The sequence below is a fragment of the Mesocricetus auratus genome, unplaced genomic scaffold (genome assembly GCF_017639785.1).
Source record: "Mesocricetus auratus isolate SY011 unplaced genomic scaffold, BCM_Maur_2.0 Super-Scaffold_100004, whole genome shotgun sequence".
Taxonomy (NCBI): Eukaryota; Metazoa; Chordata; class Mammalia; order Rodentia; family Cricetidae; genus Mesocricetus; species Mesocricetus auratus.
In genome coordinates, this window is record NW_024429189.1 from 106,454,460 (window position 1) to 106,580,500 (window position 126,041).

Here is a 126,041-nt window from a genome sequence, read left to right on the forward strand (position 1 = left end):
TACAATGGCAAAATCTTAAGAGTCTGGAATCAGAAGCTTTAGTGCAAGCAAGAGTGAAAAGAGATGCAAGGCACTTTGACTTTGAAGTCTGAAAAGCAGATCTTCGACTACATAAGCAGGTAATCGCTTTTAGTATCCCAGCGGTTCAGAAGTCCCCAGCCACTCATGCTCTCCTCACTTTCCCCATTTGCTTCCTGCCATTCATCTTTCATCTCTTGTGGTGAGAGGAATGCCAATGTTTTCTTTTCAAACAACTTCTAGGAATTGCCTTCGGTTTGCTTGGTTAAATTCTCTACTTCACACGTTTCTCCAAAAGGACATTGTGTCTCAGTTTCTGCTGAAGAAAACCTGAATAGTGAGAAAATGTAATTGCCGACTACGCAAGAAAAAAAATGCTCAGCCACCGGATTGTTTTGATCTTGAAGTCTCAACCTACCTGTTTATTGAGAACACAGACTGGTTCTGAGATCCTTGCTGCTCCCTTACCCCAGCAGCTGATGCAATGAGTCAGCAATGGAATTTGCAGCTCTCTGCCTTTTCTGTTTCTCTAATCTCTTACCCTTCCCTCAGGACCATTGTCAGTCAAAATTTCTGACTCCATACAGGTAACACAGGAGCAGCGCATTCAAATTCAGTGTGGGTTGTTCACTTACATTGGAGTGGACTTAGTCATTTGGAAGAATCATGTCTGGAGCATCATGCTTGGAGAAGACAAGGAAGAGAGGGAGGAAGAGGAATGGGGAGAGGAGGAGAGATTTTCTTGCCTTATGTTCTTGAAAGTCAGGACTTTCATTCCAGTTGTCATTTAAGTTAACTGAAGACATCCCCCAAGAACCTGACCTCTACCCATCTCTCTACACTGGCAAGATCAAAATGGTTGCCTTAAGACCTCAGAGCTTTATGCTGGCTTTCTTTCACACAAAACAAAGGGGTTCAAAATCCATTAAGATACTTGAGTCATCTAACATAGGTCACATGCTTATCTCCCAGCAGTCATGTAGCCATGGGAGAGGAGTAGGATGGATCATGGCAGCTGGATATCCATTCCAAGAGCCAGAAATGGAGTAAGAACTCCCTACCTCAATCCCTGAACCACCAGATTCCCAAGAAGAAAACTTGAGCTTTGATCAGGGAAATGAGTACTGGGAAGGGAACCAATAAATGTTGATTTTCCAGGGGTGGTTATCTCTATAACTTCGTCATTCCCCTTTTTATCCACATTTTTATGCTTAATGCCTTAGTTTCCTTTCTGTTGCTTTGAAAAAATACCTTGACTAAAAACAACAGAGGAAGCTGGAGATTGTTCAACAGTTAAGAGCACTGGCTACTCTTCCAGAAGATATGCATTTGGTTCCCAGTACAAACACTAGGGCACCCATAACCACCCATAACTCCAGTTCCAGGGGATCTAACACTCTTATGGCTTTCACAAGTACTGCATGTACATGTTGCATAGATACATATGTAGGCAAAACATCAATACTTGTAAAATAAGGAGAATTTTTAAAAGCAATTTATGGGAAGAGAGGTTTTATTTCTGCTTGCAAGTTGTAGTCCATCATTGGGAGTCACGATAGGAGCTAGAAGCAAAAACCATGGTGGAAGGCTGCTTAGTGACTCACTCACAGGCCCATGCTCTTTATGCCAGTAATGAGGACATGTCCAGGGAATGGTGCTGCCCACAGTGGGCAGTCCCTTGTGTATCGTTCTGCTCTCCATCTGAGGTAGTAGGTGCCAACCACTCTTTCTCCAGCCAAGTCTTTGTTCTGGTAGTGTGAGCCATTTGCCAACTAGAATATGATTCTAGTATATGTGTCATAAAAGATAGCTCCATAGCATTCACTGCTTCATAACTCAACAAAAACAAGAGGAAGAGTTGAAAGGGAATTGGCCCAGCAGCTATTCTATAGTCCTGTATGTTTCTGGAGATGCTTAAGATAACTTTTCAGCAATATTTTTCTAATAGGCATTTGATGGACATTTTGTTGAGTGATAAACATGATTCATCAGAGGGATAACTGTTGCTGGAGTTTCTTTCCTACCTGGTCCCACAACTGCTTCAACCCCGAATAAACACACAAACACTATATTAATTATAAAACTGTTGGCCGATGGCTAGGGCTTCTTACTGGCTAGCTCTCTCTTAATTATTAACCCATAACTACTAATTTATGTATTTTTACGTGGCTTTATCTTACCAGAGGACACAGATAACTATCAATGGTGAGAAGGTAAGAAAGCTGATGGGTGGATTACCACTATTACTGTGAGCCTGACAGGTTGGTTATGACCAGTGTTTGAAATGAGTCTTGATACATTGCTTCATCATAACAGATACTGTAGAATGAATAAATAGGGTTGTTTGGGACAAAGTACCCGTGATGGTTGAAATAGTCTGAATGCTGCATACTGGAATGTTGTTTGAGATATTTCAGTGGTTTGGTGGATAGTGAGAGGTGTCAGAATGTCTCATAGCTTTTAATCTATGAACTATTTGTTCTGTCTGGGAAAAGTTACATAATTCTCTGAGTATTGGATTTCTACACTGGTAAAATAGGAGGAAAAATGCTTACCCTACTTATTTTTCAAAGTTATTAAAAATATGTGCCTTGGGTTCTTTTAAGCAGTAGCTTAATGTTTTTTAAGGCAGAATGAAAAATACTCATATGGGGAAAAATGCTACTGCCTCCAGAGAAATTTAGTCAATAGTTTATTCTGCATAATGCAGCCTTGTACAGTGTACATTTTGTATATCAACTGAAAAATTTCAACCCAACAAGAAGTAAAGATTCTCCAAAAACCCAAAGCAGTAGTAATGGAGGTAGTAACACTTGTCATTCTATGTGTTGATAACTCCTAGCTATGATCTTTAATCCAAAAGCTAAAGAGAAGTCCACACTATGACTTTGTTTTCTAAAGTGGGACCAAATGTAAGTCAAACAATAAATGAGACATTGCGAGTGTCTTAGCTAGGGTTTTTATTGCTGTGAAGAGTCACCATGATCATACATGGCAACTCTTTAAAAGAGAAAACATTTAATCGAGGTGGTGGCTTACTTACAGTGTCAGAGGTTCAATGCATTATGATCATGAAAGGAAGCATGGTGGCATGCATGCAGACATGGTGCTGGAGCTGAGAGTGCTACATCTTGTAGGCTACAGGAAGTCGACTGACTGTCACACTGATGGAAGCTTGAGCAAAGTATGTCCCCATAGTGTAATCAGACTCCCATAGGACCACCAGCTCCTGAATAATGACACAGAGAATTCTTATTAAGCATGGAAATTTGGCCTTAGCTTACACTTGTTCCCAACAAGCTCTTAAAGTGTAAATTAATCCATTTATATTAGTCTATGTTTTGCCACATGGCTTATTACCTCTCCTCAGTACCATATGTCCAACTTCCTCCATATCTTGCTGGTCAATCTCCATATCTCTGATTCTTTTCCAGAGTTCTTATCTCTTCCAAAAAGTTCCATCTATCTATCCCTGCCTATCCACTATTGGTGATCCAATTCTTTATTTATTTTATTTAATTTTTAATTTTTAAAAAATTTTTTTGGTTTTTTGAGACAGGGTTTCTCTGTGGCTTTGGAGACTGTCCTGGAATTAGCTCTTGTAGACCAGGCTGGTGTCAAACTCAGAGATCCACCTGCCTCTGTCTCCTGAGTGCTGGGATTAAAGGCGTGTACCATCACCATCCAGCTGATCCAACTCTTTATTAAACCAATCAAAAGGTGCCTTAGTCAGGCAAGGAAGGACAGAGTCACATCTTCATACAGTGTGGTCAAATATTCCACAACGTTTTCCTTTTTTGTCTAAATAAAAAGGAAAGGTTTCAACCTAACACAGTAATACTATATACAATGAGAACAATTGTCAGGTAAAAAATCACATTCACAATGTCTAGTCTATTTGTATTTGGCAAATTTGGAGAAAGTACTCTATTATCTACTCTATCTTGGTGAGTCCAAAGTTTTATACCTAATCACTTTCTATCATAATTTCTATTACCAACTTAAAAAATCTTTTTAGACCTTAAAACATTTTCTTAGATAAACAACTTTATGTCTCTCAACCTTTATAAACATTGCATCTCTCTTGTGAGTTTTTTTTTTCTGAATTTGGCAACAAGGAAAACTGTAAAATTATAAGTACTAGTCTTCAACCCCATCAGCTAAAATATTAACTGAGAAAACAGGATGTGCAGAGCAAGCAACTTCCAAAACCATAGAAATGAAAGAAACAGATGATGGCCTGGATAGTCACCCAAGGTTCCTCTGCAATGTCGGGACATCCATCTTTAGCCTATAGACCTAGAATATCTGACAGACTTTTCTGTGAAGCAAAAATTTTGAAGGACTGTCCTACCTTGTCATGGCAAAGTTTGGCAGTTAACTTTATTTGTGTCCTGTTTGTCCAATTTGAACAGTATAGTTTCAGCAGCCAAGACGGGGCAATTTCTTGTCCAGTGGCTAGCTTTGTTACATTGAAAGCAAACTTCATATGGAAGTTCTTCAATGCCCATTATCTTCTCTGGGGTAGATTGATGCTGCCATGAGCAGATGTAACCCACTGTTATGGAAAGTTTTATGTTATTAAAACATGTTAAATGACATTTTCTGTAAATCTCTTAAGTTTTTGAAGACCACCTATCTATCTAAAATAGGTTTAACTTTGAAAACATACCTAATATGACCACAAGTTTGATTATAAATGACTCACTAATCTTCATTTCTTAATTATCCTAAACAGTTTGCAATACTAGCTTTCATGGACCAGAACTTATTACATTTTTAAATTAGCTGCATAGGTACAATACCTTAAACAAGAGTGGAAACATATATACAGTATGTTGTAACAAAAATAACCACAAATTTATATCAATATACAAAAACCCATACCAATGTAAAATATTTGAGACTAGTGGTTACTTTTTAATTTAAAAATAGAGTCAATAATCCACCCTTTCATCCTATCATAATTCCTATACCCCTTTTTTTCCTTTCAAAAAGAGATCCCTGAATCTGATCTCCTTTGTTTAGTTTTCTTCCTGACCATGACTAATAGCAACTTACGACCAACCCCCCCTAAAGAATGACAAACATGCATAACACACCAAATGACCAACACCCACCCATCTCACCTCTTCAGAATGTGGGCATCATGGTCTTAAAATTACTTCCTGTTGTCTAGGGGTGATGGAATGTTTAGGTAACAGAGTGCCCACTCTCTGTGTGGTGAGAAAGCACAGGGATTAACCAAAGTCCTGGCTGGCGTAGTCTGTGAGACTGGACCATCTAAGTTACCTATTTTGAAGTTGTTCTGGATTTTTGAGGAAACAGCAATGGAGGCATCTGAGAGTCCAGATCACCTGGGCTACTTGTCCGCTTTACATTGATGTCTAGTCCTTTTGTTGTGAAAACACACTAACTCTTAAAGGTAATGTATATTTGCATTAAAACATGAATGGAATGTGTGCACAAGCAGTTAAAGATGATTTTCTTCTCTATATTTGAGCAGGTAAAAGACATCTATCAACTTGATTAAGTCTGTTTGGGTTGCATAATCAAACTGTAAATCTCCATACATGCTATATGAAAGGATGGCATGTAATAAGAAATCATGAGGACTCTACAACCAACAAGATTTATCATACCTCATGCAGTGTCAGACCTGTTCCTATCTCATATCAGGTGATCCACCTGACCATGTGACAGAGAAAGGGGAGCAAAACAAAATAGAGACAGGATATTCCCAATGAGGACCATTGCTACTCATCTCATACTCTTTTGGTTTTGGATTAACTCCCTCAAACTTTTGTTAAAGTATAAATCTTATTTCAAGATTTGTAAACTTTCAGTACCTCAAGATTAGTAAGCATATTGTGTATGATTAAAAACCCGTAAAATCTGTAACAAAAGAGTTAGATTAGAACTTGTAAGATTAGGATTGATAGTTTATATATATATATATATATATATATATACATATATATATGTGTGTGTGTGTATGTATGTATGTATGCATATAATGTAATCTTCAAGGAAATATATGGCTTGCCACCATTTTAGCTGCTGTATCCTCGTCGGGATAGAGGCAGCTATGTGACTGACAGCCATCTTTGCTGGGGTTTGACAGAATCTCTTTTTCCATGTGACTTCACTCTCATCTTGACTAAAAGTGACCACATGGCATAAGCTGACCAAGGGAAAAAACATAGTTTCTTCTAGCCATGAAGCACAAAGCAGATAATTTGCCCACTCTTTTCAGTTACACTAACAAGCCTCCCCCTATCAGCCTCACCCCTTTAGTCTTCGCAGTCCTTTCTTTTTTCCTCTGGCCCCTTCAGTTTCCCTTTCTCCCTTCTCAGCCATAGGCCACCCAAATCAACCCTCCTAGGTGCCCACTTTCAGCCCACTGGCTGCCCTTCATCTTCCCGATACTGACTCTTGTTCTGCCATGGGACCCTCCTTCACCTCCCCTACCCAGCCTAAGCTGACCACAGTTCTTCCAGGGTGCATGACTTGGTCAGTGTACATGTGCTCTTCCCATTAAGCAAACTCTCAAGTAGAGAAAAGATTGTGGTCCTACACTGCTAATTCTTCCACCTTATTAAAGAATTCCAGTGCATTATCTAATCTTACAACCTCACCTTCTATGATGTGTTAGAGTCTAGTTGACAACAAGAACTCCATTTTCTTCCAGTTTGTTCTTCTCTGAGCTGTTACCCACAATTTCCTGAGGTGGGACTGCAACCCCCAACTTCCTTACACAGGTGTCTAGAATGCAGGAAGACATTCAGTCCTCTTCTGAGTGGTCAGCCCAGAGCTGAGTCTGTGCCACGAAACTACACAACTTCCTGATAGGCTGTGGAAAGTCCCCAAACACTTTTCCCCATATTACATTATGATTGGGTGGGGCTGAGGAACTGTTTTTTTGTTGTTGTTATTTTTTTTCTTTCCCCTTTAAAGCTGGCTGCTGTCCCCACGTTGGGGATGCAGTCTGGAGTCTGAAACCTGCTGCTTCCCTGACATATCAGTTTTTCTATATACATCTTTGTATATACATCTTTGGCTTGCTTGAACGTGATCTTTTGTGGTGAATTATTCCAGGATTCTTAGACCTTAGCAGATGTTTATATGATTTTTACCATCAACCTTATCCTGGAAGAGTGCATGTTGTCATCAATAGGGACATTGGGCAGCTCACTGTCCTCATGTCCTTCTCATTGTGAAGACATCATGCCCAAGTCACCCTCCCCCTCCCAAAACCGTAGGGCTGGCCATGGATGACTGAGGAAACCCAGGCTTTCCTGGCCTGAACACTGCCATCACTGACAGGGAACCCCATTTAGTCATCACAGTATCAGGGTTATCCATCTTCTTCCTGCTGGACACCAGGGCCACTTTTTTTTTGTCCTGACAGAGTTTTGTGGACCCACTTTTCATTCTTGTCCCTTTGTTGTAGGGGCCTTACCAGCCTCACCAAACCCTACCACTTAGCTATATTTTTAGGTGTATTCCCTTTTCAGACAGGGTCTCACTATGTAGCCCTGGCTGGAATTCACTATGTAGATCAGGTTGGCCTTGAAACTCACAAATATCCACCTTCCTTTGGATCCCAAGACCTGGGACTAAAGGTATGTGCCACCATTCATGATTCTTGCAATGTTTTCCTAAGCTACTTTGAGTTGGTTCTGTGGTTTGTATATGGTTTGGGTGTGTCCCATGGCTGATCACATCCTGGAAGCTTGGTTACCAGTTTGACATTATTGATCTAGTAGGCCTTTAAAGAGGTGGAGCTAATGTTGGAAGTAATTAAGACAGCTTGAGCACCTCTATCTAAAGAGGTTAGTGTTGGTGTTCAGAGTTTATATTGCTCTCCTGGAAATAAGACCACCTCATGTACTCTACCTCACCTGTAAGCACTCAACCCTTTGGTTTTCTTTTCCTCAGTCATGTTGTGACCCAAGCAAAGGAGCTCTCAGAGGCTGAGTGGACAAGGCCACTTGACCTTGAACTCTCCTATTATTTTTTAGACAGGTTCTCTTGTATCTCGGATGACCTTGAATTTGCTATGTAGGTAAGGCTGACTTTGAACTCTTGATCCCCTGGCCTCCACTTCCCAAGTACTGAGATCACAGACCTGAGCTACCTGCCTCTAATCTTGGATTTTTCAGCTTCCACATTTGTGATCAACATACTTTTTTTTTTTTACTTTATAAAGTATTTGACTTCAGGTATTCTATTATAACAATGGAAATAAACTAGCATTGTTGGTTTGTTTAATATGCTACATTCCTAAGGCAATAGATAGGGAAACCAAGATTCATTGGCATTCAAAGAAATCTGGAGTGCATTTCCTGTGCGGTCTCTGACAATTTTTTGAGTTTTCCAGTAGAATCCTATAATTGTTACATAATGTAAAGTCTAGGTTATCCTTTCAAACAGAGGAGTATACGGAATCAATAATTATTTTCAGAGTTTATAGTTACTTAATTAATGAGTTGCTGTTGGAATAAGCCCTTTCAGCTAGGCAAAGCCACATATGTTTGTGGTCACAACATTCAGGAGGCTTGAGATCAAGAATTCAAGACCAGCCTAGTCAAACAGAGGTTCTGCCTTAAATCACATAAAATAAAACTTAAAAGCCACTTATAAAGAAAGTACCCTTCCTTTTAAATTTGGTAATTTTCCCCCAAAATTTAATGTAGACTTTTTCTTTTTGAGGCAAGGACTCACTCTGTAACCGAGACTTGACTTGGGTGAAGCTCATGGCAATTCTCCTACCTGAGCCTTCTGAGATCTGGGATTACAGGGGTGAGTCACCATAGCCCTCGGATGAACTTTTTGCAGTATGATAAGTTACATTTTTTTCCTTACCGACCCAAGAGAAAAGATACTGATAATTAAGTTCAGAGGTTTTTTTTTCAAGGAAAAATTACATGTAGTCAAGACAAATATAGTGATGGGGAAATTGTATTGTAAAATGTAAAAATTAGACATTTCATAAGCCGCAGGCAGGCACTTCTCACAGTTTCCCCAGCACACACTTCCAAGCTAGTCTGTTTGCCTTGGCACTATCACACCATATGGAGATTTTTGTCTCCACCGTTTGGCAGATTTGGGGTAATGTAGAACCCACACTTAAGGCCTGGCACAGAATCTCTCGCACACTTGTTAATTTTCCCATGTGCCTGAGTCTGAAGCCTCCTCCTGTGTAATGTTTGGAGGAAGGTGATGATGTGAACTGAGAGATGCTGAGACCAGTTTGGAGCCAGAATGCCAGGCACAGCAGCACAACAGAGGTCCAGCTGCTTTCTAGGGGAGTTTGTCTCACTTCTCTTGATTTGTGGCCACATCCAGAAATCTGGAAACCTTACAGTTCCTAAGCATCCAATTCCAGCAACTGCAAGTCAGTTTGGTCACAATGTAGTCGAAAAGGTTGTTGTAATAATATGGAGAAATGGAGCTGGGGATGCAGCTGTTTGCTCAATTGGCAGAGTGTTTGCTTAGTATGCAGGAAGCTTGACGTTTGATTTATCAGTTCTGCCTGTCCTGTGCATGATGCGTCATGTGTAATTCCAGGAGTTGGGAGGTAGGGACAGGATGATCAAGCCCTCAAGCTCTGGACTATGTGAAACCATGCCTCAAGAAGGGGGGTGGGAGAACACAATATGGTCCACAAAGGTTCTAATGCCACTGTGCTGGTATTTGTATTAAATGAGCAAAAGTTAAAAGAGCAAGCAGTAGTGACCCAAGGAACATGATGATGATGTTTGACAGTGTTTTGTTTTAGACAAAGTCTCATGGTGTAGCCCCAGATGGTCTGGAATTCACTATGTATACCAGAATGCCCTCTAACTCACAGAGATATGCTTGTCATTGCCTCCTGAGTGTTAGGATTAAAGGTGTGTGTGTGTGTGTGTGTGTGTGTGTGTGTGTGTGTGTGTGAGAGAGAGAGAGAGAGAGAGAGAGAGAGAGAGAGAGAGAGGAGAGTTAGCATATGTGCACTCACATGCCTTTAATCTCAGTACTCCAGAGTCAAAGACAAGCAGATCTCCGTAAGTTCGAGGCCAGACAGGTCTAGAGAGCTAATTCCAGGTGAGTCCAGGCTACACAAAGAAACCCTGCTTCAAACAAACAAACAAAAAACAAAACAAAAGAAGAAAGAAGGTGTGCGCCACCACACCTGGCTTATTTGATTTTTTTTTAAATGTTGAAAATTGCCCAACTGTGAAGGCTTTGGACAAGATGGTCCATAGCTGAGATGGGGGCACCTCCCACATTCCCAGCTACTTCCAGTTTGCTACTTTCTTACCGTTGGATAATAAAATTTTGTTTTGTCTTCGGAATCCAAGATGGCTATAGAAACTGTAGCTATTTTACTCACATTCCAAAATAGGATGCAAGGATGGAAGGAGGCAAGGGACAAAATTAACCATGAGGATGACTTGAAAGAGCCCAAGAAGCTGTCATTTGCTTCCACACCAAGTTGAGGAGAATGGGTAAACAAATGGATATTCATGTATGGAAAACTATACTAACACAGAAACTGAAACTGAAGAATGTCTACAAGTTGGATGTCAACTTTCCAGGCTGGACTACCAAATAGAGAATGTTTTAAAAAGGAGAGGGATAATCAGGAGGGTAAGGGTGAGGAGCCCCATGCTTAATTAAGTGGTTCTATTAACTGTGGAATGTTGTGGGATATTTGTACAACTGTGTGAAGATATATTGCTGTGATTGTTTTAATAAAGAGATGAATGGCTAATAGCTAAGCAAGAGGTATAGGCAGGACTCCTGGGCAGAGAAAGGACACAGGAGATAATTAAGGCATGTGGGAGATGCCAGAAGTGTAAAATGAATAAATAAATGACCCAAAGACTGACACTGGGGTTCAAGCTACAAGCTGAATATCAGAAAAGCAAAGCTTCTGGCCACTAGCTTTTGCCTCTAGCTCAGGCTGAAGGGGCTGACCCACACAAAAGCTCTTCCCCAAGCTTCAGACTGTAGCCTTCTCCTCAGTGTGACTGGAGAACGAATGCCTCTCCAAGTCCTTGCTTCTGTCTTATATACTTCCCTAATGTTGGGATTAAAGGTGTGAGCTATACTTCTCTTGTAGACTGATTCACTTTTGTGTAGATCTGGGTGACCTTGAATTCAGAGAGATCTATCTCTTAATACAGAGTCCTAGGATTAAAGGTATGTACCACCATTTCCTAGCTTCTGGCTGCAGGGATTAAAGGGGTGTGTCTGGCGTCTGTAGTTTGTGGCTGACTTTGTTTCTGAATCCTCAGGCAAGCTTTAATAAATAATAAATAATATATCACTACACAGGAGAAACAAGAAATTCAAGATGGAAGAGAGGTTATGCCATGTGGCAAGAATGCAAATGGGTTAATTTGTTACAAGACCTAGTTAAGATAAGCCTAAGCTGAAGGCTGAGCTTTCACAATTAGTAAGAAGTGTCTGTGTCAATATTTGGGAGTTGGCAATGCAGAGAAAGACTTGCTACAAATGACCACAAACATATAGGAAGACTCAGGGCAGGTGATGTATATGTTGATCCCTTTACTATGGGAGCATCTCTGAGACTGGATGATAAATCTTGTTGGCTATAGAGTCCTCATGACTTTTTTTTTTTTTGCCAGCTTAGGCTGGCAGTGAACTCCTGCTTTTCTTTCTTTCTTTCTTTCTTTCTTTCTTTCTTTCTTTCTTTCTTTCTTTCTTTCTTTCTTTTTTTTCGAGACAAGGTTTCTCTGTATTGTTTTGGAGGCTGTCCTGGAACTCACTCTGTAGACAAGGCGGGCCTCAAACTCACAGAGATCTGCCTGCCTCTGCCTCCCAAGTGCTGGGATTAAAGGCGTGTACCACCAACGCCCAGCTCATGACTTATTATTATACACCATCCTTTCATATGGGATGGATAGAGATTTATATTAAAGTTTGGTTACACAGTCCAAAAGGATTTATAAAGTTGACATATGCCTCTTATCTGCTCAACATAAAACAAAAAATCATCTGTAACTGTCGTGTGCACACTGCACATTCCATACTTGTGTTAATATATATATATATATATGTATATATGTTACTGTTAAAAGTTTATATGTCTTCAGTACAAAAGAACCAGACACCAAGGAAGGCAAGTAGCCCAAGTGATCCAGCCTCTCAGAATGCCTCTGTTACAGTTTCCTCAAAATTCTAAAATTCTGCATTCAGAACAACTTCCAATCTGCTAGTTGTGATGGTTCAGTCTCACAGACCACCCAGCCAAGACTTCAGATTAGCTCTACACTTTCCCATGACACAGAGACTGAAAAACAAACAATACATTTAGCTCTCACAGGACTTGACCATTGTCCCAGTTTTCTCAGGGTCTGCTTGATGGGGAATGTTCTTCTGTGTATATGTTTATCTTATTGGTTGTTGAATAAAGCACTGTTGGTCAATAGAGAAGCAAGATAGGTGGGACTAGGAGTCAAAAAGGATTCTGGGAAATGTAGTAAATAGGAGTTGCCATGTGATCTTGGGAAGAGAGGGTGCTTCAGGATGGCGTCCTCAGAAAGATAAGTCTGTGTGTGTGTGTGTGTGTGTGTGTGTGTGTGTGTGTGTGTGTGTGTGTAGTCATGGGTTAATACTTAAGACAGAACTAGCCAATGAGAAGCCCTGGGCATTGGCTGACAGCATTGTAACTAATAGTATCTCTGTGTGTTATTTGGGGTTGACAAGGCTCTGGGACCACACTGGTGGGAAGAGTACATGTTACATCCCCTAAAGAAGCTATTTCCCCCAGACAACAGGAAGAAATCTAGAGAACACAATACTCACATTCCCAAGAGGTGGGGTGGATGTTTTTTGATCATTTGGTATCTTATGGATATTTGTTATCATTTAGGGGGGTTAGTTACAAGTTGTTATTGGTCATGGTCAAGAAAAAAACTGAACAAAGAAGATTAGATTCAGTGGTCTCTTTCTGAAGGGAAAAAGTCGGGGATATAATATAGAAATTATAGGATAAAAGGGCAGATTGTTGGGTCTATTTTTAAACCACAACTAGTCTCAAATATTTTACATTGGTATGGATTTTTGTATAGTGGCACAATTTTTTTGTTATAACATACTGTATGTATGTTTCCACTCTTGTTTAAGGTATTGTGCCTATCAGCTCATTTAAATAAATGTTGTAAAGTTTTAGTTATTGAAAGCTATTTAGAATAATAAAGACAGGTTAGTAGTTAGTCATCTATAACAAAGTTTTAGTCATGTTAGGTATGTTTTCAAGGTCAAACAGAGACATTTTAAATAGGTATATGGTCTTCAAAAACTTCATAGACCTACAGAATTAGACACCTAGAATGTTTTAGTAACACGAGGCTTTTCAAGACAGTGAGACATGTCTGCTCCTAGCAGCACCAATTTAATTAAAAAATTAATTTGATGGTAATCAAAGAACCTCCATATGGATTTTGCTTTTATTGTGACAAAGGTAGCCACCAGAAATGAAAGTGACCTTGCCTTGACTGCTGACAGTATGCTGTCCAAACTGGACAAGCAGAGCACAAAAGAAGGTAACTGCCAAACTTTGCCAAGAGAAGGTAGGAAAGTCCTTCAAAAATTCCTGCTTCCCAAAAATTCCATCAGACATTCTAGGTCTGTAGGCCAAAGATAGATCCCCCAACATTGTAGAAGAACCACAGGTGACTGTTCAGGCATTCAGTTGTCCCTGTAATTTCTATAATTTTGGAAGTTGCTTGCTTTGCACTCCCCGTTTATTCATGTAATATATCCTCCTGAAGTCTTTGATGGGGTTAAAGACTACATAGACTAGGTTAAAGACTAGATAGATTGTTGGGAAGTCTGTTTGGTATTTTCTTTATTAATGATTATGTGTGAGGGTCCAGCCCACTGAGTGTTGCCATTTGTGGGTAGGTGATCCTGGGTTGAATGAAAAAGCAAGCTGAACAAGCCATGGAGAGTAAGCTAGTACACAGTACTCCTCTGAACTCTGCTTCAGTTCCTGCCTTGTGTTCCTGCCCTGACTTCCCTCAGTGACGTACTGTGATATAGAAGTATAAGGTGAAATAAATCTTTTCTCCCCACAAGTTGAATTTGGCCCACATTTTATCTCAGCAACAGATACACAAACTAAGCAGTGCAAATGAGGACAATGTTGAACTCCTGATTCTCCTTCCACCTCCCAAGTGCTGAGATTGTAGGTTGGCATCATCTTGTCCAGTTAAAGGCAGTAGACACTGAAGCCAGGATTCATAGGATTTGTGAATCATATGTTTCATTCTACCAACTGAGCTACATTCCAAGCCCTTATGATACATTTTGTATCAACACAATTTCCATTTTTCATAAATACTTGAGTGCAACTGATTTGTTGAGTGGTAATTGCATGTATATTTTATAAGAAATTACCAAACCATTTTGTATCTACAGAAATATAATTGATTCTTGTGAATTCTTTGTGATTTCCTATGCAGATAACAATGCCATCTGTAAATGTGTGCTTTTCTTATTTCAGGGGCTAGAACTTTCAGTATTGCATTGAAGGAGTGGTTAGTGAAGCTATCTTTGGCTTGTTCATTTTAGAGAGGAAGTATTGTCTTTACTATTAAGTGTGATGGTAGATGCTGCTTTTTATGGATGGTCTTCAACACGCTGAGGTAAAGTCTACCTCTTCCTAACTTGTTGAGAGTTTTTGTCATGAGTGTATATTAGACAAAAATTCCCTCTAATAAGCTGATATAGTTACGTGACTTATTGTAGTTTTGTTGGTATGGTTTACACTGACCAACCTTTTGTTAAACCAATTTTTGCATGCCAAACCACCTTTGCAAACTTGGGATAAATCCTATGCAGTAATGGTGGTTAAATGGGAAAGTGGAGTCCCTTTGTGGCTATTAATTGGTCTCATCAATAAAAAAATTTAAGAATGAACTAAAGTTGAAGAATAAAAAAGATATATCAAGAGTTTAAGAGGAAAACTCCAATGCAGAAAAACTCCAAGAAAACTTCTTATCAGCTGCCCAGAGGAAGAGAGTGTAGGTGAGAAGGGGAAAAGCCATGTCACTGAAGCTGGCACAGAGGTCAGATATATGGGAGACAAGTAACCATGTGACCTGAAGGGAGGCTTTAGGAAGAGTAAGGATGTTTAGAATGTTGGAGGAAAGCCCAAAGGGCAAAAGAAAGCGTGCTTACAAATGGATGGAAGGAAAGGACAAGTTATGCTTTTCTGAATAATTCAGAAAAGAGGCTTACTTACAACCCAGACTGCAGCCTATAAACTACTGAACTAGTATTCTGGGAAGAAAAAGTACACTGTTTCACTTAAGAACTAATGCTCATCTCTTAGTATGGCTTAAGGTAGTCCACCTTCCTAGGAGTTATCCTTTAGCCACTGTAATTGAAGCAGCACAACTGGGTTGTTAGGTCTCCACCTAGGCCAAAGACCCCACTCCCTTGACCAGGAGTCTTTTCTACTCCAGCAGGGACCTGGTATTCTTTTCATGCGTTTTTAGATTTCACTTGCTAAGGCTTTGCTCACGAATTTTAAGCCTAGGTTTCAAAGACAGCTCTTCTTTCTTCAGAATCTAGGTACATTGCTATATACTAACAAGGCTATCATGTGATTTGATTTATTCTGTCTGTTTTTGGTATTGTCTTAGTTAAGGTTTCTATTGCTGTGAAAAGACACCATGACCATGATAGCTATTATAAAGAAAACAATTAATTGAGGGGGCTCTCTTACAGTTTCAGAGGTTTAGTCTATTATTATCATGATAGGGAGCATGGCAGCATGTGGGCAGTCGTGGTACAAAAGAAATAGTTGAGAATCTTACATCTTGTGAGCAACAGGAAGTCAACTGAGATACTGAATTACCAGTATCCTGAACATAGGTTTCCCCCACGTAACACACTTATTGGGGATCCCCTTTTGTATGCTGTGAATATGTTTCTCTTATGGGTTGATGAATAAAGCTGTTTCGGCCAATAGACAGGTAGGATGGAGCCAGGCAGGAAGTATACGCAGTGCTTCCAGACTAGGAGAATTCTGGGAAGAGGAATGCAGAGAATGATCCTTGAGAGAGACAACACGTAGCTGCCGAGAAAGCAACAGGATTGGGCATCACCAGTAAGCCAAGATCATGTAGTGATACACAGATTAATAGAAGTGGGTTAATATTTAAGAGAGAGCTAGCCAATAAGAAGCCTGAGTCATACACCAAACAGTTTATAATTAATATAAGAGTCTGTGTGTCTATTTGGAACTGAATGACTGCAAGGCAAGGTAGGACAAAACTTCTGTCCAAAACACTCCTCTTCCCAACAAGGCCATATCCACTCCAACAAAGCCACACCTTCTACTAGTGCCACTCCCTATGAGATTATGGGGGCCAATAATGTTCAAACTACCACATTCCACTCCCTGGCCCTCATGAGTTTATGACAATATTATAATGCAAAATTCATTTAGTCCAACTTCAAAAGTTCCTATAGTCTATAACAGTCTCAACAATGTTTAAAAAATCCAAAGTTCAAAGTCCTTTAGGATATTGATGCAATCTCTTAACTGTAGTCCCCTATAAAATTAAAATAAAAAGATCAGATATTTACAATATATGTGATGCTACAGGATATACATTGCCATTCCAAAATATAGGGAAAGAGCACAGTGAAGAAATACTGAACAAAAGCAAGATCGAAAAGTCAACTGGGCAAACTCCAACCTCTTCACCTTCTTTTTGTTTTTCATCTTCATGTCTGATGTTGAAACACTCTCCACATCTCCAACTCCATTCGGCTTTGTTGACTGCAACACACCTCTTTCTCTTGGGCTGCTTCCACTCCTATTAGCAGCTCTCCTTGGCAGGTACCCCATGGCTCTGGCATCTGTTAATATCTTGGGTCTCCAAGGCAATCCAAACTTGAACTTCCCACATGGCCTTTCTACTAGGCCTCCGTTCAATGACACCTCTGACATATGCCTGGCCTCAATGACTTTATTCTGTAACTCTTTTCTTCTATCCTTAACTTTAAATCCAGAATCATGTGACTGAAGCTGCAAGTTCTGCTGTTTGCTGGGACTGGAATATGACCCCCTCATTCAATTGTATCTTCACCAGCTTTCTGCTTTTAACTGCCTAAACTTGGCTGCCCTGAAACTTGCTCTGTAGACAAGGCTGGCTTCAAACTCTGACAGGCCATCCTCTGCCCTCCTAGTGCTGGGATTAAAGGTGTGTCCCACCACATCTGGCTCTACACTTTTTAGTTTCTTTCCACAAGTTGGAATTTAGCTGGGTGGGATCTTGCCCTGAGGTCAGCACTACTTTTATTCCACTTTTAATTAGCTTATCTCCTTGAACACAGGATGTAGCTCTAGCCCACTTCTTGTTGCTCTTTTTCTCCTCAAAATTTACTTTTTGTAATTTATTCTGCTCAGCTTGTTCCTTTTCATTATAAAGCTTCCACATTAACATCCACACAACAGAGTCTATATTAGGCTGTTTTGAGATTTCCTTTGCCAGTGGAATTAATCCAAAACTTCACTTTAGCCTCGGGCAGATTTTTTGGACAAAGGTAAAAGGCAGCCACTTCCTGACACCAAAATATCACAAGAACAATTTCTAGGCAACATACTAAAGTTATCCTCTGAAACCTTTTGATCCTGCACTGGACAGTTCATCAAATCACTCAGCACCACTGTCTTCCATGCTCCTACCAGCAGTAGTAAGTATTTAACAGTAAGCAGTATTTAACACAGTCTATTGCTTTCCAAATCCTGATGGGAGATGTCATTCTGTAGATATGTCTCTCTTTGGTTAATGAATAAAGGATTGCTGGCCAATAGGGAAGCAAGATAAGTGGGACTAGGAGTTGAGAAGGATTCTGGGAAAGCGAGACACAGTTAGTCATGATGTAGGACTCAGGAGAAGCAACATGTGGACCCTTCCTCTGGTAAGAGAAGACCACATGGAAATACTATTAGCAGTTATGGGTTAATAATTAAGTCAGAGCTAGTCAGTAAGAAACCAAGCAAATGGCCAACAGCTTCATAATTAATATAGCATTTCTTGTGTTATTTGGGGGTTCTGACAGCTCGGCAGGGGCCCAGGCGGCTGGTGGAAAGACTACACGTTACAAAACCCAAAGTACCAAAGTCCATTATTACTCCAAACAATAACAAGCTCAGGCCTATTACAGCAATACCCTGGTACCAAGTTCCATCTTAGGGTTTTTATTGCTGTGAGGGGGCACCATGACCATGGCAACTATTATAAGGAAAACACTTAATTGGAGTGGCTTACAGTTCAGAGGTTCAGTTCATTATCATCATTGTGGAACATGTGGTCACACAGGCAAACATGGTGCTGGAGCTGAGAGTGCTACATCTTACAGGCAACAGGAAATCAACTAATAGTCACACTGAAGGATGCTTGAGCAAACGAGAACTGAAAGCTTGCCCTCACAGTGACACACTTCCTCCAGCAAGGCTAATACCCATTCCAACAAAACCACACCTCCTAACAGTGCCACTCCCTATGAGATTATGGGGACCAATTACATTCAAACCATCACAGGTATCAAGAAAATACTGGTCTTAAAAAATACAGGTTGAGAAATATTCTTTCTATATTTTAGAAGAGGTTAAAAAAAATAAAGGGAGATTAGTATCAACCAAACTTTCCCACCTTCCACAGAAATTCATCTAACAAGTAGACTAATAAGATATGAAAATGTAATAATTTTATAAGAAGATATAATAACTGTATGCAAGGGTACAGTGAAACCATAGAACTTGAATGCAACGTGGATAGAAAGGTTTATTTGGGGTATCTGCAGAATAGCCTAGGTTACACAGAGAAACCCTGATTTGAAAAAATACAATTTACAGCGTGCCCAACTATTTGCTTCACTTGTAAAAGGAGACTTTGCAATTTAAGCAGTACCTTAGAAACAAAGGTTCTAAGTTAAAAGACAAACAAACAACAAAGCAAAACTGATGAGAACTTGAGGTAGAAGCTAGTCAGGTCAAGTAGGGACCCTAAGTAGCAGCTAAGAGTCTTTGTAAAAGGCCAGGATGCTCAAAGGGAGATCTGGTCCTTGGTTCCTTGTCATCCCCTAACTCTGCCGAGATGCTGAGGATGTAACAACTCAGAGGATACTGGAACCTTGTGTGTATGCCAACTGGATGGATAGACTACCTCCCCATGCTTCCCTCCAGTGTCTGCCATCAGTTGTCTAAAAAGACCTCAACTAGTACATTTCCTGGAGTTCAATCTCATTAGACAAGCGCTCTGCTTTCTCATCTACAAATCTACACCGAACTTTTACCTTTCCAGTATCAAATCCACTAAAGTGCTGCGTTTCTCAGGAATCCTGAAATCAAAGAGTAGTTCTGGCCTGTAATCTCATAACTCAGAGCCAGAAGATGTGAGTTTGAAGCCAGTCTGAACTACATAGCACTTTGTTTCAAACCAAGATCTGGAATGTGGCTTGGTAGGAGAACACCAGCCTAGTACATATAGGCTGGGTTTTATTCCTAGTACTGGGGGAAAAAAAATCAAACCAATTAAATGTGAATCCCTACCTGACTTGAATTAGAGGTAACAAAAATTTTCTTGAAATGAAGTAAGAAGCATCGGTAGATATAATAATCCTATGACATCATTCTTACTGACTGGCCAGTGTTGGGAAGTTCACAGACATATCTCAGCATTGTCCTGTGTAGAGGCTTTATTGTTCTTCATTATAACGAGCAACTTATTTAACACGTGCTACTTTCTTCCTCCCTCTTTCAGAAACTATTTACATTGCCAGGGTTTTGATACTGCTCTAACATTTGCATCTTTAAAAAACCATGCTTTCTTGGTAAACTCAGGTTTGTATGCTAAAGATGACAGCCTCCATATTAAACATAAACCTAGAGAATTTGTACTGTCCTTCAGAAGGGGCTGCATCTTTAATTGCTGCATCCATTTTGGCTTTGTTTCCTTTTACTTATATATAGCAAATCTAGTTTTCCTGTGAGCAGTCAGTTAACAGTTCTTAAAATCTATACCAGATGGATCCAAGGATTAGTCTTGAAGATGTCCTTTAATTTTTACAAAGTATTGGGGTTTCCTTTATATCAGCATACCCAGTCTTCTAAAACATTCTAAAAACCTAAAGGACAGGAGGGTTTTGTGGTTGTTGTTGTTCCTACAAACAGAAAACTGACTGCAGAGATCATGAACATTTCAAATGTAGTTATGGGCAATGTAAAAATAAAACTGCCTTTTCAAGGAACTGTTTTCTTAACAATTAAAGTCATACTTTCAGATTTTTTTTTTAGAATAGGCTGCTTGAAGTGCATATAATGAAAAAAATCAATAGTACACAAACTAATAAAAATAAAAACATCTTGTACTTTTATTCATAAATTAGTTCTACATGCAAATTACCAAGCATGGAAAAAATAGGTCAGAGCTTCTATCCTTATGATAGGAAAATAAGTTATCTTAACAGCTACTTAGATCTGCCACCTGCCTTCACAGAATAAGGTACTGCATATATTTTTAAAATTTGTTTTTAATATTTGTACAGAAAAATGGACACTATTTTTATATATATTGTAAATAAGTCTCCTAGGAAGCTAAATTAGAGTAACACTGTAATTGTAGGAAATGAACTTCATACAATATAAAAATCTTATAAAATTTTACAGTTCACATAATTATGACAAATCTGTGAAAATGTACACTATAAAATGTGAGTTATATACAATTCAGTAGAATTATGTAAGGGGAACACTAAAAAAAAATTGTTATGTAACCATTTTGCCTGCATGTTTGTATGGGGACTATGGGCATGCAATGCCCACAGAGGTCAGGAGAGGGCACTGGATCTCTTAGAACTGGAATCAGGTAAAGTATTTGAGTTTGGTGCCCAGCACCTATCTTGCGAGTGCTGGGAACCAAACTCAGATACTTTGCAAATGCACCATTGTTCTTTACTGTTGAGCCATCTCTCTAGCCCCAATGAAGAACAACTTTACAATGGTCAGAAAACAGTTATTTTTCATATTCTAGAAAGGTGGCTTCATTCCCATTATCGCTTATACTATTTCTGTGAATGTGAGACCACAGAGACAGTGCCCAGCTATTTGACTCTCTGTTTTTTCCTGGCTTGGAATTGCTCTGTTTTGTTTTTCACAGATTTAATCAGCAAAGACAAGGCAGGATCTATGGGCCGCTTCTGTGCCGCCTTTCCCGTGTTCTGCTCAGCTTTCTCTACTGCTTGAACAAGTAGTTCTTCTTTTCGTTCTCGCTGCCGGGCTTTCTCCTCAAGAATTTTTTCCATAGCCTTTGTTTTCTTGAAATTAGGATCAGAAGGATCCAAATTGAATAAGTGGGAAGTGTACATTGCCTGAAACCGTGCGTCGCTAACATTAACCTGCAAATTTAAAGTGAACAAATAAGTAAACAGAGGCACAGAGCAGCTGGTCATTAGTACACAAGTATGCGTCCTGTGCAGTGAGACACTGGAACCACTCTCTGCAATCTCAGGAAAGGCTTTTTACTTTGTCTGTTATCCGAGACAAGGTTTGTCTTTTACATCTAGGCTGGACGGGAACTTCCTTGCTGCTCTTCCTGGCCTTGGCCTCCTGAGAGCTGGGATTACAGGCACATGCCACTTGTCCAGGGCAGACTCGATGCGATTTTAAGGTCTGCCCTTCAATAACAATGTGCAGGAGTGCTGTTCTCTTCTCCCCAAATCAATCTATTTGAAAGGGAAGAATAGTGGTCCATGTGTATAGTGACTGGAACAATTACTTTGACTGAACAGAGAAGTGGTTCCCAAGGCAGGGCTTCTGCTCCTTGCTTAGCCTAAGACAAACTTCTGTCCATCATAAGTCAATTAAGTCAATTAAGCCTAACTGCATGGAGTTTAAGCAGTCACTGCATCCTGTGTAATTTTAATAAATTTTAAACTTTGTGTCAAGAGAAAGTAGCTACTAGCTAGGCCAGGTAGCATGGGGCAGTAATCCCAGCTACTCAGGAGGATTTTAAATTCAAGGCCACCTTGGGCAGCTTGGGCAAACCGTTTCAAAATACAACACAAGATGGTAGCTACAGATGTTGCTCAATGGTAGAGTGTTTGCCTAAACATGTGTGAAGTGCTAGCCCTGGAACACGTGTCGGGGTAGAGTAGGAGGGAAGCAAAGAAATCTACCCTCCAGTCCAAGATTTGGTAAGATACAAACCCCAAACTTATCCTCTGTTTCCAAAAAAGCATTATGATTTTACTTTTAAAAGTGTACCCTTCAATCCATCCAGGCTTAGCAGTGAATAATGAGAAAAACCTGACCTGAGTCTATTGGAGATGGATCATAGCTGTACTTAGTTTCAGTGATATCAGCAGACAGGCTTGTTGGAACCTGGCATTATGCTGAATCCGCCCCCTGACAATGGGTGGGACAGGCATATGGGCATTCAGGCAGATGCTTAGGCAGTTCAAAGTGTTGTATGGCCACATCATGGCTTCATGCATTATGGGGCTGCGTAAGGACTCAGTATGCATGTGCAAGCTTCCCCTTTTAAGGGAGTACCTCCACTTGTTCTCTGTTCTCTCTCTGTCTCTGTCTCTCTCTGTCTCTGTCTCTCTCTCCCCTCTGTTCCCAGTTGGTAAACACCTACACCCCCACCTCATTTCCCTTCCTCCAATAAACTCCACATGGATTAGTGAGTCTCTTGGATCATGTTCCATCGTGCCTGTAACTTAAACAAAAGAACAACAACGATACTAAGGATGACAAAGGAAACTGCGTGAAAATCGTGCGTGTGTGTGTGTGTGTGTGTGTGTGTGTGTGTGTGTGTACAGGTGCCTGTGCCTGCATGTAGGACCAGAGGTTGATGACAGGTGTCTTTCTGGTTGTCAGCAGGCCCCTGGGATCCAGTCTCCAACCTCTACAGCCCTGGGGTTATGGGCATATGCTACCACTGCTAGCTTTTATGTGGCTACTAGCATCCAACCCAGGCTTCGTGATTGTACAGCAAAGTCTTTACCCACTGAACCATCTGCACAGCCCTCATGAAAATAATATATGTATTTTAATGTTATTTGTGTGGTATGTAGAGGTTAGAGAACAACAGGAGGGTGTCAGTTCTCTTCACTGTAGAAGAGATGTACTCAGGTTCTTAGACGTAGTGGCAAGCACTGCTACTTGCTGGGTCATATCACAACTCCAAGAAAAATATTTTATGCATAGTTATATATGTGTGAAGGTAGAGCTCATAATAAGAAATTACTTTTTGTTTTTTATTAGAAAACTAATTAATCAGAAACTTCATGGAAACAGAAGCATATAAGAAAAGGTGGAGTCATGGTGGCCTTGCAATCCTTCTACATGCTACAAAGAAATCCATGTCCTTTCCTCCACTTTGACCAAATTCAAAGCTCACCTGTCTTTCCTTCCAAGTTCACAATGGAAACTGTTAACTAATTCCTAATGGATATTTTAAAGTTTCAAACTCAGGTACATAGCCATTAGGACCATATACTGACCATAAGAAGAGAACCGAAGAGTGATAGCAGTGAGGTACACAGAAATTAAAAAAGCACTGCCCACCATGTTGCCTACTGTCCACAGTGAGAGTGAGTCCAATGTCATGTGAACCCTCAGCCAACCTCTCACAGCATGAACATCACTGCTTCTGGTTTCAATATTTAAAGGTTATAGGTTTTTGTTGTGACATGGCTACCAAATTAAAGGTAACTAACTCACCTAGAGCTCAACCAGTGATGTGATCCACTCTAAAATGAACTGTGTTAAAGGACAATTGCTTTGCCATCATTAGGGACCCCTGATAAGGGATTTTCAAGGGTAACTTCATGCCTAATTTCTATACCCAAGGCTGACTTTAGATTTAACTCCACCTTCAAGAAGCTAATAAAGACTTGTGTTGCAGGTTACCTCAAAGTCATCCTCAAGTAACTCCTTCTTTTTCATAAGCTGTTTCTTCTTTTTTTTGCTCAGATTCTGGTGCTCCACAATCTTGTCATAGTTGAAGTGTTTCTTGCTATCCTCTTCCTCATCCATTACAAGCAAGGCCATTTCAGCCTATGGAGAGAAAAACAGACAAACAAACCCTCCAATGTACAGTGGAGTCTTCCTGAGCTGCTACTCTAAGAATTGCTTATAAACTCAATGAGTGGAGAGTAGAAAGAGGCCCAAGACACACAGTGTATGTCCATTCCAGGCTGTGATGTGAGGATGGATTAGCTACAGGGAAGGATGGAAGTAACAGCCCTTCTGCAAAGGACAGATTTCCAGCCCTGTAGAGTAATCTGATTAGCAGGCGAAGGAACGAGAGGCCCGGGTCTGTCAAATACATTTCATCTTCACCTTGTTCTCTTTAAGTAATGACAGGAAATTTACTTGGTGATTCAAATTACAGTTTCCAGATGTGTACTTTAGCAACTAGGAAAATTCTTTTGCTTGTTTTATTTTTTCTTCTTCCTCTTGCCTCTCTCAATACAGACATACTTTCATGAACTAGACTCAGCATTTGCCTCTGAGACCAAGCATTCTGCTTTTATTGACCATCAGATTAGAGAGACACCTCAAGAATCAACCACAAACACTAGGAGAAAACACCCAGGTGCATGCTCCCTGACCCTTACACACAAGCATACTTGAATTTCCTTTCCTTCCATTACTGGCACTCACATTCAACTTCCTTCTAGAGCCATGTTTCATGAATGGACATTTAAAATAACTCTATGAGTTCTACTGGATAGGGAATAGAAAAATGCATTAAGCTGAACAGTTTAGGTGGCCAGTCAAGGCCCACTGCCAGAGCCACTGGGTTATGCATAAGCATCAGAGCATTTCCTTTTTTTCCTCTCTTTTTAAATTTATTTTTTACATTCCAATCTCAGTCCTCCTTTCCCCTCTCCTCCTGCTACCACCTCCCACTACCTCTCATCTGCTCCTCTGGGAAGGTAAGGTCTCCCATAGAAAGTCTACTAAGTCTGTCCCATCATCTCGTTGAGACAGGACCAAGGCAACTCTCTACCCCCCACACCCCTGTGTCTAGGCTGGGCAAGGTATCTTTCCATATAGAATGGGCTCCACTAAGTCAGTTTGTGCATTAGAGTTAGATCTTGGACCCACTGCCAGTAGTCTCATATACTGTCCCAACTGCACTAACTTTCTTTTTTGAGACAGGGTTTCTCTGTGTAGCTTTGTAGACCAGGCTGGCCTTGAACTCACAGAGATCTTTCTGCCTCTGCCTCTCGAGAGCTGGGATTAAAGGTATATGCCACCACTGCCCAGCTCTTATATTTACTAATAGTAAAAAAGAAATTAGCATTTGGCAAGCTATAACAGAAACTGTAATACAGGGCAAATAGAACCAAAGGATATGCAAATACCATTTTATGTTTCAACAACAGTATTTTCTGTTTTGGTCATAGCAGAGGGTGTGAAATAGAATATCTCCTCGCAGTCATAAAGGACTAGAGAAACTTTGATTTCATATTAATTGGAGAAATAATGTTTGGTTAAAGGTGACATCTAAACACTATGTGGCTAAAATTTTTATATATTTTATAATGTATTTACAAAATCCACTGAAAATCAGTTTTAAAATTAGAACCACATCATCTCAATCGCACACACCAATCATCGATAAACACTCAACAATGACCCTTTCTACCTTTTGCTTTTCTAGTTCAGCTTCTTCCTCGGAAGATGTGCTATCTTTTGTAGATTTCGTGGATTTTTTCTTTATACCTGGCACAACAAACCAACAGAGGAGGGTTACAATGACAGGATTAACAGCAAAAATCTCTTTATACTATGAACAAAATGTAAAATATCTAGGAATATCTTAACAATAAATGTCAAACTCCAGGAAGGAAAAGCACAACACTGAAAGAAGGCCAAGAACACACAAGCCTTCTGGAAGGCTTAGGACTAAGTATTAAAAGGAAGATATTTTTGTTGGTGTGCTGGCATGTTTTTATAATTTTAGCACTCAGCAGAGGAAGAAGGGTTGTGAATTCTAAGCTTGATATGTAATGAGGCCATCTCAAACCAAAACAACACCAGCAATTAGTGAAGAGAATCACTAGACCATGTACTGAACAAAATGGCTTAAAGCGTCCTTTTGCAGTGAAGAAAACACCTTCCAACACAGGTTATTTAAAAGGATGACAATTTGCTTTATCCTAGAAAAAGGAAATCAGATTATGCTCTTATCTGTAAAACAGGTGTTTGTCTGTTTTTAAAATTAATTTATTTTGGTGTGTCTGTGCGTGGCTATGCATGTACCACACCAAGTGTGAAGGCCAAAGGACAACTTGTGGGAGTTGGTTTTTCCTTCTTACTAGTTGAGTCCCAGGGGTTAAACTCAGGTCTTCAGCGTGGTGGGAAGCACCTTCACACCCTCACACTCTTAGCTATATCCTGAGTGCTAAAATTACAGCCATACCCTTAGCTAACAGGAAGAAGTCAACTTGAGCTATATGAGACCCCATCTCCAAACAATGAAACAAAAATAACCCAATGGAATGGTTTGAATGAGAAATGTCCCCCACAGTCTTAGGCATTTGAACACTTGGTCCCCAGGTGGTAGTGATGTCTGAGGAGGTTTGCTAGGTATGGCATTATACTGAGAACAGGTTTTCAGTGTTTTTAGAACTTCATTCTGTGCTGGTTCTCTTCACCAACTGTGGGTTGATGGGGATGAAACACAGGTCCATCAGGTATGTGTGACTAACACTTCTACCTTCAGAGTCATTCATTCTGCCAGCTCCTACTTTAACCTTTAAACAAGTTCTATAGGCGTGAACTAAGCATGCCTCAAAAGTTGCCTGTTATTTGTCCTTGAACTGACTTCAAGCTGGGCATGCTCAGTAGTGCATTCCTTAACTGAGCATGCTTGGGAATGTGCCTATCTCTATGAATGTGTAGGCTCCCTGAGCAATATCCTTATGCTGAAGAGAGCACTGCTTTAGAAAACCTCTGGGTGGTACTAATCTGCTGCAGGTAATAAATCTCTTTCAATTCTTTTATTTCTTGGGTATTCTAGCTACTTGTGCTTTTTCACTCAACAAGATATAAACCTGTATTTGGTTATATTAAGCAAAAAGTTTAATGATGTCTCCATGGAAAATGATGTACTACAAAACAAACTCTGTAATGAACTATCTATAAGGAAATTCTGTATTACTTCTAGTGTCTGAGAAAAGCTTCTAGTTTAGTTGAGTTCTTAAAATGGGACAGACAGTAATGGCCCTCCCTAAATGTAGGAAGGTCTCAGTACTGAGCAGATAGGGAATGGTAAGGCTCTTCACTGACTCCCTTTTTTTGAGGCAAATTTTTGCATCTAAGACCACCTAGTCTTTCTTTAGGGTGATGCACTGTGGTTTTGCTTAGGAAAGAAAACAACAAAAAAGTGTTTTTTTCATACCGAACTCCATATTTTCATACCGAACCCATATTCACATGGGTCCTGGCTGTCTCTATCCTTGCAGAAGCACAGTAACATTCAGATTCCACCAGTTACCAACTGCTCCTGGGCAATCTATTACCTTCAATACATTCAACTATAAAGTGAGCTGAAAATGGATTTGAGGACAGGGTGCAAAAATCACTTATAAACTGTAATGCAGCATACAGCCAGTATGCTGAAAACACACAACACACTGGCTGAATGAGTCAAATAGGCAAAATACAGTTGAATTTCAAGGTGTTTTATAGAACACTTAAGATGGCAACAAGGGATACATTAAGAAAAAAAAATAGGGATGTATTGTACACTTTAATCCTACTTTTTCAAAAGCAAAATTATTACAGAGTTTATGCAATTAGGGCTGGGGTGTAGCTCAGAGGAGCTTATATAGAGGAGGCCTTCTATCTATCCTTAGCACCAAAAAAGGAAAGTTACAAATTACCAATAAAAAATTTCCAATATTTTATTTCCAAAAGAAAAAAATTAGCTTTCTTCTTAGAAGTATATTTTCAAAACTCTCATAACTCTCTTGGTAACAAGTTTGCAGTTTAAGGGGAAAAACTGTAACAAATCTCTGGTGCTCACACTGGCTACTAACCCAACCCAAATACCACATCTGGCATCAATCAAAATCAATTCTAAGTTTATGCAATTTTATAAGGTGTGGAAGTTTAGCTCTACAGGATGCCCAAGGACAGCATGTTATAAATATACTCAAGTTCACCTTCTTATACCACTGTCCTGTTTATGTACAGGACTTGAACTACATACTTTTTATTAAAAAAAATTACTTTACATCCTGGCTGCACTTTCTCCTCTCTTCCTAGTCCCTCTTCCTATAACCCCTCTGTTCTAACCCACAATCCATTCCCCCTCCATTTCTGTTTAGGAAATGATTATCAACAAAACATAGCATATCATACTTCTAATCATGTTTTGAATATTTTTGGAAACCAGGTATGTGTAATGACTACATTTTACTTCTAAAGTACTAATGCCCGGGATGTATCTTGACAAATTAACAAAGAAGACAAAGTTGTGGTGATACATTCATATATTAATTTAGACCACCTGAGTGATTTTATAGCTTAATCAAAGAAAAAACAACAAACAACAAAAACCCCAAGAATTTTGAGCTAACACCAGTTCCCCTTAAGAATAACTATTGTCTAGACAGTACTGAAGGGAAAAAAAGAGCCTACTGTCAAATCTTATACCTGGAGGAAATACTAAAAGACACAACCCCTTTTTGACTTCCTTTCAGGAATTGACTTCCCTAAGGCTGTAAGTATGCTTCCATATATGCTAGTTCCAAGTGTTCTGGCATCCTCTTCTGGCCTCTTCAGATTCTGAATGCATGTGGTACACATACTCACAGGTAAAACAGTCATACACATAACATAAAAATAAGGAAAAAGCCCTTAATGATGGAATTATTTTATATCTTCTACATACAGCAGGCGTGCTGGCTCTTCTCAACATGGTTTGTGATTGAACTCTACAGGACAGTTTTGTTATCCAAATCCTAGCAACGCTGAGAGAATGGTTAGTTTCAATTTACAGTTTATTCAACCCATATCATCCTTTTCTTTGGATTCCAAATGAAAAAAGTCACAAATACAGGCTGGCTTACCTAACTTTTTAACTTCTTCAGCAAAGTAGGGATCATTCAAATCAACATCTGAAGGAAGCTCATCTTCACTGACTTCTTCAGCAAGAGCCTTAAAGATGAATGTAAAGAGAGTTACAACATTACAAGGACTGTAATAAGTGAATCTGAAGAAAATGATAAGCATTTGTCAAGAAATTCAATATAAAATTAAGTCTAAAATAGGTTAATTTATAAAATAATTCTAAGTCTATCCTTTTCATCTGACAATTTCCTAATTGTCAATAAAGAACTGATGCGATGGCTCAATTGACAAAATGCTTGCTGTGCACAGCATGAGGATCTGAGTTCATACTCCCAGTTCCCATGTCAACAATAAAAATAAAAATACAAAAGTACATCTGTAATCCCAGTGCTGGGTAGGAGGGATGAGGTCTGGAGTGTTGAAACAGATCTCTAGAGGCAGTCTAGCTAATAGGTAAGCTCCATGTTCAGTGAGGTCAGATCTCGAACAAACCCAGACAAACAAAGAAACAAAAATCTCCAAAGGTGGAGAGCAATCCACACATGCACCTATCCACATATGTGTACACACCTCGGAATATATAGCCTCAGTGCCCAGTGCTGCAGCTCGGCCTGGTGAACCCACCAGATTCCACTGTACTGCACCCTCCCTAACTCCCAGGCTCACCCACAATCACATCCCCACTGTCCAAACCTCCAGGCATCACATCAGCCTGCTGTGTTCACATCAGATATACAACCAACACAAGAAGACCACATTTTCAGGTTTCATTTCACAAAAACTATGACAGGTTAAGACAGTATGTCCTCCCAAATCCACCAGTGTCCAACAGAAATGTTCTCCAGTGATTAATACCAAGATGAATTCCAGGACACAGAATAGAATGATCATAAAACTAATCAAAGAGCTCAGAGTTTAAGGATACAACTGAATAGCTCAATGAACTCAAAGAATATAAAACACATGAATGGTGCCCAAGAAAATACAAATATAAGGCTGAAATGATATGATAACGACAATGTAAGATTTGAAAAAGGAATTCAATATGCATAGAAATAATGAAAAGACCTCAAGTTGAAATGAAGATGGAATTGAAAAACTTAGCACAATTAGAAAAATCAGAGGAGCTGGGCGTTGGTGGCACACTCCTTTAATCCCAGCACTCGGGAGGCAGAGGCAGGTGGATCTCTGTGAGTTCGAGGCCATTTTGGTCTACAGAGCAAGTTCCAGGACAGCTTCCAAAACAATACAGAGAAACCATGTCTCGGAAAAAAAAAAAAATCAGAGGAAAGCCTGATCAAATATAAAATATACTATCAGAACCTAAAGACAAACTAGAGGAATAAGAGAAGCAAAGAATATGAAAAAAGCAGAAACATAAAACAAAACATAGGAAAAAAACTGGGAATCCATGAAAAGACCCAATGTTTGAATTATAGGCATAGATGATCCCAGGTCAATGGCAAAGACCAGATGTTCAGAAGAATAATAGAAGAAAACTTTCAAACTAAGGAAAGACATAGTCAGATTATCTAAGAAGCCCAGCTGTTAATAGCAAATAGACAAGATCATACATGAAACTCCCTACAATATATCATAGTTAAAACACTTAAATAGAGCAAAGAATATTGAATGCTCCTAGAGGAAAATCCTAAGTCACATAAAAGGAAAACCCATCAGAATAGCAGCTGATTTCACAATGGAAACTTTGAAAGACAGAAGAGCAATGCATTCCAAGTTCTACAAAACCACCTAAGTAGACTACTGTACCCAGAAAAGCCATCTTCCATAGCTGAAGGAGAAAGAAAAACTTTCCATGACAAATAGGCTAAAAGAGTACATGTCCAGAAATAACAAGACTAAAGAGACTAGCAGAAACAGTACTTCTTAGTGAAGAATAAGCATTTCCAACACACCCTAAAAATAGACAAACGAAGCTGTAATTAATGAAACACTAAATACAACTTAAGAGCATAAATTTTTTTTTTTTTTTTTTTTTTTTTTGGTTTTTCCAGACAGGGTTTCTCTGTGGCTTTGGAGGCTGTCCTGGAACTTGCTCCGTAGACCAGGCTGGTCTCGAACTCACAGTGATCCGCCTGCCTCTGCCTCCCGAGTGCTGGGATTAAAGGCGTGCGCCACCAACGCCCGGCTAAGAGCATAAATATTAAACCAAACTAAATCAACAACCAACCAACCAACCAACAACAAAATCCTCCCAAAATGACTGTAATCAATACACACCTTCCAAAAATTTTAAATGTCAATAGCCTCACTTCTCCAATCAAAAGACGCAAGGTGGCTGAATGAATTAAGATACAAAGTCCATCTTTATGTTGCCTATAAGAAGCTCAGTTTTAAAAATAGGCATCATCTTAAAGTGAAAGGATGGAAAAAAGTATTCCAAGCAAAAGGAATGGGAAGCAAGTAGGTGTTACTGTCCTGACATCTGACAAATAACCTCAAACAAAAACTAATCAAGCGATAAAGGGCTCTGTCATAGGGTTTCTATTGTTGTGGAGACCATGGCAACTCTTATAAAGGAAAAGCATTTAATTGGGATGACATATCTTCAGAGGTTTAGCTCCTTAACATCATACTGCAACATGCAGGCAGACATGGTGCTAGAGAAGGAGCTGAGAATTCTTGACACATAGGCAACAGGAAGTGGTCTGAGACACAGGGAGCATAGGAGACATCAAAGCCCACCCCTATAGTGACAAGCTTCCTCTAACAAGGCTATAACTACTCCAAAAAGCCACACCTCCTAATAGTGCCACTCCCAATGAGTTTATGGGGGTCAATTACATTCAAACTACCATAGGCACTTCATTTTAATCGAGGATCTTAACATATATGTACTAAAATTGGTACACACAATTTCATGTGTACTACTAGAATTAAAAACACAGATTAATATCAACCCACTAATAGTACGTTACTTCCTCCAATAGACAGCTAATCTGGATAAAAGATAAATGGAGAAACATTAGAAGCAAATGAAATTATACATTCAAAGGACTTATTCCACCCAAACACCAAAGAATAGGTATTCTACTCAGCAGCCCATGGTAGCTCTTCCATAATAGACTATATCATGGAACAGAAAACAATTCTTGACAAATTTAGAAAAATCAAGTAACTCCATGTATCTTACCTGACCATAGTTAAATAAAAACTAATATCAATACCAAATAAATCTTCAGTAAGTACATAAACTTTTACTGTAATGAGTAAATAACTCATTACAGGAATGATTAATGGGTCAAAGAAGAAACCAAGAAAGAAAAATATTCCTGGAACTAAAAAGAAAATAAAACTGCAATGCAACAAAATCTCTGGAGACATTAAAAGCAGTCCTACAAGAGAGATTTATAGCCCTAAGTGCCTACATAACAAAATTATAAAGAGCACAAATAAATGATTTAATGATGCAACTAAAATTTTGGGGAAGAATGATAACAAATCTAGTAGATGGCAAGACATAATAAACACCAGAGCAGAAACCAGTGAAATTGAAACAAAGAAAACAATACAAAGAGTCAAGAAATCTAAGGCTGGTTCTATGAAGAGATAAACTAGTTGACAGACCCTTGGCCTAACTAACCCAAACTAACAAAATCAGAAATAAACAGGTAAACATTACAACAGACATAAAAGAAATTCAGATAAGGGAGTGATTAAAACACCCACTTGGCATTAAGTTGAAAAATCTAAAAGAAATGAATGGATTTCTAGATTCATACTAGCTTTCTAAGTTGTAACAATCTAAACAGACTCCTAACAAATGAGACCAAAAAAAAAGTAATAATAAGGCTTCTGTTTTAAAAAAAGTCCAGGTTCAAATGAATTCACAGAAGAATTTTACCACTTTCAAATATGAGCCAATTTTCTAAAAACTTTAAAGAATAGAAACAGGAATACTCCCAAACTCCTACTACGATGCATGCCAGTATCACTGTAGTCCCAAAGCCAAGTAAAGACACAACAAGAAAAGAAATCTACAGGCCAATATGCCTGTTGAACACAGATTTAAAAAATCCTTAATAAAATACTTACAAGCTAGCTAAAGACAGACATATATCAAAAAGACTATCCACCATGATCAAGTTAGTTTATCCTAGATGCAAGGATTGTGCAATATATGTAAGCCAATAAATGTAATAAATAATGTTAAAAGAAAAATCATGATTAGTAAATGCAGAAAAAGCCTTTGACAAAAATCCAACATGCCATCATGATAAAAATCCAAGAGAGAGCAGTACTAGAGGGAATATATCTGAATATAATAAAAGCTATATGTGACAAACCCACAGCCATCCTAAATGGTGAAAAACTTGAAGCAATTCCATTGAAATAAGGAACAGGACAGGGCTGTTCATCATCTACACTTGATACATTAGTTGACGCAATAAGGCAAGAGAAGGAAATTAATGGGGGCAGTGGTGGTGCATGCCTTTAATCCCAGCACTTGGGAGGGAGAGGCAGGTGGATCTCATGAATGTGAGGACAGCCTGGTCTACAGAGTGAGTTCCAGAACAGCCAGGACTATTCAGAAAACCCTGTCAAGAAGCAACAAACAAAGCAAAAAAGTAAAAGTGTAAGGGAAAGTCTCAGAGTGAATACTTTATTGACCCTATAAAGACTCACTTAGAAAATCTTCCCAGAAATTGCTAGATTTATTACTTGTGGATTTACTCTATTAACAGGATTTAACTGCCTATTTAAGTTTTGAAGAAAGCTGTAGTAAAAAAAAGGTACCACATCAAGGTGGTAGGGCTTTTACTCTATTTTGCCACTGTATTACAATTAAGGTCCAAAATCATTTCCTTATAGATGGATGTAGTGGTTCACACCTTCAGTCCAAGCACTGGGGAGGAGTGTGAGTCATACAGTGAGATTTTGCCACAGAGACAAACATTTCAAAATAATGAGTAGGGTGTGACACACACAACTGACATTTCAATTAGAATGGATACCTTCTGTTTCTTTTTTAGTCTTTTCTTTTCTTTCTTCTTCTCTAAAAATTGTTCCCAAGGGGTCAGCTTATCCTTTCCTTCCAACTTATTTTTGACCATCTCTTCTGCACTCTCCTTAAGGCCTAGAAAAGGAAAAATAGTTCACTTTAAAACAACGTATCATTGTTCAGGCAAAAGCTTACAAAAGCAAGAAAACAAACATAATTTACATAAGTGGGTATATCCGACGATGAATACCTGCAATATCAAGACCACAAAATGACAAGTAACCAATTATTATAAATCCTATTTTGAGAGGAGGGGGAGGGAGGGAGGGAAGGAGAGGGAAGGCAGGGAGGGAGTGGAAAGGAGAGGGGGAGAGAGAGAGAGAGAGAGAGAGAGAGAGAGAGAGAGAGAGAGAGAGAGAGAGAGAGAGAGAGAACGAGAATAGTACATCTAGCCAAAGGAAATCAAAACAAGTCAACAAATTCAGTAACTTGATTGATCGATCATATGGTCATTAATGAAAAACCTATTATTAGTCAGACACGGAGGTTTACTGACAATCCTAGCACTTCAAAGTTGAGTTTAAGTTTAAATGAGCTATACTGTCTCTAAACAAACAAAATTTCAAAAATAAAGGAAAAAGAAATCCAAATATTTACTTAGGTCTAACCTTATTCTCTCTATGCTTCTTTTGAGTCTCCAAGAAAAATTTCTGCCTCTCTGCCTTTTGGTGTGTACTGAGTCAAGAAATATTCTGGAGCAAAAACTAAAGATACAACTAACAACTAGTTTTTCCTGTCACTCAAATGAAAGTCTGTGTTCCCTGGGCACTGCAAATGACTAACAAAAACTGAAGAGCAAGTCCTTGAGTCACTGCTCAAGCATTCCCCAAGGCTATGGAGTTAAGATCCAAAGGACCACCAGCTTCACTCTATATAGTTTGGTTCTTCCAAGGCTGTTCCTTGTTTACATGACTCATCTCTAAAGCTTTTGCTCCTATAGTCTTTTCCTCACTCATATCCTTTAGCCATTAAACTAGAATTTTAAAATTTATTTAGCAATAGGATAGAATCATTTCCAGGTCTGGTTTTAGCATTTATAGCATATTGAATGTGTTTGGGAAGATGGATTAGATCAGTCATCTCTTTTCTCAAATGACCATTTTGACCATTCCATTCATTTTTACATTATATGGAGACAGAGTTGCCTTATGCAGAACTCACAGACTGGGCTGGTCCCCTGCTTACTATGTAGGCCAGACAGGCCTTGGACTTCTGGTGATCCTCCTGTCCCTGCCTCCTGACAGACTGGATTACAAGTGGATGCCGTCATGCCAAGCCATTTGCTATTTTTAAAAGATGTATTTTGTGTCATATAAATATTTAAAACTTCATATCCAACTATGTCCTCCAAATTTCTAACAAAAATAGATGAATAAATAAATACCATCATCTTCAAAGAAGACAGAAAAGTAGCTATATATTCCTTACTCTGGTAGTATTGATGACCTTGGTCAGCTTAGGTTTTAACCCTCCCTCTGTAGAGAAAAGGGACCAGTCAATGAAAAACACCCTGAGCAGAGCCAAGGAAACACACTTTGGCCCTGCAACTAGAACCAAAGAAATGTACCCTGACCCTGAAACCAGTGCCAAAGGAACCACACTTTGTCCCTGGAATCAGAGTCAGTGAAAGAAATACACTCTGGCCCTAAAATTGGAACCAAATGGCTAAAAAGGACCAGAGAAAGAAACACACTTTGGCCCTGAAACCAGAGCCAAATCTGACCCTAATCCTGTGCAGAAAACTAACCAATCCTCGAGCAGAGCTCTAGCCAATCTGAGCTCAGCACTAAAATCTGACCAATCCCCACCCTGGAAGCCCTATATAAACCCTATGTCTGTTCAGCTTGTGGCTGTTCGTGATACCAGGCAGTCCTGCAGAGGGCAGCCACTCTCCTGGATCCTTCCCTCCCAACAAATCCCCCTTCAATGAACTTCAGGTAAAGATCTTCTTTTTTGCGGTGGTGGTGGTGGACACAGAGCAGAGCGAGTAGGGCTATAACACTTTTGCTGGGGAAACCTACACTAAGCTCTCAGCTCTCCACTCTCCAGGAGAGAGCTGAACTGTAGCAACTTTGCCTTAGAAACCTGTCGAGCAAAACTGCTACAATGGGCAAACATCCCCAGCTAGAAGACCCTGTTCTGCTGGAGTGGAGCTGATACACTGGGGAAGCCTTTCCCTGAGGCAAGGCTGTAAGCTGCTAAACTTACTGTGGCCTGTGGTAGTCCTTGGCTCCCGAGTGCCAGAATACCCATCCCGATCCACCCAAAATGCCTACACCCTCTACCTACTCAATCAATCTCACCTTTGGTCTCAGGATGCAAAATAAATGTGGTAGAGAGTAGATGTGCAAACCCTCCCTCCCACATGCACTTTTCCCATTTTGAACTTCATACTACTCGGTAAACGTCTAAATATATAGAACTACTAACAACAGTGCTTTTAAGCTGTGAGTATTAAAGACCAGGTTGAAACAGATGAGTTCTAAGGTTCGTTTCCTAGCTTTTAGGCAAAGACTTAATCTCCAAATTTATAGGACCTAGAAAAGTATTAAATTAAATTATATGTACTTTAAGTTTCTTTTTATGAAATACTGAAGGTAGGAGCTCTGAGTTGTTAGATGCCAAAACAGAAATACAGTTGTCAATTAAAAAATGTATCTGGGATTGGAGAGACAGGTCAGAAGAGCACTGGTTGTTCTTTCAGAGGACTCAGATTTGATTCTAAGCATGACATGGTAGCTCAAAAACATCTGGAACTCCAGTTCTAGGGATCCAATGCCCTCTTCTGTCCTTTGTAAGTATCAAGCATGCCCTGAGTGCATAATATACAACTGAATAAAACACTCATACACATGAAATAAATCATTAAAACCTATTCTTTATGAGAAAAACACTTCACATTAGCACATAGATTGTAGGAGATATGTAAATGATAAAAAGTCATATACAGATCTTCAAATGAACCAGTAATGTACTCAGGGAATGTAAGATGAGAACCTCATATAGGAGAAGGCAATAAATTCTGATAAAAACAAGTTATTTCACATAATAGGAAAGAGTAACATATATAATGCACGCAGATCTGCATATAATCAGTCTAACCTCAAATTTCAAAGGCACATTATTAGGATAGTTAAATCTTTAAGACCTGTTGTTTTCATTCTTTTGAGATAAGGTGTAGCCTGGAACTCATGATGTGAATTCACAAAGATCCACCTGCTTCTGCCTCCCAAGAGCTGGGAGTAAAGGCATGTGCCACCATACCCGGCTAGAGGTAGTTTCTGAAAAGCAGTTATGTGATTATTTAATTTTATTTGGTACTCAATTATATAGTTTTCTTTCTAAGTTCTATCTGCGTATGTCAATTCTGTACTATAAAAACAGTGTAGAGTCATTTTCTTTCACATTCCATAATATTTAGCATAGTCCCAATCACACAATAAGTACTTAATACACACTCCTGTCTCGATCTATTTGAAGGAACGATCTTATTTCCTGCCGAGTGTTTGATCTTTGTTATTTAGAACATATTATTTCCAACAGAAAATGAATCAAAACCTAGTTTGTTTCTAGCAATAAAGAAATAATATCTTAAGTTCAAGTCAGCCTGTAGTTTTCTTTGCCTGGGCCCTCTCCCTTAACATACCAAAATAGAAGAATGACAAACACACTGCAAAGAATTAACACACCACCACAATAACTTAAAAATGCTTTGTTCTCACTGTCATAATGAGGTCATTTAAATCTCTTGCCACAGATCACAGTTGTTTATGTTCTGAGTTCTTAAAAATAAGCCCATCCCAGAAGTCTCTTGGCAAATGCACAAGAACATTCTTCTGAGTCAGTTTAGCCTCATTTAAGACAAGCCACAATGCGACTGAAAAACAATTTCATTAAAACTGCTTTTAGTTTTGCACATATAGGTTCAAAAAATACTTTAAGCATACATCTGTAGACTAATAAATTAAAGATATCAATAACCCCACAAATAAGGGGATAAAGCTTCTTCTAAAGTGAGCCATGACTGCAGACAACTCAATATGACAACAATAATTTAATAAGCACAATCTATTCAGAATGACTTTGGCAGTTTCTGTGCATATAGACTCATAAATATTCTTACAAAATCTACAAGAATACACATTCCTTCTGACCTTATCCACATGAAATATTGAAAATTCTTCAAAAGACAGGGTATGAATGCTTTAAACCAACTCAAGTAGGTACTATTACAGGCTTTGTTTATAAAAATAAAATGCATGTTTTAAGAGTTCTCATAGGTCAAAACTGGCACTGTTTACTTAAATAAGCCCTTAGGACTCACTGGGATTATTTATGAACACTTATATATCAATCTCTTAAAATTTTTGTGTGTGTTATAAATTAGCCTATGCAGCACTCAATTCTAAACGCTTTTAAAATGTTACTAACCACCATTTCCAACACCAAAACTTGAAATTCATTCTGGTACTAGGCTTTATAGAGGAAAACCATCAGTCATGTCTTGTGGAGCACAGCCACCAAGGCACCTCTTCAAAATAACATTATTACTCCCAAAGGTGTGAGGACAAGGAAGGGATACAATTACTCACATAACAAGGGTCAAAGGGACACTTGGTTCAGATTAGTAGCTAGCGAGAGTCCTACAGCACACATCTTATAAAGGTCTATAGAATAAGAAAGCAAGTGAAAGGAAAAGTGACTCAAATCTGTTCAACCCCACTGACTGGGAGCAACAACACATAGAATTGGAAAGTAAAATAAAAATGAGTTTCTGTAACAATAGCATATAGCTAAAGTTGTCAGTCAGTCAATCAATGTTCTATGGTTGCACTCAATACTATTAGAATCCTGTTACATTTACCGTGTGAAAACAACAGAGTTAAAATGTGGAGAATAAGAGTAACTCTAAGAAAGATGCTCAGACTGGGTTTTCTACTCACATAACTGATTGTGTATCTCCCAAAACATTTTATTTTATTTTATTTTGGTTTTTTGAGACAGGGTTTCTCTGTATTGTTTTGGAGGCTGTCCTGGAACTTGCTTGTAGATCAGGCTGGCCTCAAACTCAGAGTCCGCCTGCTACTGCCTCCCGAGTGCTGGGATTAAAGGCGTGGGCCACCAACGCCTAGATTCCAAAATATTTAATAAATATCCACAGAAGATGTGTCCAAAGTACTCACTGAATAGATGTTACTTTTTGCTATTATTACCTACAGTTATTTCACTGTTAGGAAATGCTTTACATTTGTCTGGAACTTGAGTTATCTTTCTTTAACCTCTTCTAAATCCCCTTTCTGTTTACCTTAAAACAATAATAGCTTCCATTTCCAGGGATATAAACTTTACCACACATCAAACTGTTCCCTATGCCTGCTTCTTAGAGTTCAATGTTCTTAAAATACTGCCTTCAAATACAAGACATGTGGGCCTCATTAGGGAGCTATTGTTTCTCGTATTTCTCTCAAGTTTATTTGTATGTTTTCCTTTCCTTTTAAGCAGTTTATAATCATAGTAACATACTACCAAGACGTCCTCATATTAGCAAACTAACTTCTGGCCAAGACTGGGAAAGTCATTCTGTTAACTTATTTATGGCAAAGCCTAAGAAATTACTTATTCTATTGTTACTTTTATACACTTATAGGAAAGGTAGGAAATGTATGAAATATTTTACATGAATGGCTAAGATACAAAGAAAAAGACTTCCTGAATCAAGTCTCAACAAGGAAGCTCAAATAGAACTATTAAACTAGTTCAGAAGCAAGGAGTTTTCCTTGGGGATACATACTAAGCTAATATGGTCTAGTATGGACTTGGGTTTGTTATGGGCTGTTAGCCAAGAAGGCAGGGGACAAAGTTTGAAGTCTGATCATGGTGGGAGGTCCCAGGATCCTTAAATGTGCCCCCATTAGATGATGACCCTCCCCCTACAGTTCGGGGGAGTACATGGAGATCTGGGTGAGTAAAAGTACAGTTCCCTTTAGAGACTTTGTAACCACAAGCCCACAAACCCATGGACTTGTGGATGGAATTCACACTACTTGTGTGGTCCCAAATACAGCAACTCAAAAATTTGATAGGTCTTGGATTAGAAATGGCTCCGGGCACCTGACAACTACTCTCTAAAGAAGACCTTCTGATACAGAGGTCCTGTAAAAAGAGAAAGATCCAAGACGAGAAGATTCCAATTAAAATCCCTGATGAGCTAAAGAAAGTAGAAACAAAACCAGTAAGACAGAACCATAGACTATGGATTTGGATATTGAGATACAAAATATAAAATCAGCTTTAAAAAGCAAGAGGAAATTAAAAAAAAAAAGATTATCAAAATGATGAGATAAGTTTGAAGGAAAAGAGAGGAAAGCAACTCCATAAACATCAAGTCAGTGTCCAAGTTAAAACACATATACTACAGAGAAGAATTAATGAAATAAAAGCACAACTGAAGAAATGACCCAGCAAACTGTTAGATCCAAAGGCACGGAAGTCAAGAGCTATTGGACACAAAGTACGAAATTAATACATATATCAAGCACAATTTCTAGAAAAGAAATCAGAGAAGATAAAGAATACCTAGGACTTTAAGAGTAAAATGGTAGAGGAATTTTCAGCTGATGAAAGACTCTATTTAGGACTATGGTATTCAATTAATTCCAAGCAACAGTTAAAACGAAGCAAACTAACCATACTACTTACACCACATTAAAGTCTAATACAGCAAAGACAGTATACACACGTTAACAGCTAGGAACCCAATGCAGCACTTTCTAAACCGGCTTCTTCATATACACTGACAGTACATTTTCTTCTTCCAGGAAAGAGGTTAAGATGGGGACTGGCCTAGGATAGCCACAAACCAGGTACTCTCTCTACTCTAACCTGCAACACTCACAGCCTCATCAGCATAACTAGCTCTGAGAACAGACCCATCAGAAAGTCTCTTTTATCACTACCCATTTTGGTTACCATGAAAGCATCAATACACATAATATAAAAATAAATAAAAATCTTAAAAAAAACATACCTGGTACTAGAAACCTAGTCAACTACACAGGGCTAGTGAATTCATGTATGTTAGAGGAAAACCGACAACCACCATTTTACTAAGCCAGCAGAATCCCTAACTATATTCTGAATATTTGTCATTATACCCACAAATAAGTGTAGTCCTCACCTTAAGGAAACTTCTTGTTGCAACACATGGACGCCTTACGGAAATCTACAACCATCAAAATGCAGCTGCAGAGACTAGTCCCAAAGGCTATACCCACAATACAACTCTTGCACCTAAGGCTCAGGGGTCACTGTGGAAGAGAGGGCAGAAAGGCTGTAAGAGCCAGAGGAATGGGGATTTACTGTGACACCATGTCTCCTATGACTGTCAGAACTACATCCAGTAACTCTCACCAACATGACTGCCTAAACAAGGATGACACCAAAGCTCATGGGGACTCAAACCCACCAAGAAACTACGGACAACTCAAGAATGGTTAATATAAGGATAGCTAAAGACTGAACTGAACTCCTGGAATACAGTTGCAGAGAGGGAGAAGTGATGAGCAAAGGGGTTAACCTTACTGGAGAGACCCACAGAAACATCTGACCTGAACAAGGGGGAAGCTGATGGACCCCAGACTGATAGCTGGGAAACCAGTGTAGGACTGATCCAGAGCCCTGAAGTTGGGTGTCAGTTTGGAGGTCTGGTTATGGGGCCTCTGGTAGTGGATCATTATTTATCCCTATTACACGAATGAACTTTGGGAGCCCATGCCACATAGAGGGATACTCTCTCAGTCCAGACACATGGGGGAAGGGTCTAGGTCCTGCTCCAAATGATATGACAGACTTTGATGATGCCCCATGGAAGGCCTCACCCTCCCTGGGGAGCAGAAGGGATCAGATAAAGAGTTGGTGGAAGGCAGGGAAGGAGGGGAGGAAGAGGGAACTGGGATTGACATATAAAAAAGCTTGTTTCTAATTTAAGGAAAAAAATAAAAGAATGGTTAACAGCAGCAGAAATAGTCTTCTCCAGATTGGTTACACAAAACTAAATTGTTAGCCTTCAAAACATCCATATACAAGTAAAGTTATACAGAACAAACAGGTTTTATTTCTATATTTAAGAATTACACACATACATACACACACACACACACACACATGTAACAACAATTAATGTAAAAACAGGAAATGAACTTTAAGGAGAGTGAGGCAGAATATATGGGAGGGTTTGGAAGGAGGAAATGAAAGGGGAAAGTTATATAATTATAATCTCAAGAAATAAAAATTATTAAAAATCTTAAAAAACCCAATTCTAGAATATAAAAGAAACAAAAACCAAATGTAATGATAGTCAGCATTAAAAGTATCCCCAGCTTTCACTTTAATATTATTATTATTATTATTATTATTATTATTATTATTATTATTATTATTATTATTTGGTTTTTCGAGACAGGGTTTCTCTGTGGCTTTGGAAGCTGTCCTAACTAGCTCTTGTAGACCAGGCTGGCCTCGAACTCACAGAGATCAGCCTGCCTCTGCCTCCCAAGTGCTGGGATTAAAGGCATGCGCCACCAATGCCCGGCATCACTTTAATATTATTAAGGAAGAAAATAGTCTTTCAAAAATCCAGTAAACTGAGAAATTGACAAGCAACTCTGATGTGGGAAGTCCTGTGATTATGTCAATAAAGCACGTTGGCCAATAGGAATCTAGATAGGTGGGACTAGGAGTCCAGGAGGACTCTGGGAAGGAGAAACACAGAGAGTCAAGATGTAACGCCATGGGGTAGGAAGCCCAGAACTATTCTCCAGTAAGAGAAATACTTAGATTAACAATTATGGGGTAATTACTTAAGTCAGAGCTAGCCAGTAAGAAACAAGCAAGGCCAACAGCTTCATAGTTAATATAGCCTCCTGTGTGTTTATTTGGGACTGATGCGGCTCTAGAACCAGGCTGGCGGGAAGGATTCTCTCAAAGAAAAAGCTTCTATTTACATAATGGTGATCAGGAGTGGGATGATGAATTTCCACGTAGAATGACAAAAGCTTTAAAGGAATTTTAGAAACAAAAGAATGGAGAGAAGCACAGATTTTTGGTAGCAGCATTTTCTCAGGTGGGCTCTGTTTTGCTAGCGACAAGCAGAGACTCATGCGATTTGCTTAAGGGAGTCTTCCTGACTCATCATAAGCAAACCAACAAAAAAACCCAGCAAGGTTCTTTTGAGAGGCTCTGCTAACAATTGAAAGGTGTGTAAGCACAGCTGGAAGTGGCAGTGACCACATCTCCAAGCTGGCAGCTGGAGTCACGCTTACACCTGCCATCTTGGAAAAACGGCAGTTTAAAACAGCCACGGTTTTAACAGATAAGACACGTGGCCAGAAAAACATAAAGATTTACAGTAAAGTCAGACTTGGATGAAGAAAAATTTCTAAAGGTTAACAATGTGTTTAAAAATATACGTAAGATTGAGAGAGAAAACGAAAAGGCATAGTGGTAAAATAGAGAAGCTGGCTGTGGTGGCGCACATCAGTAGGATTTGCTGCAGAGGTAGAGGTAGGCATATTCCAAAGAGAAATCCTGTCTCAAAGAAAAATAAATAAAAGTAAAAGAAATAGAGTAATAATAGATAAATAAATAAGCCACGTAAAGATGGAAAATACACAGAGAGTCTGGATACTGTACACTATTGTGTTTTTCAGTTTTTCATTGCTAAGGAAGGAACTGCTAAAGTACACTTGATTATAAATGCTGCTGAATTAATTCAACTTATATCTTTTGAAAATACCTTGACTTCAAAATTTAAGTATAAGGATATGTTACTTGGGAAAGGAGATTTTGTTTATGTTTCTACAGGAAATGAAAAGCTGAGGATTCCTTCCAGGCTTCTGTGGTTTGACGAACCAAGACCCCCGGAAACAGTGGGCCGGGTGTTCCAACAATTGAAACAGCTAAGATGATGGAGTCTTACAGACCCGAAAATAAGGACTTATACAGGTTTCTGAGTTTTTTCATGATCCCCATGGTATGAACAGCGCCCCTTCCAGCACGAAGCAGTTTGGAATGAGCGACGTCCTAATTCCCATCCTGTTTACAAATCATTATTTTCATTTAAATGGGATTGTTTATAATTGGTTAATGATCACAACCAATCTCTTTTTAATGGTAAAAAGGGGAATTATGGTATGGTTATGGTTTTTCATTTATTGATACAAATTCAAGGTCAATTTTGTGATATGTATATTTCTCCTCTTGATTAAGTATTGTGCTTATACTGATCTTTTAAAATGTAATGCGTAATTAAATACAGATTATAGATAGTTACTTATAATAGTCAGAACTTATAGTCAGGTAAGTTAGGTTTTCTAGATATATAGAGATGTAATTGAGACAGATAGTCTTCAAACCTCTCAAAGACTTTCAGAAAATGGCATTTAAAATGGGTTAGGGTTTTTCTTGACAATGAGAAATGTCTGTTCCTGGCAGCACCAATTACGTCTGAGAGGAAGATGGGCATCGAAGACTCGTTATGGAGTTTGCTTTCAACATGGCAAGATTAGCCATTTGGACAAGAAACTGCTCTTGCCTAGACTGCTTGATTGTTGTTGTATAATCTGGACATGCAGGACCCACAGGAAAGTGACTGCTGAACTCAGTCTTACAGGGTTCCTACTTCATGGAAGAGTCTACGAGACTTTCTGCAGGACAAAGAAAAATGACTGACAGACTGCCAATGCAGTTGGACAGTTTGAAATTTCCTGCTTTGCTGAGAAATCTTCTGGACACATTGTGGCCTATGGGCTGAAGATGGATGCCCCGACAATACAGAGGAACTTTGGGTGACTGTCAAGGCAGTAAGATGTCTCTGTCAATCCTAGTGTTTATATATTATCCTTCTGTGGTCTTTGATGGAGTTGAAGACAGATAGTTATAGTTATAGTTTTCCTTAGTTACGATAAAAGATAAGCTACATATAGAACTTTAGACTCACAAGGATGGAATGGATATTTTCTTTAAATCTTGCTAAATGTTGATAGACAAAATATTGTAACTATGTTCTTACTTGATAACTGTTCTTTTATATATAATTTGACTATATTAAAGTTAAGACCTTTCTTTTTGTTTAGACAGAAAAGAGGAGATGATGTGGGAAATCCTTTGATTATGTCAATAAAGCACTGCTGGGCCAATAGGAATCTAGATAGGTGGGACGAGGAGTCCAGAAGGACTCTGGGAAGGAGAAACCAGCCTGGCGGGAAGGCTTCTCAAGGAAAAAGCTTCCCTTTACACAACTCTATAAAGAAAATGTGCTAGAAACACTTTTACATTACTCAAACTGTTTCTCATTTTAAAAATTATCTATTTTTATTAACTATTAATGAAATTTATTTATTATTATTTTTATGCATCTATGTGTGCTTGCATGCATGATTCACATTTAGGCAGAAGCCTTGGAGGCCAGAAGATGGTGTCAGAGCCACAGGAACAGGAGTTACAGACAACTGTGAACCATCACATGGGTTCTGAAAACTAAACCCAGTAAGAACAGTAAGAGCTCTTAACTGCAGAACTATTTCTTTCTAGCTCCTGCTTCTTTTTTATTATACTGTCCACAAGTGATTCAAATGTTATTTCCACAGTATGAATTTTAGCATATCATCTTACAAGGTTTTCTTAGTCAACTGGTTAACTAAATGACTCAAGGATGATTAAACTTTAAGTCTCATCAACTAACAGCTATGTGACTCTGCACAGTTACCATATAAACTTTCCTTTCCATCATCAAACTAGGAAGCAAATTGCAAATCCTTTTAGCTAATTTTTAAGCTTTCCATTTGATGGTATTCCTCTCAACTCAACCCCCGCCCCCCTTTTTTTCTCAGTCCAAGGCTAGCTGTTTTGGGTATGGCATTTGGATAGTTCTTATGGATTTGTGGTTCTAAGGATCAAACTTGGGAACTCATTCAAGCTAGACAAGTACTCAGCCACTGAGTTATATCCCATCCCTTATTCGCCCACAACCCCACTGTGCCACTAGGAACTTAACCCAGGGCCTGGCTAGATACGTACTCTATTATTGAGTTATATCCCTTGCCTTCAACTCAAAATTTAAAATATTTGGCTTTTTAAAAAGTTATGAGCAAAAAACACTCTGTGAATATATTTCAAATAATGAGTATATTGGCAGTAAACAGAAATAAAGAAATAGCCAAAAATAAATACTGAACAGATTTTAAGATGTCTTAAAATGACATGTTAAGATTAGGGCTACCTAACAAAATGAATGCACAACTGATTCAAAACTTCTTGTTTCTGAATAAAGAATGAATAATTCAATAGTCGTATATGCTTTTCCCTGATGTCTGTGTAAGCTTCTTTGTGGAAGATAGCAAAAGAACAGAGATCAAAGAAAACCAGGGGAAAGCACAAGGCTAAAAGCGGACACTAGAATAAAATGGGAACACTGCTTTGAAAAGTGGAGGGAAGACAGAGTGGAGAAAAGGAGATGTACTCCTGCTCTGTGGCCCAAGGCAGGAAGGAAAGGGAACTCTCTTGCTGGGTGAGACAGAGGGGCTCTTGTTGATGTTTCTTCTCTGGACTTCACTCTTCCTTCTCAAGAGTAAGGATTCCAATCACAAGTGTTTCTAACAGGAATGGCATAGGACATTCATAGCTTTACCATGGTGTAGTCTTTGGAAACAATCTCCTCTACCCCGCATTAACATCGAAATCTCTCACAAATCATTTCCAGCTTCACAATTATCAACCAAAAGAGCAATGAACACTCAATTTCCACTCTCCCTCAGAGACTGCTTTTTACTTGTTAGCAGTCACACTCAACCATTAACAAAACCCCCTTTGTCTCCATTAGCACTAATTTGAGTCTCCTTGACACATGGTGGCCTTTAAGGATTCCTTTAAGAAATGAACTGGTGAACTTTTCTCCCCCAGAGTGTAACCTTCTTGCTACTCACTGCCAATTCCAGTCCATGAGATGATCTCCTCCTCAGTGCTCTCAACTTTATTTTTAAAATCGATCGCCCTCTCCTTCCTCTCTCTCTCTCTCCTGCTCCCCCTGCTCACTCTGTTTAAGACAGGTTCTTGCTCTGAACATTTTCAACATTGAATATGCATGTTAACAACCCATACCATCTACTATCTCCTTATTCTAAGCATCATGTATATTAATATATGAAAAGTTATGTAAGAGAAACAATTTTTCTGTTTATTACAAATTGTCTAATGAGGGATAGTCACTAATTAGATCATCAGATAATGCTAGTTACATGCATCACCGTATCTACCAATCTTAGAGTCAGACAGGACTATAACTTTAGGAAATAGTATCTAGTAGAAGATACTACTTCACAACACAAAAATAAGGAATTATAGCTTTTTCAAGTATCTTCTAGTCAATGTTTCTACATACCCTAGTTAATAAGGTTGATTTACTACATTTCCATAAGAACTGTGTATCAAAAGAAAGAGTAGTTCCTCTTAGTCAAGTTCATGGACAAATGGCTTCCATCCGACTGGGCCTGTTATCTACTTCCCTCTGGACTTACAATTTCAGGGATCAAACACCACATGCTATTATACTCAATGTAAAAAGACAGAAGTTTAAATACCATAAAGAAAAGTTTCCTTTAAATAACAAGGCACATGATACTCAAATAAGTATTAGTAAGATGACTTATTTTTCTGAAGAGTTTAATATTTGAGACCCAAGCCCCAGAAGAACCAATGAATGATACATATGATACATGGTCCTCTGTGGTTTACTTAGATATAATATCATGGAAGGAAGTTCATAGTAATTGTAATACACATGCATGAGATGTGCCTTCAAAAATAAGTATTATTAATCCCATTCTTCAAATGTGCAGGCAAATGTTCAGAAAGAGTAGCTCAATTATCTCATGCTCTACATACAATATGTAAAAAGACCTGTTTCACTATTATACTCAGATACACACATACGAATGCATATAACAAGTGTTCACAGTAAAAACACCCTACCAGGAGCTTACAAAATGGCTCAGTGGATAAAAGTACTTGTCACCAGACATGACAAATGGAGTTTGATCCTGAGGAGCTACGTGATAGAAAAGAGAAAAATGATGCTTGCAAGTTGCTCTGTGACCTACACACACCACACACACACACAATTTAAGTATTTATATTACATATGTCTATACAGAGCTTTTAAAACATTTTAAATTGAGGTGTTTAGCATGAAAACCAACTTCACTCCATACAATAAAATGTAAAAAGTACATACATACCTTACAGTGATAATTCCATGACACTAGCACTGTTACTATAAACTGATGTAACATTTCAGGCAAGAAATCTAATGGCAACCTCAAGACACAGAAAGTGCCTGTGCCCCCTTCCTAATATTTCCATTTGGGGAAGCTATTCAATAAATTAATTAAAAATAAACAAATAAATAAAGGAAAAACAAAAGGAAGAATCTCATATGGGAAAAAGTATACTTCTAAAGAAGTCTTAGCATCTTTATGATTGTGAAGAAACTTTTACTTAATATCTAATTCTCACCTGGAACCCACTTGATTTCCATTTCCATATCATTTTCTTTTCCTTTCTTTTCTTTTTCTTTAATAACCTGCAACAGCTGTCTATATTTAGCAATTTGTTCTTCATCATCCTTCTGATTCTTCTTTGTTTTCCCATCTTCTACACTGACTCCATCCTCACCTAAAGGAAACAAAAATGAAATTAATCAATCTCATTTAATAGGGAGAAGCAATTACCTTGCAGTTTTAGTGTTTAGGTCTTATGATCTCTTCAGTATATGGCTAAAAAGTGTTGTCAAGGAAATCCTGCAATCACAGAATACGAAATTAGACTTCAACTTGTGACTACGAAAAGAAAGACTTCGGTCTTGTACTCAGCAAAACTCAGAGGCAATGAAGTTATTACTAGCACTGTGAGAGTACCATACAGAATTCCCATTCTATGCAAACTGCAAGAGCACTAAGAGTGACATTTCAGCCTCCTATTTGTCATTTGTCATCAGCACAGTGACTTTAAAAGAAGGCTGGATGTTGCTGGAGTGAATCTGACACATGGGATTAGCGTCTCAGATCACATGAAAGAGGCAAAGGAAGTTGTTTAGAAGCATGCCTAAGACTGTGAAGTCTTTTCTATTTGACTGTGAATAAGCATGTTTACTCTTAAGAGTGTTGTTCATTAATCAATAACAAAGCAAAAAGTCCAGGAGCTAATTCAAATACTTTCGCCATGTAGAAAGACAATAGATATTTCTAAATTCTAGTGTCATAAAAATTAAGATGTGAAGAAACAGTATAAATCTCACGGGCAACAAACATCAGAGAAAATCAAACCATAAAGTTTGTCTTTCCACAGTTTCATTGTAAATTCTTCAAGTCAGTAACATAACTTAGAAATCTTGGTTTTAATGTGAAACACACAAACTTATCAAATTCATTAAATACACCAGTGGAGGAAAGTTTGCAAGCAATACGTGACGTTCCAGTCTTTGTAACCTATGGTGAGCAAAACAGTTATATAAGCATGGAACTGTAAAACATCAGTGTTAACACCTTGTTCTTATATCTTTAAAAAGGGTGATTTTTGAAAGAAAAAAAGTTGGTTAAATATTAAAAAATTATTTTTCTCTCTAAATAATAAAAATGGTTGTAGGCATTCTTTCCATCAATCTATCACACTTTTTATATTTTCTCTCACACAGCTGAAGTTCATTTTTTTTTGATGTTTGTGCTTTGTGCCACAATAATAATATTGGATGGAATTTTGTCATGTATCCCGTAATTCAATGGATAAAACATGAGGAACACATTAACAAAATGGCAATGTATTTCATTCTATTAAAAGCTTACTTCTAAAAACATAATTAGAAGCAAGCTCCTTCCAGGTTGAAATTTTAGTGGTAAGTCTCTGATGGCTTACTTTAAATTGATTTTTTCCAGTACTAAAATTGTTCTTTCTGAAGCGCTAAAGTGTAGGATAACTTATGTAGGTCTTCTTAATTCAAGGCTATCTTATGAATGCCTTAACAGTACATAAGATTTTTAAAAAATAAATTCACAAAGTGAGCTACACTTATATACAACTATCAGGAATGTTTAATATCCAACTATACTAGTCAAAGGCACTAAATTAAGATTAAGATGTGTTTGCAATCAATTATAAGACTGAAGAAAATGGAATGCTTTTGAAAAAACATAATTAGCATATTTCAAACTGAAAGATATCTTTAGTTTTTAAGAATTAAAAATACCTGATACATGGTACTATGCTAAATATATACATCATTTCAATCTATGAACCAGATATTATCATAATTATTGTTTCACAGCTACACAAAGAAAGGAACAGGGTGCTAAGAAAACTTGACCCTTGTTTTCACTATGTGTTCAGGTTTGAAACCAGCAGGGTCTAAGTTTGTTTTTTTTGGATTTTTTCCCCCTATTTTACAACACTGAAGTTGAACATAGGGTTTTATGATGCTTGGCAAACAATCTACCATTAAGCTATATCCCCAATGAGTCCAAGATAATAAGTATACTAGAAAATTAATAGTTATTTTCTGATAACATTAATGCTTACTTACTGATAACATTAGGAATCTTATTGTTAATAATATTGTTTTAAAATTTAAAAGGAGGTGGGTGGGTGGAAGGATGACTCATCGAGTAAGAGCACTAGCTGCTTTTCCACAGGACCTGGGCTCAATTCCCTGTGCCTACAAGGCAGGATGAGTGAGGTGGCTCAGAGAGGAAGGATGCCTGCTGTCAAACCTGGTGACATGACTTTTATCCCCAGGACCCGCACTGCAAGTTGTCCTCTGATTTACACACACACACACACACACACACACACACACACACACACACACACACACACACACACACACAAAACAAAACAAAACAAAATTTAGTTCCATTTTCTATTTGAAACACATGAACCCAGCGTTCCCCAAATGGACATGGAATACTATTTTCCCCTGTATTTTAGAATTATAATAAAGGAAAACTATTGAGAATCATTAGAAAAGCACATGTCCACATAGGCAAATAAATTTACCTTTTCCAAACCTATGGTAGATGAAGACAAAACTCATCATTTTTATTTGGGGGAGGGTTATAAAAGGTCTGTGCTATGTACACTAAGAAATAAAACATTCAAGTTCATGAGAAAGATTAACAAGCACCAGCCATTGAGACCTTAAAATACAAAGTCTTGCATATCCAATAAGCACCACTGCAAATTACATACGCTCTTTATTAAGCTTTCGTTACATTTATTTATTGTGTGCATACTTGTCCATGAAAACTTTTAAGAGTTGGTTCTCCCCTACTACAAGGTGGGTGGGTTCTAGGATCAAGCTCAGACCATCAGGCTTGGCAACAAGAACCTTTACCCACTGAACAATCTCACCAGCCTGAAAACTATACAATTCAAAGAATATGAAACACTTAAACAATTATATGATTATATTAATATATAATGATTACAAATACAAAGAAGCTATTAAACATGATTTTTCTTCCCTTTTATTAATATTGCAAAATAGTATTTTATGGCAAACCTAAAGGGTAAAGCAGTACTTTTGGGGACATAAAAACAAACAGATCATTCAGAAACTAAGAAAGTCAAGGCTTAATAACCAACCCTATATTAAAACTAGAAATGTTATTTATTATTTTATATGCCACCAGGTTATAGAAATAATATATCATAAAAGGAAAACACTAAGAAAAATGTTAAATATAAAAAGACATTCTTCCTTGATTATTTAAAATACTTCTATCTATGTTTAACATTTATGATTTTTCATTTTCTGTTAGCACTGACCTCATGGTTTTTAATATTTGGTAATTCTATTAGATAAGAATAACAAAGTCCGATCATTAGGTTTGTACAGCAAGTGGTTTCATCCAATGAGCATCTTGCTAATCCTTCAAATATGTATCTATGCATATAATTCTATGCATATAAGTATGCTATACAGTCAGTTTGGGGATCTTTTTAAGTTGCGTTCAAGAAGTAGTTCCATTAACCACACAATAAAGGGATTAGCACGTACCTTGTGGTACTTCTTCCTCTTCCTCCTCACTAGAGGAAGCTAAGTAGGCCTGGAAGTCCATGTCTAATAGTTCATCCTTTTTAAACTTTCTGTTAAGTGTTGTGATTCTTTCATGATCAGTCTCATCCCAAGTGATCTCCACCTTGAATCAAAGAATGAAAATAAGACACACAAAAGCACAAAGGTAAGCCAGGCAGTGGTGGCGCATGCCTTTAATCCCGGCACTCAAGAGAAAGAGGCACGCGGATCTCTGTGAGTTCGAGGCCAGCCTGGTCTACAGAGCGATTTCCAGGACAGCCTCCAAAACAATACAGAGAAACCATCTCAAAAAAAAAAAAAAAAAAAAAAAAAAAAGAAAAAAGAAAGAAAAAAAGAAAAGAGCACAAAGGTAAACTAATTAAAGCACACTGTTAGCTTTGATGCTTAATATTAAGTTAAAAAAGCATGCTAGGCATGGGTGGCACGTGCCTTTGGAAGTAGAGGTAGATCTCTGTGAGTTTGAGGCTAGCCTGGTCTATATGAGAGCTAATGGCCAGCCAAAGCTACATAGTGAGATCTTCCCCCCACCCCCAAAAAAGGTTATGATGCACATAAAAAAGTTCAGACTTGGACACATTAAAAAATACATCAATGGCATGATTAATAAATGGTATTCTATTTGGGGACAGAGAATCATGTGTCCACTTTTACCTTCCCCCTAATTCCCAGCTATATGAATGATATTCCATTATTGAGCATATTACTGAACAAACATCAACTGTCATGGGAAAAAATATGCTAGAAAAAGTTAATACTATTATGAACCAGTGAGAAAATAATTTTCTTCTAAAGAAGTAAAATGACAGTAGAGTCACAGACTACATGAAATCTGTTAATAAAGGAACATAATTTCAACAGGTGCTATTTTCCTAAAAAGATTAAGAGTCACCAATGACAAAGGTTTTCATGATCATAAGCACAGCAAAGCTCTACAGCAAGTAAGTTCATTGATAATATGACCAAGGGAGACTGGTTCCTTTCCTATATTTCAGTAGTTCTCAACTTTCCTAATGCTGTGACCCTTTCATATTGTTTAATATGCTATGGTAACCATCCAATCACAAAATTATTTCCACTGCTACTTCATAACTGTAATTTTGCTAGGATTATGTATTGCAAATACTTTTTATTTCCAATGTCTTAGTCAAACTGGTGAAAGTTGTTTAACTCCAAAGGGGTCACAACCTACAGGTTGAGAACCACTGCTTTATCCAGTACCCTGTGAAAGATTTTTATATTTATAGCAGAAAGAGTTCAAGTCCTTGTTTTTTCTGTTCAGTCCAATTTTTCCATATTGGGACAACGAGCTAGGCACTAATTAACGACAAGATCCTTAAAATATTCTTGTCACTCTTAGTTTTGGCCAGTCTCAGGACTCAGTTACCCCTACTCTGATAACTAAGTCTGTATTGATAATGACCAAATGGTTGCTGTAAGGAGAACAGATATTGGGGATGCAGATCAGGATGCAGAATCTCCAGGCTAGTTGACTAGACAGGTTGCCTATTATAAGTGCTTAAGTGTTGAAAATAACATGATGTGGCTGTATCTTTTAGAATTCACTTACTCTGGGATCTTACTACACTCTGTAATCAGTAACAGAATACCACAGCAAGGAGGAAGCAGGTATCTCTCTGACACCAGCTTTCTTGGAAGAGTACAATAGTCTACTATACAGTGAGTATTGCTGCAGTCAGAGACTTAGGGCAAGAGAGAAACCATTTAACTATTTAGCAAACAATTGTGACACACAGAAATCTGACACCTTGTTACTAATATTCAAACTAGCAATGTTGAATCATTCTCGTTTTTTTGTTTACAAAACTTATAAAATCACATCTGTAGAAAAATATGTTTCTATTTCAAATGGTTAATAATTTTGTGTAGCTGTCTTGAGGTAAAGCTATATTCTTCCTATTCCCTAGGATCTTAATAACTGACACACTGCCTATTAAAAGAATCTTAAGATAAAACCCAGCGTTTCCACATGTGCAAGACAAATATCCTACCACTGAAATACATTCTCAGGTCCAAAGAATACAGCTGAAAGTATATGGGTAAAATAATAGAGGAAAAACAACAACCACAACCCCTCCCCACAAAAAACCCAAAACCTACAAAACATTAGCAAACTGACTAGGTTTAAAGACAAAAGAACACTCTGAAAAATATGTTCAAACAGTGTAGTATTCAACGTACAAACACTCAGAAAACTATATAATTGTAAAGTTGCTAAAAACAAGAGTCTGGCTATATATTTTTTTCTTTCTTTTAAACATAGGGTCTCATGTGTCCCAGGTTGAATCTTAACTCCTGATATCCCTGTTCAACTTCCCAAGTACTGGGATTACAGTCACGTGCCACCATGCTTGGCCCATCTACACATTTTTAAGAGTTAAGAAATACCGTTGATGTTCCCATTGCAGCAGACGTGAAATACTTTGGTTTATAGGCTGTTAGATCAACTTCTGAGGCCACATCCTTGGGCTCATCATCAAAAGTAGTATCATCCGGTATAAACCTAAACAAAACAAAACAAAACAAAACAAAAAACCCCAAAAGAAAAACTCATTCCAACAAAAATGTAGTGATTGCCAGAGTTTAGATTTTCTACTAATGAATTATAGTTTATACACTCTATAAAAATTTCTACACAACACAAATGTAAAAATTTCTAAAATGCTAGAAACAACCTAGGCACATCTCTGAAATTTGTAAACTATAAATATGAAATTTCATTAAATTTGAGAGAATCTTACATAGAAAGAGAGAAAATGCATTAGGAACTAGTTAATATAAGCTAGCTTCCAAAGACTCAGATGCAATAACACACTCATTTTAGAGTCCAAAGACCATAGAGAATTAATACTGGGTAAGTAGTCTCAACACAGAGTATCTAATGATGAAAGTCACTGAAAATAAAGTTTAAGGTTGATTAAGAATAATCTCAGCCAAAAGTTTCATTTCACAAATAGCTAGCTTTCACATGTTAATCAGCCATGGTGAGTGGCAAGTTTTAGGTATCAGGCTCGGGAATGTGGGATGAAAAGCAGAGGTAAATAATTTATGATTATTATAATCAGGTTTTTATAATTTACACAGTAGATTATTCCCACATACATATAAAATACATCCATTATATATTTTATCAAGAATTATTGGGAGGGGTGGTGGAGAGATGGCTTAGCAGTTAAGAGTACATGTTGGCCTCTGCAGAGGACCCAGGTTTGAATCCTAGCACCTATGTGGTGGCTCACAACCATCTCCAATTCCAATTCCAGGGGATCTCATGCACATGAAGTAAAAATAAATCTTAAAAATGTTTTTTTGAAAGAATTCTAATTTCAAGGACACAAGTAATGAAATGGTTCATAAATTACTTTTTCTTCAATTATTATTAGCTTTTCTTATTCATTTATCTAGAATGTAAGAGCACTGCTCAAATATTTTACTGCATATGATCTTGCTATATTGTAAGATTCAATTGTGAAGACATGAACTAGATTACCTTAGATCTATGAAAGAACAACTGCTTTCAAATTCCAGGCCATCACAATCTTCATAAATTTTACTTGCTGTTTCAGGAGAATCACAATCCACTACTGCATAATAGTATTTCAATCGCTTGAACTGATAGTCTCTTAGCTTCTCTCTAGAGGCCCTAATGGGGAAAAACTAAGTTGAACATATGTATACAAGAACATAGAAACCTCTCCATTAAAAGGTTAGAAAACAACTGTTTCAATAATTAGTTTTCTCTTTCTACCATGTGGGTTCTGGGGACTGAATTTGGGTCCCTAGGTTGTCAGAATAGATGACAAGTACTTTTATCCACTAAGCTATCTTGTCAGCCAATATCTGAACTTTATAAGCTTAATTTTACTTAACTATACTCTGTTCCTTGAAGTTCTTCCTCTGTCACTTTCGTTACCATCCAGTTAACCACCATTTTTGTTATGTGTACATGCAGCTCCACCTAGTGGTTTACAACTACTTAAACTGTTTTCTATAATGTAAAACCACTTTTTATTCCTTTATTTTTCTATTTAATACTTAAAAATATAATATGAAGGTAAAACAAAACTAATTCACAGCAATGAAAATAATTATGAACTGTACTTTTTTCTAATACTGCAATCATTATTTCTAAGCATAATGTGCCACCAACTATAATCAGATATCAACCAAGCTGTCTGAATTCTTAGTGTTAGTATAAGTGCAAATCTCAGACCTACTAGAGTAACAGAATTCCGAGTAAAGTACATAACTTTATTAGGGTAGTTTTATATTCTAGAGTGAGTCAGTACCAGTCTTTTTCTGGAGCATCCTCAGGAATACTCAGTAACTCTACTGGTCCTTGAACTTGTTCTTCCTTCATCCTTTCCTTTCCAAACTCCGAAGGATATATCTGAACATAGAAAAAATAAGACTGATATAATTCATATTCTTTTTCATATAATATGGAGACCCGCCAAAACTAAGACATCAAGAGTCATGATTTGGCTGGAACAACTCATTTCAAACTCACTGCAGGAAAGCAAAACTCATTTCTACCTACATGAACATAAAGCATACTGAAGAATTTCCTTTAAGTAATTTTGGCCAGAGTATAATAGATAGGGACAGGAACAAAGACAAAGCATCATGAACAACAACTTGCACTCCATGTTGAGAACCCATTTCGGAAAGAAACAACCCACTTTTGAAAAGGGTCCTCTAACTTCTATACACACATGCATGCATACACACAAAACTAAAATATAAAGCCAAAAAAATACTTGGCTTCCCCCATTTTAATAACTGTTACATCAGTTTCATAATCAAATGCATTGAACAATTTCCAGATTAACAAATTTTTTTGAAAAGGAAAATTAAGTCAGTTTAATTAGAAACAAAATTAGATTTAAATTAAAACACTTAGAAATATTTACTTTAAATGAAATCAATTCTTACCTTTACAGAAAATACAACTCCTCCTTTAGGCTTAAATGAATTGAACAGAGCCAGCAAATCTTTTGCCTTTAATCTATCCCAGTCCATGTTGCAAACTGCTAGTCGGCGTGTAATCTGAGAAAGTTAAAGTATTATTAATTACTATAGAATCTGTACTTTTTTTAGGGTCTCACTACTTAGTCTAGCACTGTCCTGGAACTCACTATACAGTCCAGGCTAGCCTTGAACTCACAGAGATCCACCTGCTTCTGTCTCCCAAGTGCTGGGATCTGTATCACTTTCAATGCTTGAAAAAAAGAGATAAATAATGAGTATAGTCTTTCCCCATTTATGAAATCATCTGTTATTTAATTGATTTAACATGCAGAGAGAGCTTCATGTGAGGTAAACCACAGTAAAACCACATGAGATAAGCATTATCTCTATATTGTTTTTTGGAGTTCTTGAGCCAGGGTGTGACCACAAACTGATGTTTTAACTAAAACAGTTTTAAAGCAAGTTTAGCACCATGCAATAAGAACATAAATACAAACTCCTAGAAAAACAGGTATAAAATTTTATGTATTTTAAACGACTTATGTAGAAATTCTTGCTGAACATGACAGTGTATAGCTGAAATCCCAGCACTCCAGAGGACAGGCAGAAGGACCACAGCAAGCTCAAGTCCAGCCAAGTATTCATAGAAAGGTGCTATCTCAAAAGACCTTTACAAAGATCAAATAAATTCATGATGAAATTCCCAAGAATAGGAATAGGAGGAACATTTCTCAATAATAAAGTCTGTATATGACAAATATATATGCAGCATTACGCTAAACAGGGAAAAATAAAAGCATTCCCTCTAAAAACAAAAAGGAGATAATGGTGTCTAGTCTGATTCAAAATAGTACTTAAGCCAGAGGTTCTCAACCTGTGGGTCGCTACCCCTTTGGCAACCCTCTATTTCCAAAAATATTTACATTGTGATTCATAACAGTAGCAAAATTAGTTACGAAGTAGCAGCAAAAATAATTTTACAGTAACTGGGAGTCACCATAACATGAGGAACTGAATTAAAGGGTCGCATCATTAGGAAGGTTGAGAACCACTGACTTAAGGGATACTTACAGAAAAGGAAGAAGTCAACATTCCCATTATCAACACATACACGGAGGTCCATATTATTTTGTTTTCTTTGATCACTCTCCATGTTGTTGATGATATATATTTAAGGACAGGGTCTCACTATGTAGCTCTGGCTGTCCTGGAACTCACTATGGAGAGCAGGCTGGCCTGAAACGCAGAGATTCACTTGCCTCTGCCTCCCAAGTGTGTGTCATTACACCTGGTTCCACATTAGTTTTTTAAAGACAGGGTCTCTCAGCAAATTCATAAATAATTTACTGAAAATGTTACCTCATCAGCCCGAGGAGCATCTTTATCTAATTCTCTCCAAGCATGTTCAAAACCAGGTTCTTCTGGAAATAAATCTGTGAAATCATCTTCATCTTCAGAACTAGTTTCTACATTTCCTTTACCCCTTGCAAGATCAGGACCACTGTCACTTTCATCCTCATCCTCACTATCTTCATCTTCCTCTTCTTCATTGTCTTCATTCTCATCATCATCAGCTGAAGTTCTATCATCACTTGTGACTTCATCTTCAGATTCCTCATCACTTCCTATTTCTCTACCAGTGTCTGACTCTTCCTCCAGGGCATCTTTGTCAAGCATGTTACCATCATCAGCTCTTGCCATTATAACTGGAAGCACTATAGCATGTTGGGGGAGGGAGAAAGGAGACACACATACTGAATTAAGTTAAATCCAAATTATTGATATTAAGTACTATAAATATAATATTTACAAAACAGAGGAAAGGAACATAAGTTCAGTAAAATTCATTCTAAAACAAGTTAACTGAAATCATAACATTTATAAGATGATGTAAGTGTGCTTATATACTCATTTAGTATTCATGGAGTACCTGCTTTGTGGTTTTTAATATACAACCATTGGGAAAAAAAGTTATTAATTAATTTCCAGTTGAATGAATAAGTAACAAGTATTAAGCAATCAAATCAATATGCACACACGTATGATCAAACTACTCTACAAGCATTACGTTTCCAAGAGTGTGGTTACTCAGCAGCTAATTAAAGGATGAAGAGGAAAACGAGAAAACTGATGAAGATTTGTTCCAAACAGTAGGAAAAGCATCTGTAAAGAATTGTCAATTACAGTTGGAGAACCTGCACAGGACTGAACTAGACCTCTGAATGTGGGTGACAGTTACTTGACTTGATCTGTTGGGGGGGGGGGGGGGGCTGGCAGTGGCACAAGGACCTATCCCAGGGGCATGAACTGGCTTTTTTTGGAGCCCACTCCTTATGGTGGGATACCTTGCTCAGCCTTGATACAGGGGCAAGGTGCTTAGTTATATATAACTGACAAAAGAAGTTGCATTATGAATGATATCACCAAATAGAAACAATAACTAAAAATTTCTCTGCTAACTCTAACATTTTATAACTGTTAGTTAACTACATACCAAGATGTTTTGTTTAACTAGGATTTCACTTTTCTTTCAAAACTGAAAGAGCTCGCTCGGATCCCACTTCTAAAAGCAATCACCTCTGCATGTGTGAATATCTTATGTACCATGTTTAAGCTGGTATTCCTGTTTCAGCTTACTCAAGAGGATCTAATTTGGAGAATGAAAAGTAAATTTTAAAACTTAAGATGAAGAATGATCTTTTCTGCCATTGTCTGAAGAGGCAGGTCACTCTCTCCTTTTCTCTCTATCCCTCTCTCCCTCCTCCCTTACCCTACTAACCATTCCACATCTAAAAAAATGAGGAATGAATTTGTTTTTAATTTAAAACTATGTTTTTATAAGATTTATTCATTAATCCAATACTTTATTGTCCACAATATATAAAACATTGAATTAGGGGAAGGTAAAAGGGGGAATTTGTAAGCTCTTATGCCCTTGATAGGCTCACAAACAAATTACTGATTAATGAATTTATGACTTAACGCACCATACTGAGGCATTAAAACTTATCTACAGCCAGGCGGTGGTGGCGCACGCCTTTAATCCCAGCACTCGGGAGGCAGAGGCAGGCGGATCTCTGTGAGTTCGAGGCTGGGCTGGACCGATAGCCTCCAAAACAATACAGAGAAACCCTGTCTCAAAAAACCAAAAAAAAAAAAAACCAAAAAAAACTTATCTACATGGGAGCTGGAGAGATGGCTCAGTGGTTATGACCATGTAGATCTTGGTTTGGTTGACAACACCCACACTGTGGTTCATAACCACCTGTAACTTCAGTTCCAGGGGATCCAATGCCCTCTTCTTTGACCTACATAGTACATATATACACATACAAACAAACAAACAGCTTTTTAAAAAAAATTTGTTTGCATGTCAGAGCATGATGTGCTTGTGCATGGGGGTGGGGAGGAGGCACACACGTCATGTGTGGAGGTCAGTAAAATTTTGTGTAGTTAGTTCTCTACTTCCTCCTTTACATGGATGCTGAGGATCAAACTCAGGTTGCAGGGCTTGAGCAGCAAGCATCTTTACCTAATGAGCCATTTTGCCTGTTTTTAATTTAAAACAGGGTCTCATGTAACTCACACTGGCCTCAAGATCATTATATAGCTGAGGATGACCTAGAACTCCTGATCCTTGTGACTTATCTTCCAACTGTTGGGATTTATCAGCATGCCAAGATACAGGGAGGTATTTATAGTAAGATGTATCAGATACCATTCGGCTCAAAACTACAAACCTCTTTAAGACTTTACTGTCTAACAGAATGGGACTACTGATCTACATAAATCCAGTCCCAAATTTGCTCAAAAAGTTCTTTGGTCCTCAAACTTAACCCGAACCACCACCACCCCCAAATCCCAATACAAATAGTGTATCCCTTAGAAATTTTTCTCATTTTATTTTGAGTAGCCACTTTTGAATTTTTTTCAATCTCACTTACAGCTACAATACTTTTTATTACAGGTTTGACTTTTCTACTTTAGGTCTGTGCTGTCCAATATGATAGCTAACAGCCAAAGGAGACAATTTAGCACTTGAAATATGATGCAACTAAAATAGAATGTAAAAGTATCAATTTCTTATCAATAATTACCTAGAAATTAAATTTGTATTTACTGGATATAATTAATAAAATTATTCATCTGTTTATTCTCCTTTTTAATGCCACTACTAGGAAATTCATTACTATGTATTTCTAGTGGACAGTGTCACTAGACCAGGGTCATCATATAGAATTTATCAGGTATCTGTCTAAGGGCATCTACAACAGTGAAAGAAGAGCTAAGATCAAATCTAATCTCCATCATCAATTCATACACTCTGCAGATGCTGTGATTGCTCAAAGGAAATGAACATGTTGCTTCACTCAAAATTGCCATCTTCTCCAAACTATGAACCCCAGAAAACGCTGTGTCTGTGATCAGAGGACATGTGATTATTTTAATTTGCAAAAGGCATCACATAAGCTAGCAACAACACTAAAGGAGAGGACCATGCCTTATAGTGGTTGTCTCTCAGTAGCTCAATGAACTAAATGAATGAAAACCCAATTCTACTTACCTTCTTCAAACACATTTCTTCCTATATCAACCTACAGCAGCTCTCAGCATTGTTCACTAGAAACCAATATCATTTACCCAAGCTTTCATGTTTGTCTTCTGGTACTAAATCAAGAAGAAATCATTGCATATTGTTTCTTTCATAGCTTTATATTTTAGAATAAACATTTGACTGTTCTCATCATACTACAAAAATAACTGCTTACTTTAAAAGATAACAGTAAAATAGTGAATACAGAATAATCAGTACTCCCAACTAACCTGATTGCTTTTCTCTTTTTGCCTTAGAACAAGTGACTGTTGGAGATTTCACAATTTCAGAAGTACTGGAATCTTTGGTCCTTGGTTTTCCTTTATATAAGGAGTCTACACTGTGGTCAGTGTTCTTTTTCCTTTTTGTATTTTGCAGAAATTCTTCACTATCCTTCTTGGGACTTACCTCTGAACCTATCTTCTGAGATTTATACAAGTTTTTCATATTCTGAATACTTTCAGAATTATCTAACTCATTTTTATTTATAGGATCCTTTTGATCAGTTTTTTGGGTTTCTTTCTTTTTCTCCTTACTCAGCACTTTTGACTTCACTTCTTTTCCGGTCTGTTTTTTTTTCTGCTTTGCTTTCTTTTGGTTCAGAACTTTGCTTTCTTCATCAGAAAGATCAGAATCAGAGTCTGAAAGGTCATAGAAGCGTTTCAAGTCTTCCGTAGTGCTGTGGCTGATAGGGCGCCCTCTTTTGTCAACAGCATAGCTCAATTTAAACTTTTTGTCATGAAACATGGCCCGAAACCTCTTGTCAATTTTGACTTTTCGGTCCTTTTCTGGCATTTCCCAAAATCTGGGATCCTTTGAAACTCGCTTAAACCGCTGGTCATTCATTATTTCTTGTTTGGATGACATTTTTAAAGTCTTACTGAAGAAATATCCAGAAAAACCAAACACTAAAAAATAAAACAAATATTACAATGATGAATGGTTAATAATACAATTAAAATATAAAAAATTAGGCTCAGACTCGCCTGATACCTGGGGACTGCCCACTGGGAATCCCATCCCGGCAGTCCAGCCCACCCAGAGACTGCCAGTGTCCTAGTCCCTTTCTCTGCCCATGGGATGAGATAAGCATGGGCCTGTTTCCGGCCTTCCTTCCTGTGCCCTGTTCGGAGCCTCCTGAGAACTGGGGACTGTGCACTGGGGATCCCATGCTGGCGGTCCAGCCCACCCAGAGACTGCCAAGGCTCCCATATTAGACAGGCCTCCACCCACGGGAAGAGGACAGCATTCAGCAGTATTGGACCTGCTTGTACCCACCGAAAGGGAACCTTGAACCCGTATCCAATAGGAGAGTAAGAGACTCCTCCTGCACCAAAGGAAAAAAGAATGGTAAAAAGACAATATATAATCACATCCAACAACAGAAAAACCAGTATGACACCACCAGTCTAAGGACTCTACACGAGCAAGACCTAAACATCCCAAGGCAGATGAAGCAGAAGAGAATAACCTTAAAAACAACTTCAAGAAAATGATAGAGGCCCTCAAAGAGTAGGAAAAAAATCCCTTAAAGAAAAGGAAGAAAAAACAAACCAAAAGTTACAGGAAATCAACAAATCTCTTAAAGAAAGCCAAGAAAAACAACCAAATAGATGAAGGAAACAGCCTAGAAAATTGAAATAGAGATAGATGATAAAGAAAACGCAAACTGAGGGAATGCTAGAAACAGAAAAGATGGGTAAATATCAGGAACTACAGATGGAAGAATAACCAACAGAATACAAGAGATGGAAGAGAGAATCTCAGGCACTGAAGATACACAAGGAGAAATAGATTCATCAACCAAAGAAAATCTTAAGTCCAACAAATCCCTAACACAAAATATCCAGGAAATATGGGAAACCGTGAAAAGACCAAACTTAAGAATAATAGGCATAGGAGAAGATGAAGAAACCCATCTTAAGGTGCAGAAAACATATTCAACAAAATCATAGAAGAAAAATTGACCAACCTAAAGAAAGACACGCCAATGAAAGTACAAGAAGCTGTTTACAGAACACCAAATAGAGTGGACCACAAAAAAAGTTCCCTCGCCACATAATAATCAAAACCCTAAACATACAGAATAAAGAAAGAATATTAAGGGCAGCTAAGGAAAAAGGCCAAGTAACATATAAAGTCAAACCTATCAGAATTACACCTGACTTCTCCATGGAAATTCTGAAAGCCAGAAGGTTCTAGATAGATGGTCTACCAACACTAAGAGACCACGGATACCAGCCCAGACTACCATACCCAGCAAAGTTTTCAATCACTACAGATGGAGAAAACAAGATATTCCATTACAAAACCAGATTTAAACAATACATATCTACTAATTCAACCCTACAGAAAGTTCTGGAAGGAAAACTCTCACCCAAGGAAGTTAATTACAACCAGAAAAACATAGGCCATAGATAATCCCACTTTACCAACGGCCAAAAGGAAAAGGAAAAAGGGGTAGAAATTCACACACAATTCCACCACCACCACCAAATCCAAAACAAACAAGAATAAACAATCATTGATCATTAATATCCCTCAATATTAATGGTCTTAGTTCGCATATAAAAAGACACAGGCTAACAGAATGGATACAAAGACAGAATCCATCCTTCTGCTGCATACAAGAAACACACGTCAACTTCAAACACAAACGGTGCCTCAGAGTTTAGGGTTGGGAAGGAATTTACAACCAAATGGACCCAAGAAAAAGCAGGAGTAGCAATCCTAATAACTAAAAACTTAGACTTTAAACTAAAATCAATCAAAAGAGATGAAGGAGGTCATTTCATATTGATCAAAGAGGAGAAATCCATCAAGATGAAGTATCAATTCTGAATGTCTAAATATAAAGGCATCCACATTTATAAAAGAAACATTACTAAAACTCAAATCACAACTAAAACCTCACATACCTACAGTGGGAGACTTCAACACCCCATTCTCACCACTGGACAGGACCACCAGACAGAAACTTAACAAAGAAACAAAGGAAGTAACAGAAGCTATGACCAAAATTGGGTTTAACAGACATCTATAGAACATTCCATCCAAACAAAAAAGAATATACCATCTTCTTTTCAGTGCCACATGGAACCCTCTCTAAAATAGACCACATATACTTGGCAACATAGCAAACCTTAACATATACAAAAAAATTGGAATAACCCCTGGTATCTTATCAGACCACCATGCTTTAAAGTTAGAATTCAACAACATAAATTGCAGAAAACCTACAAACTCATGGAAATTGAGCAATGCACAATTACACCATTCCTGGGTCAAAGAAGAAATCAAAAAAGAAATTAAAGACTTCCTAGAATTCAGTAAAAATGAAGACACAACATACCACAACTTATGGGACACTTTGAAAACAGTGCTAAAAGGAAAGTTCATAGCACTAAGTGCCCACATGAAGAAACTGGAGAATAGCCACACTAGAGAATTAACATCCCAACTGAAAGCTCTAGGACAAAAAGAAGCAAAGCTACCCTGGAGGTATAGATTCCAGGAAATAATCAAATCAAGGGCTAAAATCAATAAAGTAGAGACTAGGAAAACAATACAAAGAATCAATGTAATGAACAATTAGTTCTTCCAGAAAAATCAACAAGGTAGACAAACCTTTAACCAAACTGACCAAAAGCAGATTGAACATGCAAATTAACAAAATCAGAAATGAAAAGGGGGTGGGTCATAACAAGGGACACTGAGGAAATTTTGTACTCCTCAAAATCGAAAATCTAAAGGAAATGGACAATTTCCTGGATAGGTATCACTTACCAAAATTAAATCAAGAACAGATAAGCAATATAAATAGATCTATAAGCCCTAATGAAATAGAAGCAGTCATCAAATGTCTCACAAAAAAAAAAAAAAAAAGCCAAGGGACAGAGGGCTTCAGTGCAGAATTCTACCAGGAATTTAAATAATTCAAAGAACAGCTAATACCAATTCACCTCAAAGTATTCCACACGATAGAAGGATCACTGGCAAACGCTTTTTATGAGGTTTCAATAAACTTGGTACCTAAGCCACACAAAGACACAACTAAGAAAGAGAACTACAGACCAATATCCTTCATGAACATTGATGCAAAAATACTCAATAAAATACTGGCAAATTGAATCCAAGAACACATCAGAGAAATCATTCACCACGATCAATCAGGCTTCATGCCAGAGATGAAGGGATGGTTCAATATATGAAAATCCATCATATAAACAAACTGAAAAAGAAAAATCACATGATCATCTCACTAGATGCTGAAAAAGCATTTGACAAAGTCCAACACCCCTTCATGATCAAGGGCTTGGAGAGATCAGGGATAACAGGAACATTCCTAAACAATAAAAGTAATATGCAGCAAATCAACAGCCAACATCAAACTAAATGGAGGGAAACTTAATGCGATTCCTCTAAAATTAGGAACAAGACAGGGGTGTCCACTCTCTCCATATCTCTTCAATATTGTACTTAAAATTCTAGCTAGAGCAATAAGACAACAAAAGGAGATCAAGGGGATACAAATTGGAAAAGTCAAACTTTCACTATTTGCAGATATGATAGATTACATAATTGACCTGAAAAACTCTACCAGGGATCTCCAACAGCTGATAAACACTTTCTGCACAGTGGCAGTGTACAAGATTAACTAAAAAAAATAATAAAATAAAAAAAATCAGTAGTCCTACTATATACCGAAGATAAATTGGCTGAGAAAGAAATCAGAAAACATCACACTTTGCAATAGCCACAAATAACATAAAATATCTTTGAGTAATGCTAAACAAACAAGTGAAAGAACTGTAAAGTAAGAACATTGAGCCTTAAAGAAATTAAAGAACACACCAGACAATGGAAAGATCTCCCATGCTCTTGGATAGTTGATCAACGTAGTAAAAATGGCAATCTTGCCATCAATGCAATCTCCATCAATAACCTAGCACAATTCTTCACAGACTTGAAAGGATAATTTTCAACTTTATATGGAAAAACAAAAGACCTAGGATAGCCAAAAACAACTCTGTACAATAAAGGTAAGACCGGAAGCATCACCATCCCTGACTTCAAGCTCTATTACAGAGCTATAGTCCTGAAATCAGCTTGGTATTGGCACAAAAATAGACAGGTAGACCAATGGAACCAAACTGAAAACCCTGATATGGACCCACACACCTACGAACACCTCATTTTTTTTTACAAAGAAGATAAAATTATACAATGGAAAAAAGAAAGCATCTTCAGCAAACAGTGTTGGCATAACTGGATGCTGACATATAGAAGAATGTGGATAGATCCATATCTATAGCTATGCATAAAACTTAAGTCCAAATGGATCAAAGACCTCAACATAAGTCCAGCCACACTGAACCTGTTAGAAGAGAAACTTGATGGTATCCTTGAACGAATTGGTACAGGAGTCTACTTCCTGAACATAACAGACACTGAGACCCACAATTAATTAACGGGGCCTCCTGAAACTGAGAAGCTTCTGTAAGGCAAAGGATAAAAATGGCAACCCACAGAATGGGAGAAGATATTCGCCAACCCCACATCTGACAAAGGGCCGATTTTCAAAATATACAAAGAACTCAAGAAGCAAGTCTCCAAAACACCAAAGGGTACAGAAAATTCTCAATAAAGGAGTCTAAAATAACTGAAAGACACATAATAAAGTGCTCAACATCCTTAGCAATCAGGGAAATGCAAATCAAAACAACTCTGAGATACCATCTTCCTCCTGTCAGAATGGCTAAAATCAAAAACACCAATGATAGTTTATGCTGGAGAAGATGTATCAAAAGGGGAATACTCCTCCACTGCTGGTGGGAGTGCAAACTCATACAGTCACTTTGGAAATCAGTATGGCGATTCCTCAGGAAAATGGGAATCAACCTACCACAAGATCCAGCAATTCTACTCTTAGGCATATACTCAAAAGATACACACTCATACAATAAGGATGTCTGTCCCACTATGTTCATAGCAGCATTATTTGTAATAACCAGAACCTAGAAGCAACCTAGATGCCCCTCAACTGAAGAATGGATGGAGAAAATGTGGTACATTTACACAATGGAGTACTATTCATTTCCCAGATTTTAGACATGAAGCAAAGGACTACCTCCACATCGCCAGAGAAGACAGGAAACAAGGACCCTAAGAGAGCCATACATTGTCCCCTGGAGAAGGGGAAAGGGACAAGATTACCTGAGCTAATTGGGAGCATGGGGGGAGAGGGGAGGGAGTTAGGAGAAAGAGAAGGGGAGAAGAGGAGGGGAGAGGAGGACATTGGAGAGCAGGAAGATTGAGACGGGGAGAAAAAGGAGAGCAAGAAAAGAGATACCATAATAGATGGAGCCAATACAGTTTTAAAGAGTAACCTGGCACTAGGGAAATGTCCAGAGATCTACAAGATTGACACCAACTAACAATCTAAGCAATAGTCGAGATTCTACCTTAAATGCCCTTCCCTCATAATGAGATTGATGACTACCTTATATCCCATCCTAGAGCTTTCATCCAGTAGCTGATAGAATCAGACACCCACATCTAAACACTGACCTGAACTCTGGAATCCAGTTGCAGAGATGAGCAAAGGGGTCAAGACCAGGTTGGAGAAACCCACAGAAACAGCTGACCTGAACAAGGGGGAGCTCATGGATCCCAGACTAATAGCTGGGAAACCAGCATAGGACTGATCCAGTCCCCCTGAATGTGGATGCCAATTAGGAGGCCTGGGCAATCTGGTAGTGGATCAGTATTTATCTCTAGTACAGGAAGGGACTTTGGGAGCCCACTCCGCATAGAGGGATACTCTTTCAGCCTAGACACACACAGGGGTGGGGGTGGGGATCTAGGCCTGCTCCAAATGATATGACAGACTTTGAAGATTCCCCGACTGAAGACCTCACCCTCCCCGGAGAGTAGAAAGGGTTGGGATAAGGGGTTGACATGTAAAACAAGCTTGTTTCTAATTTTGAATTAAGAAAAGGAAAAATTTAAAAAAAAATAAAACCAGACTTGTTGATCACCTACATGCCCACACATGTACACTCACATACTCTCTCTAAATGCACATAAAATTAAAGAAACTTAAGCTTAATTTCAGTTACCCAACCTATTTTGGGTCAAACATAAAAAAATAACAAAATAGAGTCCTCACCTTACAGATCACTTTAAATAAATTTAAGACAAAGCAAACAGAATCCTAAGGCAGCTGATTACCCTCAATTTCTGTATTTCTAGATTGTATTCATCATCGATTAAAAGATTACTAAGGCATGTAGTCACACACATGTAAAACCAGGATTCTGAAGGCAGAGACACGATTATCGTGAGTTTGAGACCAGACCTTACATAGTTACACAGGGAGTTTGGATTAGCCTGGGCTCCATAGTGAGACTGTTTCAAGAAACCAAGACTGATGCTTGGGGGAAAGTTCAGTCAGTGAAGTGCTTGCTGCCTAACTATAGTATGGATTTCACCCTACAGAACACACATTAAAAACCCTGCATGCGCCGGGCGGTGGTGGCGCACGCCTTTAATCCCAGCACTCGGGAGGCAGAGGCAGGCGGATCTCTGTGAGTTCGGGGCCAGGCTGGACCGACAGCCTCCAAAACAATACAGAGAAACCCTGTCTCGAAAAACCAAAAAAAAATTAAAAATTAAAAATTAAAAAAAATAACCTGTATTCCAAGTGCTGGGTGGCTGGGTAGCCAGAGTCAGGAGGATCCCTGGTCCTCCAATGTAGCTTCCTTGAGTAGCTTCAGGCTCCAATGAGAGATCCCTTCTCAAAAAAGAAGGTGGAGAGCAAACATCCTCCCAAACATACGAACACAGAAGTGAGGGGCACGCGGCCTGGTGTGAGCAACTGTACAGGCAACACACACAGGAAAACAAAGCAAGATTCTCAAATCTCAGTTGGTCTCATTTGTTTTTTATACTCTCGTTCTATTCTCTTTGATACTCTTTATTTTATATTTCAAAAGCTGCCAGTTCTAAAAAATCTGTCTCCCAACTAATGGTGGTGGTGGGGAATTCAAACCATATTCATCTCATTCTGTTAATCCTTCTATCAAGAAGCAAAGTAGAGCATACACTACAGTTAATAAATGTCACTTTGGTTTTATTAAAAAGGGGGTGCGGGAGGAGGGGAGGGAGAGGGAACTGGGATTGACATGTAAAACAAACTATTAAAAATAAAAAAAGTTAAAAAATTTAAAAAAATAAAACCAGGATGCTATAGTTAAAAAAAAATTCTCATGAGTATGGGTGGTATGCCTGTATACAAGAGTACCACTTCTGTGATTGGTACCCACGGAGTTCCAATCCCTTGAACTTGTTTCACAGACCGTCAGCTTTCATGTGGGTTCTGGAACTTGAATGCAGGTCCTCTGAAGGGCAACCAGTGCTCTTAACCACCAAATGTCACTCTCTTATAACATTAATTCTCGAAGTGACTGAGGTCTAGACAGGCTAATCCTATATAAACATATGAAAACACACAAATGTTGTACAAATGCATACTGTTCCCTTGTAAACAGCCTCTGAGGGTTTGGTTCCTCCAGAATTCAACATTGCAGAAAAGTCAGAAGTCTCTGAAAAGATTAAAAGCTGACTGACCAAACACTTCTACGACAGTCCGTCATTACCACAGGCTGCACCAGCCTCGAAGGGCAGTAATTATGTCTCTGCCTCAATCCTGGGATTCCAGGTGTGCGCTGCCATCACATAGGCCAGGGCTGCTTTACTTCAAAGCCCCTTACAGTCTAGCGAGAGAAACAGAAACCTTCACGGATGCGCTTACAAATCTCAGATTTGTTACAGCATTTACCCTTTGAACTGCTTCCCGACATAAGCACCACCCCACCCAACGACCAGAGATAATGTGTGTAAATGTCGGGAACTGAAGCCCTCGACCAGCGAGGGGCGTTCGGAGGAGCGAAAGCATCGTGACCGCCCCGCAAGCGCTTCCCCGCATCCCTACGGTCGGTCCACCATCCTCGGGCCCGCGCGGGGCTTCCGGAACGACCCTCCCACCTCACAAACCTTCGGGGAAAGCTGCCCTCGCACGGCAGCCCCGAAGAGAACGAGGCCAGAAAGGGACCAAGCGACAGGCGCACTACTCACAAATCCCAAGGAGCTCCCGTCGGAGAACCAGACCGCTCGGCACTTCTGCACCCGGATCCCGGTCTGAGTTCACATGGAACGCACACCCATAACCCTTTGCGGGACGCTCCGCCGACACGGAACGCGATCTAGGCCAAACTTCTTCAGCCTTGTGCTTTTCCTCCTGGTACAATTTTGTGTCATTGTGCTAGCCGTAGTCCCACCGGGGCATGCGCACATTAGAAATTATGCCCCGCTGTGGCGCCGGCAGCTAGAGATGCTGCGACCGGCCGTGCTTCGGCGCCTAAGCCCGCGCCTTGGGGGCTTTGCGGTTCCCGCCGGTTGCGGTAGTCGTAGGGAGGTAGCCTCCGGTGTCCCTCCTACGGGCGGCACCTCGCCCAGAGCCCTAAACATCTTCGACCGGGAACTGAAAAGGAAGCAGAAGAATTGGGCAGCCCGGCAGCCTGAGCCCATGAAATTTGACTACCTGAAGGAGGAGGTGAGACTGTGGGTCCGGGACAGAGGGAGGCGTGGAGTCCGGCTGCAGGGACCGGCCCACGCGGCCGTGTGACCTTGAGGAGAAGCTTCTCCTCGCTATTCTCCCGGAAGGACGGGGCTCGGGCAGTGCGCACGGCAGTCATTCATTCGCTTAGCAAGCAAGGTTTCTGCTGGAGTTCCAGGGCAAAGCAAGACACCCCCACCCCAGCCCAGCCCCCGCCTTTGCTGGATAGCGTTCAGGAGAGAGCGCGAGACGCGCGTAGACAAGGAGTGTCGTTTCAGCTAGGGTAAGGTGGAGAAAAAGCGACATGGTGGTATCGGTGACTGGGATGGTCAAGAATGGCTGATATGGCGAAAAGTGTGAGCAATCAGTCGAGCTGAGATGGGGTAGGTCGAGTCTCCTGGGAAAAGGAAGAGATCAGTACAGAACTCCTGAGGCGGAGAGGACCTGTAGGGGCCCTTCATTAAGCATCTCTTTCTGTTCAAGAAAAGCACCCAGATTACAGACTGACTGACGCCTTGTGACTGCAGAGCAAGACTATATTGTGTAAAGTATGGGAACATTATTTCTGAAGTAAGTAAAAGGTGTTACCATTTGGAATGATGTACAAAGTGGGCTGCCCAGGAAAAAGACTTCAGTGTATGTAATCCCTAACCCATCACCCTCTCAAAACAAAAACAACTATATTCTGAACTTTCAAAGAGGAATCACAGCTCTGGAATATTTATGAGTCTGAGTGGAATGGTGGACTTCATGCAGGCTGCCAATAGCCCACTGAAGGGTGGTGCTTGCCATACAACTTCTTTTATATTGTGCTTGGGAGCTGGCCGGCTATACTTCTCCAGACTTGGTGTTTACAAAGGTTACTAAAAGGCCAAAAAAAAAAAAAAGGTAAAACAAAACTGTTACTGTAGATTAAAAATTGTTGCTGGGCGTTGGTTGTGCACGCCTTAAATCCCAGCACTCTCTAATCCCAGCACTGGGGAGGCAGATGCAGTCGGATCTCTGTGAGTTCGAGGCCATCCTGGTCTACAGAGTGAGTCCAGGACAACCTCCAAAACAATACAGAGAAACCGTTTTGAAAAAAAAAAAAAACAAAACAAAAGTTGTTAATGTAGATTGGGTGAGTATGGTAACACATATCTTGTTACCCTGGCATTCAGGAGACTGAAGCTGGGAAATTAGAGGGTTGTTATGAGTTCAAAGCCAGCCTGGGCTACCTTTTCTCAGACTAAACAAAACAGAAACATAGTAGTTCATTTAGGAGTGACACAAAGTTTGTACTAAGTTTTTATTAAGTGATCATTTATATACTTTAACCAAGTGAACAATTTTTATTTTATCTCGTACTACTTAATGTCTGAACACTAACATCAGTTGTTTTTGTCTTAGTTGGGGTTTCTATTGCTGTGATAAAAGACTGTGATTAAAAAGAACTTGAGGAAGAAAGAGCTTATTTTATCTTACAACTCCCAAGTTATACTTTCTGAGGAAAGTCAGGCCAGGAACTGAAGCAAAAGCCCTAGAGGAATGCTGTTTTCTGGCCTGCTCCTCATGGCTTGCTTAGCTTGCTCTCTTATAACATCCAGGGCCACCTCCCGAAGCAGCACCACCCAGAATGAGCTGGATCGTCCCACATCAATCATAAAGATGCCCTACAGACTGGCCTGTGGGCTAATTCTACTTATGGAGACATTTTCTCATTTAAGATTCCCTCTTCCATGCCTGAGGTGGTGGCACACACCTTTTATCCCCGTAGAGGCAGAGGTGTATCGAGCTGCCAGAGTGTTAGCAGCTACGGTGCTACCATACTTCACAACGATCCGAGGCTAAGGACTAAGGATAAAAATAAAGACTAAGACAGTGGCTCATTCTTACAAGGAGAATGGCATTTATTATTACAAGGGTAGAGCCTTATATACAAAGTCAGGTATGGTGGAAAAACACACCTCCAGCAAAGGGGTGGGCCAAAAACAGGAATTAGCATTTAGACAATAAACAGGAACTTGCATGCAGGCCTTACTGGGAAGAGGGCTGAGAAGTGTTTTTGCTAAAAGCTCCTAGTAACAAGCAGTCAACAGACCCCCATGGGGGAAGGGTACAACACAGAGGCAGGCAGCTACCTGTGCTTTTGAGGCCAGCCAGGTCTACAAAGCAAGTTCTAGGACAGCCATTGCTGTTAAACAGAGAAACCCTGTCTTGAAAAACCAAAAAAAAAAAAAAAAAAGATTCCCTCTTCCAAATATGCCTGAGTTTGTGTTGGGTTGACAAAAGCCAATTCAGGACAATGTTTCTTTTATTTTTATTCTTATCTTGTATCACATAGAATATGAAGGCCAAGTATGTATTTTTTAAGATTGTTTAAAGTGGGTTTTTATTTTGTTTGTGTTGAGGAAAGATCTCACTGTACCTGACTGTCCTGGAATTCACTATGTAGTAGTATATGCCAGTCTGTCTTCCAATTCAAGTGATCACCAGCCTCAGCCTCCCTGTGTTTATGTTGCTTTTGAGACAAAGGTCTTTATAATATATACTAGCTTGGAACTCACTGTGTCACTGAGTATTCCAGACTGGCCTCAGACTTACAGCAATCCTTCTGCCTCAGTCTCCTGAGTGCTAGGACGATAGACATCAGCTGCCATACCCGGTAGATTTAATCTTGATTTTGTTAAATTGACTAGAAAGTAATTTGCTTCAGTTTGTTTCCAGGGATATTTTGTTATGTTTTATAATATTTTATTCATATTCCATATTTATAAAGGAAGTTTCTGTGAGAAAACAGAAAATAGGACACATAGTACTAACATTTTTGAAGCAAGTTGAATTGTAGGAAAAAAGAATGTTACTCATCTGTTAAACCTACTCCGTGTGTTTAATACGTTGACTCTTGAAATCTTTCAGGTTGGAAGTCAGATTGCAGACCGTGTGTATGACATAACCAGGTAGGAGATGATGTTACGGTGAGATGCAATCTCCCTTTCTCCCTCTCTCCTTGTCTTTCTGTCTCTTAGTCTATCTGTTTCTTTTTTCCAAAACAGAGTCTTGCTCTAACTCCTAGGCCTTGCCTTGAACTGAGCTTAGACAGTCCTCCTTTGTTAGCCTTTTGAGCATCTGGGAATATAGATGAGCTCCACCACTCCTGGTGAACAACAAAATCTGCTGTTGAGTGGAGACTTGAAATTAAATGATGAGAGCTTGATACGTGGAATAGTTGACTCTGAAAATATTGCCAGGATTGGTGATTTGAATCACTCTAAACATTTTTTGAGCTACTGTCTCACTGTAGCCGAGGCTGACTCCAGCTCATACACTCCTCCTGCCTCAGCCTCCCAAGTACGAAATTATAAACATACCCAGCCACACCTGACTGTTCTTTTTCTTGTCTGGGAAATCAGTGACATTTCCTTTATTGTTCTATGGTTTCGTTTTGTTTTTTTAATAGTATGGATGTAAAATTTTTGCCTTTCTTCAAGCCTGAATGACTGGTCTACTTGGTTTAGCCCAAATTTAGTAATATATTGCTCAGAATATCAACTAAAAATTTGACTGCATGTGAAATTTTAAGATTTATTAAATCTAAGTTTAGGATTTACTGAAATGAACAATATAGACTCTTGCCATTTGCGAGAAAGAAAAGATACACCTAGATGTGTTTCCCCTTTTGTATAGGTGAGGCCTTGCCCATTTTACCTTATGAATTGCTAATGATGGTACAGATGTTATGACAATTCTGTAGGTAATGACTTGAGAAAGAACACTTTCGTTAATATAAAAATCTTGATGGTTCTGTTGCTCTATACTTTGGGCATAATGAAACCTTTATTAATTCAGGCTTGTCACCATGTAGTGGAACTACAGCTAAATAATGATCTTATATTACTGCTCTCTGGCATTAGCAAATCACTCCTTTTTGTTGACTTTTCTTTAAGTGACATTCATTGAATTATAATGGGATAAAGTTATTGTAGTCATTTGTTAAAAATAGGGAGAGTTTTTATAAAATCACAAACTTTCCAGCTATATTTTAGATATACTTTTACAAAGACAAGGAGTCTATTACAAATAGGCCTGTCCTTGTTTCATTTTTATCTCATTATTTTAAAGACAAAAAAATGGCTTACTATTATCATTTGCCTGAAGTATAGTTTATTTGTGATTTAATTAATGAAACATTTTGCTTTTCATTTTGGAGTTTATAAACTATGCCCCAAGTCTGAGGATAGTAAAGCCAAGTCCATGAAGATTATTGTGATTATGACTGAAAGGATAATTTAAACATTAAATGTTTGGAATTAAATTATTTAAAATACTAGTAAATGTCCTTGTGTTGATACTCTGTTATTAGAGTTCTTAATAGGCCTGGATTTGTAACCACTTGTGCTTAGCATGCACAAGCATACAGTTTCCATCTCTTGTATCATAAGGAGAAACAAATAACCACAGAGTGGTTTGCATTATTAGTGCTCTGTTTTATTAATTTAAAAACTACACAGATTTTTAATATAATTTTTGGGAGTTGAGGCCTGTTTAATACTATTAAACAGTGAAATAATTCATTTTTCTTAAATATTTATACTGTGCTAAATATTTCATACATAGAGCAGTAATCTTGTTTTCTAAGAACTTTGTTTTTGATTTTATGTGTATATATGTGTCTGAGTGCATATAATATACATGTGCAAGCAGGTGCTCACAGAGACTAGAAGAGGGCACCAGAACCATTGGAACTAGAGTTACAGGTAGTTAGCCACCTGATGTGGGTACTGGGAACTGGTTCTGGGTCCTCTGAAAAAGCAGCAAGTGCTCTTAATCACAGAGCCCTCTCTCTGGCCCCCAACCCAGTTTTGGCAACAATTCTTAAGAAAAATTAAAATGGAGTTCTTTTTGTTCTTCTGTTTATAGAAAGCCATGACTTACAGTTGATTTGTGTGTTCCAATTTAGAGGAACTCATCTTAGTATGGAGGGTTACTCTTCTGTCCCTGGGTTCAGATTGACTGAATTCAAATGTTGATTGCTGCCTACATGAGATGTTTGAGTTGGGAATCTGGAAGATAGCTCAGTAGTTAAGAGGACTGGTTGCGCTTCCAGAGGACGTGGATGATTCTGTTCTCAGTACTTACATGGTGCCTCAAAACCATCTGTAACTTCAGTTCTAAGGAATCTGATACCCACTTTTGGTTTTCATGGGCACCAGGCATACACATGGCATACATACATTTCAATCAAAGCATTCACATATATAAAATAAGAATTAAAAATATATACTTAAAGAAAAAGAAGATATTTGAGTTGACTTACTTAGCACTGGACACTTGGAACTTACTGAACTCCTAAGTTTTCACTAATTCTTGGAGTTTTTAGAGGGGCATGTTTTAACTTATTTTTTCCCTGTGGTGCTGGAAATTGAGCTGAGGATCTTATACATGCTAAGCAAGCACTCTACTACTGAGCTGTATCCCCAGCCCAAGTTCTAAAATGCTTAATGAAATTTCATATGGAGAGTAGAACACATTTCTAAGTGTTTCCTGCCTCAAAGTATTTGAGAAGTAAAGATAATCATCAGTTCATTGCTAAGTATGCCACTTTTTCCATGTTAATTTATATTTGTTTTCAATCTTTGGATGATTAAACTCTGATACCTTTGTTAAGTGTGTTCTTCAAATTCATGTATAAACATTTTTGTTTGTTTGTACTGGTAGAGCTTGAACTCACACATACTGGGTAGGCGCTATACTGATGACCTACATCCCCCGCCTAAGGCTGGGTCTTCATGGTTCAGTATTAGTGCCTGTGGTTTAGTGACTAGATCAAACAGACTGGCTCTATATACATTATATCTTCTGTTAGATACAGCTGGTACAGAAAGGCTCCTGAAAGGTGTAGTTACTAAACTATATTTACTTAAGAAAATCAGTTCTTGATTATTTTATGGACTGTATTGCAAAGGTTAGCTTCTTTGTTTATTTTTTCAGAGATTTTCCCCTTGCACTGGATGTAGGATGTGGAAGAGGCTACATAGCCCAACATTTAAATAAGGTATTTTATACACTGGCTTTCTCAACTTTGGAAGATAATATTGACCAGTTGTGTGTGCACATGCACAAGCATGCCTGGAACATTTGTTTGTGTGTGTTGGGACATGTGTGCTCATGCACACAGAGGTAAGAGCACAGCCTTGATGCTGTTCTTCGGGTGCTCTCCCCAGTTGCCATCCATCTTTGTGTCTGTTTGAGACAGGGTCTCTTACAGGCCTACTCCTTGCCAAGTAGGCTAGATTGGAGGACCAGTGAGCCTTGGAAACTGCTGTGTCTTCTACCCCTTTGCTAGTATTACAGGCACCACCACGCTCAGCTTCTTTTAGCGGGGTTCAGGGAATTGAACTCAGATCCTAGTGATTTGAAGCCAAGATAACTAACTGCTCATCTCCTCAGCCCTCAATTTAGCTACTTTTAAGGAAAGACTTCCCTGACAGTTTAGTTGAATATTTAGATTTTGATTATGTTCAAATTACTAAACATTTATTCAATATTTTTTAAAGAAATTTGAGAATTGCAAAAAAGTTAAGAATTTCTTTCAACCTATATACTTTTTTCTTTGTTCTTACTTTGTTTAAACATTTTTGATAATTTACCATAAAGTCTGGTCTGTAGCTCAGTGGCAGATTGCTTGCACAGCATATGTGAAGCCCTGGATTTTATTCTTGATACTTGACAATGTAATATATATGTATAATGTATATATACTCATAGTCAAGAAAAATATTAATTTTGTTAGTTGAAAACTATATAAAAGATAACATTTAATAATACTCATTTTATTTCACATTTTCTAATACAAACCATTTGTTAGGATTTCAGTTGCTGTGAGGAGACACCATGACTTCCTCAACTCTTATAAAGGAAAACATTTAATTGGTGCTGGCTTACAGGCTCAGAGGTTTAGTTAGCTATTGTCATGGTGGGAAGCTTGGTGGCATGTGTGCAAACATGGTGCTGGAGAGAGAGCTCTCCATCTGGATCTGCAGGCAGCAGGAAGAGACACTGGGCCTGATTAGAACATTTGAAACCCTAAAGCCCACCCCCACGACACACTTCCTCCAACAAGGCCACACCTCCTAAGTGCAGCCATTCCCTGATGACCAAGCATTCAAACCTGTGAACCTATGGGAGCCATTCTTCAAATCACCACAAACCATAAATGCATTCATTCATTTATTCACTTACCTTTTTAGCCTTGGTGAGAAAGACACTGTGCTAGACACAAAGATTAAAATGGGATTTCAAAAAAACATTCATTTGTCTTATTTTTAATTATGTGTAAGTGAATGTGTTGGCATGTACACCTTTGTGCAGGTGCCTACAGTGAAGAGAGGCATTGGTTCCTCTGGGGTTAGAGTTACAGATGGTTGTGAAGCACCTGACATGGGTGGGAAATGAACTTGGTTCCTCTGAAAGAGCAGAAGATGTTCTTACCTTCTGAGCCATCTTGTAGCCCCTGGGATTTCTTAAGTAAAATCTGTTTTGATAAAACATATATTTGGGCTGGGTTGCAGGGGAATTGTGAGACTCCCCAAACACAACTATTGACAATAACAAATGACATAGGAAATAAAACATTCATTGAAGTGCAATGAGAGTTAAAGGATAGAAGAAACTTGAATTTATTTGCATAGCATTGAAAATCAGCATGGCAGAAGGAAAGGGTGATGGATGCTTAGGGACCATTAATTTGGGTGTGTCGTGTAAGAAAGATTAAAGAAGAGAGAGTAGACAGACTCGTGAGGAGGTAGTGCTAAAGGCAGTAGTTTTGGGAGATGAAGCAGATTTAAAAGCTGTAATATATGAGAGACCTAGTAAATGCAGCAGAATTTGACCAGTGAGTGGACCTGGAATTCTCATTTGGAGTTTATGTATATATCTGTGGCTCTACTTCGTACTGCCTTCTTCACCTTACAGTATTGGTCCTAACTGTCTGTACCCTTCCTAAATTGCTGCAGTTGTTTCCACATTGATCTCCCTTCTTCTGTCTTTGCCCTCAACAATCTGTTCTCACTTCAGAGGGATCCTTTTAAAGTATGAGCCAATTCATTCTTCATCTTCTCAGAATTGTTGGATTCTCTTCTAACTTAGTCATAAATGTGTATGTGTGTGAGCACATGCCTGTCACAGCACACATGTGGAGATCAGAGGGCATCTTTAGAAAGTTGATTATATCTTATGTCAGTTCTGGTGACATCTTTACTCACTGAGCCATCTCAACAGTCTCTTGTGATTACTTTCTAAAACAGTGCCCCCACTTTTGCTGACAGTAAGTTCCGTAGTACGTATTAGTCCATGGTATATGTTTGCTTCTTTGGTGTCTTTCTTCTTGTACTGGAGTTGCTTATTTTTGTTCATTACTAAAATCATAGTTCCTGTAACTCTCAATGAATAATCATTACATTATGAATGTATGAATATTAAGGTAACTTTAACTGGTTTATAGCTCAGTGACGGAATACTTAGTGTGGACTCTACTACTGAGCTGTGTCTCTGGCTCATCTTTTGATTTTAAGAAACTAATCCACTGAAGTCAATTTAAATACAGAGGTATTTGTTGGAAGTTCTTACACAATTTAGATTTGGAAGTAGAGCTATTTCTCACAAGGAATTAGGACTTTGAAACCAAAGTATGAAGTGTACCCCTGTTTACATGCTTTCTGGATTTACATGGATGCTACATGTTATCTTCTTTCTTTTTTTCTTGCAGATTGTCACTAGTATTCTTGATGTATGTGACCCCAATATATGTACCTATAATTAACTAGTTTTTTCCAGCTCATGAGAGTAGCACATAATAAAAATATCAAGTCAGAAATTAGGGGGTGAAAGCTGAAAGATCAGAGAAGCCAGCCACTAGAGTTCTTACCTTTATGAAATCTCAGACTGAAAGGGGGCTAGCTCCTATCTCAGCCTGCCTTATATTCCTCTCTCTGCCCAATTATATCACTTCCTGTTTCCTCCTCCCTAGTGCTGGGATTAAAGGTGTGTGCCTCCCAAGTACTGGGATCTAAGGAATGAGATCCCAAGTGCTGGGATTAAAGCTGTGTGCCACCATTGCCTGGCCTCGGGTTAACTAGTGGCTAGCTCCACACTCTGAGCTCCAGGCAGGCTTTCTTTGTTAGAGTGCAAACAAGATATCACCACATGTGAGAGCTAATTGTTAGCTCTTCCCCAACTCTGTTCAATAACATTGCATTGATAACTTGATATCAGCTATGGCAGAAATAGTCATATCATGGAAATTGTCAAGTGCTACAAAATAGTACCCTGCCAAGAGTTAGTTTTTAGCATATCACTGCTCTGACCCTAAGTTTATGTGCTGTCTAGCTCAAAGACCTTTGTTCCTGTCTTTACATCTCTTTGTTCAGTTTTCAAGAGAGAGACAGATAATCAGATGGATTAGCTTAGTTCTTTGCTCTTCACAGTAGTGTCTGGGAGCTGGTATCTGAGAGCCAGTTCTGCTTCTCCCTTACCAAGTCTGCGTCAAGTAGTGAGGATAGCAAGTACCTCATCAGAGTAACTGTGCTATGGAAACCAACTAACAGTGCTCTTTCTTCTCTCTACTGCCTAACAAAGTATTGGTAGGGTATGAGCTAAGCTGTGAGCAGAAAAAAAGTGAATGTGGTGTGAACTCAAAGGTAGCAATGTCTCTAACAGAAGAGGGAATCCACACCAGAAATCATTGAAGACGCTTCCTAGAGACCTCAGTGGTGCTGTGACTAGAGAGAGAGACTGATCAGGTCCAACTCAATGAGAACAGATTGCTGTGCCCATGTTTAAACCATGAGCCACCTCTAGAGGGCGATTTAGTGAGCAGTGACAGACACCAAGAATTGTGAACTTCATGAGTAGAGTCCTGAATTAGAGGCAAAAAACTTACCAAGTGTATGTTTATAATACACAAGTAAAACTAGATAAAGTAAAAAAAAATGTCTCAGGTAGGAATTCTCTTGAGATTGGGAAACTGATGCCTGTCATTAGGTGAGAGAATGAGACCAGAAGACACAGATTAAAGATCAGAAGAGGTGATGATGGAGGGAACAGGATCCTGGAGAAAAGAGAAATGTGGGCAGTTTAAATGTGGAAAAGAAGTAGTCTGAACCCTTTTACTCCTAAAAAGAAGAGAGGATCATTGAAAGAGTTTCTGTGTAGTGTGTTTTCTTGCTTTCTCTGTATAAACTCTGAGTGGAAACTGAAAGCAGGAATCTGTTGCTAAGGAGTACGAAGAAAAGCTTCAAATAGAGGAGTAGGGTAGGATGTGTTCTTTATTTTGTTAAATAAGTTAAATGTATTAGTATAATTAGTTCCATGTATTTAAATCTGCTATTCATTATGTCTTCTAAACTTGAATATCATACTGTAATTGGCCAGAAAATGACATTACAAAACTGAAAATTATAATTTCATCTTTTGGAAATTTCAGTAATTGTTTTTTCTTTGATTAATCCCATTGCAGGAGACTGTGGGAAAGATTTTCCAAACAGACATTGCAGAACATGCTTTGGTAGGTAGCTTTTTAATACTCTTTGTTTCTGACCTCCTGGTATAATTTTTAGTTCTTTATTTTTTTTCACAATGTAATGTAATTGTAATTGTAAAATATATACACATGAAGAAGATTCAGATAATACAGGGAATATAGTAAGAAAAGAGATTCCTGATCTTACTACCCAGAGACAGCTGTTGGTAATGTTTGGCCTCTCACTTTTATAAACATGTAACTACCGCCATTCCCCAAGTTCACATGAACAGTATTACATTAACATCCCACCCTTTTTTTTTTATGAAATGTTATTTTGTTCTGCTTGAATACTATTTATGTGTGTGTACCTCTTTTTAAAATGACCATATAGCCTGCCAGTATGTGAGCATCACATGGTAGATTTAGCTGAGCAGCTTCTGGAAGCCAGCTGCAGTTCTGGTTTCTTGGTGTGTAAAGTAACTGTGTGTTTTGTTTATTTGTTTTTTTCCTGGAGATAAATTCTTGGTATATACCATTTATTCATTTATTTTTCATGTTCAGTATGTATCTCCAGATTGTCCCTAGAAAGATGAATGAGGGTTTTTACATGAACGTGCTTTTTTCCTCTTTTCTTTGGCCACCCTGGTCCAGCCCCTTTTGTTTTTGTTAGATAATTAAAAATTTTAAATTGCCTTTTTTACTTTTTCTGTCTTTGATTACTAGTTCAGGGAAATAGCTATGGACGAACAGTTTGATTATTGGATTTTGGCCATTTGCCAGTCAGTCAGTGTCTGTCTCTCTTGTCTCTGTCTTTCTCTGTCTCTTTGTCTCTCTGTGTGGGTGTGGGCATGTTTCTTTTTCAAAATTTATTTTTAGTTTGTATGAGTGGTTTTCTTGGTTGTATGTATGTGAACCATATGCATGCCTGGTGCCTGTGGAAACCAGAAGAGGGGCATTAGGTTCCTTGAAACTAGAGTTACAGGTGGTTGTGAGCCTCTCTGGGTGCTGGGAATTAAAACCTGGGTTCTCTGCAAAGAGCATAAAGTGCTTTTAACTACTGAGCCATTTCTCCAGCTCCTTGTTGTTATTTCTTTTATTTTTTCCCTCCTTCCTTTCTCCCTCCCTTCCTCCTCTCCCCTTCCTTCCTATTTACAGTTTCTATCTTTTTAGTCATGTTTGTATAGGTTTGTAAAAAATCCTAAGAGTATAAAAGTGTTCACCCAGATCTACATCCGGTACTTTGTGGCTTCATTTGTTGCATTGCAATGTTCAGTAGCCTGAGATTTGTTTTAGTGTGGGTGAATATATTTCTTACATTTTTTGAAACAGGCAGGTGTTATTTAAGATTCTTTAGTGCCTTTTGTGTGCCACGTTTTTATTTTTTGATAGAAACTGCTGAGTAAATACAACATTAACAGTGTTTAACAGTGATGGTGTTAGTAATCGAAACTCTATTTAAATATGTTGAACTTTTGTTTTTTACCATTAGAAAAATTCCTTAGAAACAGATATTCCTACTGTGAATGTCTTAGCTGATGAAGAATTCCTTCCCTTCCAAGAAAACACATTTGATCTGGTGGTTAGCAACTTAAGGTTAGTAATCCACTTGTTCTTTCAAAAAAATATGTTCCTGAGGCTGGAGAGATACCTTGGTTGGTAAAGCGCTTGCTGCATAAGCATGAAGATATAAGTTTGATTTCACAAAATCCGCATAAAAAGCAGGCATGGTGGCACATGCTTGTAATCCCAGCTCTAGAGAGGCAGTGACAGGCAGATCCCTGGGGCTTCCTGGCCAACAGCAGCTCAATCTTACTTGGTGAGTTCCAGACCAGTGAGAGATTCTATTTTTAAAAAAAGTATGATTAGAACCTGAGAAACAAGCATGTATGCATGTGTATATACACAAACACACGTATGTATGTGTGTATATATGTTATAAATAGGTTTAGTTTACATTGTACATTTTACTCTTAGATTAGCAATGGGTAATAGATTAATATATCCCCCCACCCCAATAAACCTAAGTTTAATCCTGAGTTATAGACAAGCACTGTGTTACTGAGCTATATTCTTCACTATGATAGAGTAAATTCTTATTGTTACAAACTGGTTATCTTAGTTTATAAACTGTAAGATCCTTCTGTTTAACAATTATGGATTCAGGACACCCTCGTGGAACTATGATGGAGTGTCTTAAGTTTCTTTTTTGTAGAGTGATGCCTTTTCCTTGTCAGCCGCTTGCCACAGAGAAAGTTTTTCCTTGCCTGCTGCTTGGTTTTTCACCTGCCAGTCACCTGGGCTCTACAGTCCCCAAATAACACACAGGACGCTGTGTTAATTATGAAGCTGTTGGCCTTGTTTGTTTCTTACTGGCTAGCTCTGACTTAAGTATTTACCCCATAATTGTTAATCTAAGTATTTCTCTTACTGGAGAAGTTTCCGGCTTCTTATCCCTATGGAGGTTACATCTTGACTCCCTGTGTTTCTCCTTCCCAGAGTTCTCCTGGACTCCTAGTCCCACCTATCTTGCTTCCCTATTGGCCAACAGTGCTTTATTGACATATACACAGGATTTCCCCAACACTTTTTATTCCCAAGTTTCTACACACAGCTTGCTAAAGCTCTTTTGCTGTCACACATGACAAAATAAGCAGGGTCAGCAAGAAGAGATTTAAAAGTTTTTTTTGTGTATAAGTTTAGAAAGCTTTGTTGTTTTGATTTCCATCATCTTAAAAGATGTGGGGTGCACTATCTATTAAAATCAGAGAAATCAAACACTGACAACACCAACTGCCGGCAAGTGTGTAGAGCAGCAGGAACTCTTACTCATTGCTGGTGGGAATGCAAAATGATATAGGCACTTTGAAAGATCATTTCCTGAAACTTGAGCATACCTTGTTAAGTTCTAGCAGTTATTTTCCTTGATATATACCCAAAGAAATGAAAACTTCTACCCATGCAAAATCATGAACATGAATAATTCATTACTCCTTAAATTTTTTTTAAGACTTATTTTTTATGTATGTGAGTGTTTTGACTGTGTGTGTATATGCACTACATGCATGTCTGGTGCCCATGCAGGCCAGAAGTGGATGTAGAGTCTTCTGGAATGGAGCTACAGATGGTTGTGAGCTACCATTTTGGAGTTAAATACTGAACTTGGTCTTCCTCAAGAGCAACAGATGCTTTTAATCACTGCAACTATGTTATTAATTGCTAAAACTTGGAAGCAACTAAGATGTATTAGTTAGGATTACTGTTGTGATAAAAAAACCATGAGCAAAGCAATTTGGGAAGGAAAGGGTCAGTTTCAGCTCCATATAAAGATCATCATCAGAAGCAGAGGGCAGGAATTCAAGCTGGGTAGGAACCGCTTGGAGTTGATGCAGAGGCTCTGGAGGAGGACCGCTTCCTGGCTTGCTCCACTCACTTCCTTGCTCAGTCTGCTTTCTTATAGAACCCGGGAACACCTGCCCAGGGGTGTTACGACCCACAGTGTGCTGGGCACTCTCCCATGGATTACTAATTAAGAAAATGCCTTACAATCTTGCTTGCAGCCCAATCTTGTTAACTGCTTTCTTAATTGGTTTTCTCCTCTCAGATGATTTTTAGCTCGTGTCAAGTTGACAGAACTATTCAGCACAGATGTCATTCAGTGCTAAGTGGTTGAATTGTGGTACATTGAGACAATGGAATTATTTAGCACTAAAAAGAAGTGAGCTGTCAAAACATGAAAAGAATGCAGGAAACTTAGACACTTTACCAAATGAAAGATTATTCAGAAAGTTGTGTATGCCGGTTCCAACTGTATGACATTCTGAAAAAAGTAAAAGTATTGAGACAGTAAAAAAGATCAGAGTTGTGGAAGTGTAGAAAACAATTTAATTTCAGATTTTAATACTTTTTTGTGGTTGTGCCTAGTGATAATTATATTTTTAAGTTTAAACTACTATGTGATTCTATTTTAGTTTGCACTGGGTGAATGACCTTCCTAGAGCACTTGAACAGGTGAGAAAACTTACGTTGGCTCAGCTATGTTAGTTTATTATAACAAATGCTACTGTTTTCATTGTTCATAAGTCTGACAGAAAATGGAATGAAACCAATATTTATAATGTTCTGGCTGGATACATACTTGGTACTCTCTTTGACTTACAAATATATACATTAGGTGACGTTCCTTGAGAACTTTAAGAATAGTCGGTTGTAGAGATGCTTGTATTAATGAAAGATTTAATTACTGTGTAAAACAATATTGTTATCACAAAGCATATTTGTTTGCTTGGTTTTGTTGTTGTTGTTGTTTTTGAGACAGGGTTTTTCTGTGTATCCCCGACTATTCCAGAACTCACTTTCTAGACCAGGACGGCCTTGAACTCAGAGATCCACCTCTGCCTCTGCCTTCTCAGAGTGCTGAGATTAAAGGTGTGTACCACTGTCACCCAGCTACAAAGCATATTCTATATTAAAATTCATTCTCTCACTTAGCCTGTGAACTTTTTCTGGATAGGAAATTGTTTATGTTTGTATCTGTCCTTTGCATTATTCTCAGCAAGTGTTAGATAAACGCTTGTAGATTGGTGTTTATCAGTGATCAGAGAGTGGTGGGTAGATGATGGTATGACCGAGTAGGGGTATTCCAATCGAATAGTTGAAGGAAGCATGCAGGGCCATGTGAGAACTGACCTAAACTAGGCTGAAAGTCATGAGCTGTCACTTACACTGAGACTGCATTTCTTTAGCCAAAATAAATCACAGGCAGGTCCAGCCCAGATTCAAGGAGTAGGAAATAAATTCCATCAGTTGGTGGGACATCTTAAGAAAATTACTTTTCAGAGGTCAGAAACGGGAACAATAATAATTTTGGAGGGCCATCATTCTTTAAATGTTTTTTCTTGTAGCATTTTGTTGCTGTAAAAAGCAGGTTGTATCTTGTAAAATTTGAAAACATACAGCATTTTATTGATACTAGTATCATTAATGAGTATGTTGTCTGTCTGTCTTTGTCATTACTATACAACATTACTACACACCATACAGCAGTAACTCTGGGATTTCTTGTGATGTTATTTACTTTCTGATTTATGTGGCAAAATAAAATTGGTAGCCATGAAATATTAAATTGGGTACATTTACTGTTTTGATGTTTCTGTCTGTAAAATTTGAATAGTTTTGTTATATTTATTTCAGATTCATTATGTCTTAAAACCAGATGGAGTGTTTGTCGGTGCGATGTTTGGTGGTGACACACTCTATGAACTTCGGTGTTCATTACAGTTAGCAGAAACAGAAAGGGAAGGAGGATTTTCCCCACACATTTCTCCTTTCACTGCTGTCAATGACCTAGGACATCTGCTTGGGAGAGCTGGCTTCAATACCCTGACTGTGGTGAGTATCAGGAGAACCAAGGAAGCCACTAATTGTATTGCTTGGGGTAATTTTCCTTTCCTTATTTTTTCTTCTTATCTTATTTGGGGGGTGGGGTAGAATAAATCTTACCATTTTTAGTGTGCGTAAACACAACCTGACTAAAATGTCAGGAATATGAACTATTTAGATTCCAAGATAAGTAGCTCCAAAAAATGCACCAACATTTCTGAAGAGATTTCTCTTTAACTAACATGTATTTATTTTGTGAGGTGGAGGGAAGGTGGGCCATGGTTATAGGACATCTTTGGGGAGTCATTTCTCTCCGACTGTGGGCTTCAGTCACCTTGCCAACCCCTTTGAGGGAGACTTTTAAAAAATACTATGCCATTAGAATCTTCAAATCCAAGTTAGATAGAATATGAGATGAGACCACTAAAAATGTGATAATGGATATCCATTATAGAGGCATTTGTGGTGCTGTCCCTACCACCAACTCTGAATTCAAGCAGACACTCATGTCTACAGTCTTAAGTCTAGGCTTAGTTGAGGTAGAACATGCTCTATTTCACTCTTAGAGTGGAAAGTTTTACAGAGAGGATCCATAAGCAGGAAGTGTAAAAGAAACACAGATTCTGTGTAGACTGGGGGGATAGGGCACTGGATGTAACTTTACTTTGTGGAGGTGTTTTTGAGGCTGGGTCTCATATACCCCAGGCTCCTTCAGCCTCTGCCCCAGTGTACTTTGACCTCAGGTCTGCACACCTGGCTTCAGTGGCTGTAACTTGACTCCCTGTTCTATCTCTGTACCACTTAAAGGAATGTAGGAGAGAACTTCAGTTCTCTCAGCATTTCTTAAAATCTATGAATGCTCAATATTAAATAGCAAAAGGGTATGCGGTTCCCTGGCTGTTAGTATGAAATGCCTGCTTTTCTCTTACCCTTTCCTTCTACTCCTAGAACGTTCCAAGAATAAATTTACAGAAGAGAGCCATCTCCCTTCCACCTTTCCAGTCACAGTTACCATACAGGACTCATTATTCTCCTCAGACGAATTGAATAGATTCTCTCTGACTTCCAAACTCTTCCAACATAGAAACAACTAAATTTGGTTGGAGGTGATTGGAATTTTTTGATGAAGAAAGCCTCCTGTTGTATAGCTAGAGACAGTAGGCTTACAGTTAAGATAGCTATTTAAGTTACATCATATCCTGTGTATTAGTCGAAAGCAAGGGGAGTAAACTGGCAGAACTATTAATCTAAAAAGCAAAAAGCCTCCAGCGGGGAAAGGGAAGAAGGAACAGACTGGGAGAGTAAGCAAGGCTTTGTCAAGATCTGAAGACAACTCAGAGATGTCTTGCCTGTGTTTGGGGTGACTTCTATAAATTGCCTAAGTCAATAAAAAGTCGTTTTGAGATGTTAAACATCTGAAAATTGGAAAGTATAGCTTCTTGTTGAAGAACCAGCATTGCTGATACAAGAAGTTATGCATTGAGGGTTATTATATCTTAAAGATAATTTAAATTATATAAATAATTCACAAGTAGTTTTTATTATAAATTTAAAACTGCAGATAAACTGAATAATTTATTATTTGCCATTAGTCCCTCAAATCTTAGCTGTCTTTTGAGGACAGCATTTCTCAAAATTTTAGTCTTTGTTGTTCAAAATTTCAGACTTTGGTTTAATTCTAGCACTTGTGAGGCAAAGGCTGGTGGATCTCTGAGTTCAAGGTCAGCCTGGTCTAGAGTGAGTTCCAGAATAGCCAGATCTACACAGAGAAACCCTGTCTTGAAAAAAAAAGAAAGAAGGAAGGGAGAGAGGAAAGGAGGGAGGGAAGATTGTTAACTTATTAGAACTTTGTTTTAGAATTTATCTTTTTTTTAATGTTCCTTTTTTAATTTATTTTATTTTTTATTTATTTTTAATTTTAAATTTAAATTAGAAACAAGGTTGCTTTATATGTCAATCCCCGGTCCCTCTCCGTTTCCTTCCCCTCCTCCCGTGCCCTCCCCAGCCCCCCCCCCCAATATTTCCCCAGGAAGGGTGAGGCCCTCCATGGGGGTGTCCATAGTCTGTCATTTCATCCAGGGCAGGGCCTAGCCCCTCCCCCAAGAGTTCAGGGTGAGAGTGCATCTCACATTGTTGGATGGGAGTCCAAAGTCCATTTGTATACCCGGGATAAATACTGATCTACTGTCCAAGGCTCAATAGATTACCTAGGCCTCCTCACTGACACCCACATTCAGGGGGTCTTGATCAGTCCCATGCTGGATTCCCAGGCATCAGCCTGGGATTCAAGAGCTAACCCTTGTCAGGTCAGCTGTAGAACTTATCTTTTAAAACTAGAAATAACATATACTACTTGTTAATATGAATTCTCTACATTTTTATATAAAAAAGAACTGTGTTGGGCTGAGGATATAGCTTAGTGAAGAGTGTAAGCCCAGCACTTGGCATGCAAAGGTAGGGGGTCATGAGGCCAGACTAGTCGAGAACCATGTTTCCAAAAAGCAGTATCACACTAGAGGTTTTTATAAATTGCCTTAGTGGTGTGTGCTTTAGTAAAAGAGATTTATATTCTCATGTCTACTCGTTGGCAGAACCCTTACCTAGCCTGTGTGCGGCTCTGAGTCCAATTCCCAGCACTGTTATGAACAGTGATATCTCTCTCTCTCTCTCTCTCTCTCTCTCTCTCACACACACACACACGACCCATGAAATGTATGTATAGGGAGAAGAGGGAGAACAAGGTTTGAAGTATAAAGAAGTCTTTTCCTGACATCTGATACTTCATCTCTCTACCCAAGACAGGAACTTGAAGCAACACAGTCATGCAGAAAGAGAATAAATGCATGGATACTTATTACTCAGCTAATGTTTTCCAGTTTTTAAATGTTCTTAGAACTTTTCTCACTCTTCTACAATCCATATGCAATCCCAGGAAATAGTATTGCCCATGATGAGCCAAATCTCCCCATAGGACAGCTCCCACAGGCAAACCTGACATAGACAAGAGACATTGATATTCTCTTCCCATGTGATTCTCCACTGTGTCAAGGTGACATACCTTTTCTTTCTAGTTTAATACTTAATGTGTCTTATATCTGAGCACAGTCTGTTAAATGGATGTTTGGAGTTGGGAGATTGAATAGATGCTCGCTCTATCCACTCCATGCCTAACATGGTCTTGTAGTAGCAAGAATGGCACACTCCTTTGGGAGAATACTTTACAAACAAACAACAAGAAGAAGCTGCACACCGTGGCAAAGGCCTTTAATCTCAGCAGAGGTAGGCAGATCAAAATAAAAGTGACTTCATTTTGTTTTCAAAGGGTAAACTGGCACCAGTAGTTAGAGTTTTAGGAAGATAACAATTGTGAAGAATATTTAAAAAAAGACAATTCTTGGTGGAGATAGAGCTCACCACACTTGCCTTGTATTCATAAGGCTCTATAAGGGGAATTTCCTGCCTACTGTGAGAGTGTGGTCTGGGAAATAGTTATAGCTCCTTTCCAAAGCTTGAATCTTTTTTTTTTTTTTTAGTTTGTTATTGTCACATGACTATTACATTTTTCTTTATTAAAATAGGATACTGATGAAATTCAAGTTAACTATCCTGGAATGTTTGAATTGATGGAAGATTTAAAAGGTAAGGAAGGCATTTGTAGACTCCACTTGACAGTGTACTGTATATCAGAGATCGGGGTAAGCATTAGGGATCCATTCCTGTAGAGAAAGCACACTGTTGTTTTAGAGCTTCTGGTATAAAATAAGGAGGCAGACCCCAGGTAGATGTCATAGAGAAGAGTTCAATTAGAATTGTGGTTAGCGCTATAAAATTGAGGCTTGTAGCACTGTGACTGCTTCTGGAATAATGTAGGAGGAATTTGTTGAAGGATACATTTGTGGTAAAATACTTGAGTAACTTCAGTAGCAACAGTTCATATCTCAGGTCTAAGCATCACACACATGTCTACTTACACATATTTAAAAACATTTCAAACCTTAGTTTAAGTAGTTTAGGATTGAGGGTTTAGTTGAGAATAGATCCTGGTCTAGGAGATGAAAGGAATTTTGTTTGAGAAGATGGCATTTGAGCCATGTTCTAAAAGAATAAAGATGAGTTAACCAGATGAAAAGGTGACAGAAGTGTATCTCAGGCATAAAGAATAGCATATTTAAAAACCTTTTACAAGAGAACATGGCTGAAACTAGAAAATGGGCATTTGGCAGAGGGCAGTGAGATGGAGAGCTGAATGATGGGATTGGTGGCAAGTGAGAATCAGATCTGGCATGAAACCCTAAAGTCTTGGATTACTTACTTTTGCCTTTATGACCAAATACTTGACAAAAGCAGCTTAACGGAAAAGTTGATGTTGGTTCGGGGTTCAGGGTATATAGTCTGTCATAACAGGGAAGGCATTGTGATAGGAGAAACCACATCAGGAAGCCAGGGTGACAGAGCTAGCCTATAGTTCTCAAGGCTTAGCACCCCATTTACTCACTTCCTTCAGCTAGACCTCCCCTCTTCCATAGCCTTCCAAAATGGTCAGAATGGTGCCACCAGTTGAGGACTGAGTTTTTCAAACACACAGGACTGTTGGCAATGGTGGTGGTGGTCCCCGTTTTCCCTTCCCTGCGTTGATAATTTGAGTTCCCAGATTCTTGAAATTTGGGGGGTGAGTCTGGTTTTGTGAGACTGTATGTCATAGTTTGGCCTCAAGTTGGACTTGAACCCACAGTTATGTTGCTTCAGCTTGGGCTATCCAAATTAATGTGTTGCAATGCATTTTTCTCTACCTGTATGTTTGCTGTCTTCTGCTCAAAATTAGGGAAAGCCTTTATTGTTAGTTGAGATCCAGAGCTTTAGCATGGCTTTGAAAATTGCATCATGTAGCTGTACCAGGCTTGTCTCTTAGACCTTCAAAAGTCTCTGCAGTTTCTCTGTTTTTCAAGGTTCATTCTTAGTATCCCTGTTACATACCACACCTGCAAAGTGACTCAAGTGTCAATAGAGACCTTTTGGTTTGTCTCTGCACATGGTCATGTCATGCCCACCTTGAGGCCAAATTCCTTAGTCTGTTTCACCGGACAAAGGGCCTCAAGGGTTCTGTTTTTCTTTTTCACTTTTGTATCCCTAACCTAATGTAGTGGCCTTTGTGAAATAAGCATTTGTTGAATGCAGTCTTACAAATTTTGATCACCTACATATCTTTGTTGGTTGTCCTTTTACCCCTGTAGTAATTTGAGTCTCTCATATCACCACAGATCTTCATTAAATACTCAATTAAAAAAATGTCCTTGTCAAGCATTTAGATTGGAAAGAAGTCAAAGCATCATTAATATTTTGAAATTTTTTAAAGATTTACTTATTTTACATGTATGTGTATTGTGCAATATTTTTGCTCTTTTGACTGTTTGAGGAGCCCACCACCTAGCTAGCCCCCAGATTATTTACACACGAGACTTATTATTATTTCTGAATGCACGGCCTTAGCTTGGCTTGTTTCTAGCTTTTTTATCTTCTCTTAAATTAACCCTTCTACCTTTTCCTTCTGGGCCTTCATCTTTCTTCTTTATGTCTTACTTTCCTTCTTATTACGTGACTGGTTGGGAGGCTGGGACTCTCCTCTCCTCTTGCTCCTTTCCTCATTCCTCCTATTTATTCTCTCTGCCAGCCAGCCCCACTTATCTTTGTTCCTGCCTCACTGGCTTTTCAGCTCTTTATTAGACCATCAAGTGTTTTAGATAGGCAAAGAATCACAGCTTTACAGAGTTAAACATATGCAGCACAAACAGAAGTAACACACCTTTAAATAATATTCTACCACATATGTGTGTTTTGCCTGCATGTTTGTATGTGTGCCTTGTGTGTTTGGTCCCAGAGAAGGCTAGAAGAGGGGTTGGATCCCCTGAATTTCAGCTTATACATGTGGCTGCTGGGAGTCAAACCCTGATCCTCTGCCAAAGCAACAAGTATTCTAAAGCACCAAGTGTCTTTCCAGTCTAAGATTCGTATTTTCAAGAGTTAATTAGTAAAGGAAGCTTCTTGCATTAAAGTTTGCTGAGGGATGGTAGTATTTTGAATTTAGGTGAGTGTATTTCAGATATTTAGGAGGGAAATGTGACAGTTTTTGGCAGATCAGATGTGACCTTTCTGAAATAAGCATTTAGTAAATGCAGTCTTACAAATTTACTTACCTGTGTGTCTTTGCTGATGAACTCTTAACTACCTGTAGTAACTTGAGTCTCCCAAATGACTCTCTAGGGAATGGGGAGGCATCTATATGTATTGATGGAAGGTAAGAAAGTAATCCTAGTAGACATAGGTGTTTGTGTTTGATAGCAGGAAGTTCCTAGCTCATGGAGCTCTTTTCCTTGTTACAGTGGAAGTAATATTATATAGAAGTACAAAGCTTGAGAATTACATAGAAACACTGAAATAGTCATTGGAGAGAATGACTAGGCAAAGTTACAGAGTTTAAAGGGTTCATTTAAAGTCAATCAGACTTACCAACCATGGGTTGGGAATTTGCTATTTGCATGACAAACCCAAAAATGAAAAGTAACACCACAAATATAATTGAAATAATGGCCTGGAAGAAAAAGGAAGTAGAAGGCCAAAGTGAGCTGGAAGTTGGGTGAAAGTTGCTGTAGCTAAGCAGTCTCTAAGCAGTCAGGAAATAGTTATAGCTGAAGTACTTAATCATGCTGATGATTAAGGGGAAGGTAATGAAGTCGGGAAATGAGGTGCTTGGTGAATGATTTGAAGATAAAGCAGTTACAAGTGATAACTCCTGGGACACATCTCACATACGAGGCACAGGTGCAGTGATGGAGCTCATTGGATATGAGGTAGAGAGAATGGAACTTGATGGACACTAACATTGAAATCCCTTCCTCAGAATGGTGGCATGACCAGGGGTGTGCAGGAAAACTGAGCCAGGTGCCAGACTTTGCAAAGGAGGGAACTGACTAGGCTGATAATCTGCCACCAGGCAGGATCAGGAGAAGGTTATGGCTAAGTGGAGCAAGCCTCTACAGGGTGAGGGTGTATAACAGGTGGAGGAAATAATGGCCAGGAAGGAAGACACTCTGAGGAACAACAGTGACACAGAGCCTACCTCCCAACTTAGAAGAATGGGACTTATAAGTAATAAATAAATATCTTCCATTGAGAGATTCCCAACTATTTTCCTTTGTGAACTACTTGCTCCCTCCCTCCCTCCCTCTTTCTCACAACACACACACACACACACACACACACACACACACACACACACACACTCTTCATTAATAGCATAGATAATTTTGATGACTGGAGGAGTTAAAGTTGGGGTATATAAAACACATCTATGCCTACGGAAGGAAGCCTTGATCTGGTTCTAAAAGTGGTAATATGTTTTGGAATAATGAAATTTATAAAGTTGCTTGCCCCTTTATTTATAGATTTGTGGTTTTTACAAACATTCTTGCACTTGCGTTTTTCAGTAGCCCTTTTGGTAACTGTGTTGCCCCTGTATTAAGTGAGAAATATTAGAGCTAAAGGGAACACTTTAATCTGAGTGACAGAAGTAGGTACCAAACTCTTGTCTCCTGCTCTGGCTTCTTAACTAACCCCTGTTGCTTGTTGTACTTACCTATTAGTGACAAGGTTCTGGCCTGTTTACTTCTGTTACTTGCCTGTTTATCACAAGGCCCATTTCACATGCTTAGCACTCTTTTGAGTGTGGAGTTACCCTTATTAACATAGGGAGATATACATAACCAAAAACTTACCATTCAAGGTCTCTTTCATCATGAAATATAAGATTAGTAGGCTATAGATGTATACTGAAGATGATTGAGTTAATAAAACACAGCAACCCTTGTTTTATTTTTTTTGTTTTTATTTTTGAATTTAAAATTAGAAACAAGGTTGCTTTACATGTCAATCCCAGGTCCCTCTCCATTTCCCTCCCCTCCTCCCGTGCCCTCCCACCAACCCCCCTAATATCCTCTGATTTCCCCAGGGAGGGTGAGGCCCTCCATGGGGGTGTCCATAGTCTGTCATTTCATCCAGGGCAGGGCCTAGACCCTCCCCCAAGAATCCAGGCTGAGAGTGCATCTCTCATTGTTGGATGGGCACCTGAAGTCCATTTGTATACCCAGGATAAATACTGATTTACCCTTCTTCTGAACACTTCCCCAAGTGCTAAACACACTGATAGAAATCTGAAAGCTTGGGACATGGTAATGAACTTATTATTTCCCATTTAGGCTCCAATGATAATTCTTCAAATAGTGTTTATTTTGTGATGCTCTATAATAAATGCTGTGCTCATGATTCATTTCAAGAAAGAAAAGAGAAAGACACAAGAAACTAGACCTATCAGTTGGAAAAGGTTACTGCCCACTGATTTACAAATACAGTAATTACTCTACAGTCCTCTGAGGCTTCTTTTTTTTCTTTTCATGTGTGGATGCCCCCATAGGTGTGTGTTTCTAGGGATGAAAAAACCCTTAGCTTTGCACAAATAAAAAAAGTGCACCACCAGTGAGCTACATCTCCAGCCTCTTATTCTTGTGACGGTCTGGCTATGTGCCTCAAGCTACCCTTGGTCTTGCTTTGGATCACAGGCTGACCCCACACTCACTGTCTGTCTGCCTTTACATCCTGAGTGCTGGAGTTATAAGTATATACCATTGTATCTGGCTTAGATTCTAATTCCTTGATATACAAATGAACATATCAAGGCATAAAAGTACCTTGTCTTCTGTAGTCATGCTAAACCTAGAATTAGCTGCTTCAATCCGAGTACTATAAACTAAATATAGATGTTGCCTTAAAACAGTGAAATTAGCCTTTTTGTCCTGTTACGTACCATAACCTTAATTCTATTGCTTATATTTTTTAAAAATATTTTTATTTCTTTGATAATTTAAGATCCACCCACCTTCCCTTCACACTCAGTTTTGTGTTCCTGTCCTCCCTCCCCCTTATCAAGGCCAATTTGTACTACTTGGATCTGTGGCCTTTTCCTGGATTATGGTTGACTTATCAGTAGCTATCCTTAGAGAAAACTAACCCTTCCTCTCCCAGCAGCTAACAGGGCTAATATCTCCTCAGATAGGGGTGGAACATTGTATGCAGTTCCACTGTCAATGCTAGGATTTGATTTGGCTGGGACTTGCCAGGTCTTGTGCATGCTGCCCTGCTATGTCTAGAAGACTCTGTTTCCTTCTTGTCATCCACCACCTGGCTCTTACATTCTTCTGCCTCCTCTTCCTCAGTGATCCCTGAGTCTTTAGAGAAGGGGGTATATGTGTTCCATTTAGAACTGGACATTCTTATTTGTCTAAGTCTCTGCACTATGGCCAGTTAGGGTTCTCTGTGTTATTATCTACTGCAACCGGAAGCTTCCCTGATGAGGGTCGAGAGATGCCTTCATCTAAAGGGAGGTCAGAAAGAAGTGTGGGAATGCAGATGTGGGACACATGGTGTCTTAGTTACAGTTCTATTGCTGTGAAGAAACACCCTGACCAAGGCAACTATTATAAAAGAAAGCATTTGATTGGGGGTTTGGCTATTGTTTCAGAAGCTTGGTTCATTATCACCATGGCAGGAAATTTGGTGGTAGACAGGCAGGTATGGAGCTGAGTTTACATCTCAATCCGCTGGCGGACAGGCAGGGAGAGAAACTGGAGTTGGCATGGGCTTTTGAAATGTCAAAGCCTACCCCAAGTGACACACTTCCTCCAACAAAGCCACACCTACTCCAACAAGGCCACACCTCCTAATCCTTCCCTAACAGTTCCACTAACTGGGGACCAAGCACTATGATATGACTATGGGGGTCATTGTCATTCAAGGGTTATTCTCTTCAAACCACCATACATGGTCTTCAGGCAGGTCACTGTATTTTTAACCACCTTCTAGACCAAATTTTAAAACCTTTCTGGTTCCCCAGAAGGTTGCGTCAGGCTCCTTCCCATTGGTAATGCCAGTCCCCTAGGGTTTTAAATAGGTCTTATATTTTGAAGAAGTATTCCTAATGCTTACCCTTTAGAGAGATACCTCTACTGTGGAGCCTTTTTTTTTTAATCTGTAGGTAGATTAAGAATTATATGAAGATAATGTATAAAAATGCTATCTGAGAAACTAGACAAAAGTATTAACTGCTGGATTTTATATTTATTCATTTACTATTTATTGAGCATTTGCTGTGTGCCAACTCCTCAGCCAGTGGTGGAGAAACATAGTTTCTGTTCACAAGTTACTAATATTCTAGATGAAAGAACTCCCAAGATAGACAGACAAACCTTCAGCTGTAAAATGAGAGAAAAACAAGGGATTTGACCTTAAATGTCCTTAGGATGTCAGGGAGTCTTTTGTAGAAAAAGCTGAATGTAAGTTTAAGTGAGTTGTCCAGCAGGATGAAGAGTAGGGAAAATTTGAAGGGGTGGCACAATGAACAGTGTGTATAAAATCATGGGTGGGGAGATAAAAAAAGGTATATATCCTAACCTTATGTTGGGAGGAACTAAGGTAATAATATTGCATAAATGTATAGAAGAGTTGGGTGATAGGGAATGATAGAGGATCAGAAGCTTCTAGATTTCTTCAGATGAGGCTTATAGTTTGTCTTGAGGATTTTACATAGAGATAAGTCAGATTTGAGTATAGTAAAAACGCACTGTTCGCATGCTTATAAGGCATGGTTTATAGGAAGGTAAGACTAACTAGCATGATAAACCTGTCCTGATATATGAGGAAACTAAGGCACAGACATGTAAGGAATTATCTAACTTGTAGTTAGCGTAGGCAGCAGCTTAATTCATATCCTGAAGTCTCAGCTGTGTATTCAGTGGGAAAAAGCTCAAGGGCAGTGGGAGTTGGAAGGGCTTGGGTGCTTGCAGGAATCAGTTACGTCAACTGGAAGGTGCTGTCTCCCCAGCTGGCTTTTGTATTCTACATCTGTGTTGTATTTGTTTTCCAAATAGTTGAGGTGTGTCTCATTTTAGCTGCCATTATTATTAATTCACAGAAAAAAAGTCCAGAATATTGACCTAATTTAACAAGTTGCATTACCAGCTGATGAATACCTAAGAAATTTTCAAGGCTTTCACAGTGGTTTTAAGGTAAGTTCAGTTTTTTTAAAGACAATACTCATTATTGTTCTAGTAGTAACATATTATATAAGTTTGTTTTTAATAAGCAGTTGAACTTAACCTTAAAAACACTGTGAGAAATCTCAGCCTCTTGACCAAGATCAAATGAGAAAACACTAAGAATCTTAAACAGTTCCTTGGTAGCTGGTCTTATCCCAAGCTCAGGTTTAGTCTGCCATCATAAATATCTTTGCTAGATGGTCAGTAAAGCTTCCCGAGAGTGTACTATAAGATATTCTATCTTAAAGATGAAAAACTGTGTTTAAGATAGGCTCAATCGGTCTTTTCCTAGGTTACGTAAAGCTGTGATCCCAGAGTTCAGGTTCTCTTCAGTACTTCACAAGGAGAGGGAAGAGTGAACTACAGAGGCAGTGGTGTAGAGTGCTCTTGAGTTTTCTATAAGTGCGCTGGGTTAGACCCACAGGGGTGGCATGTGCCTAATAATCTTATTAATAACATGTGAGTAATGATTGTTTGGACAGCATTTTAGAATGTCTAGTAGTGCAATCGTGTTGTGTATATATTTATGTGATGTGTAAGGAAGCCAGGGCAGTGGAAAGTTGAGGAGAAATTAAATGTCTCCATCATTGGTAATAGACTGTTACAATGTGAATCCTAGTTTATTCTGGTCACTGTGTGATTGATATTCACTATGTGGGAGAATATTTTTAAGATGGATATATAGTGGGTCTAAAATACTTTCTAAGATTTATTTTTATTTTTTATTTTATGTGTATGTGTGTGCCTCTGAGTGTATATCACACATATGATACCCATAGAGACCAGAAGATGACAGTGGATCCTCTGAAACTGGAATTACTGGAAATTATGAGCCTCTTATGTAGATGCTGGGACTTGAACTCAGATCCTGTGAAAGAGCAGTATGTGCTCTTAACTACTGAGTCATCTCTCTAGCCCTAATGTTTTAGGTTTTGGTTGGAGGCTGTTTGTGTCCTTGAAAAGGTTCTCACATAGCTAAGGATCACCCTGTAATCATGATCCTTCTGGTTGTATTAATTACCTAAGTGCTGGGATTGTAAGTGTGTATTTACAATTTATACCTAGCACATTTATTAACTTGCTAGTTTGTAGCTATTAATAATTTTTATGAATTGGGACCATTAAAGTCACAAAATACGGGACATTGGGTTTATTAGTAGAATCAGTTTCATAATATAATAATTAAATCATCAGTTAACAGCGTCTTCCCATTAACTAGAGAAGGAGTTTGAAATTTAAAATAAGGGAAGAGGTCTGCAGATTAATTTTAAAATGCTAAGAAAAGTGCCTCTGTGGGGAAAGCACATAATTTGTAAATCTAATGTTAGTAAAATATCACAAAATGTGAAGCCTTGGCTTTGATCATATCTGATGAGTCCTACAGCCCTCTCCCAAGTTCCGCTCTTGTAATTATATATGCTCCTTAGAAGGAGGGAGGCATTGTCACCGCATCACAGCTAGAAGCAGTGTAAGATGTACCTTTCTTTGAAAGGTACTTGCCAGTGCTTGCGACCCATCTGGAATCTAGGTGGCATTTGCTGCACTGTCTTACTGTAGACTGTGGCTGTTGTGGGGAGAAGCACCCCAGGGCTTCTCTCCTGAGAATTTCTTACCTGACTTGACAGCGAAGAGGCCTCAAGCAGTTTTGCTCCAGTCAGTGAGCAGCCTTGCTGTAATCCAAAGGTGGATGAGACTGAGGATAGGAGTGCTGTTGGATAAGTTGTAGCATGTCTTTATACTGAGCTGCCAGGGTATTTGCAGTATAATCTCAAACTGCAGTCTATTTTTAGGTATGGGTGAGAGTAACTGTTCTTGGAACAGAAAACCCCTGCTGCACCGAGACACGATGCTGGCAGCTGCAGCGGTTTACAGAGGTGAGCCGCCCGCTCTTTGTACCTGCACTCTCAGAGGGTTTGTGCTGAGTGGTGTTTGCTCCACAGTCTTAGTTCCTTCTTGTAAGGTTTTGTCAGACTTTGTCCTTTTTTATCTCAAAACATAGATCTCTATCTCTATCTGTTTCCAAACAGCTCTTGTTTCCATAAAGTACCTAGTACCCATTTCTCTTTGAAGTAGGTGATTTTTAGTAAGTGGATACTTTTTCCTCACCCAGTTGTTTCCAGAATTTAACTATGTGTGTCTTTTTAGAAATGTACAGAAATGAGGATGGTTCTGTACCTGCTACATACCAGATCTACCACATGATAGGATGGAAATACCATGATTCTCAGGTAACGTTATTAAGCCATCAATTTCTTAGAGGGTTTGTGTTTCTGTTTGTTTTCCATTGTTGATTGACTTAGGGTATATTTTATTATGCATGACATGCCTGGGGCTACTCTGAGCAGGGCTTATCTATATCTAATATCTTTCATTTTTATTGTTTGCAGGCAAGGCCAGCTGAAAGAGGTTCTGCAACTGTGTCATTTGGAGACCTAGCAAAACTGAGTGATGTCATGCCAGAGGGAAAGAAACAATAAATATTTTATTCAGTTGTAATGAATTCCAGAATTTTCATCAGAAATGAATAACTTTCACATTTAAATTCTTACAATTTGAAGCAAGAAGCAGTGTGTTAAGCTATTTGCTAGCAACCTAATACTATTCCATGTTTAGTAACTATTCTAGGTTCTCATTGTTTCTATTTATGTAAGGATGCTATTACCTAGTGATTTGGGCATCTTTGCAGATTCAGCCTAAAAACAAAGGAAATGTTTTCCGGGTGGTGGAAGAACCTAGAAATTTGTGCACATGTGTAAATACATGATTTGATAGGAAAACATTACTCATAGTAGCATTCTGTACCTTCCTGCCTTCTGTTCTTCTGGTCTTTTGTTATCTCTGTGGGACAATCACGCTCTGAAGGTGAGAGGAGGGACAAATTGCTAGGTTCTGGAAAGTTCTTATACAGTACAATGAAAACATTTTTCATAGTGACTGTTGTAGATACTGAGGTGAAAATTTTTTCTTATACTTTTCTTGTTTTTTTTGGAGACAGGTCTTGCTGTGTAGCCTTAGCTGGCTTGGAACTTACAATGTAGACTAGTCTGGACTCAAACTCAGAGGCCATCTGCCTTTAGTGTTCAGATTACAGGCATGCTCTACCACACCTAGCTATTTGTCACACTTTTGACCAGAGTATTCTGTACATTCTCCAAAGCTACTATGTAGTTATGGATTTTAGAAGAACACCTCTATGCAAGATCCGTTTCCTTTCCCTGGGTGTGTTATTTTTGTTGTTAGTTTTGATTTTTTTTAAGGTTTTTAATTTTTTGGGTGGGGTGGGGTGGGGGTTTTTCAAGACAGGGTTTCTCTGTGTAGCTTTGGATCCTATCCTGGCACTCACTCTATAGACCAGGCTGACCTCGAACTCACAGAGATCTGCCTGCATCTGCCTCCTGAGTGTTGCGATTAAAGGCGTGTGCCACCAACGCCCAGCCAAGGTTTTTAAAGTTTGATTTTATGTGAGTATTTTGCCTACATGTTTACACCATATGCATGCTTGGTACCTACAGACACCAGAAGAAGGCGTTGGATCCCCTGGAGTGATGCTAAGTGTGATTGTAAGTCACCATGTGGGTGCTGGGAGCCACTGGATCCCCCTATAAGAGCAGCCAGTGCTATAATCTGTGAGCTATCTCCCTTGTCCTCCCTGAATTCTGGCGCTTTTTTTTTTTTTTTTTTTTCCTTCTAGGGTCTAGGTAGAATCACTGTGGATTTATACACTACTTTGTCTTAAGAGAAGAACCATTTTAAAGAATTGCAGAGGCAAAATCTCATGTAAAAGTCCTGGTATAGTGATTAAACAAGCTGTTTATTGCCAGGCTTCCCTTGTTAATTTTATACCTCTTGCACTGTTATCCTGATCTAAGTTCACTGTCTTGTCATCTCAGGGTCAGAAAATTTGGAAGTCGTGAAATGTGCCCATAGGGCTTTTTGTTGGAATATTTGGTCTCTAACTACTGTTCCTGTTTGGGGCGTTTGGAACTTTAGGAAATGGGACCTGCCTAGAGAAAGTGGCCACTAGCGGACATACTCTTAACCTCTGAGCCAGTTTTCCAGCCTGAAGTAAACATTTAAAATTTTTTATTATTTACATTTATTTGTCTGTTCTTTGGTGTTGGAGGGAGCCATACCTGTTGTAGTCAGAAGACAACTTGCAGGAGTTGGTTCTCTACTTCTAACATATGGGTTCCTGGGATCAAACTGAGGTTGTCAAGCACTTTTACCTACTGAGCCATTTCTCTAGCTTTGAAGTAAACTTTATTTTTTCAATCCCCTTTCATAACATTTTCATCCACTAGGTGGAAACAACAATAATAGTAAAGACTATTATTATGTGTGTGTATTATATATATATATATATGTATATACATATTGCAGACATGTTACAATTTTTGGGTAGAGATAGAACCCTAAATATTATTTTACCTTGAATTGGCCTCTTGTAGGAAAGAAAGAAATATGAGTACACATTTGGAGGTGGGGTAGTTATTTGGTGTGGGAGAGAGAAAAAAGGAAGGAAAAGGAAGTAGTGCAGTAGGCCCTGGTGCATTATAGCAAATGAAAGCTAATGCTCTTGCTAGCAGTGGTTTTAAATGTCTACACATGTTTTTCGATACATTCCTCTTGAAGACATGGAGCTTCAGTTTCCTCCCTGAGTACCCGAAATCTGAGACATCAAATGAATAAAGACACGAGGGGGTATTAAAAGGCATTGCTCTTTCCTGTCCTTCCCCAGTTACTCACTTTGAGGCAAGCCACCTGTTGAAATTTGAGGCTACCAAGGCAGTTCCATGGAGATGATGGAGAGGTCAGAAACAGGGTACCTGCCAACTGATATGTTAGAGAACCACCCTGGAAGCAGGTCCTCCAGTACCAAGGACATCTTAGGTGACTGCAACCTTTGCTGAGTTAAAATTACCCAGCAAAGCCACAGAAACAGAGATCATAAATGTTTGTTGTTTAAGTACTATGTCTTATAGTAATTTTTACAAAGCACTAACTAACATACTCTCTATGGGAAAAGTTAGGTACCTAGGGTATGCTGAGTTGTGACTTTACAGGTAAAGCATCCTGTTTATTAAAATTAGGTAAAGGTCATATGAAGTACCCAGTTGTATTTATTCTCAGAGATCACAAGACCCAAGATAATTTTGTCTCCAGATTTGACTCCATGGTATCTCAGAAAACAAGTAAACCTTCCAGGGTACATTTACAGAGATTCAAATTCCATTTCCTAGGAATTAGTTTTCTGGAAGTGTTTCCGAAGGGAAATGAGAGAATGTATGAAAACTGACCTTGAAATTTCAGTGACCTGCACATACATTCATGGATTCCTTAGTTGGTTCCTTTTTTTTTTTTTTTTTTTTTTTTGATTGTTGAGTTGCTGACAGCTTGTTATCAAGATGACTAGATGGTACACCACACTTACTAGGCTCTTAAAGGAACAGAGTGTATGGAGATAGTATGGGCTTTTTTTTTTCTTTAACAAAATAAACTACAATAAGACAAAACAAAGCCGGGCGTTATTGGTATACGCCTTTAATCCCAGCACTCGGGAGGCAGAAGCAGGCGGATCTCTGAGTTCGAGGCCAGCCCGGTCTATGGAGTGAGTTCCAGGACAGCCTCCAAAACAATACAGAGAAACCCTGTCTCGAAAAACAAAAAAGGCAAAACAACTTTATGTGCTTTTTAAATCCAGATTTGATCATGCTATGTAAGTTTGCTCCACCCACCCTTTTAAGATTTAATTTTGAGCCAGGCGGTAGTGGCACACGCCTTTAATCCCAGCACTTGGGGGCAGAGGCAGGGGGATCTCTGTGAGCTCGAGGCCAGGTTGGTCCGACAGCCTCCAAAACAAAAGATTTATTTTTGTAGTTATGTGTATATATGTGTAAATATATGCACAAGAGTACAGGTGCCTGTGGAATCCAGACGAGAGTATTGGATTCCCTGGAGCTAGAATTAGAGGTGGGTGTAATCCTCCCTATACAGGTGCTGGAAACAAGTCATTTCACCAACCCCTTAAGTACCCTTATGGGCAAATTAAGGAAGTCCAAGAATGCCCGAATGAAAGAATATCAAATATTTATTCAGGGAACGTTCACACCACAATGTGGTCTTATGCTCCTGGAGGTGCAGTTAGGTCTCAGACCACCACTTGAGAGAGAGACCCCTCCTCTTCCTTATAAGGGATCACATGCATATACAGAAGCCATATCCTAAGACTGGTACCTCAAAATATTGGCAGAATGAATTCCCACTACATTTACCCCTTTTGTCTAAATAAGAGGGTTTTAAACCTGATATAAAAACTATATACAAGCTATATACACAGGGAAACCCTGTCTCAAAAGCAAAACAAAAAAACTATGTTGTCCAGGAGAAATAAAGGTAAAAATATATACAAATTTGGACCTAGAATCAGCAAGAGCAACATCAAGCAAGAGACATACTAAATGTCCAGGTTATAGGTAATTTGGAAAAATACAGATTATTCCAACAGCTGTCCTATTCTGAGGGGTCTGAGTCTTTTATCTAAAAGTCTTAGCTAAGATATGAGAGTATATTAATTGTGACTGTCTGCAAGCTCATCAAAGACCTGAGTAGGAAAATAGTATTAACTGGGTAGGCAGGAAATGCAAATGGGCTACTTCCTAAAAGTGCAAGAAATGATAGAAACAGCTGGCTACCTGAACAGTCACCCAAGGTCTCACAGTAATGTTGGGCAACCAACTTTGGCTAAGGCCTAGGATGTCTGACAGACATTTTTGAAAGATTATCCTACCTTGTCTTGGCAAGGTTCAGCAGTCGCTTATATTTGTAGTGTGCTTGTCAGTTTGGACAGTGTGCTTACTATCAGCAGGTGAAGCAAGGGAAATCTTTTTACCCAATAGGCCAATTTTGCCAAGAAGAAAACAAACTCCAAATGGAGTGTCTCTGGTGCCCAGCATTCTCTCAGGAATAACTCGGTGCTGCCATGAGCAGTCATATCTCATGCCAACAGAGTTCTAAATTACTAAAATATTGAAGGTCTTTGTAGTGGTTGAAGATCAACTATCTATGCCGAGTACATCTCTCTATCTAGAGAACCTAACTGACATAACTAGGTATGAAAAGCATGGATGACTTTAGCCTGTAATTCTCAATAACATCACTTACTGACTGAAGCTTCACATATAAAAATACTCTTTAAACAGATGTACAGCATGAGGACAAATACCTCGAAATTGTAAATGGGTATATGTACATGTGTGTGTATATATATGATCAGAGGTAGAACTGTATAGTGCAATATGACAAAAATTCCTTAAAATGTATCAATATACAAAATATCTTAAGTATACATAGAAACATATAATGTGACAAAAATAAGTTTACATTAGTGTGCAAAACATTATAAACAAATAGAGGGGCCTACACGATATGACAAATATAATTTCAAGTTTGTGACAATTTACAAATTAAGACAAGAATATAAAAATAATTTTACACAGTATTAATATACAACAATGTATAATCAAATACTTGACAAAAGTCCTCGCGGAAGGGTATACTTTGTCCGTTACAGTGGGAAAGGCATGTACAGTGAAGAAGCAGGGATGAGCATTGTTGCACACCATACTCCTTCCCTGGTTTTGTTTTTAGTTTTTAATGCAGTCTGGAGACTCAGCCTATGTTAATGGTAGGTGTGGTGTTTGAAAGAAAATGACCCCTAAAGGGAATGGCGCTATTAGAAGATGTGCCCTTGTTGATGTAGGTGTACCCTTGTTGGAGGAAGTGTGTCAACGTGGGGGTGAATTCCACTGTACTCCCAGCCATGATGATAATGAACTGAACCTCTGAACTGTAAACCACCACCCCAATTAAATGTTTTCTCCTCACAGCAAGAGAACTGAGATAGTGGGTCTTGTCCTAACTGACACACACATGCCTAGAATTATATTCCTTAGGCGATTCTAAATCCAGTCAAGTTGACAGGTCACAACTGCCACCTTTTGGAGGACAAGAACATGAGCCTCCAGTCTCTTCTTATCTTTCTCCCCACCTACTATAATTTGGATTTCAAATGACCTCTACAGTAAATATGTTAAAAGCTTGGTCCTATTCATGGTTCTATTGGTTGATGATAGGACCTTTGAAATGTGGAGCCTTGTGAAAAGAATGTAAGTCATCAGGGGGTGTGGCCTTGAAAGGCAGATTGGGACCTGAACAGCATAAGGTGAACAGCTGCTTGATTGTCATCTTCATCTAAAGCAGTGAGGTGTTGCATCTATGGAACTAAAGCGTTGGAACTCATGGGCCAAAATTAACCTGTCCTTATAAGAACATTTCCTCCTGGATTTTGTTTGGTTTTGATCTTAGTGGCAAAAGCTCACATTGCTAGCATATTCTGTGCACCCTAGCCAGTTATGAGTTAAGAACTAGAGAGAAGATTATGTCCATAACATATGCCTGGTCATCCTCTTTCAGAATCTTGGTTCCTGCATATTTGTCTGCCTGCCACATTCTGTCTGCTGTACTCTCAGCTCAACTGTCTTCTCAATCCATCCAACTCAAATTCTTTTTGATTTTCCTAACATGACTTGAACTTGTGTTATTTTTCACTTTATACATTGTTTCCTATATGCAAAGTAAGTTTGGCCTCTTCTGCTAAATGCTCACCTCCTACACTGACACTGCTATAACAACCATAGTTCTAGTAGTACAGAGAAAGAATAAATATTGACACTGGAATTCAAATGAGCACAGCACTATCAGGCACATTTAGCTGTGGATTATAAGGTCAACCACTCAGTTAAAATTACCTCAGAAACCTGAGCACCAAGGAAAACAGTATTTGGATGTGGACAGTTGCAAGGAGTAGGAGGAGATGTGCAGAGACTAGGAGTGGGGGGCAATTCACCTGTAGGTGGAATTTTCCCTTCCCAGCAGCCACTTCCAAATAACCACTCTGTGGCTTATATTAATTGTAAATGCTCCGCCAATAGATCAGGATTATTGCTAACAAGCTTTTACGTTTTAAGTTAACACATATTCCTTATTTATGCTCTGCCATGGGGCAGTACCTTTATTAACATGGCATATTCATCTTCTGCCCCCTCTGCATCTGCCAACAACTCCTCGATTCTGCCCTTACTCATCCCAACATTCTCAGTTTGGCTTTTCCTCCTAACTGTACCCTGTTCAGCTATTGGCCAGTCACTTGTTTATTAAACCAATCACAGTGATATATATTCACAAAGTATAAAGGACTATTCCACAGCACTCATCCTAGAGAAAAAAATAGAATTATGAGGTCACAGCCGAATTTGTAGGCAAACTGAAGGGGCATGACACTACAGGATAGTGTACATCTCAAGTCTTGGAAGTCATCTAGCTGTCATATACCAAGATGGTCTTGGAGAATGGTGGTTAAGATTAGCATGAGTTCTGAAGTCAGGCCTTCCTACTGAATTCCCTTCTGTCGTTATCTAGTTGGTATTGGTAAGTTGCACAACACTGAAAGTTTAGAAATGTTAGTGTACAACTTAGCAGAGAATATCATCATCATGTGTATCATTTCTAGCCTAGAAAGCCCAAACTCATTAAATGTTTTGCCTGCCTTAACAGAATATTAATAGGCATTATAAAAGAAGATGTGGTTGGCATGAGGCTAAGAGGAGTCTCAGAGGCAAGTGTGGCTGTCTTAACTGTGACTATTTCACAGAATCTCTGTAAGTCTCAAGGAAGCCCTTCTTTTTCTGGAATCTTCCAGACTCTTATCAAAAGCATCTTCCAAGACCATGAACTTGGTTTAGAAAATACTAGCTCAGCACACTGGTGCCTGGTGTGTAGAGGCTTGTTAAATGATTTGAATCCTACTTGGGGGATTTAACACGAAGCTGTTGGAATCTCCATCTACAGACTCAATCCCTGTCTTAAGACAGCACAGTAGCTAAGGCCTGGGCCTTGAGCTCTGTTTCCTCTTCTGTAAAACCAGGATGGTGACACAGTATTCTCCCAGGAGGATTGTCAGGATCAAATGACTGAGCTTGTAGAACAATGACTGGCATGTAATAAGCATGACATCTTAACTCTTATCTAGAAAGTTTTAAAGGCACTTTCAAAAATAAATTGTTGTTATGATGATTGATCCTCCATGAAATTGCCTCCTGCTCACAGTAGATGCTTGATTAATAAACAGGGAGGTACTGTTAGTATTTCAGGCATGTGTACTGGCCTGCCCTTGGGTTTCTGGCAGGATATACCCTCAGCTGCAGCCACTAAGAGCACCACCTGTGCATATGCACTATGTTCCCTTTTAAAAGGGCCCCGCCTACCTCTCATCCTTCTCTCTTTCTTTCTCTCCCTGTCCCTGTCTCTTTCCTCTCTCCTGTCTCCTGCTGCTTCTGACTCTGGAGGCTGGTCACCCCCTTGCCCTTTCTCCTTTTTATGATCCCTTTAAAAAAGCCCTCTGCTTGAACCTTATTGAATGGTGTCTTTTTGCTTTTCTTAAATTACTACTTGAATCACTCATATATTTTTGTTGTTGTTGTGAGCCTAGCGTTTAATGGCTGAGCCATCTCTCCAGCCCCACGCATATATTTTTGAGACGTTGTATCATGTAGCTCAAGCTTGCCACCATCTCACTGGTAGCTAAGGAAAGCCTTAAACTCTTGATTCTCTTGCCTCCACTCCCGGTGCTGGGGTTGTAGTCTTACACCACTCTACCTGGCTTCATCTTTATATAAAAGTTGATGGGTGTGTGCTTGCTGTTGCACAGGTGTGGTGCTCAGAGGACAACTTTTAGGAGCTGGTTTCTCCTGCCTCCTTATGGGATTCAGGAACCAGTTACAGGCTGTTGGGTTTGACTGCAAGGTCACATACCTGCTAAGCCATCTCACCAGATACACACGTTCCTTTCCTGCTTCCTTTTATCAGAAGACTAAATCACATGACCTCAGACAGTTCTTTTGCTTCTCTGCAAAGTCTAAACAAGGCTTGATTATAAGAGCATTGTTGAAATGCTTTAATTAGGTGACATAGTTTTCATCTTTATCTAGCAAATGTTTTCTGAGTAATGAAATAGAAATTAGAATAGTCTATTTCACACAAGCACACACCCAACACCCCAAATAGAAAGCGGATATTTTGTATCAAAACAGACATACATGCTAGATGAAATTCACTGAGCACCAAAATAAATAAATAAACAGCAATTCAAACAATACTATTCTTGCAGCACACAGGAGGATTTTAAAACCCTTTTTCCTGCTCCGTAACCCTTAATTTCGAGAAGCTAGAATGCAAGCATTAGAAATTTGAGTTATAAGACACTAGAACAGTTGTGCTTTGCAGATGAGAAAGCCAAACCCCACAGCCGGCAGTACCAAGCTGGTAGTAGCAGCAGAACTGGAAAGGCAGGTGCTTTAGTCCCATGGCACAACCTTGGCAGAGTTCCAGCCCCAACCCTGCTGCACCCACCCTGCTCAGAGGCAGAGTGGGGAAAGGGGTGGTAAAGGAATATTGCTGGGGTCCTTAGGGAGCTCTCTTTTTGAGGGCTCTGAAGATGGAGTTCACAACCCCACAGTCAGCTCTCATCCTGCTATGATAGACTGTCACTCAACTGAAAGTTGTGGTGTGTTGCAAAGAACATAACTCAAAACCAAAACTTGCCTGTCTGTCACCTATGCCCAGAAATATTGGTTACCTTTGCTGTCACAGGTATTAAAAGATAAAAACCTTACAAAAATACGGTTTTTTTCCTGTTTTTGAGGAGGGAAAACTAAATCACAAAAACCCAGTTTTGACTCCTTTATTTAAGGAGTTATAGCCAGATTATGGTAGCACACACCTTTATTCCAGCACTCAGGAGACAGTGACAGGCAGATTTCTGAGTCCAAGGCCAGCCTGTTCTACTGAGCGAGTTCTAAGATAGCCTCCAAAGCTACATAGAAAGCCTGTTTTGAAAAACAAAACAAAAAGGAGTTAGAAACTTAAAACAATCCGTTTCTTCATAAAACAGTCCTAAGGTTGGAAGCCCCAGTTCTCCTGCTAGGTTAAGTACTCTATTACTGACTATACCCACAACCTACATCTGGGAATCTTGAAGGACTTTCCGATGCTGTGTTGTGCTGGCAAGATTGCCCTTTTTGCTATGAAAGCCTGATGACCTGAGTTGGCACTTCACATCCATGCAACGGTAGAAGGAGAACTGACTCTTCAAAGTTGTCTTCTGGCATGCCATGTTTGTGTGATGTATACACCATGATAAGTGAAATTAAATGTGTGCTATATGATTGTGCTACGTGATGGGGCTTTTGTTAAAGAGGCTTTCAGATAGCACTGAGAGAGAAAAAGTGAGTATGGACAAGTTTGTCATTTAGTAATTGATTAAATTCCAAACTGCAATGTAAAGGAGGGTAAAGATTGATTTTAAATTCTTCCCAGAGGCTCTTGTGTTGAAAGCTTGGTCTCAGATAATAGCACTCTTGGGAGGTATGTAACGTTTAGGAAGTAGTTTAATGTAAGGCATTTAGGTCATTGGGGACATGTCCTTGAATACATACTGGGTCCTCTGCACCTTCCTGTCATCATTTTCTTCCTGGTTGCTGTGAGAGCAGCTGTCTTCACTGCAAACTCTCCATTGTGATGGTATCTCACCATAGACCCCCAAAACAATAGCACCAACCAACCATAGTCTGAAACTTCCAAAAGGTGAGTGTTCAAAAACAGAACAGGGCCCCGAGGAAAGGGCTTGTTGGTAGTCTACTATGCAAACATGCAGATATGAGTTTAAATCCCCAGCAATCATGTCCTGTGTAACCCAGCACTGGGGGAAGTATGGGGACAGGAGGATCACTGGAGCTTATTGGCCAGCCAGCTGGTCTGAATCAATGAACTCCTCAGATCCATACACACACACACACACACACACACACACACACACACACACACACACACAGAGAGAGAGAGAGAGAGAGAGAGAGAGAGAGAGAGAGACCTACATGAACCATGAACATGTATATATGCCATACACATAATCAACAAATAAACAAAAATCAAATACATGTCTCACTATATACTATACACTTATAATTGTTAGATTTAACACACATGTAAAGAGAAGCCTTCCCGCCAGCCTGGTTTCAGAGCCGCATCAGTCCCAAATAAACACACAGGAGGCTGTATTAATTATGAAGCTGTTGGCCTTGCTTTTTCTTACTGGCTAGCTCTGACTTAAGTATTTACCCCATAATTGTTAATCTAAGTATTTCTCTTACCGGAGCAAAGTTTCTGGGCTTCTTATCCCTATGGCAGTTACATCTCAACTCCCTGTGTTTCTCCTTCCCAGAGTTCTCCTTGACTCCTAGTCCCACCTATTGGCCAACAGTGCTTTATTGACATATACACAGGACTTCCCCCATCATCTCCCATCACACACCAAAAGCTATGAACCCAGCACTCACACCATAAACTCCCAAGTCAGTAACTGGCATCAACTCCAGAAAGAGAACTTCTTGAGAAAAGCTGTGTTTGGAGTTCATGTAAGAAAACAGGAGTCTGGGTTCTTTTCCAAGTCAATCAATTAAACGTAACCGCATTGCTACCCAAAACTTTCTTGGTTCTAAGTCTATTTTGGGGACTGAATATTCACAGCAGTCTGATAAGGAGCAACAGCACTGAAAGTCATTTTGATTTCCCAACGCAAGGGAAATGTTGAGCATCGCAGAGGCTTCTCAGCAACTTTTCCTGTGAAGATCGCCAATCTCCTATCCGGCTCTCTCCTATCCCTACCCTAGTATCCAGAATCTGATACAGGGCACCCCAATCTCAACAAGAGCTGCCTTTGAAGCCAATTGGCATGTTCCCTTTGCATTAAAGGAAACGAAGGGAGCTGTAGGTGACATTGGAGAAAGTCAGGGTATGGAAGCTGGCAGAAAGAATCTGGGAAATGCAGGGATCTCTTGATAACAGAGAGAGAGAGGAATGAGATGCTGGGTGGCCAGAGAGAGACTGCCCAGGGAGGGGCGAGGTCAATTTTCAGGGGGGGAGGGGCAATGCTCCTTCTGGCCTCAGAAAACTAGGTGTCCCAGGCCCAGAGAAAGTGGGAGCACCCTTAATGTTCCAGAGTCAAGTCAGGGTTGTGATGGATTAAGGAAGGACTCCCAAAACCCCGAATTGGGAGTAGGCCACAAGACGGGAGGTCAGAGGTCTCAGATGCCTCTAGCTGGGAGTCTGTCTGAGACTGCTCTCTATCAATGCTGAGCAGTCAGTCGCATTCCAGCTGAGGGGCTGAGGAACAAGGGTTTCCCAGTCAGAGGAGGCATAGGGGCCTCTGGGCCACGGGACCCTGCACTCAGCTCCACTTAGGGATAGACACCTGCAGAGTCCATATGGTTTTGTTGTTGTTGTTGTTTTGTTTTGATACAGGATCTCACAGAATCGCCCCGTTAGTTTAGAATCCACTATATAGTCCAGGCAACCTTGAACTCACGGCACTGCTCCTGCCTTAGTCTCCTTTATGCCAGAATAGCTCACACCTAGCTTGAACTGTGTTCTTAATCAAATGTCAAAGCTATCTACATTTCCATAGGGAAACAGGTGAACTCAGTTTTTATAATCAAAGGAAGCAGGAAAGTAAGAAACCCCAAGCAAAAGGTAAATAAAGAGAAAAAGGTTAAGTTAAAAGAGCTAGTCAGAAATGAGCCTAAGCAAAGACAATCATTCATAACTAGTAAGTGATTTGGGAGCTGGTTGGTGACTCAAAAAGAAGCTTGGTACATCCCAACTTCCTGGGTGTTGGTATTGCAGGCGTGCATACCACAGCTGGTAAGCACGCTGCCGGTTGATCCACATCTCCAGCCCACAAGGGCTTTCAGGCTCTACTCGTTTCTCTGCATTGTGTGTGCACCAATATTGTTTGTTCTGTCTGCTTGGGATGTTGCTACAGTGAAAACAGTGTCCCATGCCTTTCATTCCTTCTTGGCTCCTCCAGGTTTCAGAGCTTTCCCCAAGCCATTAGAGGACGCATGTTAGTGAAGTGAGGGCTGGTGTGTTTTGGACCCCTTCCTGAAGCCATGGATTTCTACTCAGAGTGTGGCTTCCTCCTGATGGGTCTTCGGGTTAATTAGAATTAAAGTGTTCCGTTGGTGGTGAGTTTTTTGTTTTGTTCTTTTGTTTTTTGGGTTTTTTGTTTTGTTTTTCAAGACAGGGTTTCTCTGTAACTTTGAAGCCTCTCCTGGAACTTGCTCTGTAGACCAGGCTGGCATCGAACTCAGAGATCTACCTGCCTCTGCCTACCGAGTGCTGGCATTAAAGGCGTGAGCCACCTCTGCCTAGCAGCATTAAAGTTTTATGCTGTGATTTGAATCTAAAATGTACTGACTGCCTCAAGAAAGTTTGGTTGTCAGTAATGGGGCTTCGGGGAAGTGACTGAATCCTGACTGAGGATGACTCTCAGGAGATAGTGGAGGCTGTGAGACATTGGGCCCGACTATAGGGTAGGGTTTTGTACCTTGTCCCTGGCCTCATCCTCTTCTTCCTTTGACACACACTGCTGTGCTCTGCTCTCAACTTCAGAAAGCTGATAAAGGACCGAAACTCTGAAACTGTGAGAGAAAGTTCTCTCTGTTGAATTGCTTTTCTTGAAAAAATTTTTTGTTTTGTTTTTGTTTGTTTGTTGTGGTCACAGGAAAAAAGTGATAAATATATACAGAGATTAAATTGGCCAATCCTATTGAGTTCCTTAAGAGTTAACTTTTTGTGTGTCTATATGTATGAGATGTACTCAAATATGTTTGCTTTTTCTATTGGTTTTTGCTTTATTTTTGATTTTTCAAGGCAGGGTTTCTCTGGGTAGCCCTGGCTGTCATGGAACTAGTTCAGTAGACCAGACTGGCCTTGAACTCATAGAAGTTGCTGTGCTTCTGCCTCCTGAGCTCTGGGATTAAAGGCGTGCACCACCACCGCCCATCTTTGTTTCTGTTTGTGTTGGCACATGTGTGTGTAGGTGTGTACTTGGACATGCGGGGGCAGGGGCTGACTCTGGATCTCCTCCATCATTCTCCATGTCATATGTTAAGCTGGGGTCTCTTCCTGGTGCCCAGAGCTTGCTGATTTGTCCAGCCAGCCGGCCATCTTCCTGGGGATCCTGTTTCTACCTCCCAGTGTGCTGAGGACCACAGGAAGGCTGCCACACTCCCTGAGCTTCTAAGAGCTTAGGGATCCTCACCATCGTATGGTAAGATCTCTACTTGCTGAGTCAAGTTCTGACTTTTTGAGAGGAAGAAAATAGGCTGTAGATATCCCAAATAAAGCTGCTTTTTAGTGAAGCCACTTGAAAGAGAACAGTTGTCTTGGTTGCTTCTGGGCATGGTTAGTTGGGGCTGAGTTTGCAGCAGATGTCAAACTAATGGGAATCTTTACTAAAATAAAGGGTATTGACTTTTATAAGGAAAGAGATGGCATTCAGTGCTGGGATGTTAGTCAGACACTGTGCTGTGGAGAGTCAAGCAACCTCTGCTATCCTACAGCCCCATGCAGTCTCCCATCAAGATGGGCCTCTCTGCAGCATCTTGAATTGTAGTGTTTCCTTGAAAGTGACACTCACGTATACCTCACTTGGACCTGTGGTGCAGGTGAGACACGATAATTCCTAAGAAAACTGACTCAAGATGGTTGTGCTTTTACCATTCTATTACTATTTAATTTCAGGTCTGTGGTGGGCATCATGTCTCTTGATAACGAGTAATTCCATAAGAAAACAGACTGAGCAAGCCATAATGAGCAAGCCAGTAAGCAGCACCTCTCCCTGGCTTCTGCGTCAGCTCCTGCCTCCAGATTTCTGTCCTGGTTTCCTTCAGTGATAGATTACAATATGGAATTGTAAGCCAAATAAACCCCTTCCTCCCCAGCTTGCTTTTGGTCCTGATGTTTCAATGTAATAGAAACCCTAACTGGGACATGTATATAATGTATTTTGACCATATTCATCCCCATTTTCCCTCCAACTCTCCCCAGCTCTCCTCACCATGTTTCCCTCCCAGCTTCATGTCTTTTTGTTTTGTTCTGTTTTTTACTATAACCCACTGAGTCCTGTTAGAGCATGGGTGTGGGGCTATCCCCTGGAGCATGATCACCCTACCAGGGACCAGATGCTAAAGAAAAAGGACTCTTGCTTTCCTCTCCATCAGTAGTTCCCCAGCAAAGGGTGGGGGGCTTATGTGCCTTTCCTACCATGCTTGCAATATTTACTGTCTTGATTTTCTTCAGGCAGCCAAAGTTGCTGTGAGTTCATGATTGCAGCAGCTGTCAAGAAGTCATTTTCACTCCAGTCCTCCTCCACCTGCCCCCTTTCACAAAGAAACATAATCTCTTAAATAATCACTGTGAGAATAAATGATATATGCACACTGCTTATAAATAGCACAAATAACTGTTGTTATAGATGTTTCCTTCCTCGTTTCTGTTTTGTAGATTATAACTTTTTTGTCTTTTTGTGACTGGGTTACCTCACTCAGGATGGTTTCTTCCAGTGCCATTCATTTGCTGTTGGGGACCAGGTCACTAAATCTACTTCTTACCCCAGGGTACATCTCAAAACTCAGGCACCTTCCCACAGATGGCCCAGCGCCAGAGATAACCCATCGCTTAACAATGCTAACACCTACGTTTCCCTAGTGAGATCTCCTGCTCTCTTGCTTACCAAACGCTCCCTGCTCCTAACAGCCCCCTGCCTCACAACCTCTGCCCCTTGGCCAATGCCACATTCCCCTATTTAAGACTGTACAGAACTTTCATTAACAACAGTTTGATCAGCCATGTTGTCTTGCCGTCCATCTCCCCTTCATCTCTTGTCTCATTCATTCCGGGTTTCCCTGGGCTTGAACCCATGGTGCCCTGCTGGCTGGGGCAATTTGCCTGTGAATTTCAAGATTCCATTGTTTTTTTTTTTCCTGCTGAGTAATTTCCTCCATTGTGTAAATGTACCACATTTTTTTAATCCATTCTTCAGTTGAGGTGTATCCTGGCTGCTTCCAGGTTCTGGCTATTACAAACAATGCTGCTATGAACATAGTTGAACAGACACCCTTGTTACATGAATGTGCATCTTTTGGGTATAAGCCTAAGAGTGGAATTGCTGGATCTTGTGGTAGACTGATTCCCATTTTCCTGAGGAATCTCCATACTGATTTCCAAAGTGGCTGTAGAGTTTGCACTCCCACCAGCAGTGGAGAAGTGTTCCCCTTTCTCCACATCCTCTCCTGTATAAACTGTCATTGGTGTTTTTGATTTTAGCCATTCTGACAGGAGTAGGATTGTATCTCAGGGTTGTTTTGATTTGCATTTCCCTGATGGCTAAGGATGCTGAGCACTTTTTTAAGTGTCTTTCAGCCATTTTAGATTCCTCTATTGAGAATTCTCTATTTAGTTCTGTACCCCACTTTTTAATTGGATTATTTGGTGTTTTGGTGACTGGTTTCTTGAGTTCTTTGTATATTTTGGAAATCAGCCCTCTTCAGATGTGTGGTTGGTGAGTATCTTTTCTCGTTCCGTGGAATGCAGTTTTGTCTTGTTGACTGTGTCCTTTGCCTTAAAGAAGCTTCTTAGTTTCAAGAAGTCCCATTTATTAATTGTTGATCTCAGTGTCTGTGTTACTGGTGTTATGTCCAGGAAGTAATCTCCTGTACCAATTCATTTGAGGGTACCTCCTACTTTGTATTCTAAGAGGTTCAATGTGGCTGGATTTATGTTTAGGTATTTCATCCATTTAGACTTAAGTTTTGTCATGCTCAGGTTTTAAACCAGGACCTAGCACAGCTGAGCAAGGAAATCCCAGATCTTAGGTTTATTTTAGACAGGGGCATGCTAGCTAGCTCAGGTAAACCTTGAACTCTTGTATAGCCCAAGATGATTTTAAACTTTAGCATGCCCTTCCTCCACAGGCAGTGTGCTGAGAGTATAGGTATGTGCCAACAAGTAAGCCCACTGGGCTATTATAACACAAATAATAAAAACCCAGAGACAGATATTGGGGTTCAAGCTGAAGATCAGAGAAGCAAAGCATCCAGCCACTTGGTCTTACCTCTACCTCAGACCAAAATGTATGATTCTGTCTCCATGAATCCTCAGAGTACAATGCAGACTGCACTACTCTCCACCAAGCCTCAGACTGCAATCCTCTGAGTTCCTGTCTCCTCATGCCTTATATTCCTCTCTCTGCCCAGCCAAATCACTCCTGTTTCCATCTCTCTAGTTCTGGGATTAAAGGCATGTGATCCCAACTGCTGAGATCACCTTTGTGTGAGCTGTTTCTCTTTTAGATTGCATCAGTTTCATGAAGCTCAGTGTGGCCTTGAACTCATAGAGATCCATCTGCCTCTATCTCCCGAGTCCTTGGATTAAAGGAGTGTACCACCACTGCCTGGCCTCTATGGCTTGTGGCTAGCTTTGCACCCTGAATCCTCAGGCAAACTATTAAATCATAAATAATATATCGCCACAGGTTATTCCTTATAGTTCTATGCCAAATCATTCTATGTAATCAGGATAATTAGACTTTTTTTCTGTTGGTGCCACACTCGCTCTGTCTAGTACTGTAGCCATCTTTTCCTTTGGTTTCCAAGGTATCTTATCAGGGAAAGAGAGACCAAGGAAATACAAATAGGTTTGGATAACATTGACTTCCTAGAAGTGCCAAATATTGCTTTCACAGTTCATTGGCCTGAACTAGTTATATGGGACCAATATGCTCATCAAGGAGACTGGGAAGCTTAGGGACACAGGGAGCATTTCATTGTACACCACTTATGTGTACTACAGGGAGTAAGGAAGTAACATGCTCTTTCAGTGTTGTCTCAGCATCCCTTTACTTTTACTATAATCTCAAAGTTAGAGTTTAAACAAAAAATAACACTCGTATTCCACAAGTCCTAACAAATGTGAGGACTGTCATATTGTCTCCATCTGCTTGTTTTTTTTTTTTAACAGCTTGGAGTTTTAATTTACATAACATAAATTTTCCCTTTGGAAGCGAAGATTGAAGTGGATTTTAGTATATTCACATAGTTGTGGAACCATTACTAATATGTAATACTAGATCATTTTTATGACCTCATAATGCCCACACATATAAAGTATGCTTAAGTATTTTGAGGAACTGCCAGACCATTTTCCACAGAGTGATGTTGTTGTGAGAGATGTTTAAAAGATACCTGCTATGTCTAGTTGGCTTGTGGTGTTAATCTCTTATTATTTACTTATTATCCATTATGATCTACTACTGAAAGCAGGGCATTGAATAGTCATTACTGTTGGATTGTCTATTCCTTTAGTTCTGTCAGCTGTTCCTTTGTGTATTTGGTGTTTTACGTTTGTAATCGTAGCTTCCTAAGAAATTGCTCCTTTCACTCCCAAGAGCCCTCCTTTTCTGTGTTTCTTTTTGTTCAATTCTGGAGGTCAAACCAAGACCTTGTCCATGCTAGACAATTGCTCCACCACTGAGCTACATACCATTCCCTTTTCTTAAATAAAATATTTGTCTGATATCTGCACCACTATTTTTGCTACTTTGGTTACTGTCTGAATTATATTTTCTTCTAACATTTTATCTTTAAACCTCTTTGTGTCTTTGAAATTAATGTATGTCTCTTTATTAAAATTTATCATGCTTAAACCTTTGCCTTTCTAGAATCAAATACAGTTTATGGGGTAGAACTTTGATTTATTTTTCCTGGCAGGCTACTCCATACAAACAGAAAAGACTAATTCTTCATTGATTTGAAGCACCAGTTCTACAGTATATACTTGGGTCTTTAGAGGGCTTATTGTACTATAACTGTTGTTTAGCTATCAACAGCCTTATTATCAGTTTGTTTATTTCTTCAGTATTGTCTTCCTTTCCCAGAAAATGAAAAGTTTTTTTCATACAGTATATTCTAATTTTGTATCCAGTTACTTGGCTGAAAGTGTTTATCAGCTGTAGGAGTTTCCTAAAAGAATTTTTATCATCACTTATGGCACTCTGAAATTGTCTGCAAATAAAGATATTATGACTTCTTCTTTTCTAATTTATATCCCCTTGATCTCCTTTAGTTGTCTTATTGAGCTAGTTAAGATTTAGAGTAATATAGTGAATAAGTTTGGAGAGTGTGAACAATACTTGGAATTTTTCTCCATTTAAGTTGATGTTAGCTATTGGACTTGTTGTAAATTGCTGCTATTATGTTGGGGTATGCCCCTTACATTCCTCATCTCTACAGGACTTTTATCTTGAAGGGGTGCTCAATTTTTGTCAAAGGCCCTGCAACTAATGATATGATCATGTGGGTTTTGTCTTTCAGTTTGTTTATGTTGTGGATTACATTTGTTGGTTATGTATGTTGAATTACTCCTGCATCTCATGTGATCAAGCCTATTTTATCATGGTGGGTGATATTTTTGATGTGTTCTTGGATTTGGTTTGCAAGTATTTTATTAGGAATTTTTACATTTAAGTTCATTAGGGAAACTGGTGTGTAATTTCCTCTTTGTTCGGGTGTTTATGTAGCTTAGATATCAGAGTCACTGTGGTCTCATGAAATGAATTGAACAATATTCCATCTGTTTCTGTTTTGTGGAATAATTTGAAGAATATTGGCATTAATGTTTCCTTGAAAGTTTGGTAGAATTCTGCACTAAAACCATCAGGCCCTGAACTTTTTTCTTTTTTTGATTGGAACACGTGCAATGACTGCTTCTATTTCACTAGAAATTATATGTCTGTTAAATTTATCTAATTTTTATTTTTTACATAGGATGTATATATTGATAAAATTATCCATTTCTTTATATTTTCCAATTTGGTGAATTACATACAAGTTCTAAAGTATGTCCTTATGATTTTCTGAATTTTCTCAGTGTCTTGTTATATCACCTTTCATCTATAATTTTGTTAATTTATATTGTCTCTCTGCTGTTTAGTTGATTTGGTTAAGGGATTGTCAATCTTACAATTTTCTCAAAGCACCAACTCTTTGTTTGATTCTTTGCATGTTTTTGTTTGTTTGTTTGTGCTTAATGATTTGAGCCCTGAGTTTGGTTATTTTTTGCCATCCACTTCTTTTGGGTATGATTTCTACTTTTTGTTCTAGAGCTTTCTATTATGCTGTTAAGTTACTACTATGAGGTATTTCCAAATTTTTAAATGTATGCACTTAGTGCTATATACTTGCTTTTTAGAACCATCTTTATTTTGTCCCATACGTTTGGGTATAATGTACATTCATTTTCATTTTATTCAAAATAGTTTTAAATTTCTTAACTTCTCTTTGCCATTTTTCATTCAGTAGTGAGCTTGTTGTTCAGTTTTCATGAGTTTGCAAGCTTCCTGTTGTTTCTATTTTTGAAATCAAACTTTAATAAATTGTGGCCAACTGGGATGCTGGGTGTAATTTCAATTTTATTGTGTCCCAGTATGTTTTTTGGAGAAATTTCCTTGAACTTCAAAGAAGGCATATTCTTTTGTATTTGCATGAAATTTAATTATGTCATAATTTAGCCCCAGGATGTCTTTGTTTAGTTTTTGTCCAGATGACCTGTCTATTCGTGAGAGTAGAGTATTGAATTCATCCACTATCACTGTGTGAGGGTCAATATGTGATTTAAGTTGTAGTAGTATTTCTTTTTTTTAACCAACTTGGGGGCCCATGTATTTGGTGCATAAATGTTAACAAGTGTAATGTCCTCTTGGTGGATTTTTTTCCTCTAATGAATATGCAGTGTCTTTCCCTGTCTCTTCTGATTAGTTTTGTTTAGAAGTCTATTTTGTTGGATATTATGGACCAACTTACATCTTAGATCCATTTGTTTGAAATATCTTTTCCATCCTTTTACCCAGAGGTGGTGTCTATCCTTGATGTTAAGGTATATTTCTTGGATATATCAAAAGTATGAATTCTTGTCTTAGGGTTCCTACTGTTGTGAGGAGACACCATGATCATGGCAACTCTTATAAAGGAAAACATTTAATTGTGATGGCTCACTACAGTTTGGAGGTTTAATCCATTATTGTCATGGTGGGAAACAAGACAGCATACAGGAAGACATGATGCTAGAGAGGTGACTTAGAGTTCTTACATCTTGATTCACAGGCATCAAGAAGTGAACTGAGACAGTAAGTGGTATCTTGAGCATATGTGAGACCTCAAAGTTCGTCTCCACAGTGACACATTTCCTTCAACAAGCCCATACCTACTCCAACAAAGCCACACCTTGTAATAGTGCCATTCCCTTTGCGGGATATTTTATTTCAAACTATCACAATTCTGTTTTCACATTCATTCTGTCCATCTGTATCTTTTTATTGGAGTGTTGAGACCATTGATGTTGAGAGTTAACAATGAACAGTGTTTGTTGATTCCTGTTATTTTGTTGTGTTGTGTTCCCCCCACCCCCATTTGATTTTCTGGCCTGGGATTATTTATTCCTTGTGTTTTCTTCTGTGTGGTTTTCTTCTTCAGGTTGAAGTTTTTCTCTAGCATCTTCTGTAGTGCTGGATCTATAGATAGCTACTGCTTAAATTTGGTTTCATTATAGAATGTCTTTATTTATGGTGATTGAAAGTTTTGCCAGGTATAGTATCTGGGCTGGCATCTGTGGTCTCTTAAAGTTTGCAGAACATCTGTTCAGGACCTTCTCGCTTTTAGAGCCTTCATTGAGAAGTCAGGTGTTATTCTAATAGGTCTGCTTTTATATGTGAGTTGGTCTTTTTCCGTTGAAGCTCTTCATATTCTTTGTTCTACGTGTTTAGTGTTTTGATTATTATGTACTAAGAGGACTTTCTTTTCAGGTCTAATACATTTGATGTTCTGCATGTTGCTTGCATTTTGATAGGCATCTCCTTCTTTAGGTTAGGGAATTTTTTTATGATTTTGTTGAAAATATTTTCTTTTCTCTTTATTCATACCAGTTTGGTATTTTCATGGTGTCCTAGATTTCCTGGATTTTTGTGTGTGTGTGTGTGTTTAGAATGTTTTAGATTTAAGGTTTTCTTTAACAAGTTATCCATTTTCTTTTACTTGTCTTCAGTGCCTGAGATTCTTTCCTTCATCTCTGTATTCTGTTGATGAGGCTTGACTCTGGGCTTCTTGTTCAAGTTCCTAAATTTTCCATTCCCATATTTCCCTCAGTTTGGGTTTTTATTGATTCTATTTTTGTTTTCAGGTCTTAAACTGTTTTATTCATCTCCTACCACTGTTTGTGTTTTTATAAATAGATTTATTCTTTCCTCTTTAAGGACCTCTATCATAGAGAGACCTTGAGTTCAGTGGTTAGAGACTTGGGAAGAATGTGAGAGGAGTTTGTGGAGATGAATGAATATGAAGAAAATATATTTTATAAAATTAAATAAAAATGTAAAGTAACAAGTAAACTATTAAATTGTGATGAAAGAATAATAAAATTTTCAAAAAATCAAAACAAAGAACCTCTCATACTAATAATGGCTATTTTAAGGTCTTTGTCTTGTGCTTCAGCTATGTTGCATTTCTCAGGGCCTACTACAGTAGATTGCTGGACTCTACTGGGTACATACTGCCTTGGCTGTTATTGTGTTTTTACACTGGAATCTAGGCATCTAGTTTGGGATGACTATAATTCTAGGTGCTGATATTAGGCAGGTTTTTCAATGATACACTTTAATAAACTGGTGAATAAATGTCTCACTGACTATTGTAAACCATTTAACAGCACTTGGGCAAAGCCCTGACTTGTAGTCAGGTTGGACAAAAGTATGGGTAACCCGACTGGTGTCAGATGTGGTAGGCAGAACAGTCTTGTGGGACCGATTCCTTCAATTTTTAGAGTAGCAAATCAACTGTAGGTAGATGGAGCCAGAATTAAATGGAATTGTAGAGCACCTAGAGTTGAAGAATTTGTTGCTATGGAAAAACCTCCCACACAATTGGTGTCAGGAGTGTTTTGTGCATAAAGGAAAACAGATGTTATTTTCCTTATTTTTTTGGTATTATCTGGGATAACTGTTATTTTAATGTTCAAAAGACCTTAGAAGCAAGCTAGGAAACCTATTTACATTTTTGAGAGCAATATGCAGGTACACTCCTGTGTGCTGCAAATACAATAGTTACCCAACCAAAACCTGCTCTGTGCTCCTACAAGAGTATATTCTGTGGTGCATATATAAGCAGATCTTTCTCTTATTCCCAACTCAGTAATTATCTCTATGTCGTCTTCTGAGATGTTTGGCATGTTCTTCCTTAAGATATGTCTTAGATTATATTTTTCACATACCACAGCCTGAGACAAGGATTTGAAAGCCAGTTGATTTATTTGGAGAGAGAGTGGGCAGGTGAGGGAGTAGAAAAGAATAAGGGAGCCAGTATCAATGTGTTAATGATAAGACTTCAGCATGTGGATAAATGGAGTCTTTCTTGTTTGGCACTTTAGTGGCAAGAAAAGTGAGGGGTTCCTGTCCCTTCCTTGGTGGGGGTTGTTTCTGGGAATGTCAACTCCAAGACACTTCTGATCTGCTCTTCTTGTGACCACCTGTGCTTCCATAAGCAGAGAGGAACATGATTATGGGTAGAAGAAGCCTAGGACAGCAAGAGCTGCCTCATGATGATGCCATCTGTGCCCAAGGCAGTAGGCTAAGTCATTGGTGCTTCAGACACCATCCATCTGCAAAAGGAAGCACATTTACGGAGAATGGCAGAAGAAAAAATGGGAAAGGAAATTGGTATGGGATTTGCTCTTAGATCACAACAGTATTTGATCACTGTGGGCAGAAGTTTCTATCTTGCAAGGAACTCCCAAACTTCTGGCTACAAATGGTGCCCAAAAATTTAGCACTTACATCCACATTAAACCTGAGAGAGATTGGGAAAGTGTTCTAGACACACAGAAGTGGAGCCAGGCACAGCTTTCCAGTCTCATGTGGCTCATGTTGGCTGCAATGTGATGGGAGACGCATCTCCAAGCCGATGCTGGTGGACTTGAGCCACAGCTTGAGCCCTGCCAGCATGCCATGAGGTAAGCCACTTGGAGGGTTCCTACAGTCTCTTCCAAGGGCCACAGAAAAGAGAGGTGACTCCTGGCAGCTGCCTGTGGGAAGAGCCAGCCATCATGCACTGCTGCCATAAACTAAGCTAAGCTACACTAGCGGTGGCTGACACAGCAGTTTAAGATTCATTTCATGTCATCAGAAAACAATACAGATGCTGAGTAAAAACAGATCCAGACAGAAAAAAGTCTCTGAATGGATTATAGTGTGTTTGAAAATATATGTAGGCTTGGGAGAGAGAAGAGGAAGAGTATATACAGTCAGATTTAAAAAATATAGTTTTAAAATAATCAAGTCCTTTAAAATACACACACACACACACACACACTCTCCATGTAAAGATGGAGAATACACAGAGAGTCTGGATTCTGTATGTTATTGTGTTGTCTTTCTGATTGCTAAACAACAGCTGCTAAGACACATTGAATTGTGAAAACTGCTGGATTAAACTAACCTATACATTTTAAAAAATGTATTGACTTCAAAATGGAAGTCAAAAGATATGCTGCCTTAGGGAAGAGATTATACTTTTATTTCCACAGGAAAAGAGGCACTTCATTCATTCCAGGTTGATATGGATCAGGTTTGATCAAGGAAGATCTCCTGAAAATCCTGGCTACAAATGTAAAGAAATAAAACTAAAAGAACTACAAGACACGTGGTATATATTTTACCTGCCCAAATATAAAACAAAAAATCATCTTTGACTGATTTGTATACAATGCAGTCTATACTTATATTACTACAGATATGTATGTTACCTTTAAAAGATTATTTTCAGAACAAGGGGACCAGACACCAATAAAAATGATCACTCAGGTGATCCAACATCCAGAAAAGCTTCAAGGCTGCTGACTGAGATGATCTAGCCTCACAGAATACTCCAGGAAAGACCTAACAATTATTCTAATTTTCTAAGGTTTCCTCAAAGATGCCAATGCCCCCAAATAACAGGAAGTAGTCTAAAGAATGACACTCATATTCACAAAAGATGGATTATGGATGTGCATTAACCTTTAAGGGGGATTGATTACAAATTGCTATTGGTCTTAGTAAAAAGGCTAAAAAAAGTTAAATTCAAATATCTCTTTCTAAAGGAAAAAAGGTAAATATAATGTAGAAATGATAAAAGGGTAGATTATTGAATCTACTTTGATCCAAAAATAAAAAACTATTAATTTCAAAATATTTTACATTGGTATGAATTTTGGTTTATTGATACAAATTTAAAGTTCCTTTATACTGTATACATGTTTCTATTCTTGTATTGCGTTAATACAGCTCATTTTAAAATGAATATATAATTAAGAAATACAGATTCATAGTCATCTATAATAATCAAACTTATAGTCATGTCAGGTATGTTTTCAAGGTCATACACAGATATATTTAGATAAATAGGTGGTCTGATCTTCAAACACTTCAAAGACCTACAGACTATGGTATTTAATATGTTTAAT

General features: G+C 38.9%; 2 protein-coding genes and 1 long non-coding RNA gene across 7 annotated transcripts; 2 read left to right on the forward strand and 1 right to left on the reverse strand.

Moving 5' to 3' along the window:
• Positions 1–18,819: 18,819 nt before the first annotated feature.
• Esf1 (ESF1 nucleolar pre-rRNA processing protein homolog) lies at positions 18,820–71,150 on the reverse strand. 2 transcript variants are annotated; one of them, XM_013112402.3, is made up of 15 exons: positions 71,039–71,150; positions 63,179–63,227; positions 62,131–62,808; positions 58,666–59,021; positions 57,271–57,384; positions 56,625–56,725; positions 55,826–55,978; positions 54,724–54,838; positions 52,279–52,420; positions 48,744–48,902; positions 34,129–34,250; positions 29,152–29,239; positions 25,719–25,795; positions 23,972–24,118; positions 18,820–21,450 (listed from the first exon to the last, which is right to left on the reverse strand). In XM_013112402.3, exons 3-15 carry the CDS (start codon positions 62,765–62,767, stop codon positions 21,157–21,159), a joined length of 2,505 nt encoding a protein of 834 aa, XP_012967856.1. In that variant the 5' UTR covers positions 62,768–62,808; positions 63,179–63,227; positions 71,039–71,150; the 3' UTR covers positions 18,820–21,156. The 2 variants fall into 2 exon arrangements, with proteins under 2 accessions (XP_012967856.1, XP_005068757.1); XM_005068700.4 differs by lacking the exon at positions 63,179–63,227 and having other exon boundaries at positions 71,039–71,145.
• Positions 71,151–71,248: 98 nt separating this feature from the next.
• On the forward strand, positions 71,249–101,036 carry Ndufaf5 (NADH:ubiquinone oxidoreductase complex assembly factor 5). Of its 4 annotated transcripts, none has more exons than XR_005877449.1 (11): positions 71,250–71,516; positions 74,418–74,458; positions 77,490–77,553; positions 82,015–82,062; positions 83,510–83,613; positions 85,989–86,028; positions 87,211–87,408; positions 90,978–91,038; positions 98,417–98,510; positions 100,331–100,414; positions 100,686–100,736. XR_005877449.1 is itself a non-coding variant. In XM_005068701.4 (11 exons), the coding sequence occupies exons 1-11, from the start codon at positions 71,295–71,297 to the stop codon at positions 101,015–101,017; spliced, it is 1,035 nt and encodes a 344-aa protein (XP_005068758.1). In that variant the 5' UTR covers positions 71,250–71,294; the 3' UTR covers positions 101,018–101,036. The 4 variants fall into 4 exon arrangements, 3 of the variants coding, with proteins under 3 accessions (XP_012967713.1, XP_005068758.1, XP_040602318.1); XM_005068701.4 differs by lacking the exon at positions 98,417–98,510 and adding an exon at positions 100,928–101,036 and having other exon boundaries at positions 100,686–100,768; XM_013112259.3 differs by lacking the exons at positions 98,417–98,510; positions 100,331–100,414 and adding an exon at positions 100,928–101,036 and having other exon boundaries at positions 71,249–71,516; positions 100,686–100,768.
• An 863-nt stretch (positions 101,037–101,899) lies between these two features.
• LOC121140541 lies at positions 101,900–102,633 on the forward strand. The gene is made up of 2 exons (XR_005877450.1): positions 101,900–102,100; positions 102,232–102,633. It is a non-coding gene; the product is annotated as an uncharacterized LOC121140541 (long non-coding RNA).
• The last annotated feature ends 23,408 nt before the right edge of the window (positions 102,634–126,041 follow it).

Excerpts from the sequence above, each read along its gene's own strand:
- Esf1 (XM_013112402.3), bottom strand. The coding sequence starts at position 62,767 with ATGTCATCCAAACAAGAAATAATGAATGACCAGCGGTTTAAGCGAGTT. Across the intron at positions 57,385-58,665 it reads ATGCTCCTCGGGCTGATGAG|ATTACACGCCGACTAGCAGT; the intron begins GTAACATTTTCA and ends TAACTTTCTCAG. Across the intron at positions 34,251-48,743 it reads GGAAATCAAGTGGGTTCCAG|GCCTTAAGGAGAGTGCAGAA; the intron begins GTGAGAATTAGA and ends TTCCTTTTCTAG.
- Ndufaf5 (XM_005068701.4), top strand. The coding sequence starts at position 71,295 with ATGCTGCGACCGGCCGTGCTTCGGCGCCTAAGCCCGCGCCTTGGGGGC. Across the intron at positions 82,063-83,509 it reads ACATTGCAGAACATGCTTTG|AAAAATTCCTTAGAAACAGA; the intron begins GTAGGTAGCTTT and ends TTTTACCATTAG. Across the intron at positions 100,415-100,685 it reads AGCTGCAGCGGTTTACAGAG|AAATGTACAGAAATGAGGAT; the intron begins GTGAGCCGCCCG and ends GTGTCTTTTTAG.